The sequence below is a fragment of the Chenopodium album genome, chromosome 23, assembly GCF_948465745.1.
Source record: "Chenopodium album chromosome 23, dcCheAlbu1.1, whole genome shotgun sequence".
Classification (NCBI taxonomy): domain Eukaryota; kingdom Viridiplantae; phylum Streptophyta; class Magnoliopsida; order Caryophyllales; family Amaranthaceae; genus Chenopodium; species Chenopodium album.
In genome coordinates, this window is record NC_137856.1 from 33,079,852 (window position 1) to 33,220,537 (window position 140,686).

At 34.1% G+C, this 140,686-nt stretch overlaps 18 protein-coding genes and 4 pseudogenes across 26 annotated transcripts in view; 6 read left to right on the plus strand and 16 right to left on the minus strand.

Annotated features, from left to right (window-relative positions):
* The first annotated feature begins 4,119 nt into the window (after positions 1-4,119).
* Positions 4,120-9,548, plus strand: LOC145608113 (electron transfer flavoprotein subunit beta, mitochondrial-like). The gene is made up of 5 exons (XM_081663714.1): positions 4,120-4,301; positions 4,548-4,835; positions 6,290-6,370; positions 8,087-8,181; positions 9,082-9,548. Exons 1-5 carry the CDS (start codon positions 4,233-4,235, stop codon positions 9,305-9,307), a joined length of 759 nt encoding a protein of 252 aa, XP_081519840.1. The 5' UTR covers positions 4,120-4,232; the 3' UTR covers positions 9,308-9,548.
* A 27,350-nt stretch (positions 9,549-36,898) lies between these two features.
* Positions 36,899-37,255, minus strand: LOC145607412 (uncharacterized). Its single transcript, XM_081663074.1, has one exon. The coding sequence runs from the start codon at positions 37,253-37,255 to the stop codon at positions 36,899-36,901; it is 357 nt and encodes a 118-aa protein (XP_081519200.1).
* Positions 37,256-47,024: 9,769 nt separating this feature from the next.
* Positions 47,025-50,368, plus strand: LOC145607842 (transcription factor bHLH104-like). Of its 2 annotated transcripts, XR_014105643.1 has the most exons (7): positions 47,025-47,257; positions 48,120-48,200; positions 48,318-48,398; positions 48,523-48,600; positions 48,918-49,080; positions 49,490-49,916; positions 50,021-50,368. XR_014105643.1 is itself a non-coding variant. In XM_081663438.1 (6 exons), the coding sequence occupies exons 1-6, from the start codon at positions 47,166-47,168 to the stop codon at positions 49,739-49,741; spliced, it is 747 nt and encodes a 248-aa protein (XP_081519564.1). In that variant the 5' UTR covers positions 47,025-47,165; the 3' UTR covers positions 49,742-50,006. The 2 variants fall into 2 exon arrangements, 1 of the variants encoding a protein (XP_081519564.1); XM_081663438.1 differs by lacking the exon at positions 50,021-50,368 and having other exon boundaries at positions 49,490-50,006.
* Positions 50,369-50,865: 497 nt separating this feature from the next.
* Positions 50,866-53,790, minus strand: LOC145608883 (WAT1-related protein At5g07050-like). Of its 2 annotated transcripts, XM_081664472.1 has the most exons (7): positions 53,568-53,790; positions 53,390-53,452; positions 52,825-52,941; positions 52,483-52,714; positions 52,020-52,178; positions 51,787-51,938; positions 50,866-51,464 (listed from the first exon to the last, which is right to left on the minus strand). In XM_081664472.1, exons 1-7 carry the CDS (start codon positions 53,771-53,773, stop codon positions 51,296-51,298), a joined length of 1,098 nt encoding a protein of 365 aa, XP_081520598.1. In that variant the 5' UTR covers positions 53,774-53,790; the 3' UTR covers positions 50,866-51,295. The 2 variants fall into 2 exon arrangements, with proteins under 2 accessions (XP_081520598.1, XP_081520599.1); XM_081664473.1 differs by lacking the exon at positions 52,825-52,941.
* Positions 53,791-54,663: 873 nt separating this feature from the next.
* Positions 54,664-57,799, minus strand: LOC145608889 (CASP-like protein 5B3). The gene is made up of 3 exons (XM_081664477.1): positions 57,263-57,799; positions 55,705-55,837; positions 54,664-55,180 (listed from the first exon to the last, which is right to left on the minus strand). The coding sequence occupies exons 1-3, from the start codon at positions 57,391-57,393 to the stop codon at positions 54,986-54,988; spliced, it is 459 nt and encodes a 152-aa protein (XP_081520603.1). The 5' UTR covers positions 57,394-57,799; the 3' UTR covers positions 54,664-54,985.
* A 1,472-nt stretch (positions 57,800-59,271) lies between these two features.
* LOC145609370 (deacetoxyvindoline 4-hydroxylase-like) lies at positions 59,272-61,163 on the minus strand. The gene is made up of 3 exons (XM_081664870.1): positions 60,585-61,163; positions 59,925-60,246; positions 59,272-59,773 (listed from the first exon to the last, which is right to left on the minus strand). Exons 1-3 carry the CDS (start codon positions 61,118-61,120, stop codon positions 59,522-59,524), a joined length of 1,110 nt encoding a protein of 369 aa, XP_081520996.1. The 5' UTR covers positions 61,121-61,163; the 3' UTR covers positions 59,272-59,521.
* Positions 61,164-62,265: 1,102 nt separating this feature from the next.
* LOC145608885 (protein DMP3-like) lies at positions 62,266-63,811 on the plus strand. Its single transcript, XM_081664475.1, has 2 exons — positions 62,266-62,956; positions 63,617-63,811. The coding sequence occupies exons 1-2, from the start codon at positions 62,311-62,313 to the stop codon at positions 63,622-63,624; spliced, it is 654 nt and encodes a 217-aa protein (XP_081520601.1). The 5' UTR covers positions 62,266-62,310; the 3' UTR covers positions 63,625-63,811.
* Positions 63,540-65,259, minus strand: LOC145608884 (deacetoxyvindoline 4-hydroxylase-like). Its single transcript, XM_081664474.1, has 3 exons — positions 64,720-65,259; positions 64,079-64,400; positions 63,540-63,870 (listed from the first exon to the last, which is right to left on the minus strand). The coding sequence occupies exons 1-3, from the start codon at positions 65,235-65,237 to the stop codon at positions 63,613-63,615; spliced, it is 1,098 nt and encodes a 365-aa protein (XP_081520600.1). The 5' UTR covers positions 65,238-65,259; the 3' UTR covers positions 63,540-63,612.
* A 1,685-nt stretch (positions 65,260-66,944) lies between these two features.
* On the minus strand, positions 66,945-68,342 carry LOC145607413 (1-aminocyclopropane-1-carboxylate oxidase homolog 3 pseudogene; annotated as a pseudogene).
* A 2,464-nt stretch (positions 68,343-70,806) lies between these two features.
* Positions 70,807-72,558, minus strand: LOC145607415 (1-aminocyclopropane-1-carboxylate oxidase homolog 1 pseudogene; annotated as a pseudogene).
* A 1,186-nt stretch (positions 72,559-73,744) lies between these two features.
* LOC145607416 (1-aminocyclopropane-1-carboxylate oxidase homolog 1 pseudogene) lies at positions 73,745-75,303 on the minus strand (annotated as a pseudogene).
* Positions 75,304-76,107: 804 nt separating this feature from the next.
* Positions 76,108-78,081, minus strand: LOC145608806 (1-aminocyclopropane-1-carboxylate oxidase homolog 1-like). The gene is made up of 3 exons (XM_081664401.1): positions 77,386-78,081; positions 76,613-76,925; positions 76,108-76,522 (listed from the first exon to the last, which is right to left on the minus strand). Exons 1-3 carry the CDS (start codon positions 77,925-77,927, stop codon positions 76,271-76,273), a joined length of 1,107 nt encoding a protein of 368 aa, XP_081520527.1. The 5' UTR covers positions 77,928-78,081; the 3' UTR covers positions 76,108-76,270.
* A 760-nt stretch (positions 78,082-78,841) lies between these two features.
* Positions 78,842-80,722, minus strand: LOC145608824 (1-aminocyclopropane-1-carboxylate oxidase homolog 1-like; annotated as a pseudogene). Its single transcript, XR_014105904.1, has 3 exons — positions 79,892-80,722; positions 79,401-79,722; positions 78,842-79,285 (listed from the first exon to the last, which is right to left on the minus strand). The product of XR_014105904.1 is annotated as a 1-aminocyclopropane-1-carboxylate oxidase homolog 1-like (transcript).
* Positions 80,723-81,389: 667 nt separating this feature from the next.
* On the minus strand, positions 81,390-83,675 carry LOC145606798 (deacetoxyvindoline 4-hydroxylase-like). Of its 2 annotated transcripts, none has more exons than XM_081662630.1 (4): positions 83,539-83,675; positions 82,768-83,325; positions 82,219-82,540; positions 81,390-81,975 (listed from the first exon to the last, which is right to left on the minus strand). In XM_081662630.1, the coding sequence occupies exons 2-4, from the start codon at positions 83,286-83,288 to the stop codon at positions 81,709-81,711; spliced, it is 1,110 nt and encodes a 369-aa protein (XP_081518756.1). In that variant the 5' UTR covers positions 83,289-83,325; positions 83,539-83,675; the 3' UTR covers positions 81,390-81,708. The 2 variants fall into 2 exon arrangements, with proteins under 2 accessions (XP_081518756.1, XP_081518755.1); XM_081662629.1 differs by having other exon boundaries at positions 82,768-83,339; positions 83,539-83,668.
* Positions 83,676-84,705: 1,030 nt separating this feature from the next.
* Positions 84,706-86,872, minus strand: LOC145606796 (1-aminocyclopropane-1-carboxylate oxidase homolog 1-like). Of its 4 annotated transcripts, none has more exons than XM_081662625.1 (4): positions 86,846-86,872; positions 85,927-86,513; positions 85,424-85,745; positions 84,706-85,211 (listed from the first exon to the last, which is right to left on the minus strand). In XM_081662625.1, exons 1-4 carry the CDS (start codon positions 86,855-86,857, stop codon positions 84,945-84,947), a joined length of 1,188 nt encoding a protein of 395 aa, XP_081518751.1. In that variant the 5' UTR covers positions 86,858-86,872; the 3' UTR covers positions 84,706-84,944. The 4 variants fall into 4 exon arrangements, with proteins under 4 accessions (XP_081518751.1, XP_081518753.1, XP_081518754.1 ...); XM_081662627.1 differs by lacking the exon at positions 86,846-86,872 and adding an exon at positions 86,709-86,832; XM_081662628.1 differs by lacking the exon at positions 86,846-86,872 and adding an exon at positions 86,709-86,824 and having other exon boundaries at positions 85,927-86,493.
* Positions 86,873-88,282: 1,410 nt separating this feature from the next.
* On the minus strand, positions 88,283-90,171 carry LOC145609636 (1-aminocyclopropane-1-carboxylate oxidase homolog 1-like). The gene is made up of 3 exons (XM_081665088.1): positions 89,595-90,171; positions 88,886-89,207; positions 88,283-88,574 (listed from the first exon to the last, which is right to left on the minus strand). The coding sequence occupies exons 1-3, from the start codon at positions 90,131-90,133 to the stop codon at positions 88,326-88,328; spliced, it is 1,110 nt and encodes a 369-aa protein (XP_081521214.1). The 5' UTR covers positions 90,134-90,171; the 3' UTR covers positions 88,283-88,325.
* Positions 90,172-96,509: 6,338 nt separating this feature from the next.
* Positions 96,510-100,009, plus strand: LOC145608847 (O-methyltransferase 13-like). Its single transcript, XM_081664439.1, has 4 exons — positions 96,510-96,971; positions 97,876-98,186; positions 98,378-98,442; positions 99,186-100,009. The coding sequence occupies exons 1-4, from the start codon at positions 96,544-96,546 to the stop codon at positions 99,489-99,491; spliced, it is 1,110 nt and encodes a 369-aa protein (XP_081520565.1). The 5' UTR covers positions 96,510-96,543; the 3' UTR covers positions 99,492-100,009.
* A 3,199-nt stretch (positions 100,010-103,208) lies between these two features.
* Positions 103,209-105,937, minus strand: LOC145609246 (1-aminocyclopropane-1-carboxylate oxidase homolog 1-like). Its single transcript, XM_081664777.1, has 3 exons — positions 105,465-105,937; positions 104,653-104,974; positions 103,209-103,624 (listed from the first exon to the last, which is right to left on the minus strand). Exons 1-3 carry the CDS (start codon positions 105,920-105,922, stop codon positions 103,364-103,366), a joined length of 1,041 nt encoding a protein of 346 aa, XP_081520903.1. The 5' UTR covers positions 105,923-105,937; the 3' UTR covers positions 103,209-103,363.
* Positions 105,938-107,572: 1,635 nt separating this feature from the next.
* Positions 107,573-114,572, minus strand: LOC145606838 (DNA polymerase alpha-associated DNA helicase A-like). The gene is made up of 7 exons (XM_081662681.1): positions 113,750-114,572; positions 113,055-113,363; positions 112,688-112,971; positions 111,095-112,126; positions 109,638-109,806; positions 108,238-108,395; positions 107,573-108,103 (listed from the first exon to the last, which is right to left on the minus strand). The coding sequence occupies exons 1-7, from the start codon at positions 114,435-114,437 to the stop codon at positions 107,861-107,863; spliced, it is 2,883 nt and encodes a 960-aa protein (XP_081518807.1). The 5' UTR covers positions 114,438-114,572; the 3' UTR covers positions 107,573-107,860.
* A 4,163-nt stretch (positions 114,573-118,735) lies between these two features.
* LOC145607649 (dual specificity protein kinase YAK1 homolog) lies at positions 118,736-130,789 on the plus strand. Of its 2 annotated transcripts, none has more exons than XM_081663239.1 (18): positions 118,736-119,466; positions 119,809-120,008; positions 122,300-122,453; positions 122,534-122,643; positions 122,724-122,793; positions 122,873-122,955; positions 123,064-123,142; positions 123,223-123,263; positions 123,578-123,700; positions 124,646-124,796; positions 125,654-125,768; positions 125,868-125,950; positions 126,047-126,121; positions 127,465-127,548; positions 127,712-128,532; positions 129,354-129,512; positions 129,989-130,263; positions 130,446-130,789. In XM_081663239.1, the coding sequence occupies exons 1-18, from the start codon at positions 119,296-119,298 to the stop codon at positions 130,517-130,519; spliced, it is 2,868 nt and encodes a 955-aa protein (XP_081519365.1). In that variant the 5' UTR covers positions 118,736-119,295; the 3' UTR covers positions 130,520-130,789. The 2 variants fall into 2 exon arrangements, with proteins under 2 accessions (XP_081519365.1, XP_081519366.1); XM_081663240.1 differs by having other exon boundaries at positions 118,737-119,466; positions 130,376-130,789.
* A 2,212-nt stretch (positions 130,790-133,001) lies between these two features.
* LOC145609313 (uncharacterized) lies at positions 133,002-138,630 on the plus strand. Its single transcript, XM_081664825.1, has 2 exons — positions 133,002-133,757; positions 137,393-138,630. Exons 1-2 carry the CDS (start codon positions 133,186-133,188, stop codon positions 138,027-138,029), a joined length of 1,209 nt encoding a protein of 402 aa, XP_081520951.1. The 5' UTR covers positions 133,002-133,185; the 3' UTR covers positions 138,030-138,630.
* A 392-nt stretch (positions 138,631-139,022) lies between these two features.
* Positions 139,023-140,686, minus strand: part of LOC145607701 (gamma-tocopherol methyltransferase, chloroplastic-like) — a 3,525-nt gene continuing 1,861 nt past the window's right edge. Inside the window, exons 2-6 of the mRNA XM_081663294.1 lie at positions 140,607-140,686; positions 140,273-140,377; positions 139,929-140,132; positions 139,499-139,601; positions 139,023-139,391 (exon numbers count right to left, since the gene is read on the minus strand). The exon at positions 140,607-140,686 is cut by the window's right edge and continues 90 nt beyond it. Coding sequence (XP_081519420.1) covers positions 139,288-139,391; positions 139,499-139,601; positions 139,929-140,132; positions 140,273-140,377; positions 140,607-140,686 — 596 coding nt within the window. The 3' untranslated portion in view covers positions 139,023-139,287. The remainder of the gene's footprint in view (positions 139,392-139,498; positions 139,602-139,928; positions 140,133-140,272; positions 140,378-140,606) is intronic.

Genomic DNA, 140,686 nt, shown 5'->3' on the forward strand with positions numbered 1-140,686 from the left:
CTCTTCCTTGTCGCTTCGATTGTTATATTGCTTGTGAATAGAAGAAATACTTTATTATAACAGGAGCGGCCATACCTTAAGTGCATATGTGAACAACATTTCCTGTTTTGGTTAGATCATAAGATGTAATCTTGGTTGGTCTAATTAACCTTTAACCCTAATTATATGATATATTTGTTTCAAATTAGTCTACACTCTTTGACTTGGCTTGTTTATCAATAAGCAAACAACTTTTATCATTGTTTAAATATTGTTTCAATTGAAGACTATGTAACTTGTAACCACCATTTGTGTCCAAAGAGGTGTCCATGACCCAAATGCATGGGAAATCCTTTTTTTTAGGGTTAGTTATGCACTCTCCACATTCATGCACCTATTTCACTGTTGTCTTCAACTTCCAAACTAAATTCTCATACCTAATTGAGCTTTGTATAAACTATATCTAGAGAAACATGCCTAGCTAATTATTATATAATTTTATTTAAGCTTTACAACATTAGGTGCAAGCTAGCTATAGGCGGCACAACAAATTTTTTAAGTAAATTGAAATAAACATCGCACCTACCTTAACCAAGGATGAATTAGTCAAGTTATTATACCTTATCACCCATTCATACATATATATATAAAAGATTATAGGCTTTATATATAGCTTAATTATTGTTATTAATTTCATGCATATAATGATTATTCCTTTAACAAAGTTAAATATTGTACATTCAATTCGTACCTGTCATATGTTTTGATGTTTTATTTCTGTTTTTGTGAATTGTTTTTATATGTTCTAATGGGTATATTATGGACTTTTTAATTAAATTATGATATAGACCATCCAATTAAGTTTCCTACCTAAAAGCAAGTTTTCTGTTTTTATACTCTTATGTTATGATATGGTTTATTTATTGTAAGGTGTCATAATCAAGTTAACTACCAAATGATTGAAATTCAATTCTTCTAATTGTCATCCTTGCCACATTATATTTTAATTTCATGCTTCTAGACTATTTCGTATGTATTTGTATCTACTCTAAATTCTGATCAAGTAGTTTTCAAAAGTAATTAGGTCATCATAAATTATCAATTGAGAAATTATAGGATAAGAGTAATAAACAGCACAAACAAACTAAAAAGCTAACAACACACAAAAACAAAAGCAATTTCTGATTCGTGGTTATATGGCATGGAAAATAGAAGTGACCCCAATAATTTGATTTAATAACAATATAATGAGTTTGATTACTTCGTATAAATGTTCAAAATGTGTATGAAATGACTCTTTATTAAACTGACAAGAATTTAAAATTTTGAATACACAAGAGAACACGATACACATTATGCATCCTACTAATGCCTTTCATTACACATTCAAAATCGCGCTGACATGAAGGTCTAAAACTCTTAAGACTAGCTATCATGCAATTTGTGGGTCAAGTGGTTCCAACCAATTATAAATTTAGGTACCGGATAATCTTAACTTTAATATTGTAAACATTTTAAAATAGGTAATCCTACTAATTAGCTAATCTGGAACTAGTTACAAAGTTAAAATGTTTACGTGCTTGAATTATTTCCCAAACGTGTGAGCTAACTTCTTTTGAGTCAAAAGAAAACGTGTAAAATCCAAAACAAATTTTCTTTTAACCCACTAATCCGTGTTGACGAAATTGAGAAAAACAAAGATGCTCAATTAGGTGAGAATTCGAAAATTTTAATAGTAAAAATATTAGGATTTTGATTTATTAAAGGTTATTTCTTAAAGTATTGAAAGTCAAAAAGAAAAGATTTCACATGACCAAACGGTGCATACAATTAATGTCTAAATCTTCAAGTTTTGATGTGAAAGCAAACTATACGCCTAAAAGTGATTTAATTAATCCGTTAGTGTTCTATACTTCTATTCCCACCTTTTCCTCTTTCCCTCCTTTTTTGTTTTTTCAATTGAAGTTCATTTTAGCGTATTTACCTTGTCAAAAGATAATTTAATTTATTTTTTTTAAAAAAAAAATTATTAGCTAAGACAATAAAGAGTATCACTATTGTTCATGCAAAACACTACAATATGATCAAATACGAAGTAAAAACACAGGGCAATACAAAGTACTAATAGGGGTGAGTGAATTTGAATATGTAAACTATCATACACGAACCATTAATTTTAACTATTTGGCTAAGACTTCATTAAAATAGTGTTAAATTTCGAAACGATATGAAATGGGCTTGGGCAATCCGAACAAGGAAGAGGTGAGTTAGGTCCACAAACAAGGCTTTGGAGCTTCCATACTAAAACCAATTGGCAATAGTAGGAGGTACTCCTCTACCTTTTAAAGTGAAACCTTCTCTCCTCTTTCTCCAATATGGGACACTCATAAGTGGGTTACAATGGAATTCAACAAATAGTACGAGTATAAAATACTGTATTACATACGGATTACAGTCTAATTAAACTTAATGGTGAATAGATTTCTGATAAACATGCCAATTGCCAAATAATTTGCCAGTTTCGAATAAAGTATACAAACTAATACCCTACAATTATCGTAATTTAGTATGGCTAACAAAACCTATCCTCTTTCTTTCATCAACTGGTTGACTTTTCACTAAATTTCAATAACCAATTATTGTATGTTATAGCGCTGACAATTAGTCATCGATATCGTTTACCAACGAAGTTTTATTGAAACTCGATATTTATATTTTACATGTTGTCCATATACGAACGAACGTACAGCTAAAGATTCATATACTTTCAACATTAATCCGAGCAAATCAATTTTACCTTGGTCACCAAGTTAATTAATTAAATAGTGGTCAAACCAAGTTTATATACTGTAAGAATACATGTATATATTTTTTTTAATGTATTGGCTAATTTATGAACTTGTTCACATGCATCATTGTTGGGCACTGCAATTAAGGAAAGACTAAGACAATTAAGAACATGTCAACTTTGCCCTTACTTCCACGAGTTTTATTCTGCACTTCTGCTGCCTTTGTCGGTCTATTTTGTTCACTACTTCCATTTTTATACTCGTATAGTTTTTGCAAGGGAAAAATTATCATGTGACAGTATCTTGATCTACGAGTACTTTTTATACTCCGTGTTAGTTACTATAAATACTCCATAATATGATACTAATGATTAAAGTTGTATACTGATCATGAATGCTATGTAAATGCAAGTAAGAAATATAAATTAAGGTTCGTTGCATAATTAATGTTATACGAATTACATATAAATATCATGGATTGTGATAAGTATGTAGTGCATTAAAATAAAAACCTAAACCCTACACCTTACCTTAACCCTAACCAAACTCTTATCACCCTAAACCCTAACCCCTAACCCCCAACACTAAACACTATTCATACACCTTATTAAGATTGGGGTGAACGAGTGAAGGAGGACTAAAAAGGCAAGAGAAGATGAGATATTGCATATTGGCAATGTGTGACAAAATACATGTAATTGTGGACTCAGCTAGTAACTATGACATCAAGTACTAAGTATTAGCTACTCCGTATCAAACTATCAATCAAGTAGTTTTCATATACTCCATATGAAGCTAGAATAAGTTTTTTCAAAAAAATGTAGAAAATCTATCAACACTTCTTAATTCATACTTCAACGGTTAAAAACTACTCTCATAACTCGTAACCTTAATCTACGGATCACCTAAAAGCTAATGCCGAACACATCCGTAACCCGATGACATAACTCTCACAACTAAGGGTTCGTTTGGCATCGCTGTGGTTTTCTGTTTTTTGGTTTTTTGTTTTTAAAAGTGTATATATGTCACATAATGAATCAAAAAATATATAAACTTATTAAAATCATGATAATTTTGAAAACTGACAACAGAAAAGTAGAAACACCTTTTTCTTGTTTCCTGTTTTTGGTTTTTGGTTTTCAAAAAAACAGAAAACTGAAAACCGAAAATGATGCCAAACAAGCCCTAAATTATGGAAATATTATCCACCGGGCCTAAAAAAGAAGAGCCCACAAACTTATAAACAATGATACCAAGCCCATAATTCTGGTCTGTTTAGTTGCGTAGCGAGTCAAAACACTCGAACTGTCATCATCCATTTAACGGATATAGCCTCCATCTAGTCATTTACTTTCCCACTTTTCTACAACACTTCAAAAATTAGAACACTTCTCTTGTTTCATCTTTCCCCCAAATCATAAATTTCGAAACCCTAGAAATTCAACTCTAATCAATTTTCAGAAGATGAAGATAATGGTTGCAATCAAGCGAATCGTCGATTATGCCGTCAAAATCCGAGTCAAACCTGATAAGGTAATCATCTTAAATTCTCATAGAGTTTCAATCATTTCCTGATTATTAAGGTTTGATTATTTGCTGGCCTTCAATTATTCTGGATTACCTTCATTCAACAACTAAAGAATCTAATTGGATGAATTTCATGATTTATTGGACGAGTTTTATGATTAAATTGTATGATTAATTTGATAGAGTGGGTATGAATTTTATGAGTTAATCGGGTGAGTTGTATGATTAATTTGATTTTGTGTGATTTGATAGAGTGGGGTGGAGACAAAGAATGTGAAAATGTCGATGAATCCGTTTTGTGAGATAGCGTTGGAAGAGGCGCTTCGAATAAAGGAGGCTGGTTTGGCGTCAGAGGTGGTGGCAGTGAGCATGGGATCAGCGCAGTGCGTCGATACATTACGTACGAGCTTAGCAATGGGAGCTGATCGAGCCATCCATGTCGAATCGATGTCGGACCGTTTGTACCCTTTGAATGTTGCCAAGTTGCTTAAGGCTCTTATTGATGTTGAGAAGCCAGGTCTTTTAATTCTTGGCAAACAGGTTCATCACTCATTCTTAGTGGTTTATTAGTTATTTTTTTGCATCTGTTTAATGTTGCAATTTTTTGATGATGCAAGGGTAAGGATTTATGAATTAGGAGAAAGATGGTTGGGAATGAAGGAGGTTAAATTTTGGGCATATTTGATTTTGTAAGTAGAAACTTAAGTGTGGCTATTTTTCACTTGTAGTCTGATCGTTTTGGGTGCCGTTGTGATGGAGAGGATTCTATAACGGTGTATGGTAAGACTGTATTGAAAGGCGTAGTTTGGCTTATGTGTGTCTGCAAGGTCTTTTAGGTTTTAAGGATCGGGATTCTTCTTTGATTCATTATTTTAAAAGGGTATTTTGTATTTGGTAAGATTATAGTGAGAGCGTAATTAGGCTTCCCAGCTTATATGTGTTTTCAGTGTAATTTAGGTTTTAAGTGTTGACATCCTTCTTTAATTGATAGATTTGTTAGATATAATTAGAGTGTACGGGAACTCATATATGAGCATAGAGAGTTGAGTTGAAGACTTGAATGTCAATTGTAGATATTTTGTTATTTGGGATGGATGATTGAGGGCTGTTGTTGAAGTATCTTGAATATTAGTTGTAGATATTTAGTTATTTGGGATGGATAAATGAGGGCCTGTTGTTGAAGTATGGGAATTTGTAATAGAGACCCGTTTTCCATACAAGGGTATTTAAATATTAGGTAGCTGCACAATTATGAGTGAATATTTACTTGATGAAAGTAAGGTACTTAGGTAATTGAGCTCAATCGTGTTGAGCAGATTGTGAGATGGTTTAATTTCATTAAATTTTACTTCTTAAATGTTGGTTGATGAATGTCCCAAGATTTTTTTTCAATTTGACAAATGGGCTTGCCTATTGAATTTGATATAAATGTTTGATAGGCATTTGGGATTTTGGGGAATGTATACATACTTTTCTTAAATTATTGGACCAACAGTGACAAAGGATGTCAATATGTTTATAACTCAAAAAGTGAATTTCATAATATGCTTTAATTATAAAAAAATTATAACAGCAACTATTTGAAAAATAAGTCACTTAGGCTTTCTGTTTTATGCAAAACAGTAACTATTTGGGTTTTGATGGGAAAATCAGGATTATTGTGAGTACTTAACTTGAATGCATTTTGTAGCAATGGCTGCGTCTATCAACTGCTGGTTTTCGCATGTCGTTGCAACCGTGCTATATTATTAATCAATGAAATGAGGTGACATTATATTCATCCAGGAGATAGATATGGAGGGGGTGTAAAGCTTGGGTCTGGTTGCTTTTTACACTAGCTAAATTTTTTTGTCATGCCTGGATACGTTCTCCACAGCTTTATGTGCAATTGTGCTCTCATTCAATTCCTTTATAAATTTGTGATACATATGAAAATCTATTGAGTGCATTTAAAAGCATGTCTCTGAGGTTATTGTTTTTATTGTGTATTTTAGGCTATCGATGATGACTGTAACCAAACTGGACAGATGGTGGCAGGACTACTTAAGTGGCCCCAAGGGACGTTCGCTTCAAAGGTATTGCACATTTATCTCAAATTCACAGCTAAGTTGAATTGCCTATTGTCGTTTATTGTCAATGGCATAGCTTCATTTACACATTGCTTACTTTATTTATCTTTGGTATCCTTTCCCCTGCATTATTGGCTAGTAAAACTAATATGAAAGCTGGAAGTTAATTTGTGAAATCCAGGCATCCAGGACTGCTTCCTTCTTTGTTTTTGCCCCGTAACCTAGAAATCTGTGTATACAAATGTATTATTAATTTAAGGCTTGTGATCCATTTAAACTTTGGATCTTTTCATTATAGCCTGTCCATATTATTCTAAAGTAGCTCTTAAGTTCTTTTACATTGCCTTACTTAGGGAAGTAAGTTCCTTTATTAATGTTCTAGACTTCTAGTTCCCATAACCATTATCTTGTCATAATGCCCACTTGAATTCCACCACATGATGTCGAGATTGTCGACAAAAAAAAAAAAAAAAAAAAAAAAAACTTACCCAAGTCCTGTGGTTGACTTTTGCAATATTGTCATGGTTGTCTCTTACCTTGTGCTGCTTAAGTTATTCCTTCATCTTTTTACATTTTTGACTTGGCTAATCATTATATTCCCTCATCCTCTACATTTTTTTTACTCGACCAAGTATACTTTTATCTCCACTAATGTCCCAATGGCTTAAGTAATTTTGACTCTATAATCACTGTGATGCAAGTAGCGTTCCCACTAGAAAATGTGACATGCTGCATTGCTGCCTCCAATAGTAAAAGGTGATACGAAAAGGATTATATTTTTGGTGAAAAATGAATTATAGAACTTTAGAATATAGACCAATCAGCTAAACATTGGTTAATCACAGTTGATTGACAGACTATGACAGAAAATGTTGGCCTATGGAAGACTACATAGACTACATAGCCTAAGAACCTAAGACTAGATAGCTGTCAAGAAGGTGATATGCTAATAAAGGAGAGAATGAACCACAAGTAATTAATACTGAAGGTTTAGATAGTTAATTGTACCGTGTGATTCTCTGCAAGGGTATCAGGGTGTATGGGTTGAAGTGAATAATACAAAGGGAAAGCATAGAAACTGAAAATTTTTAACCAAGGGCAAAGTTTGAAATGGACACAAACCTAGACTGAAACAAGCCTGGAATAGTTTTTCTTAGACTAGGATTTTGATAGTTTGATCAAGGTTGAGCAATTGATGATATAAAGACGATGGTTTTTCACGAGTCACTTTCTGTAGTTGATTTTTATTTTCTAAATATTGTTGTGATGGAGAAAAGTGGTTTGTACTCCTTAATTCGATTCTCTTGTATGTGTAATAAATTCTCTCATCTGCTAGCCTTCAGACAGTGTATTTTGTAGTGCTTAGTTGACTGGGGTTATGGATATAGTGTTGTAGTTGAATCATGCTGTTGAAGTGTAAGCCATGGAAGTCCACTAGTCCAGCATGGGGAAGATTCTTTGTACCAAATTCTATAAAGCATGTGCAATGCTTTTTGCTGGAACATAGCTAGGAGGTGGCTTATAGTTGAATTGGATTGTTTGACTTTCATTTGTAAACTGTAGAGTGTAGAAATGTTTGTTTTGTTATCAACCTTCTGGTTGCATCTTAAATTGGCAAGCTATGATTTATGTATTTTAAAAAGCTCATCAAATAAATTTTCTTATATAGTTATATGATCAAACTTTCCCCCCATTTTCAACTTGATGCTTTGTTTATAGTAGGTTGTGCTGGACAAGGAGAAACAAATAGCAACAGTAGACCGAGAGGTGGATGGTGGTATCGAGACACTATCTTTGGACTTACCAGCCGTCATAACGTGAGCATCTCATCCTTCTTTACTTTTTTTCATACCATTAAACTTATGGCAAATATAATGGTAAATGTTAGTTGCATCTCATGATCTATAATGCTTATCATTTTATACAGCAGCAAAGCCAGACAATGGAGACTTTTGGCTATAAAGTTAATGAGCAGGACTCTAGATTGATTAGTCAAACTTGTTAGTAGAGTGGGCCTCCAAGATTCTTTTGTTTTTCCATGACAAAGAAAGCCAGATGTTAAAATTGACCTTGTCTATTGCTTTTGCCAATGGGCAAATATCTCAGGCCTTATTCTCTAAGTAGCCGTCACAATTAGAAACAAAACTTTTGATGTTTAGTTTTAACAAACTTTACTAATACTATTGAAAAAACTCTACTAACACTATTACTTGAATATCTTGTTGTGCGTTTAATATTACTAAACTTTGGCATAGAACTCTTTTGCCTTTGATGCCTTGAGTTGACTAAGCTTGCCTTGCTCCTGCATATAATTCAGTGAAGATTTCCCCCCTTAAAAATTCAATAAGAATCTAGCAGTATAGAATTTTCTTTATCAATTACTGTATTTGTATTATTGTTTAAATTCAGGTGATCTCTAAGGCATTCGTTGCCATTAAGGCCTAGGTTAAGTTTGCCTTGCTTGCAAACTGCATATGTGTATGAATGTGTTTTCTTGAATTAGACTTATCTGGTGCAGCTTTTATCGAAATTAGTCACCAAGAATCTAGCAGTATATTGCACCAAAAAAAAAAAATCTAGCAGTATACAATCTATTTGATGGCCTGATCACATATATATGTATAGATTCTGGTGCTTTCTCTTCAAGTTGATGTAATGTATATTTGTATGAATCTTGACCTGCCTTGATTTTGACGCTTTTTATTTTTGGGTCGCAGTACCGATTTAAGATTGAATCAGCCCAGATATGCGACACTTCCCAATATAATGAAGGCAAAATCAAAGCCAATAAAGAAAGTGACTCCTGAGGAGCTGAATGTCCAAATAAGATCTGATTTGGATGTGGTCGAAGTATCTGAACCTCCAAAGAGGAAAGCAGGGGTCATTTTGTCTTCAGTGGATGAGCTGATCGACAAGCTTAAAAATGAAGCCCGTGTCATTTGATTACCATTTCGACATATATATTGTTCTGATTCCCCAAGTTGTACATGTTCCCTGGGATTTAATTTTCCAGTTGGAACAGAGAATATATGTGCAGAATCACTCCCATCCTGTATGTATGTCTTCTATCATATTGGCCTTTGATAGTTTGATGATCATAGTCATTGAAAGAACTAAATCTAGTTAAGCAGTAGTATTTTGTTAGACCTTGAAAGATGGAAGTTGCTATACAACTAAGTATTTACAACAAAATATTGAGTTTATGTCGAAAATTGTTCGCACTGCAGTGGCTAAGATCATCAATTTTTAGCTCTAAAGTTGAGTAAATGAAACCAAAACATAGCTTTCATGCTTTAGGTAAACCTAGGTTTAAAAAAAATGTTTACTAACTTGTTTAATATTAGTAATTTAAAATATTGGAGAAGAACGTAATAACTTTGGACTTTGGAATAATTATCCAGTCATGAATTAATACATGAAGGTCACAATGATTGTTAAAAATGTTAAATGCATGTTTTTAGTTTCATTTTAATCAATTAACCTATACTAAAAGCGAACCTAAAATGACACTTGTCACAATGTCATTAACAATTTTCCCGCTCATTTTACTTTCCGTTTTTAAGAAGATTCTTTAAGGAAATTATTTTATAATAATGAAAATATCTTTCTTCCGGTTAAAATTCTTAACAATAATAACTCTCTATATAAACCCAACTAATATATTTTTATATTTACTTTTGAATTAATATTATGAATATAATTTTTTTTATAAAATTCAATACAATAATAACTCTTAAAAAAATTAATAGCAACCGTGCATTGCACGGGATTTAAACTAGTTGAATAATTATTTGCATATATATTTGAATAGATGAGAACTAGCTACTATAATTGCTTACTACAGTAATTCTTAGAACTAATCTTCTATTTACTTGTATTGTGTGTTATCTACAAGATGATAAAAAGCCACTAATACATAATCTAATTAACATACTAATTATAGCGTTCTCAAAAAAAAAAAAAAAAAAAAAAAAATACTAATTATAGCCGCAAGTGTTATACATGGATTTTCCTTTTCTTTCAAAAAATCATGGCAAGTTCCAACAAATAATTGTAGGTGGATTTTGCATTCATGCTTGACTTTCAACAAATTGATAAATTAAAAATAATAATTCCATATTTAAACAATCTAGCTCTACCATGTTGGTTGCCAGATAGTAGTACTAAATATGTAGTGATATTAGAAATTAAATTAGATGATAAACCAATAAAAATTGCTTATAAATAGGAAGGATTTTAGCTTATATATATATATATATATATATATATATATATATATATATATATATATATATATATATATATATATATATATATATATATATATAAGACATAAACATATTGCTAATATTCTTCCATAATATCACACAAATTGGAGGGAAAAATGGCTTTCTACAAATACAACAGAAATGTAGTAGCCATTCTTTTCATCCTAGTTTTAGGTAATCAGTTAATTACACTGTAAATCAGCTACTGGTTGATTAATTATACCATATTTGTTTTTTAGATCAAAGTTTAATTATTAGACAAATTTGAACTCTAATTCATTTAATTACTAAGTTTGTTAACATGTTAATGCTATGTTTGAAACGTTGGCAGTGCAAATCATGGTTGATAAAACTGAAGCTGATTGTGCCGATAACGGTGAACCTTGTGCACATTTTTTAGGAATTACTGATTGTTGTGTGGGATATAGGTGTAGCAAAGGTGCTGGTTACAAATGTGTACGAGGTAAGTGGCAAAACTTTGACAATATTTTCTAATGACATAGTTAAATTATACCTAGAATATTTTCTTTTGATAGGAGACTAAATAGAATTTGTTATATACATCCGGGTCAAAGAAAAAAACAACTTTGTACTTGTAAGTACATAGTATATGTCTTAATAAAAGTTTATAACCCGTACTTATAAAATTAATTTCATTATTTAAGATGTTGATGTTGCTAGCATATATATATATATATATATGTATATATATATATATATATATGTATATATATATATATATATGTATATATATATATATATATATATATATATATATATATATATATATATATATATATATATATATATATATATATATATGTATATATATATATATAGGGGAGAGATCCGGTGAGAATAGGCCCATATGCGAGAATTTGTACTTATATGAGAACTGATCTTAAATTTAGAACATGTGAGTACAATTTTAGAACATACGAGTAAAAATTTAGAACACGTGACTCAAATTAAAATTTAGAACATATGAGTAATAATTTAGAACATCACTGTGAGTAATATGTTTAGAACATCTGATTTAAGAATTAGAACAAGTGATTAAAAATTTATTAAATTTGCTTTATGAAAGTTTAAACATGAGAATCTGATTTAAGATTATGAACTTATGAATAAAAACTTAGAACAAATTAATATAGAATATAGAACGTGTGAGTAAAAAATTTAGAATATACGAGTAAAAAAATAGAACATACGCTTTAAAATCCGGAACATATAATTAAAAATCTTAGAACACACGTTTTAAAATTTAGAACATATAAGTTAAAATTTTGGAACAAGTTTTATAAAATTTATGATATCAAACTTAACTAATTTATGGTTTAGAACATGTGAGTACTAAATTAGAACATTTGATTTAATTTAGTACACCTAAGGAAAAGTTTAGAACATCAGATTTAAAATTTAGAACATAAAAAGTGTTTTCACATAAGAAAAATTCTCACATAAGACAAATTCTCACGAGAGCCTCCCCCTATATATATATATATATATATATATATATATATATATATATATATATGTAACCCTTTTTCTTTCACTAAAGCATAATTAAATATAATTATGGTCAAAAATAGTATGTTGGTGAAACCGTGAAAGTGTTATATCAAATTAATATTTCCTCCGTTCCATAAATATTGCAACATAGAGATGCGACATGAATTTTAAGAAAGATAAAAAACATTTGCAATTAGGAAAATATTATAATATTTGAGAAACTTATTGCTCAAATGATATTTGTTCGTCGAAACATTATTTGTGGAACAGAGGAAGTATATCCTTTATAATTACATATATAATTTAATGTTTAATGTTAATTGAATTTTTGTTTGCAGACCCGAGTCAACACTGCTTAGACGAGGGGAGAAAGTGTCATGTATTTTCCAGTTGCTGTGGAAAAAACCGGTGTACGCCACAAAAACCAACTCAACTTTTTACAGGTCGTTGTGTACCACCAAAGATTTGATTTAAAATATCAAGGAAGGTTCTTATTTCATTTGAGTTTGATACATTGGCTACTAAGATGCTTCTTCCTAGATAATTATTATAAACTCGGTGTAATTCTTTTCCAAATGGAATGTATAATGCAAGCTAATAAACTTTATATTTTTGATAAAATTTTGTATTTACTTAATTCATTTTTCTCTTCAAATATGACAATATTCAAGTTTACTTATTTCATTATAATACTTCCGAATCCCTTCAAAAAAAAGTTCATTAGAATATTGATTTTGCTAATTATTTGTGCAGTGTGGGCTGCTAACCTAATTATATATATCTACGTGCTTATATATCCATCACTTGTGCTAACAATCAGCGGCGGAACCAGAAAGTTTTTATTAAGGGGGCCAAATTAATATACGAAGTAATATCTCATGCACAAATAATATGGAGTGTATTGAAATGTTAAAAAAGAGTGATATTAGAATTTCAAAAAAGGGTATGACAAAAAAAAAAAAAAAGTTGGGTAAAAGGTTCGAATCTGGGAAACTTGAAAAGAAACTCAATCTTCATACATGTGAAACCAACTCAGCTATAGTATAACTTATGTAATTGAGTGATATATTTAATTGATAATTAAAACGAAGGGGGAGGCCAAGGCCCACCCTAGCCCCCCTTGGTTCCGCCCCTGCTAACAATGCACATATCATAAAAAATGATTATTAGAAACATGAAAAAATGAAACACTAGTGTTATAAAAGATGCGAAAAAGACTAAGGAAATTGAAGGAAAAAAAAACGAACAAAGATTTTACTAATGAGTTAGATACGTCCACGGAGAGGAGAATTTTATATAAAAACGGAGTATAAAATAAAACAGAATAATATTAGACTCAAATAAAGAATTTTGTAGTCTACATATTAAATGGTCGTTTGAATGGGCTATTAGAGTCAAGATCTATTATAATAAAAAATTCACATCAACAAGCTCTACAGTATGTATTATATACAGCGTTAAACCCCAAGAATAACATCGATGAATTGTAGGCTTGAGTTTACGAAATCACTACAAGTTGTGAACGGGAAAAATGACCGTTTAAGGGCATATTGGACGGTTCCACCTACCAAATTGGACTCCCGGAGGGTATTAGGGACCATGGTAAACATCTCGGCAATTTTTATTTTCGGGCGAAAAAAAGATAAAAAAAATTACAAAATTGAAGGATATAAACCACGCTTTTTAAGGAAATTTTGAGCTTTCGGTGGTTGTATGTGCTAAGAATCTGGTACTTCCGTTTTGTTTCCCATCCTAGTCTTTCGCAACACTTCAGGTTTACTTCTTTTGTTAGGTCTCGATTTTTCCGCCATGATCTTCCCAGTAGTTTATATAGGAGCTATAGCCGTTTCATTCCTATTCGTTGTTATGATGTTCCATATTCAAATGGTGGAGATTCACGAAGAAGCATTGCGCTATTTACCAGTGAGTGGTATTATTGGACTGATCTTTTGGTGGGAAATGTTCTTCATTTTAGATAATGAAACCATTCCATTACTACCAACCCAAAGAAATACGACCTCTATGAGATATACGGTTTATGTCGGAAAGGTACGAAGTTGGACTAATTTGGAAACATTGGGCAATTTACTTTATACTTACTATTTTGTCTGGTTTTTGGTTTCTAGTAGTCTTATTTTATTAGTAGCCATGATTGGGGCTATAGTAAGCCTCAATCATGGCCATTGACAGGATGTATTCCGACGATCTAGAAGGACTATAATGAAGAGGACGACAGACCCACTCACGATTTACTAAAGGTATCGGAGATTGATTGGTTTGAATCCAATTCGTGAGATGGCAGTGATCTTTAGCCGGTCATGGCCAATTAAACCTTTTTAAGGGCTTTAAGCACCTACAAAAGTCGTATATATAGTATAGACTATGTCTTTTATAGGTCTGGGCTTTGCGCCTATGTACATGTTGCGCTGAACCGGAGTGAAATTACAATTTGTTCAACAAAATGCTTGGCAGAGCTGCAAAAACAACAATAAGATCCAAGGCTCAGTTGAGCAGCAGAAAAAGGCCGAGTAGCTACCGGTACTTCCTCGTCAGAAGTCGGTCCCACAGGTGGCCGATCATCAGTCCCCTCCTAGGATCGCGGAGGGGGTTGGCCAATCACCCACGAGGGAGGTTTCTCGTTCGAAATTGACTAGTTCAAATGGTTCATCCAAGTAAATTCGTCAATTGCCTGGTGGCGAAAAACCTTAAAACTTTAATGGGTATATCTCGGGTTGATATAATGCCGTTTGAAACCATATATAATCATTATATGTTGTCATAAACGTACGTGGTAGACTTGAGTTTACGAAATCACTACAAGTTGTGAACGAGGTAAAATGACCTTTTAAGGACATATTGGATGGTTCCACCGACCCAGTTGGACACCCGGAGTGTATTAGGGACTATGGTAAACATCACGGCAATTTTCATTTTCGGGTGAAATAAGGTCAAAAAATTACTAAATTGGAGGCTATAATCCACTTTTTTTTGAAGAAATTTTGAGGTTTTGGGGCCCGGTGGCGAAAAGCCTTGTGACCCTAAGGGATACATCTCAAGGTCATATAATGTCGTTTGAAACCATATATGATCATTATAAGTTGTCATAAATGTCCGTGGTAGGCTTGAGTTTACAAAATCACTACAAGTTGTGAACGGGTAAAATGATCGTTTAAGGGCATATTTGATGGTTCCACCGACCCAATTGGACTTCCGGAGGGTATTAGGGACCATGGTAAACATCTCGGCAATTTTTATTTTCGGGCAAGAAAAGGTAAAAAAATTACAAAATAGAAGGCTATAATCCACGCTATTTAATAAAATTTTGAGGTTTTTGGGGCCCGGTGGCGAAAAACCTTGAGACCATAAGGGATAAATCTCGGGCTCATATAAGGTCGTTTGAAACCATATATGATCATTATATGTTGTCACAAACGTCCGTGGCAGGCTTGAGTTTACGAAATCATTACAAGTTGTGAACTGGTAAAATGTCCGTTTAACGGCATATTAGGTGGTTCCACAGACCCAATTAAACTCCGGAGGGTTTTAGAGACCATGGTAAACATCTCGGCAATTTTTTTCGGGCGAAAAAACGGTCAAAAAATTACAAAATTGAAGGCTATAATCCGCGCTTTTGAGGAAATTTTTAGCTTTCGGGGCTCGGTGGCGAAAAGCCTTGAGACCTTAATGGATACATCTCGGGGTCATATAATGCCGTTTGAAACCATATATGATCATTATATGTTGTCATAAACGTCCGTGGAAGTCTTGAGTTTACGAAATCACTACAAGTTGTGAACGGGTAAAATGATGTTTTAAGGGCATATTGATGGTTCCACCGACCCAATTGGACTCCCGGAGGGTAGTAGGGAACATGGTAAACATCTTGGTAATTTTGTTTTCCGGGCGAAAAAAGGTCAAAAGATTACAAAATTGAAGGCTATAATCCACGCTTTTTGGGAAAACTAAGATGTTTGGGGGCCCGGTGGCGAAAATCTATTTGACCCTAAAGGTTACATACATCATGGGGGTCATATAATGCCGTTTGAAACCATAAATGATCATTATATGTTGTCATAAATGTACGTGGTAGGCTTGAGTTTACAAAATTACTGCATGTTGTGAACGGGTAAAATGACCGTTTAAGGGCATATTGGACGGTTCCACCTACCCAAATGGACTCCGGGAGGGTATTAGGGACCATGGTAAACATCTCGGAAATTTTTATTTTTGGGCGAAAAACGGTCAAAAAATTGCGAAATTGAAGGCTATAATCCACGCTTTTTGATGAAATTTTCAGGTTTCGGAGTCCGGTGGCGAAAAGCCTTGAGAACCTAAGGGATACATATATCTCGGGGTTATATAATGTCGTTTGAAACCATATATGATCATTATATGTTGTCATAAACGTCCGTGGTATTGGCTCGAGTTTACGAAATCACTGCAAGTTGTGAACGGGAAAAATGACCGTTTAAGGGCATATTGGACGGTTCCACCTACCCAATTGGACTCCTATAGGATATATAGGAACCATGGTAAAAATCTAGGCAATTTTTTTTTTGGGCGAAAAAAAGGTCAAAAATTACAAAATTAAAGGCTATATAATCCGCACGTTTGAGGAAATTTTGAGCTTTTAGGGCCCGATGACGAAAAGCCTTGAGACCTTAAGGGATACATCTCGGGGTCATATAATGCAGTTTGAAACCATATACAATCATTATATGTTGTCATAAACGTCCGTGGTATAGGCTTGAGTTTACGAAATCACTACAAGTTGTGAACGGGGTAAAATGACTGTTTAAGGGCATATTGGATGGTTCCATCGACCTAATTGGACACCCGGAGGGAATTAGGGACTCTGGTCAACATCTCGGCAATTTTTATTTTTGGGCGAAAAAAGGTCAAAAAATTACAAAATTGAAGGCTATAACTACGCTTTTTGAGGAATTTTGAGGTTTTGAGGCCCGTTGGTAAAAAGCCTTGTGACCCTAAGGGACACATCTCGGCGTCATATAATGCCGTTTGAAACCATATATGATCATTATAAGTTGTCATAAATGTCCGTGGTAGGCTTGAGTTTACGAAATCAGTACAAGTTGTGAATGGGTAAAATGATCGTTTAAGGGCATATTGGATGGTTCCACTGACCCAATTGGACTTCCGGAAGGTATTAGGGACCATAATAAACATCTCGGAAATTTTTATTTCCGGGTAAGAAAGGGTAAAAGAAATTACAAAATTGAAGGCTATAATCCACAATTTTTAATGAAATTTTGAGATTTCGGGGCCTGGAGGCGAAAAGCCTTGAGACCTTAAGGGATACATCTCGGGGATATATAAGGTCGTTTGAAACCATATATGATCATTATATGTTGTCATAAACGTTCGAGGCAGGTTTGACTTGACAAAATCATTACAAGTTGTGAAATAGTAAAATGACCGTTTGCGGGCATATTAGGAGGTTCCACTGACCCAATTAAACTCCGGAGGGTATTAGGGACTATGGTAAACATCTCGACAATTTTTATTTTCGGCCGGAAAAAAGGTCAAAAAGTTACAAAACTGAAAGCTATAATTCGCGTATTTGAGGAAATTTTGAGCTTTCGGGGCCCGGAAGCGAAAAGCCTTGACACCTTAATAGATACATCTCGGGGTCATATAATGTCGTTTGAAACCATATATGATCATTATATGTTGTCATAAACGTATGTGGTAGTCGTGAGTTTACAAAATCACTGGAAGTTGTGAACGGGTAAAATGATGTTTTAAGGGCCTATTGGATGGCTCCACCGACCCAATTGGACTCCCAGAGGGTATTAAAACCATGATAAACATCTTGGTAACTTTTTTTTCCGGGCGAAAAAATGGTCAAAAGATTACAAAATGGAAGGCTATAATCCACGCATTTTGGGGAAATTTAGTGGTTTAGGGGCCCGGTGGTGAAAGGCCTTGTGACCCTAAATGTTGCATACATCATGGGACTATATAATGCCGTTTGAAACCACAAATGATCGTTATATGTTGTCAAAAACGTATGTGGTAGGCTTGATTTTACGAAATCGCTGCATGTTGTGAACGGGTGAAATGACCGTTTAACGGCATATTGGACGGTTCCACCTACCTAATTGGACTCCCGGAGGGTATTAGGGACCAAAGTAAATATCTTGGAAATTTTTATTTCCGGGCGAAAAAATGTCAAAAAATTACGAAATTGAAGGCTATCCACGCTTTTTGATGAAATTTTGAGGTTTCAGGGCCCGGTGGCGAAAAGCCTTGAGACCCTAAAGGATACATTTCGGGGTAAAATATTGTTGTTTGAAACCATATATGATCATTATATTTTGTCATAAACGTCCGTGATATAGGCTTGAGTTTACGAAATCAGTACAAAATGTGAACGGAAAAAACCAAGGGCATATTTGACGGTTCCACCTACCCAATTAGACTCTCGGAGGGTATTAGGGACCATGGTAAATATCTCGACAATTTTTATTTTCAGGCGAAAAATAGGTCAAAAAATTACAAAATTGAAGGCTATATAATCCGCGGTTTTGAGGAAATTTTGAGCTTTCGGGGCCCGGTGGCGAAAAACCTTGAGATCTTAATGGATACATTTCGGGGTCATATAATGCCGTTTGAAACCATAAATAATCATTATATGTTGTCATAAACATCCGTGGTAGTCTTGAGTTTACGAAATCACTACAAGTTGTGAACGGGTAAATTGACCTTTTATTGGCATATTGGATGTTTCCACCGACCCAATTGGACTCCCGGAGGGTATTAGGGAACATGGTAAACATCTTGGTAATTTTTTTCCGGGCGAAAAAAGGTCAAAAGACTACAAAATTTGAAGGCTATAAATCCACGCTTTTTGGGGAAATTTAGAGGTTTGGGGGCCCGGTGGCGAAAAACCTTGTGACCTTAAAGGTTACATACATCATGGGGTTATATAATGCCGTTTGAAACCATAAATGATCATTATATGTTGTCATAAATGTACGTGGCAGGGCTTGAGTTTACGAAATCACTTCAAGTTGTGAATGGGTAAAATGACCATTCAAGGGTATATTGGATGGTTCCACCGACCCAATTGGACCACCGAAGGGTATTAGGGACCTTGGTAAACATCTCGTCAATTTTTATTTCTGGGTGAAAAAAGGTCAAAAAATTACGAAATTGAAGGCTATAATCCACGCTTTTTGATGAAATTTTGAGGTCTCAGGGACCGGTGGCGAAAAGCTTTGAGACCCTAAGAGATACATCTTGGGGTAATATAATATCGTTTGAAACCATATATGATCATTATATGTTTTCATAAACGTCTGTGGTATAGGCTTGAGTTTACGAAATCACTACAAGTTGTGAACGGGAAAAATGACCGTTTAAGGGCATATTTGACGGTTCCACCTACCCAATTAGACTCCCGGAGGGTATTAGGGACCATGGTAAACATCTCGGCAATTTTTATTTTCGGGCGAAAAAAAGGTCAAAAAATTACAAAATTGAAGGCTATATCATCAGCGGTTTTGAGGAAATTTTGAGCTTTCTGGGCTTGGTGGCGAAAATCCTTGAGACCTTAATTGATACATCTCGGGGTCATATAATGCTTTTTGAAACCATATATAATCATTATATGTTTTCATAAACGTCCGTGGTAGTTTTGAGTTTACGAAATCACTATAAGTTGTGAATGGGTAAAATGACCTTTTAAGGGCATATTGGATGGTTCCACTGACCCAATTGGATTTTTCGGAGGGTGTTAGGGACCATGGTAATCATCTTGGTAATTTTTAATTTTTTTCCGGATGAAAAAAGGTCAAAAGATTATAAAATTAAAGGCTATAATCCACGATTTTTAGGGAAATTTAGAGGTTTGGGGGCTCGGTGGCGAAAATATCCTTGTGACCCTAAAGGTTACATACATAATGGGGTCATATAATGTAGTTTGAAACCATAAATGATCATTAAATGTTGTCATAAACGTACATGGTAGGCTTGAGTTTATGAAACCACTGCAAGTTGTGAACGGGTAAAATGACCGTTTTAGGGCATATTGGACGGTTCCACCTACCCAATTGGACTCCCGGAGGGTATTAGGTAAACATCTCGGCAATTTTTATTTTTGGGCGAAAAAAGGTCAAAAAACTACGAAATTGAAGGCTATAATCCACGCTTTTTGATGAAATTTTGAGGTTTTGGGGCCCGGTGGCGAAAAGTCTTGAGATCCTAAGGAATACATCTCGGGGTAATATAATGTCGTTTGAACCATATATGATCATTATATGTTGTCATAAACGCCCGTGGTATAATAATCTTGTGAGTCCAAAAGTTTTCCCCATAAGCCAAATTTGAAGGTAAAATTAACTGATCCAAAATCAGACTAAGGGCCTGTTCTCATTGACTGAACTCAGCTGAACTGAACTGAACTGAACTGAAATAAATATTTTATAAGAGAAGGAAATTAGGAGCTGAACTGAACTGAATTGAGCTTAACTGAACTGAACTCAGCTGAACTGAACTGAAATGAACTGAATTTCAATGTAAGAGAACAAGCCCTAATTTAAGAGATTATTTGCATATTCGGTGTCCAAAACTCATGAGATTGTCAGGAACGCATTTTGAAATCATAAAAGGTTGTTTGAAATTCAAATACGCCCATTAGTCAATCACATATTCACATATAGTCTCTTGGTGACTTAAGTCGATGAATTGGGTCATAAGTTGTATATATACAAAATGATAGGTTAAAGACAAATTAAATAGATGGTTCCAACCAACAAAATGGCCTATTGAGGTGTCTTAATGTCCGTGTGAATCATTCTAACTTCTAACCTTTCCGAGTACATCAGTAAAGTAAAAAAAAATCACCAATATGGAAAGCATCTTGGAGTCATATAACGTTGTTTGGAACCACTAGCCGGTCTTATAAGGGATACGATAGCTGCTAAACAAACAAATTGATGGTTAACGACAAAGTGGATAGTTTCAACCACCTAAATGGTCTTCTAAGGTGTCGTGGGGTCCATGGGTAGCAGCTCGATTTATTTTCTTTTCGGATCTGATAAAGTAAAAAAAAAAAAGTTCAAAATTGGAGGTTGTAATAGATGTGATAGGAATAATTTCAGAGGTTTTGGGATTCAGTGTCGAAATTCTCGGAATTGTAGGGGATATGCTGCATCCTTGGGTTAATAACGTTGTTTGGAACCATATATATATATGCACACGTATTGGTCATATAAAGTCTCGTGGTGGTCTTGAGTCAATGAAAGAAGACATAATATGACTCTCGGGGTGTCGTGGGGTCCATAGAAAGCACTTCGACCTCTTTTCTTTCTGGATCCAAAAAAGCAAAAACTGTTCAAAACTGAAGGCGATGTATTTCACGTTTATAGCCAATTTTGGAGAATATTTAATTTCAACATTAATTGATGGGAACACGCGCGTGGGGTGATCCTGGGACTTCATCATAGCTTCGAGGCTTGGGCCATAACTTTAATCGTAAAGACGCAAGTCCAACCTCAATCAAACCTATCGCCTCTTGTTAAATACGGGTATGAGCCATGTACTAGTCACTAAGAGAGAGTCCACTTCAAAAGACCAAAGGCTGTTCTATCCCAAAACCATATGAAAATTGGAGGAATAGTCTCTTAGTCTTATAAAGTGTTTAACTCTATCTTATCTCTTTTTTATTTCTCTCACCGTGGGTATACTTACATGTGTTGTTTGGAAAGTTTAGACTCCAACACCTCCATATAATCCTGAAGTTGATGTCTTCATAAAAAAAATATGCAAGTGTGCAACTAACATGCCCTAAACTAGGTTACATAAATCATCATAAAACTCACTTACCATAGCATGTTTTAACTAACAATATATAGCAGCAAGCCAAGGGTATACTTGATGAACTATTGGACTTTTATTTTAATTTCTTCCAACGAATTTATTACTACTTCCAAAACACAATTACAGATACTAGCTAGATCATGCATGCTTCATTTTTTAAACTGGATAACTTCAAAAAAAAAAAAAAAAAAAAAAAAAAGAACAATCCGAACTTATTTAGATATACAATCTAGCTCTAAGCGATGCCAGTTGTTAAGCCAGTTAGAATTGTACATAAATAGGGAGAATCCTTGAGTTTTATGCAAAGTATATAAGAGAGATATATATCTGTAATTAAATTTAATCAATATGCTTAATTAGTCTTCCAATTTTATCATTCAAAATGGAGGGAAAAACGGCTTTCTACAAATCCAAGAAGAATGTTTTGGCCATAATTTTCATCCTAGCTATAGGTAATTTGCTACTTCAATTCGTAATTGTATATATAATTATAAATTACTCAATTAATAATTGTTTAGTCAATTAGTTATATTCTTGTAGATGTTTGACAGTTAGACCTACTCGAATTAACTTTAATTCAATTCATTAAGTACTAACGATTTGTTCGGGTAATTATGATAGTATCAGGAATGATGATTATAAGTGTAATTTGGCAAGAATAATAGTAGCGTCATAAATTCATAATGACTATGGCAATGTCATCAAATCCATAACTTTTACATAAATTGTCATTCTCACCTACTATCATAATCACTCCCCAAATAATAATAGCTTATTTTTTCCCTTTTTCTTTCAACATCCTGTATATATTACTACGTAATAGATATAGTCATTGAAGATTAAGATTTATGAAGAAAATTAAATTTCAATTAAAAAGAGAGAAAAATACACTTTAATAATCCCAACTATAGGCGATTTAATTTTAATTATCCCAACTAAGGTTTATTATCTAATAATCCTAACTATTGGAGGTGTTTGCAACCAATAATAGTCCCAACCGGTCAACACTAAATCAATGACCTATTATAACAGGTTACCCTAACACGTGTTAACACGTGATTGGTCCAATTTTTTTTAAAAAAACCAAAAAAAAAAAACCAGAAAAAAAAAAACCAGCCACCCCTTTACCACCGTGAAACCCTAACCCCCACTCCCTAACCTGTCAAATCGGTCGGCCATCGCCTTTTGGCCACCAAAACCACCATCCCAGCCAACCTCGACCCCCAAAACCACCAGCCCACCGAACCACGACCCCAAAACCACCAGGAACCTCAACCCCCAAAAACCACTTAAGTCACCGCCACCACCTGCAATCACACCTTTGCAAGCGATTTTTGGTCGTCGGAGGTGGTGTGACGGTGGGCTAACTCGAACACAAAGCCTCACTAATTTGAGTTTTAAGGGTTGGGGTTGGCTGGGAGGTTGTTTCAGGGGTCGGTCGGCCGGTGTAGGTGGTTAAGGGGGGTGGCTGTCGATTTTCGGCGAGGTTAGGGGTAGGGTTTAGGGTTTGATGGTGGGGATTGGGTGGCTAGGAAATTTGGGATTCTTTTGTTTTTTATTTTTTTCAAAACTTTTTTTTTTTTTGTTTTTTTTCTTTATGTCTTTATTTTATTTATTTAAAAAAATTAAAAAAATTGGACAACTCTCGTATTGAGACGTGACTATTGAAAAAAAAACTATTTCAACAGGTTACCGGTCATTGGGACTATTGGTGGCACACATCCCCAATAATTAGGATTATTAGATAATAAACCTTAGGTGATTGGGATTATTAAAAGTAAATTGCCCATGATTGGGTCGGGATTATTAAAGTGTATTTTTGCTATGAAAAAATTGAAAAAGAAAACTAATAAAATAATTTGAAGTAAATTAATAGCATTACCATGAGTTGTAGTGCATGTATAACTTTTGTTTTCGTATTTACAACACAAATCCATTCTCATTTTTATTGTCATTAACTAATTAAATATACTACTCTATTTTTAATATGTTAATGATGTATTTGAAACTTGGACAGTGCAGCGCAAATCATGATCGGTAAATCTAAAGGTTGTGGTCTTGCCGGAGATAAATGTTCATACTATGTATTCTTTCAATTAGATAGTTGTTGTCCGGGATATAGGTGTAGTCATGGTGCTGGTCAAAGATGTGTAGAAAGTAAGTGGCAAAACTTTGAATTATTATTATTATTATTATATTATTATTATTATTATTATTATTATTATTATTATTATTATTATTATTATTATTATTATTTAATGATACATTATTTGAAGTTTACCTAAAATTTATAAAATTAGGCTTTTAAAAAAGGAGACTACTAGCTCATCATAATATAAATAATTTAATAATTCGAGTGCTTAACTTTATGATTACTGTGTAATGTAACTTTACCATATATCAGGAAAATAATTTCAAAATTTAATATAGTTTCGGAAATAAAAACCCAGTTTAAAGTTATCAAAATGTTCAGACAATTAGATCATGTAAAGTAAAAATCAAGTGAATCGATAGATACCTTAGTAATACGTTTCAAAATGTTAATTCAATTTCATTTAGAATCTTTTTGACTATATATAAAAATATTAGAGGAAATCTTTTAATTTTCTCTCTCTATACAAGAACAAACATAATCATATGAGATTTAGTTTTATTTATTTGTCTCGACGAATGCATTAATATCGAATTTTTATAATTTTTGCTCGTGCGAGATTAAAGATATTTGCGATTAAAGATTTACATCGATATAAATGAGACTAGAATTATGAAACGGAGAAAGTATAATTTAACCTCCATTTATAACTTATATTGGATAAGTTATGTAATATATATGCTTAATATATACAATTTCCTTGAATCCTTGATATTTACAAAGGTCTAATTCAAAGTGTTTTTTTTAGCCTCTACATTAAGCTGCACGCCGGTGGGGGAAGTATGTGGTTTAACGTATTTGTCATGCTGTGGAAGAAGCAACTGTGGAAACCGCATTGTGGGAGGCCATTGTAGACCACCTAAATATTGATTAATTATCACAATTTGAGTCTCTTTAATTAGATTGCCTATTAATTAATTAATTAAGATGCTTCTTTCTTCCTAATAAATGAATTGTAACAAGGTGTAATTCTAAATATCTACCTAATAAATGAATTGTAATTTAACAAAGTGTAATTCTCTCTCATCTATGATGAATGCCTGCTTAATTATAAAGTAAATCGAAAAAAAAAATTACAGGATAAGTTTTTAGACCAATAACATAAGTGTGTTTGTATTATTGTTAGTCTTAGCTTAGTACTCCGTAATATCACTAATATGCATCGATAAAAATATTTAAGTATGTACGTGTTATACTTGTATATAATTAGGTAATAATCACCCGTACAATAATGCTTATTGAGTTCTTTTGGATTTTTTTTTTTTAGATTCATACTTTTTTTCAAAATAACAATTTTTGTACAAAAATAAAGAAATGATGAAAAAAAAACCCCTACTAATTTTGCCTTTTTTTTTTTTTATTTTTTTTTATTTTTACTATTGCTAAGTTTTGTGACAGTAACTTCACTTCTCCAGAAATAAAATCCAAGTCGATCTAAGTTGTGATTATATTACAAAAATAGAGTAAGTTAAAGTTGATCCAAGTTGTATTATTTTTCTGCATGACAGAATCATTGTGATTATAAAATGGAGTACGCATTAATTCAGATGATAAGATAACAAATTAAATATTGTATTTGTTAATACCAAGTGTTTTTATTTAGTGCAAGATGCACATATCTTTGGAATTCGATCATCAACTTTTAAAGTTTCTAATCGATCTATGCTTGCGTCACATAAAAGAATCAAACAAGCATATTCTCTAAATTAAAAGTTTATGGGAAAGTTACTGTCTTTTGTCACCATAATGTGTATATATATATATTTTTTTAATTTTTTTTTTTACATATTTATTTATTTATTTGTTTTTTTTAAATGAATTTTCCTAATTTTCATTGATAAAATTAATGGTCAAGTTTTAATTATATATATCAACGATTCGGATTAAAAAATTACAATGGCTACAAAATTATTATAATCGTTGCAAATTTATCTTAAGGTGAAAAAAAAGGAAAAATTGCCCAGAATAATCCCAGCTTTGGGCCGTCCGCTAAAAATAATCCCACCTTTGGATTATTTTTTAATAATCCGACGTTTAATGACAGTCTTCTTTAAATGGTCCCAGGTGACTTGTAACCGGTTGAATAGGTTTTTTTTGTTATTTTTTTTTTAAAAAAAATTTAATTTACACTTGTTGCCTCTTGATTGGTCAAAAAAGAAAAATTAATTAAAAAGAAAAAAAGAAAAACAAAAAGCTCCACCACTTCAGCCACACCACCATCCCCACCACCACCACCAACCAAACCCCAAATCCAAAACCTAGAACTACCATCCAACCACCATCCCACCCAAACCCAAAACCGCCGCCACCTGACCATGCCTACCGACATCCCATGCTAGCCAACCCAACCTCGATAAAAACCCCTTCGAAAATACCCCATTAACCCAAGATTATTCGAAAACCACCAAACCAAGGGGAAGACGGAAGATATCGGCGCGACTGGAATCGGGGGCGGAGGATGGGGTAGGTCAGCGCGTTTGAAATCGAGGGGGCAGGGTGGTTAGCGAGGCCGACATCGGGAGACAAGGGAGTTCAGCGCGTCCGATTTGAGGTACTACAGAGGTCGGCATAGACGGCTATGGTGGCTGGGGTGGTCGACGGGGTGGAATCGGGGAACGGCGAGTTCGGTGGCTCACCTGGGTTTTTGCGGGGGAAGGAGTGAGGGAGAGGGTTGGGGTGGTTCCGGGGAAGGGGTAACGCCGGAGGGTTTTCGTGGATGGCTGGAGCCGTGTGGTTGGCCGGAGCAGCGTGGCTGGCCGGTGCCGCGTGCCTGGGGTTGGGGTTGGCTTGGGTGGTTGATGGTTTTTAAATTTTTCTTTTTTTTTTTTTTTACTTTTTTTAAGAAAGATTTATTTTATTTTTATTTTTTTGACCAATTACAGGTTGCCACGTGTATGGTAACTTGGTATAACAAGTTAAATGACCGGTTGGGACCATTTATAGTGGGGTGGGTATAAAGGTGGGATTATTTAAAAATAATCCAAAGGTGGGATTATTTTTAGCGGACGGCCTAAAGGTGGGATTATTTTGGGCAATTTTTCAAAAAAAAAAAAAACAAAGTTGCACATTAATTTTTGCCTTCTCACTTGAAGAACTTCTATCCATATTGGTCATAATGTCATAATATATCATTTGATATTCGGATAAGGAATAATGTTTTACATTGTTATTGACTTATTGCTTAACGAACTAGAAAAACATAATATCTTGAAACTGAAATATTGTGCTCCTCAGGGGTTGGCCTTGATTCAGGAATCAGGGGCACTCTAATTATTGCTTAATTATTATCCTATGATGTAATCACTCATCTCTATCTCTTTTCTTCTTTTTAGCTCCAAGAGCTTTGAATAACTTGATGAATGATGATAGTGTCAAAAAGTGGTGAATCTTGAACAAAATAAAGAGTATAACATACACACTTATCATAGCGTATATCGTGACATTTTTGTGTTATGGAAAGTGCATCTATAACAAATGGAAGATAAATACGAAGTTGTATGTAGTAATAAATTATCCACTTGTCAAATCCCTCAAAAATAGACTAAATAATGTTGTGGTGGATGAGGAGATCTAGTTATAAATTAAATTACAATTTTAGTAAGAACTTAAAAAACTCTAAGTTATTTAAAATTAAAAAAAAAAACTCTAAGTAGTCGAGAATTAACACATAAAGGTCACAATGCAATGGTCATTAGTACTATGATAACTTGAGGAACGGAATGATTTGGGCTTAAAAAATTGTTTTTTAGTTGAATAATAATTTGATATTTGAACAATCAAAAAGCTAAAAAATTATGATGGTTAAAAAAAAAAAAGCTATGAATTTATAAGCTAAATAGTGTACTAACTATAGATGCAAGTGATACTCAACCACCATAAGCTTGGTATGTGGCCATACTCACCCACCATAAGCTTGCTATGTGGCATGAGATTAATCGGATGTAAGTATGGTTAAACTTCTGTGATACAGGTTCGCTTCCTAAAAAAATTTGCTGCAAGAGATATGCAAGTACTTTTATTTTCTTCCAACAAATTCATGCAATGGAAAATTCCAGGAAGTCACTAATTGAAATGCTAAATAATATATGCATTCATGCTTGAATTTTAATGGATCGATGGACGAAAAATTAAATAAAAAAAATCCAAATTTAAACAATATCTATCGATGCTGGTTGCTAGGTTGTAGTACTAATTATATATAGCTAAGGTACATAGGAGAATGATCTCAAACATATCAAACCAGTTAATATTGCATATAAATAGGGAGTAGAATCCCTAATATATAAGAAAAACATTTCTAAATAATTTTTAATTAATTAATATACTAATAGTCTTCCAAATCTATCACTCGAAGCAGAGGGAAAATGGTTTTCTACAAATTCAAGAAGAATGTAGTAGCCATTTTTTTCATCTTGGCTCTAAGTAAGTAATTTCTTTGTAATCACATATGATGCAATTAATTAGACCATTATTATTTGTAGGTGTTTTTATCATTATTAGGTAAACTTTATCATCATAAGTACTAATGGTCTATTTGATTCATTAGTTGATAATTGATGGCGGTAATGAGGATGAATTTAAGTGTAATTTGACAAGAAAAAAAAAAAGTATCATTATAATTAATGTGGTTTTAATCATAAATTAAGGTCCTTTGACAATACATACCATGGACCTTAGTGTCTGAATTGAATCTCTTATAAATTTACAACACAAATTCATGTTCATTACCTTGATTTATTATTGCATATACGTAAACCAAATAGATCATAAGATTATTAACCCTATAGATTGATGCTATATGTGAAACTTTTGCAGTGCAAATCATGGTTGATAAATCTGAAAGTTGTGGTAATGCCGGAGCAAAATGTAAAAAATATTTATTTATATTTACTAATTGTTGTCCGGGATATAGGTGCAGCAAAGGTGCTGGTAACACATGTGTAGAAGGTAAGTGGCAAACTATGTCATTATTTTCTTATGATATAATTGAATTGTGATAATTTGGTTTAATTGTTTTAAGTCGAGTCAGATTTTGATATTTACTCCTTATTTTATATGCTTCGTAAAACTTTATTTGTAGATCCCTCGCAATACCCTCCTTGCAGGCAGTTGGAGGATTACTGCGACGTTTTCAACCCCTGTTGTGAAGGTGGCAGATGTAAAATCTTTCTTGACATTGGAGGACATTGTGTACGAGCATGATTATCACAAGGCTCGTTTATGTGGAGCTTCATTTCATTTGTGTTTGTTAAATTGGCTATTTTAATGGTTGTTCCAGCTAATAAATACGAAGTACTAAAGATATAAAGTACTCCTTTATCATTGTAACACTAATTTACAAAATCAGTATTGTAATACAATTAAATTTTTTAATGTGATTTGGAAAATATAAGAGTATAAACATTCGAATTAATGTAAGATATTGTTCAAAAAAATTTCAATAACATTATACTACATCAAACACTAGGAATGACACTTATCACTTCTTTTTGCTGTCATTTTCCCTCCAAAATCCCTTTCTTTCTCTCTCTTTTTTTTTTTAATTAATATTATTATTATTATTATTATTATTATTATTATTATTATTATTATTAAACTATCTCATTCCTAATATAAAATATTTCACCATAATATTTTTAGTTATATATATCAAGTATATAATTCGAATATATTTTGATAAAAATATTTTAAACATATAATTAGTATCATGATAGGAAACATTGTATAACAATTAATATAATGAATTGATTCTTTATATGAGTAATAAAGTTATTATAATAAATTGATTTTTTTTAGTACACACATGTATATAATCACACTTTCTAAAATTTATTACAATATCATTACTTTTAGATAGGGGTGTCAATCGGGTTTACGGTTCGGTTTATCGATTTTCGGTTTGAACGGGTTGGTTTTTAACGGGTTGGAATTATTAACGGGTCAGTTCAGGCCGGTTTTAAATAATTTTGGGTTGGTTCGGTTTGGTTTATTTTTATTACAGTTTCTTTTCGGGTCGGTTTCTAATCGAGTTGGGTTATAATAGGTTCGGGTCATAATCGGTTCGGGTTAAATTCAGTCAGTTTTAAAAACGGGGTTTGTTAGTTTAAAGCGGGTTTTTGGTCAAAACATTAATTAGGTCGGGTTGTAATCAATTTAGGTCAAAATCGTTTTGAGTTGAACTTAGTTTGTTTGACAACTGATTTTGCTAGTTTTAAACGGGTTTCGTTAACGTATATCATCTAGTATATCCTCAACATTCTTAAATTAGTTATTTCTGTAGATCATATGGAGTATTAATTAGTTGTTTAGCTTTATGTCCTTTTTTTGTATAACGATTTTCAGGATCAAATAATAATAACAAATCCAGCTAGAGTTAGCTTTTTATTCAGATTTTTTTTTTCAATACAATATAGTGTTCCTTAAGCCATTACTCGTTAAAGGACGATTATATATTAGCATAAGAGTTTCAATGACATCAAAATTCCAAACCTATTCAATATAAATACTTCGTAATTCAAATTAAACCCTTTTGTTTTACTATCGAAAAATTATACCAAAAAAAAAACCCTACGGTCATGACGGGTTACGGACTTACGGGTTATAAATAGTTTGGTTATAACCGGTTACGGGTTGTAAACGGTTCGGTCATAACTTATTATGGGTTATATAACGGTTCGGTCCTAACCAGTTACAAGTTGTAAACGATTTGAGTTCATCGGGTTTTTGTCAGGTTTAAACGGTTTCGGTTTACAAGGGTCGGGTTACTGTCGGGTTCAAAAGTACTCGGTTCGGGTTGTATTAGTTCGGCTTGATAACGGGTATAGTTCATTAACGGTTCTTAAACATTCGGATCAGTTCAGTTTCATGTTTTAAAAAATCTGGTCGGGTCGGTTTACAGTTTTAAAATAACAGGTTCTTAGCGGTTCGGTTCCTTTTCAAAACAGTTTGAAACGGTTCGGATTCACCAGTTCGGGTCGATTTTTGGCAGCTCTACTTTTAGATTTTTTTTATTTGATGAATCGATCATTACTATTAGATGGGACACATACATTATATGAATGTCACAACATATTTTCTATACATGCACAATATAATATCTTCACAAAATAACAATCTTATAATATAAGTTTCATAAGTAAATTCTTCTAATAATTTTTCATACTACTAAACTTAGTTAACCCAAACTTTTATTTTTTGTTAAGTTTGAATAATTTATCCTATATAAATAAATCTATTAATAAATGTGTTTAGAAGCCTCAAACATCTTTTAATCATGACAACATATCAGAGTTCAATTAAAGATATTGGTGCTCCATCAATGAGCATGTACTTATACATGCTAGAGTAATTAGGTTATGGATTGTACTTTCAAAAGCTTGTCTTAATGAAACAACTTCTTTAGAAATGGTGTCATACGACACAAAGGTAATTTTTGTATAATTCTATGTTTTTTCTAGGAAAATTTGGATTTTGGTACCTCAAATATGGGGGTAATTGAATTTTAGTACCCATCTAAAATTTTATTTTAAATTGGTACCTCCAAAACATCAAAACTGTAGATATCAGTACCTCCGTTAAGGTTCTGTCATATTTTCCGTTAGTGGGTCCCAGTTCAACGGCTAGTGGGTAAATTTTGCCCCTTTTTAAGAACGATTCTGTTCTTATTTTTTCCCCAATTTGATTGGGTTTATAATTTAGAATAACAACAGTGAAATTAATGCATAGAATTTGAATTAATCTTAGGTTTCTTGTTGATTGTTGAATTGCGAAGGGTTTGGGAGGAGTTTGAAGGGAATTTTGAAGCCTTTCTGCTGTCGAAAAAAAGAGGTAAGGTCTCACTATTTTTTTGTGTAAATGTTAAATTTAAAGTGGAATTAAGCTGAATTTTGTTATAGTTGTGGTTGTTATGTTCTGAAATTGTGAATTGTATGGGCAGCAGTGTGCATAATTGAATTATGTTGTTATAATTTGTTGATATGGAAAAATTAGGGTTCTTCAGTTGAATAATTTAGGGAATTGTTGGTTCTTTGAATTTTTTGTCGCATGTTAGTAATTCATCTGAAATTGTGTGTTGTTGTTGCATTTTTGGTTCAATTTTATTGCAGAATGGCTGAGAATAGGGTGGTATTCAGATTTAAGTACTTGAGTGTAGTGATTGACATTGAAGTAGACATAGGTAAGGACAACTTGATGGATAAATGTCTAGAGTGGGAAGATCGTTTGCGTGAAATGGATGATCCAGTAGAAGGGTCTATAGATATCTTGTTTCCCAAATTCCAGTACATTTATAAAGGGAAATATAGGGACTTAGAAGATGATGGTGATGTGTTCAAAATGATTAGGAGGCTGCCTAATAAGGACATATACACCATTCATGTGGGCACCACTGATGATCCTGGGTTCTTGGCAGATTGTATGTGGGAGTTTAGGCAGAAACAAAATGGGAATTGGCCACCCCCTGGCTATCCCTATAATGGTGCTCAGCCACCAGTTTGACAAGGTTTGTGTGTCATTGGTGTGGGTATCAGATGTTGCTGTTGTAGTTGTTGTGTCTAATGCTTTTTTTTTTGTTCTTATCTTTTAAATTTTGCAGGAGTTATAATGTTCTGGAATTCTCAATCCCCCTCCAAATTGAAGAAGTGTAACTGTGGATTGCCACTTGCAAGACTCACATCTTGGACAAGAGACAATCCAGGGCGCAAGTTCAAGGCTTGCAAATTTTGGGATCCCAACACTGAGACAAGGGGATGCAAATGCTTTGAATGGGTTGACTTAGAGCAAACTGAATGGCAAAGGGAAGTGATCAATCAGTTAATGCTTGACAAAAAGCTGATGAAATCTGATATGAATTCATTGCAAAGGGAGGTTGATGATTTGGTTGGGCAGAGAAGGTGTTTGCTTAATGAAGTTGACACATTGAAGACAAAATGCAAGGCCTTGTCTGGTGACAGGAAGAAGATGACAAGCAGCAATGCCACTACTGACAGATTGCCCTTGGTTGTATTAGTTGCAATTAGTGTAGTTGTTATGATATTAGGAGTTAGTGTAGTTATTAGAATGATTTAGGGGAGTTTGAGGGATTTCAGGACATTTAGTTCAAGTTTGGTTATGTAATGTGTTGAATTGTAGTTGCTTCTGTTTTAATTTGAACTTGGTTACAATGAATGTCATTATCAATTTCAAGCATTACTTATTTCAAGCATTACTTATTGTTTCAGTTTTTGAAAATATTGAATGATGTGGTGTTGTGAATGACTTTGATAAGTTCAAAATAGGCAATTTACACACATATTTGTTCAACAAAAGGTGACTTAGCACAAAATGATATAATGCTAAGTACATGTGTTCAACACACAAAATACATATTCTTTGTTCAAAATAATAGACCATTCACATGTGTTCAAAATACCTAATGCTAATTACATGTGTTCTACCCTAAATTTTTGTTCTTGCTTGTCCTTGTTGCTGCACTCTTCTTTGCTGTAGTTGTTGTTGATGCCTGGCTGCACAAGCGTGGCTCAGCTCCTGCAGACTTTCTGGACCTTGTGGTTGGTCCTTGGGTTGATGCTGCTGCAGCCTGAGATGGTCCTCCTTGTGATGCTGCTCCCTTTGATCCTTGTCCCTTTGAGGCTGCTCCCTTGGAAGCTGCTTTGGCTGCAGCTGCTGCAACTTTCTTTTTTGCCTCCTCTTGGGGGAATTTTTTGTTAGCAATGCTATTGGGGCCTGCTGATGCACCAGGAGTAGCCTGCACATAATAAATAAGCACAACAAGTTAAAAACAGAACAAAATGATATGTATGAGTCTGATGTACATAAAAAGTGTGAAGAACTGACCTTGTTTAATGCCCTTGCTGCTTTGGTTCTTCTTTGTTCTAATACCCAAGGTGTGTTCACAACAGCCTTGCCTTTTGTGTCAGGGTGGGAAGTAGACTTTGCTACATCTGCAGGCACATTGGTGCATGTCTTGGCATAGTGACCATATTGAGCACATTTTTGGCATCTCTTTTGCCTTTTTTGTGTACTTCCCTCAGCAGGATCAGGGACACCCTCACCCCTCTCTTTCTTCCTCTTCTTGGACTTGGGTCTGCCAGGCATGACTCTGACTGGTGGAGGTAGTGGCTCCCTCATTTTCACCTTTTCCCAGTGTTTGGGACCTGGCATAGGTTGCACAGGCAAGTCATATGCCTCAATGTACCTCTCCCTTGTGTAATAGTGATCCACAAACTCCTCTGGATCACTTCTCTTGTCAAGTATGCATGCAAAGCCATGCACAAGGGAGGCCAGTTAACTGCCAGTGATATCATGTGCATGTTCTGTTGTGAAGGTCAACAGTGACTTGATCTGCATTAAGGTTGACCTCATAGGTGTCATCCCTTGACACCTGTAATATGCAATGCCTAGCCACCCTCTCCATTTTTTCAAACACCTTACTGACATATGGCATCACTTTTCCTTGAATTTTTTTCACACCCTCCCACTTATCATTATGCCTCTTCATTGCATATCTCCTTAACCACTCCATTTGGGTTAGGATTGGTTTATCCCTAGCTTCTCTAATACAGGCATTAAATGTCTCACACATATTATTAAGAAGCATGTTTGATTTGCAGTTAGTGGAAAAGGCATGCCTAGACCAATGTTGGGCAGGAATGTTGGCTAGATACTCATATGCATCCTCACTCAGGAATTTAATGGATTCCATAGCAATTTCAAAGTCAGCCTACAATATACATCCACAAACACATGCTAATCAACTAGTATTCACAGTATACTCATAAACAATTTGCTGAGAGTAGCTATTATGCAGAAATCTGACCAGCATAGTGTATTCACAGTGTACTCATAAACAGTTTGCTAATCAACACAACATGCCAGCATAGTGAGGATTAAACCTTTCACACCACAAAACTGACCAGTCAAATCAAAAATAAACAACAATGCACACCACACAAAGCATTCCACACAACAGAGCTAAACATACAATCACTGACAAAAATAAGCAACAAAAATAAGCAACATTCCAAACTATTGTCAGGAACATATGTCAACAATAACCAAGGTAAGACAATATTCAACAATAATCACCCACAATCAGATAATAAAGCAACTGACAAAAATATAGATGCTGAGAGCTATTCATACCCAAGTAGTGGCCCTAGCAGCATTCCAAAACAGTTCTTTGAATGTGGACCCTGAGAATTGAAGTTTGAAATTGGCCCATATATGCCTCACACAAAATCTTTTCTCAGCAAAGGGTACCACCTCCTCAAAAGCTTCAAGCAGTCCCTAACACATAAGATAAAAATACAGTTGTCAGTTGACATTAATGCAGACAATTTAAAAAAAATAATAAAATAAAATAAAACATTATCATTCCCAACTAACCTTCTTCCTATCTGACATGTATGTGAATCCACCTCCCATTGCTAAGTCATCTAGACTCTGCTTCACTAGTAGAAAAAATAAATTGGCAAGCGGTTCAAACCCCCCAATGGCAAGCGGTTTTGAACCGCTCCCTGTTGGGGGGCTTGCCAATAGCCATTGAAATGGCAAGCGGTTCAGAACCGCTTGCCAATTGTAAAGAAAGGGCAGCGGTTTTGGCGCCACCCATTAGGGGTATTAATTTTTATTTTATTTTATTTTTTTTTTTGGTTTTTTTCGATTAAATTGAGACATAATCAAACCATATGTAAAAATATTAATATTTTTATTAATTAATTGTTATAATATTACAATTTCTGATTTTCAATCACAAAAAAATAAATTAACAAAAAAATTAATAACAATTAAAATTTATGCTTTTCAACAACCAAAGACCATCAGCCACCACCCACACCACCAGTCACCACCACACACCACCAGACGACAGCCACCAGCCACCACCCCATACCACGACCCCCCACCCAAAATCAGATCCCCACCCACCGAAAAACCCCTCACCGAAACCACGACCCCACCCACCAAACCAGATCCCCACCTAAACCACGACCTCCACCCACGACCCTACCCAAACCACGACCCCCACCCACCACGACCACCACCAAAAATCAAATTAAAAAAAATAAAACTAAAATCGAAATAAATAATAAAAACCACCGATCTAACCCACCATGACCATCTAAACCACCGATTTTGGCTTCAAATTATGGTTTTAAAGGTCAAATTCGACCATGAAAACTCTAGATCTAGAGTTTTCGTGGTCGAATTTGACCTAAAAAACTTGAACACCCACACGCATGCACAAACTTGCTCGAAATTTGCTCAAAATTTGCTCGAAATTATCCTCGAAATCTGCTCGAAATTATCCTCAAAATTACCGGTTATGTTCGAATTTGATGAGATCAGAAAGAACAAAAAAAAGGAGAAAATGAAAGAAGAAAGGGGCGAATTAGAGGGAAGAGAAGAGGAGAGAGAGGGAAAACGTGAGTAGAAAGAGGAGAGAGAAAGAGAGCAGCCAAAATGAAAGAGGAGAGAGAGAGAGCAGAATAAAGAAAGAGGAGAGAGAGAAATAAAAGAAGGGGGGCGCGGATTTAGGGTTTTTTTAAATGGCAAGCGGTTTGGGGTTGAACCGCTTGCCAATATATCTAATGGCAAGCGGTTCAATCCCAAACCGCTTGTCATTATATATATTGGCAAGCGGTTCGCGCCAAAACCGCTTGCCATTTAATATTACAGGTTTTTTTAAAAAAAAAATGGGTGAATGGCAAGCGAATTTTTAAAACCGCTTTCCATTTGGGGCTTCCCATCACTTATTTTCTACTAGTGCTTCAAGCACTCCAAGAACCAGCACCAGGTTTCTTTATTCTCCACCTCAACAGTAGCCCAAGCAAAGGGGTAGATACTGTTGTTCCCATCCTTTCCTACAGCCACCAAAATCTGATCAGGATAGGAGCCTTTCAAATGGCATCCATCCACACCAATTAGTGGCCTACACCCTTTCAAAAAGCCCCTCACCAATGGAGACAGGCACACAAACATTCTCAAGAACAAAGGTGGCTCTGGCCTCTCCAGCTGATCTACCACAACATTAACTACAGTCCCAAGGCTATACTTTTGAACAGCCTTGCCATAATCCCATACTCTGGCATACTGTTCAAATGCAGACCCATATATCATGAATTTTGCCCTTGCCCTAGCTAGCCAGGCCTTGTAGTACCCAATTTTGATACCCAAATCACTTAACACTCTATCCTTGAAGCTGTTAGTCTTCTAGTGTGGATTACTTCTCCACTCTTCAACATATTTTTCAGCTAACCATTCTGCAGTCACATTTGCATTCATGTTGCTCCTCATACAGTTATGTTCTAGCCTAAGATCATGAATTTGCCAGGCACAACTTTTGAACAAAGGCCTATATATCACCTTGAACCTGCACCTCCTTACTTCCTCACTGCATTGACAAACAGGCAGCTTGCTCCTCTTAGAATCCCATTCACACCCACACCTCCTCCTACAGAAAGTGGTCAACTTCACCTTGTTGTTGTGCAAAAAATAGAACTCATATCTATTCTCAACTGCATGAGTTCTTAAAGCTTTCCTAAGCACCAAAATGTTGCTAAATTTCTGACCCTTCAATAACACAACTGGTTTTTTGAAATCTGTCTCCTCTCTAAACCATGGACTATCATCTGCCTCTTCATCAGACCCATGCTCACTTCTGAGCTCATCATCCTCACTGTCTTCTACTTGAAGTTCAACCTCAGGCTGCCCAATATCCTTCACAAGCTGCTCCAATTTCTGCTTACTGCTCTGACCAGGCTGCACAACTGCTAAGCTCCTTTCTACCTCTCCTAAAATGTGACCTGTACCCTGATCCAATCTCTCATCTTCAGAATCACCTTCTTCCTCCTCTCCTGGATTCCAATCTAGATCTATGTCACTCAAATCCTCACTTGAAGATCCAGATTCACTATCCTCATCATCAATGAACAACTTCTTTTGACACCTGCCTTTTCCTTTCCCCTCCTTTCTTTCTGTCCTTCTACCCAACTCAAGCTCTCTTGAAATCTTCCCTTTCCCTTTATCTAATACAGCTTTCACCTTATCACTCCCATCAGAAAACCTAGGACTTCTCCTAAGTAATACCTCACTCACTACAGAAGCAGTTTCTGTTGGGTTGGATTGCTGCCACCTAGGGCTCCTCCTCACAACTAATGCAGTAGAAGCCTTTTTAGGAGTTTGTTCTGCTGCTCTTTTTGCTTTTACAGTGGGTTTTGACACTTTCTTAGTAAGAGAAGTTTGGGGTGGGCTCAGGTTTGGGTTGGGCACATGTTTGCTGACTTTAGACTGACTCTCAATGTCTTTGGGTGGGCTCAGGTTTTGGTTTGTGTTTGGGTTTACACTATTCTGACTTGGATTTGTTTGGTCAGGTGGGTCTTGTTCAACAACAGTGCAGAATAACTCCAAGTAGCCATCTTTGTGTTTAGCCTCAAGAAATCCCTTTACACCCTCATCATCTTCTAATTTAGTTTTCCCAGTCATCCATGTTTCTCCCTTCTTTTTATACCACAACACATAAATGTAAGGGACTGCCCAACCCTTTTCCCTAAACCCTTCAGCACATAAATATCTTAAGTAACCCAATGTTATAAAAGACAAAGGCACACCCAACCTCCAGTAAACAAAACCAGCCTCATAAACTTGATACTCACTCCCCTTTCTTTTTCTTTTCTTAAACACAAAACCCCCAAACAACCTTAGCTTTATGTCAACAGTGTTATCAAGCTGATCCATTTGTTTAATCTACAAATTAAGCAACTAAATCATGTACCAACACTTTAACAAACATAATCTAACCAAATTAAGTTCATATCACTTAAACAAAATAAAACAGAACATGCAACAACACATTTACCACACTTAAGCATACAGTCACACAGTACCACAATTACGCATACAGTCACAATGAATTGTAAATCAATTTGTATAAAACTGATTATTTAAGCTTAAATTAATCCACACACACATTTCTAGGGTTTGCAAAATTGTTTTGCAAAATTGCCCAAAAAATTGAACCTAATTGCACTTGAACCATTAATGGAAAGGTACAAAAAGTTGAAGAAACCATACCTGGGTCGTTGTCAGAAGATTCTCCTAAGTGTCAATGGAGATGACGACTCCCAAGCTCTAGCCTTTCCCAGTTGCTGATGTGAGCTTCCAGTAAAAATTCGCGCCTTAGTCAATTGCAGAAATTACAGTGAGAAAAAAACCAAAATTAAACTAAACCCTAACAATTGACAGTGGAGAGAGAAAGAAATTGTGGTTGAAGTTAAACTATGGAGTAAATGCATGTGGTTGAGGAGTTTGATTATGGAGGAACAGGGCAAAGAGAGAGAAAGAGAGAGTAAAAGGGAGGGAATTGAATTAGGATCGAAGAGAGAGAAAGAACAAAGGGAGGGAAGTTAGGTAACTGGGACCCACTAACGGAAAATATGACAGAACCTTAACGGAGGTACTGATGTCTACAGTTTTGATGTTTTGGAGGTACCAATTTAAAATAAAATTTTAGATGGGTACTAAAATTCAATTACCCCCATTTTTGAGGTACCAAAATCCAAATTTTCCTGTTTTCTACCTTGAAAATAACAACCATAAGATTGATGATCAACTACCTTTAGTTCACCATTTTACTTTATTTATATTTTTACTTTATTTAATTAGTTTATGTTTGCGTTTTGTATTATTCATAATTTATTTAGGTCTACAATATTCATTGCATATCTCTGATATTTTTTTCGACTTAATTTGTTTGTTATATAGTTGTATAATTTGGTTTGGACTTATCGTGCATGACACTAAAGATGACACTGCAGCACTAGGTCGGGCCGGCCCGAGGCCCAACACGAAAAAAGCACGACACGAGCACAATGTAGGTCGCACGACACGTTACTGTGCATGTGGGTCATGGGCCACCTTTATTTGGGAGAAGCACGATAAGGAACAACACGGTCGGGCCCAGCACGACAAAGCATGCGAAAATCGATACAATTTTTCTTAGGCACGTAAGCCCAACACGACTCGACACGATGGCATGTGAGCCTGAGCCGTGTACAGGCTAACCTTTTGAAAACTTTGGCCCGACACGAAAATCATGGGCCAAGCCATGGACCGAGCCTAACTAACCCCAAAGTACGTGGGCTTGGCACGAGGCACGACCCAGAGCCATCTTTACATGGCACATGATCAGAGTATGTATTTTTTTGAGGAGCATTCTTGAATGTTTTGATTGCCAAAATAAGAAATGCAAAAGCAGAGTTGAATTTGTGATGTATTAATCAAAACTATTAGAGTGAGACTATAAGAGCATCTACATCATTTTTATTACTAAAAAGAATAAAAAACTGTTAGGAACTCTATTACTTGCCTTCATTCTTATTAGTCACGGTTTATATACAACGTAGTGACAAACTAAAGGACCTAAGTATACATGGGCTCATTAGGGACATTTTCTAAATAATTATGCTTAACACTCCCTTTCAAGTTGGAGCATGCATATCACAAATGTCCAACTTGTCAAGTAAGTACAAAAATTTTCGCTTGCCTAGAGATCGATTTCGTGAAGATATCTGCAAGTTGCTCGTCCGTTCTCATATGTGAAGTATGAATAATACCATCCTGAATAGCATCACATACATAATGACAATCAATCTCAATATGCATGTGATGAATCACATTTATATAGGATTTATAGGCACGCTTATGCTAGTTTTATAGTTGTTTTTAGGTCTTTTGTCGCTTTTTAGGTTGCAAATGCATGAGTTGTCCGTTTAGTGCTCTATTACGCTTTGTTTGTGTTAATTATCTTATCGTTTCAAGTAATTTTTATAACAATTTGGATGCTTTCGAAGTAGTTTTGGAAGAATCAAACAATGAAAGGATGAAAAGTCGATTAATCCAGGTTGCTCAATGAAGATATGAGTTTGTGGAAGCCTAGGTTGAGAATAATAATATGCGCGAGGAATTAATAGCATTCACAAGGGTCACTATGCATCTTTTGAATTTGAATTTGAGTTAGAAACAAAGAAAAATAATGATTTACTGTAGACACCTAAAAATGTCTCCCCAAAACCAAACCCAATGATGAACAACCTTTCACCGCCACTATTGGTCGGGTTCAGTATTTAATCCCAATAGTGCTTAAAAATCATATTTAATTAAATTCGTATTTCTGAATAGTCCATGGATCAGTCTTGATGTTTGGTAAAAGCATAGTTTTATTTTCAGCCCAAACCTTTTATTGTTTTATTATTGGCCCAAACCTTTTATTTATTTCTATTACTTATTTTCTTATTTTAGCCCAATATTAATAAATCAGAAAATGGCCCGAAATTATCAATCGGCACTTAAATTGCTGAATGAAATTAGGGTTAAAAATGTATTTAGACGGAAAAGTGGGCTGGAAATTCCCGCACCACGGCAAGAATCTACCGCGTCACGGGAATCTCTCCCGTCTGACGGTGAGAATTCCCGTGACACGGGAAGTTTGCTGTGACACGGGAATTTCTGTGTCCTTTCCGCGTAAACCCTAACGCGTTTTCTTCCCCCGTTTGCTAAAAACATCCTGCGTCACACAAAAATTGCACCGTGTCACGGGAATCATTCCCGTCTGACGGTGGAACTTCCCGTGTCACGGTACAGTTTACCGTGTCACGGGATACTTTTTTAGGGTTTTTATCTTTTTAGGGTTCCGTGTGTTCCCTCAGCACTTTTTTTCTATAAATACCCCCTCATTTATGATGTACGGGGCATCAATCAGCTCTCTCATTTCTCTTCTATGCTCTAGCCTAAACACTAGCCTACCCTTCTCTCTTTCAAAATACCTTCCTTAAGCACTTCAAGGAGTCCGTAATTTACCCGAGGTTCTATCCTTAAACCACGGCGTGAAAGGTAGAACTGTTTGAGGGTTTGGCCCCAAATCAATTCTATTTAATTTAATTTAATTATATTTTAATTATTGTTTGATTAATTTTCCTTGAAGTCACTAATGCATTTATTGTTTTTATAGTAGCAAGCAAACAAAATCAAAGTAAGGAATTATGCTCCTTTTATTTCTATTATTTTTCTAACGATTTTATATTGTTGGATTTATTGCTATATTGCTTCCAATATTAATGTTTATTTATTCTATATTTATTGATCACCATATTGCATGTTTAAAGGGAATATGTAATTGAAAATCACGACTAATAAGATAATTTGGACAACCGGTTTAGGTTCCTTTAATCTTATTATTAAATTAAAGTGATCACTAATATTTTAGAATTATATGTTGCATTAATATTCAACCAATTTAGCTTAATAATAGTTTGGAGCGAATTAAATATTTTGTTTGTATGCCTTTGAGATCACAGGAATGCTTTTCACAATAAGAATCGAGTAGAGGCCAATACGGGCGAATGTTACTCCATGACTCACTTCGTACCATCATCCCCGATCCTCCTTTCGTGGTTCCGAACCATATGGAGTTAGTAATCTCATGGATTATGAATGGGGTGTAACCTTCACGGGTCAATCGTTGTTGCCTTCGTTGTCCCTTAATCGTGGTTGCCTTAAATGATCCGTGAACGGTTTACAAGTTCCTTAAAACTTGTTGGCGGCTCCCTACTTTCCTTGTCCCTAATCGTTATGTCAATTCCCACTTCCTATGAGTGCCAAGCATATTCACAACATGCTTTAACGTAGGCGCACTTCGAACGACGCCTACATTTACGAAGTGTTAAAAATAACCTTTGTTCACCCTTTCGATCATATATTGAGTTCTACAAATTGGATAGAAGTGATTCAAGTTGCGTTTGAAATAAGAATTGAAGAGCTATCAAACGATAGGTCATACGCCTATATATATAAGCCTTCTAGAATAAGAAATATGGCATGTTCAAAGTTGTCCAGTCCCGCAGGGCGAGCTGTGCCCGCAGCTTCCGCGAGAAACGCCCAAGCTTCGAATCGACTTCCCCCGTAGCCCGAGCTGCACCCACTGCCCATCATCAGACGCCCATATATTTGTGGTAGCTTATTATCATTGCCTCATCATCAACGTTCAACCTAATATTATGCTTACGTACTCTTCTTTATTTTCTTTATTTATTTTGAGATTAGAATTTAGGAATGAAGTCTATATATAAATATTTCAAGGGATTATTATTTTCCTTTTTCTCTTGAACCCTACTTTCTTATGACTCTTGGATGAGCCCCTCATGAAGCAAGGAAAGGAAAGAGGCACAAGAACAACAAATGTAGTGTTTGCAAGGAATTGGGACACAATGCCTTAACCTGTAAGGCAAGAAAGGAAGCAGCAAAAAAGGCACAAGATGCAGCAACCTCTTCACAGCAAGCCAAAGGAAGGGGGAGGAAGAGAAAGGCTGACAGTCAGCAACCTTGAAGCTGCCACGCATGATGTGTCAACTTTTTTTGGGGATAATTTTTAAAATTTTTTGTTAAGTTTCTGGTTTTTTGCTCAACAAACTGTTAAGTAATTGGTTGTTTTTTAGGGATTACTATTTGACCTTAAGTGTTAATGCACAATTATGTGGCCATAATTTTTGGAAGGATAATGCACTTTGATTACAAGAATCATTTCAAGGCTACATATAACTAATGCACTTTGTTTACATTAATCATTTCAAGGCTACAAATACAATAACTAAAAACATAAGTACTCCTATTTTTATTGCTAGATCAACTATCTTTTGCTGCCTTACTACTCTTCGCTTGAGGTCCTTCAACTCTTGCTTCAACAAGCTCTCATCTCCATAGTATTGGGTGTCTATCCCTCCCCTACTTTGATTTTCATAACCCGATTGGACATTTTGCTCGACATTGCCCTTACACCATCTAAATGTGTCACACACATCACACTTATAGTACAACCGTTGCGGATTTTTTGCCGATTCAGAACTCCGTATTGCAAACTTCCTACCACAACAACACACTTTGTTAGGCACTCTTACAAACGAAGAATCAAAACCGGACGACGATGATCTCGAGTGTGTGGACATCTTTGCAAATGTGTTTAGAAGAGTGACTTGAAACATGAATCCCTCACGCCCAGCTTTTATATAGACAAAGTAGCCGTTATCAATGTGCAACGGCTATTTTTTTTCAAAAAAAGTTACCGTTTTAAAAAAGTGGTATATTGTGAATTAACCTTAAACTAAATGGTATATGGTGAAATTACTTATAAATTAATGGTATATGGTGAATTAGTAAAGTCCCCCAAACGGCAGACTAACGGCAGTTAGCAAAAAGGGCATTTTGTGTTAATATACAGTAACTGAGTGGTATATGATGTATTAGAAAGTTTTTGGTGGTATACGGTGAATTATGCTTAAACTCAGTGGTATATGGTGAAATTTCCGTTACTTCTATTTTCTGCTTTTAAATATGTTTTATCCCTTAGATTTAGTTTTAATTATTTATGTCATGCTAGAGTAGTTTACTTCTGGGGTTTGGAAAACCATGTTTATATAATGAATCTTAATTGATATTATTGATATTTTGATTATTGATTTCTCTAGTTGATGATATATAGTGTTTTATTGTTAATCTTGCAACCTAATCAATTGTTCGATTAATTAATATAATGTTGATAAGAGTTTGAATAAAAAGATCTTACTTTTAGAGCCTTACCTGATTCCTGCTGCTCGTGTTTGTCTAGGTTCAAATCAGATTAATGTGGGTAATTTCGTTGGGGTCTTTGGTGGTTTAGGGTAGGGGTTTTGAGTTGGGGGGAGGGGCTATTTTTGGTGGTGGGGCTAGGGGTGTCAAGATGGATCTCGCCGTTAGGGGAGGAGTTGGCTACTGGCAGGGGAGTGTGGCTTGGTCGTCGACGAGGCAAGAGGAGGGGGGCTGCATGCTGGCACAAGGCTGATGGCAGGGGCTGGATGAGGTTTCTTTTTCTTTTTTTTTTTTAAATTTTTTTATCAAATTTTTTTAATTTTTTGACCAATTATTTAGTAACACACGTGTCACTCAAATAAAAAAAAAAGTTTACTCAATGTACAAGTAACCGGTCATAAGGGACCAATAGAAGAAAATCCCCTATAAAGGTGGGATTATTCAATCATCAATAACTATATACTAATAGGCACACCAGCAATGACATGTGTTAATTTCTGGTGTGTCCTTAGTATGTTATCTTTTAATAATTAATTACTAAATTTTAATTAAGGAAGTTATTTAAAAAAAAAAGAAAATTTTGTTTTTGTCAACTATATAAATGAGCAATAATATTTACCATGCTTATGTAATTTTGGTGGAATATTTTTATAAGAATATAATCTTAATTAAATATTCCATGTTACTTCAACTGTGTTCGAGATATTTTAAACAATGTTTATATTTTATGCTATGATAAATACATTAATTTGTCAAAAGAAAATATGGGGTAATTAATATAAAGTTAATGCACAACTTTGACTAGACACAGTAATTTCCCTCTTTTGACAATGAAACTTCTCATAAGCATAAACAATTAACTCGACACATTAAAACATACACTTGATATGAAATAAAAATTCTATTCAATCAATCAATCAAAGCCTTAATCCCAAAAGTGGGGTCGGCTAACATGAACCAAATTTGATTATTCCGTGTAGTCATCAACATAAATCTTTCTCCTCCATCCCTTACGATCCAAAACTTCATCCTCACGTAAATCCATGCACTTCATATCCTTCCTCACTCCTTCCAACCAAGTCATCTTTGGTCTCCCTCTTCCTCGTTTAATCCCTCCATGGTCCCACTCTTCCACTCTTCGCACCGGTGCACCCTCGGGTCTCCGTCTTACATGTCCAAACCAACGCAGACGATTTTCCCTTAATTTATCTACAATGCCCGCCACACCTACTTTCTTGCGAATAACCTCATTTCTGATTCTATCTCTTAAAGTGTTTCCACACATCCACCTTAACATGCGCATTTCCGTAACCTCCATCTTTTTAATATGCTCTTTCTTAGAAGCCCAACATTCTGTACCATAGAGCAACACTGGTCTTATGGCAGTCCTGTAGAATTTTCCCTTCAACTTTAAGGGAATGCTGCGGTCGCATAACACTCCCGTGGCCGCTCTCCATTTAAGCCACCCTGACTTAATCCTGTGGGTCACGTCTTGATCAATGTCACCATTCTTCTGGATGATCGACCCTAGGTACTTAAAACATTCACTCATGGTCAAATCCTTTCCATCCAAACTCACCACTTCATTGCTTGTCCCCCTCTGAGTGCCAAAACGACATACCAAATATTCAGTCTTACTCCGACTTAGCTTAAACCCTCTAGATTCCAACCTTTGCCTCCATTGCTCCAACTTGACATTAACCCCATCCTTAGTCTCATCCACCAAAACGATATCATCTGCGAACAGCATACACCATGGAACCTCATCTTGAATTGGTCTAGTTAATTCATCTAGAACCGTTGCAAAAAGAAAAGGGCTTAATGCAGACCCTTGATGCAATCCGATTGTAATAGGGAAATCTTTTGTCAACCCTCCGCATGTCCTCACATTTGTTGACACATCCCGATACATATCCTTAACTAGTATTCCAAAAAAAAAAATGAAATAAAAATTAACAAAAAAACTAAATAAGTTCAACAAGACAACAAACACCAAGATGATCACAGGTAATATACCACAAAACCTAACAAATGAAAAGAATGAAATTTTATCTAAGATTTTCTATCTGTCATTATATCACCCATGTCACTAATGACAAACTTGTAACTATTTAAAATTTTATCAAACATTTTAATTAATTTTGTTTTATGGCCCTAAAATGAAGTGCTTACTCCACTTGTCGTTGAAAACACCCACCAATCAAAATCCCACCACGTGTTAGATTCTAACTGGCCCTCCATCTCTTCCCTCATATCTCTGATTCATCTTCCTGCCCCCTTTTTTCTTCTGTCTGTCATTTTTCTCTGCTTTTCTTATGATTGGGAACAAATAAATACTTAATCTTCAGCAAAATTTTCTGGATTTTTTTCAGTGATTAATTTGATATTTCTGCTATAACCCCAATTCAAAAAGATGGGTTCTTTTGATGATTCTGCTTGGGATCTACCCCTTGATTATTTCATTGATGATGTTGCTTCCCCTAATTTTTCTTGGGTTGATCCCAGGTAGTTTCAATTTTTATGAAATACCCTTTATTTTCTTAATTTCTCATTGAATTTTTTCTCATTTGGTGATTTAATTTGATTTTTAGTTAAATTAGTTCTTCATGCTAGAAATTAGGTGGGAAATAATTATTTTTCATTTCTTTGCTTAATCAACTTAGTTGGAGAAGATTGAAGTAGAAAAGGTTGTATTTGATTAATTGAGGGATACTTGGTTTATGATGAAGTTTTAATTTTTTTCCTTCCAAGTAACCTTTGCTTCTTGTATATGATGAAATTTACGCTTTCTTCTCATTATAACGATTGGGAGTAAGTATTTTGATGATTATGTGGTTGCGAACTAGTTTAGTTGGCTAAAATCTTTGCGTGCGCGTGGGTGGAGGGGGTGGGTGTCAAAACGTAAAACCCGAGATCAAATCTTGTCTACAATTGCCTTTATGCTCTCTATTAGGTAGATAAAATGACTATTGTGATTATTAATCATGCTCTTTGTGAGTTTGGTGAACATATTAGAACATGTACCATAGATTTATAGGGAAAATCTACTTTTATTTTAAATGTGTTTTAGCTTAAGCATAGCAAATATTGCAGCTTGATGATTTAGGTATATAGGAATATTTGACTCAGCTTTATGATTGATAATTCTTTGATTAATTAACTATAATTAAGAGTTTGGTAGGAAAGTAAAGCAGTAATGAACTTTGAAGATGGATAATGCTAACCAAAAATCTTGATTTTGCACAAGAAATTTGATTATTTTTAAGCTTCTAGCTGTATTTGGATTTGGTTTAAGTTTTGATTAGATGATGTTTTCATGATCAAATCATGGTGATTCAATCTTAACTAAGAGAAATCTATCTTGCAGTTCGAGCATCGAAATCGACTTTTCAAGGACAGGAAGTATGATACAAGAACAAGAATCTGAGAGGCAACGGCCCAAGAAAAGGTGTTACTTTGCCTTTACTGCATAAGATAATTTATCATGTATTAATAGAAGGTTTAGATTAATTTCTGAACTCAGTTTACAGTCATATTATCTTACTCTGAAGTAATTTCCTTGCAGTTCTTGCATAGAAATCGACTTTTCACAGACAAGTAGTGCTTTCCAAGAACAAGAATCTGAATTGGAATGCCCTAAGAAAAGGTAGAATTTGCTATCAGTGACAACTGCTATTGCTTCATGCTGTTGTGGCATAAAGTTGCTCAGATCAACAGATAGCTTAGACTGTAGTATCACTTAACTCTAATATCTTCTTGTTGTTTTGCAGGGGACGTTCTGCTGTCTGCAGCAATACAAAGACTAAAGCATGCCGTGAGAGAGAAAGACGGGAAAAGTTGAATGACAGGCATGCAATCTGCTTCTGCGTAATATTTTTTTTAGGTTTAGCATTTTGTATTCAACAATTGAACATTAAACAAGTGATGCATGGTATGGAATATGTATTTCTTCATCTTTGTATTAAGCTTTTACAGCGCGCTTGATAGCATCTTCATTACACAATATTTCTTATTACCTTAGACATCCATTTAGGATTTTTTTCACCAAGTTACACAAAAGATTCATTACTAAACCCTCGAATTAACACCACCTCAATTGGACATATTAGGGATATATATATTTTGGTGTTAACCGTATTGAGTTTCATATTACTTCCTGCTGCAGCTTTTTAAACCTGAGCTCCGTTTTGGAACCTGGAAGGGCTGCCAAAGCTGACAAATTGGCTTTATTATCTGATGCCATAAGAATTGTGAAGCAGTTAAGGATTGAAAATCAGGAGGTTAAAGATGAGAATAAAAAGCTGCAAGAGGAAATTGAAAGTTTAAAGGTGAGTACTTCTTTTGCCCTATTACTTGAAGCTTCTTGTCAAGTTCGTTCTAGGCTAGTTCTGGACACATATTTTGTTAGAATATCGGAACCTTTTCTGTGGAATTCCATTTGTGGATTTCTCTAGTTAAATACTTAAATCCTTTATCTTTTGAGATTCAAGACTTTGAAGATTATCTGACTTTAAATTTCCCTACTCACATATTATATATGCTTGGAGCATTGCGTGATAACTTATTTCTTCAGTCACCTATAAGCTTATAATTGATGACAAAGTTGCAATAAAAGGTTACAAAAATCTTGTATAACCCATGTTTTACAAGAGTTTTTGTGACTTCATTCAATCATCATATTTATCTTTACTTTTTAGTAGCTCCTTTGCTGTTCTTAAACTTAGCTTCCTACTATAGGCTGAAAAGAATGAACTTCGTGATGAGAAATCGATATTGAGGGCAGAAAAAGAAAAGATGGAGCTGCATATGAAAGCAATGTCTGGCATGCCTGGTCCTGGAATGATTCCTCCTTATCCACCGGCCTATCAAGCTGGACCAAATAAGATGGCTGTTTACCCTGGTTATGGTATGTACCCTATGTGGCATTATCTACCACCAGCTACTCGTGATACTTCTCGTGACCATGAACTCAGGCCTCCTGCTGCTTAAGTGGATGTGCAAGACTGCAAGATTTCTTCTCAACAGGAATTCTGCGACATTTGTCTCAAGTTTTGTCTTTCCTTATTTGAATGTATATAATGTTGGTGAACTTGTTTTTTCCTTAATATAGATTCGAATAGCCAGAGGCTCATGGCTTAAACGCCGTAGAGTGTTGCTAGACTATGTAAGTACACTAATTAAGACTCCTATTGTTTATTTCCTGTGTGTTCTTTTTATTTCGTATGAATGTAATCCTGCTGTTTTCTCTCTGCTTGTTTTGCTGTCTAGATTCTTATCGTCGAGATTTCACCTCCTGTGATAAACCAGGAAATGCTTTTGCAGCGGGATCAAATATGGTCATAAACCTGTTCATTTTTTTCCCTTTGCTTAGACTGATACAAGCTTGATTGACCTGAAACAATCATTCCTTCCACATTCCCTGCTAAATATGTGATGTAAGTCATATTTTAGGAAAAAAAGTCCAAGACCTATTTTTTGTTTGGGGGAGGGAAGGTCACGAATTCTTATTAGTTGCATACGAGTTTACTTAAAGGTAGGTGTACCCAAGTGTATTATTTTTGTATCATTTGATGTCAACTGTCAAGAACTCTGACATACGGATTGGTCGGCAAGAATTGTATATAAATTTTTTTTGTCAAAGCCTGTAGCAATCCGCTAAAGTTGGCTTTATCATTAAGTCTAATCTGTTGAAGGCAAACAGAATTAATTGTTATTGTTATATGCATGATTCATGAACTTATGATTATAATATAAAAATTCAACGATATTTCTGAATCATTCAACCAGTTGTTCATTTTTTAAATATCCAGATCTTAATTGTTCTATATATATTATCTATAGACAGGGATGTAAGATTTATCTATGACAAGTCCGTTGTGCAATGAAGCCAGACACCTGCCTATGAAGTAAAATTTTTGAAAATTTTGATTTGTTTGAAAAGATTATATGACATGGGACTTTTTTGAATACTGGAAGTTGGGAAGGTTATATTGTTTGATTGACAGATTTCCATTAAACTTGATTTTGGGAGTCGATTCCACAAATTCATCATACCAGTGAAATTGAACTCTTGTGTAGTTGTGCGACTACTGATCGCAAAAATTAGAGGAAAATGGACCAAACAGTCTTTGTGGATGATTACACTGGTTAACATGATTTACAATCCTGTCAAGCTAATATAGATGCAAGCAGACTGATAGGTTGAAATCATATCCTTTTTACATAGTAAACTTTTCATGTCAAACAGCAGCCAAAACTAATACGAAGTACTTAACAGAATATTACAGGCATGTTTCTTTAGGATTAGTCTGACAAAGGGCTAATGTTAATTAACCTAGAAAAGAGAATCAGATACTGACTAAGCTTAAGCTGGGAGCACTGATCCTATCTTTCGTAATTCATGCAAGCATAATAGGCATCTTTATACTATTGACAGTTTATATAGTTGCTTAATCTTGGTGAGTTTGAAGATGACTGATGGATTATTTTACTCCCAGCTTCTATGTGCCTTTGTAATTGCACCACAGCCATCTTCTCCAGTGTCTATGGCTCTGTTGTCACCTCTTCGCCATTTTCTGTGCTGAATGCCTCTGGTTTTAAACTTTTCGAGTCTTTATAGTTCAGGTAGATCCCGGCTAAGTTTGTCTGTGCTTCTTCTTTGCCCCATATTAAGAGGTACATACCAAAGATGACAATAGCTGCCCCCATTATGCTGATCATACACACAATTTAGAAACTATTAATCTTCTCATATCTTTTGCTCAATATATATTCTGCTCTTATTTTATCAATTGTTCTGAATCAACTAGACCCTGCTCTTTTGAGTCTTTTCGACTCCTTAAATCAGGTTGAATTAGTATAAACCAGTTTAAATTTGTGAAATCAGTTCTAATGAGAAAAACATCAGTTAAAAAATCACGAAGTGCAAATAATCAAAACAGTTGTGAATCAGCAAAGTCAGGTTTGATCAGTTAAAGTAAGCCTTAATGTTCTCTCAAAATCAGTTTTTAGGAGCAAATATCAATTTAGTTTACCTGCCAATGTAAAGCTTTTCTCCAAGGACAAAATATGCTAATAAGGCAACAAGTATCGTCGAAAGAGGGTTGAACATGGTCACAAAAACAGGCCCTTTTTCTTCTGTGCACCACAACTGAAGGAAGACTATTAAGCCTGAACAAACCACTCCCTGCATACCATATATTGAGTATTTGTTAGTATGTGATCATACTTCAGCATAGTCTAAGGTTGCATCAACAACAATCCTTACAGCATAAATAGTAGACAAGAGGTCAATGTTGAAACCGATTGCCCAAGCTGCTGGCTTACGCTGAACACATGCAGTAAAAATGGCTGACTGTGCAGCGCCAATGAAACTCATCCATGTTGTCAGTGACAGACGTGCAGGATATCGTTTTAGAGTAAAGGCCTATATTTATCAGGAAGTATATAGACTTATAAGAATACATCATATATTCATAACTGGTTGAAGGAAAACTCTATACTTCACTATAAATAGTTAGTGTTCTAGGCTTTTATAGGCATTACTGCATTAGCAATTATCAGCTGATTTGAGTCTTAACTAGCAAAGGAGAGTATCAAATTTCATGTGAGTGTTTGGTTAGTGAGCAGCTATTTGTTTTTAGAGCTGTCAAAATTGACTCGTAATGTTACCAAACCCATACAAGCCCAAAACCTAACTGAATGACTCATCCCTGAAATATAACTCAAACCTGCATGATGTACCATATGGACCATGATAGGCAGCTAGCTGCAGTTAGAATGGAACCTATCAACCTGTTTTCGTTAGTAGTTGTACTTCCTTGAATATGAAGCAGAGGATTCCAGATGTTTTTAATGACAGATCCCTTGTACAATGTCATGGCCATGACACCTCCTAGGGAAATTAAGGTTCCGAGGACCTTTGCAGCTCCTCGAGGGTTCCATATATCAAGAACCTCCATCCTGGATAGTTATAGTATATAGTTAAAAAAAATGCATTTTACAAGAACAATTCTTCGAATGTACAAAGGAGAATTCAGGTATGTCATTTACAAAGAAAGGGTTTTACTCACTTGAGTGCAACTGCAATTACAAAAGTTAAGGAAGCTATTGTGTTGATCATTGATGCAACAAATGTCGGTGAAGTATACTTTAAGCTTGCAAAATACATGTTTAGTGTCAATCCCACCCTGCCAAAATCAGCTAAATACTGTGAACTTCTATTGTGTTTATCATGTTATCATGACATTTATTCTAATTCCTAAGTGTATGATATGTATGAGTATGTCTCATGTATACTAATTATGAAGAACAAGTGACCGAATACCTTCTTGTAACTTGCAAATATGAGAAAATTGTCACTCGAAGAAGGATAATAAGGGCACATTGATCTTCTTAGGGGGTGCTTTTAAGGACCTAATGAGAACACATTGAAAAAGCAGGGAAATTTTGGGAATATTTGAAGGTTGTTTTGGATTGTGCTGTTGAATTTAAAGTCCGATAATTGTTGTGCACTTATAAATTCTCGTTACTCTGAATGTTCCCTTTTAGGATGGTCATACACATGACATGCTAGCTACAAATACAACTAATTATATCTTACAATGTTCGGTTGTGTACCAACTCTTGTAGGCTTACCCGAAGAGGGGCAGCACAAATATTTCTGCCATCAGAGCTACTGTCAACTTTGGCCTTGTTTGTCTGCATGATATAGACAAAAAATTAATAAAAATTCTGCAGGCATGTAATTCATAAGATTGTACATACAGTATGAAATTGATGTAGAACATGTAAATATGAAAAGAAAAAAATACACCTTTCAAGAAAATAAGCAAAGGGGAACATCACCACCCCAGCAACAACATGGCGGTATGTTATGTAAACATAAGGATTCATTCCATTATTGAAGGATGCTTCAGTGATGAAATACAGTAAAGTCCAGCCTATCTGTGATAGGATCATAAACATGTGTGACTTAAACCTGAAGTAAAAGCTCCAAATGTTACAATTACTCATAGCCATTGCCTAACTTCCTTCTGTTTTTCTCTGAGTTTAGCCTGTAGGTTGAACTGCATGCTCCTTTATATGCAGTAAAAAGGCAGATTCAGTCTCATATGATTCCTCATTGAATATCATCTCATTTTTAGCATCCTGTTCCAGGCCAGCTACGTCATAGAATCATGATAACGAGTTTTCGTGTGGAGCATCCTGTGATAAGCTATGCATCATAGCTACAAAAGTTTGTGTTTAGGAATCATTCTGGAGAATATGATAGAGAAGCATTGCATTAGACTTGTAGATAGGCTAGCAATGTTCAGAAGTTTTGTGTAAGCCATTCTTTTTAAAATTCTCAGATTTTATCCAAATGGATTTTGGTAGATAGATAGTATAGCATATCATATTCTCATCGTTGCATAGGAAAATACTCCATCTGTCTCTAAATAATAAGTACAATTTGACATTTTGTGTGGTTAATGATGTTTAATTTAAACTATTGCTTTTGATCAATTCAAGAATATAGAGTAACTGAAAGTCATGAAAGATTGGCCATCCATCACATACGTATATATCAAAAGGACATTTGCAACTTTGCATAATAGTTAATCTTGTGTACAATTTAAGTCGTGTAATTCAAACCAATTAAGAGATTGGATACGAGCTAGCTTTGTTAGATATATGTACATGTAGTACTTAAAGTTTTGTATTTTAATGTGTTTATATCAACTTGACAATAAAAGGGCCAAATATCATTGTGACATAAAATATCAGGGGTAACATTTGTTCAAATAACTCTTCATATAAAACACCATAACAATTTTTGCTATAAAGACATAAGATTTTTTCACTGCAAAAAGGAATGCTAACAAATTTCTTAATCAAGATATTTCCTACCCATATTTCACTGCTGTATGGAAAAAAAAAAAAAAAAAAATCTACAAATTGATCTCATCGGAATATTTTGTTTAGATACGAACATGTTTGAAGCGAAAAGTTACATTCAACTTCTCAAAATTGGGCAATACCATGGGTACACCATTCTTGATTACAGGTGTGATAAATTGACGACCTATACACACTTCACAAATATACAAAAATGATCTGATAAGGGGACAAAAAAAAAAAAATTAACAATGAGAACCAATGACCTCTCTATACTTAGATCTCATCTTGTTTCTATATACATTGTAATCTATGCTCCGTTTCATGGTAATGGATCCGAAGCAAGAAGATTCTCTAACTTGCTGCTAGAAGCCAGAACATGATGAGAGACGAGATGAGCACTGTGAGCCAACTTAGAAAGGCAAAAGCAACTGCTATCTGGTATTTGAAGCATTCTGCAACAATGGTACAGCCTCCGATGTCATGGAAGTACAGGACTGTAATTCCTGCAGACGCAGAAGCTGCTGCTAGAGACAGTGTAGCTGTAACCTGTTTACAGTACACCAACCATTGTCAAAGTTGTGTCTTATAAAACCCAGATTTTGGGTTTATGCAACTTATGCTGAGTTGCTGACCCATCTAAACTATCATTCAAATTGAATGTTCATTGTTCAAAATAACAAATCCTATCTGTTACCAAAGGAGGGTGAAGGTTAAGGGGAGAAATTACTAGCAGCTTCAAATGTATGGACCTGAAAAACTCTATGCTTGTTTTCTATGATTTTTTTGCTAATACCTTAGCTTTTACTAATGCAAAAAAGGACTCTATGCAGCTAATATATTTGCATTCATGTTTTTCCAACTAGTCCCTGAATATATAACTCGGGCTCCCATACTCATGTTAATCATAAATTTGTGTCCAAATGTTAAACTTGGCACGATTATTATAACAAATGTCCACATTATTGGTCTAAAATGAAGAGTTTCAAATATCTGACACAGCACACAGGTTCAGGATTAGAAACAAAGAGTTGGAGTAATTTTTACAAAATATCGAGTAGAGGAAGGCCTACCCAATCTCCAATTACAAAAAGGCTGACAAGGATATGATTATGAATCACAATTTTCTTTGCAAGGGCATAGGCATCCATCAACGCGAGGCTTAAGCTCCAGATTACTTGCAAACCCATAGAAGCTATGAGATAGCTGCAAAGGCAATATGTGTTACAGTCATTCATCCCAAACCCTTCAAACACATGGATGAGATATTATAATTAGTTCAATATTATTTCCCAAAGACAATTTCTGAGCATACAGAAATTCAATAATAATCACCAAAAACACTCTCTGGAAGCAGTTATCTGAAGAAATTAAGCTTATAAGTTCTTATAAAATGGAGATTATGGGAATGAAAGGCAAGCTGTACATTTTTATAGCTTTGGAGGAACCATCTAAAGCACAAAGAGTAAGACATTATACAACAGAAAGCTTGATAGTGAATATAAATATACTTGTACAAGTTTCGTGTTCTTCCTAGGACTTACAGCCTTCCAGGTTAACTGGCAGATTATTACAAGAAATTCCTTAAAATGCTTTTTCAGCTAATGATCAAAGTCTTCGAGTTTCTGTTTGCACTGACACTGTTATACTTCGTAATGTACAAAATATGAATTAAGGCTCCAAGTGAATCTAGTCCCACAAATGAAGTACTACACAGGTTTGCAGCTTTGTGCTCGAATCCTCAAAATATTTTGTTACAACAACAAGATTTTCTCCTGTCTAGACATTATACTTAATTTGTTCTCAACTAAGAAGAATCATACTTTGTTCTTAGTTTATAGTCCTACACTCCCACTAGTTTTGGTTTTCAGAAACAAATGGAATCTTCAAAAATCAGTCTATAATTTGTGAAATTGACACAGATGGCCAAGAGAGACTCCTGTCCTGAATCGAAAGGGAGATAAGGAATCAATCAATGTCAAATAGAGGAAAAGGCATGGAAATCATTGGACAGGAAGTTGTCCTAAGTAAAGATTAAAGAACAAAGTTTCATGACCATTGAAATAAGCACCTAAAGCAAGGGATTAGATGTGTAAATGCTCTAAGCAAATCGAAATTAAAGCCAAGGAACAGATACTATGTTATCAAATTTGCGAATTTCGCAACCCAAATAGCTATAGCTACTTCAGCATCATTCATAAACATGCCACATGAAGTGTTTCTTGTATTGTATACAACTTTTCAGTCATCAAAAAAAATTATGCAGGACAAGCATATAATCTACATAATATACAGAAAACAAAAACCCATTTTGGATAAGTCTAACCAGGATAGGAAAAACAAATGCTAATCAAACAACAAATTAAACAATTATAGTGGACTATAAACTCAAAGACAATGTTTATGACAAAATCATATGTAAAGGGTTTTGTTGTTTGTTTTTTCAAAAATAAGCACAAACACATCAGATATGCCAATCCAACATCAAAATTACAAAATTTTGAACAAAACACGTAATTTTATACTCGTTCCGTCTAGAATTAATAGTCACGTTTATAGTGTAATTTGAAATAATATAACAACGTGACAACTATATCCGAACGAAGGAGTAATAAGAATTGAGTAATATACCAGAAAGCAGTGAAATTGAAGAAGCTATTAGTGGATGCCATAGAAGCAATGGCACCTGCAGCAAACATAAATTGAGCAATCCTTAAAAGAAGCCCAGTTATAGTTCCTGGTGTTCCTGCAAAATCCTTCATTTTTCTCTCTCTTCCAACTAAAATCAAACAATTTCTCAAATACCCATTAAAATTAATTTCATCTTAATACAATTTCAATCATCAATCCAGAAAAAAAAAATGAAAAGGGGAAAATTCAGCAAATTTGCGGGGTTACAGAACAAAATCAGAGAAGAGTGTCAAAATTTAACAACCCAGATTGCAGAATTTGAAGAATTGATGTGGGAATATGGAGAAATAGGGATTCGATGGAAGAAATTAAATAAAAGAATTGTGAAATGGAAAGAGGTAATAATGATCAATCCAATTGATTAGGGGTGTAAGACAAGTAAATTTGACAAAGGGTATTTTGTGAGTTACTCAATCTTGGCTGAAAATCAAAATCAAAAGTCAAAGCCATCATTAATCATTATGCTACGGTCTACTGAGTACTTGAATTCGTCTAATAAGATGAGTATTGGATCATGGAATCGAGAGACCTCTAACCACTTGAGCTATGTTTCTCTCTTTATCGTAGTTAAAGTATGATATATCAGAAAATGGTCCAAAAAAAAAAAAAAAAAAAAATTGTAGCGTGCTAGGTTTAAGTCGATCTTTCATTAAGAGTAGTAACCAAAGTGTGGAATGACATATCTATATTATCGAAGGCTAGAGAGCCACAAGGATGAGTGATGAAATCCAATCTCAAAATCTTTTGGAAACGGAAGGGAAGCTTTAATCACTTAAGTTATTATGGTGTACACACTCTCTATTGGCAGTATTTATGTAATTATTGAATTACTCCGTAGAATTTGGATGGGCCTTGTCCAATAACCAAATATGACATTATGGACTAACATACTGTAATTTTGTGGGCTATTCCTAACTACAGGCCTTGGTGGATCTCCAAAATGCCCTGTTCAGCATAAATCTGTCAAGTTAATCAAGAAACCTGAGGAATTGTGAATTCCTTGTAAATTGGTAGATATTCTTCGACGTGAACTCTTTGATTGAACTAATGTTACTTCAAGCGTGCAAAATGCAAAATAATTTTTTTTTTTGAAGGAAAAAATGCAAAATAATTTAAGTATTTTTACTCTTTTTTTCTCTTTTATTTAAAGAGGTCATTAAAGTGTTTAATAGTTACTTCCACCCATATATCTAGTGCTAAATCTACTTGTAGGCCACTTCAAATGTTTATGAATTGAAAGGGCTTCATGACTTTATCTTTATTAAGGTAAAAGGAAAAAAAATAGACTTAAAAATAAAATAAAATAAAATCGTAACGGCTAAAAAAATAGTTAGGTGTATTGGCTTTTGATGTTTTTTTTTTTTTTTTTTTTTTGAAGGAAGGCTTTTGATGTTTTTTATTTTGATGTGTTACAAAGTTTTAAGTCTTTAACTCATATTTCTTTCTTTAGGAAAAAAAAAAAACCCAATTAAGGAAGAGAATGAAAAAGAGAGTATATGATTTCCTACATATTTGTGTTTTGGAAGGAAAAACTTTGATATATAATTTTGGTCACATGATTGACCTTATTAGACTATTATTGGGTGAAGAGTTGACCAATCAATTAATTACTATTCGTAGTCTAATTATACATAAAATTGCATTATATCCAACCTGACCACCTATCTCATCTCAGGTGTGCAAATCTAAATGATTGAACCCTCCCCCTACATCCCCCAACTTGGTGAGATTCAAAACTTAAACAAGGTCAGGACATTTATCATGTATGAATCTCATGTTAATTAGTACTCGTACTTCGTTATGTAACATTATGATTATGTGAAAATAATATTCTAATAACGACTTTTCTTAGTTCAATATATTAGGAAAATAAAGAGGAAGAAAAAAAAACGATACGTTAATAACATTTTGAATTTTCATACAATGCAAAGCTATGAAAGCAACTCCGTAAAAATTTATTATAAGAGCCTTTATTTTGTTTATATGTAGTCAACATAGATGTCTTTCCAAACTTTGGCCCATAGAAATCACAACATACATAAAATAATGCTTACAATCCGGATCTTGAATGCTACATATAGATCATCTTTATCAGTTTGACTAGTACCAATTATGATGGTACTCCCAACAATATTGTTGTAAGTTGTGGTTGTAACTTGTAATACCATCTTTAATCAAGTTTAACTTCCATCTTTAGGACTATGAATGGAGCTTGAAATGATGAATTCCAATATCATCTAGGGAGTTGGAGAAAAGGCGAGTGAGGTTCTCTTCACTTGAGAATTCACGATAAAGAGGCGGATTTTCTTCTGATGTTAACTCTTTAATTGGACCATATATCTTCTTAGATGAGAAAAGGCCCTGAACAAAAAATGGAATGGAAATCCTAGGTACAACATTGTTCACGGTTGATCTATGGTAGACGCTTTTCAATAGGCCATTTGATACAATCTGAAAACAAAATGAAATAATAGTAAAGTATTAGAACTAGCTTAGATTCATGTACTATATTATAATAATGTCGAACAAGCTAAAAATTATTCACCCATGTATTCCAAACTTAGAGCTTATAATAACTAAAATTGAAAAATAGGAATGATACCTGAAGTGCATCTCCAATGTTAACAATCAAGGCGCCAGTGATCGGTTCAACATTAACCCATTGGTTTTCATGAAGAACTTGGAGACCCCCAACTTGATCTTGTAAAAGTACCGTGATGAATGTAATATCAGCATGTCCACCAGTTCCTAGGGTCAATTGTGGCTCTGGACAAGTCGGGTAGTAATGGCCAGCTAAGGACCACCCTTTGCTAATATTGAGTTCTTCAAGATGTTTTGGTCTGAGTCCAAGACCCATCGATAACAACATAAGTATGTTGTTGACTAACTTAACCATATGGTCGACATACTGTAGTGTCACATCCCTGCAAAAATATATTTCTAGCTTTCTTATAATCCTCCGTTACTTTGTAGTTAACACGTTTCTTTAGTCATGTTTTCCAATACGTACACATATATATTCAACTACTGTTAATGTCTATTATTATTACGAGTAAAAAGCAAAAATTATTAAAAATTGATATTTGAAAATATATATGTATTGTGACGAATTTAACAAGACTCCACATACATAACTATATCCTTCATTATGTATAAATCACAATTTCACGATCAAAGGAAAGTGTGTGAATAGTGCTAAAGTAAAAACGTTATAAATATGTATGTATGTATATATAAGAATTCAAAAGACTAAGTAACTCACTTGCATATTTGAGGCAGCTCTTGAGGATCAACTTCACCCGTTAGAGCATTGAAATAGAAAGTATCCCTCCAATTAGCAGCTTTTGATTGATACAAGTCATGGTTAGAAAGAAAAGTGACATTCTTTGTGAAAAAATCACGGCTATATATTTGCTTCTTAGCCTCCGCATCTTGCTCATGAAACATTCGAACTCCTTCTATCATCTTTTCCAATAATTCCAAAGGAATTCCATGATTTACCACTTGAAAAAATCCCCATTTATGAGATGCTGCAATAATTTCTTTTACAATCTTAGCAGTTTGATAATCACTTTCACCAACTTGAGCAAGATCTATAACGGGAATACCTATATTTTCAGCGTTTATACTCAAATCCTTAGAGCGATCCTCAAGCGATCTAACAAACATGCTAGGAACTTTTTCTATTCCTCCATCTACCACCCCCTTTACCCCGGTTTTTTCTTCATCAAACGCCTTGAGATCGTTAATTCGATCATAACTACTTTGTGTTTCATTCATGTTACCTTGGTTGCTCATTGAAATATTGAATCTTACAAGCTTTTTTTATGGAAGGACAGTATGAAATGGATCGGAGTTTCGTTCCTTTATTTTTTTGACGGAAAACGCCCACATATAATTACCTTTTTTTTTTTGGACTTATTAGGTATTAGTGCGTGCATAGAGAAACTATCCCTAGTAAAACAAATTTATAGTCAAGTGTAATGCATTTTGCTTTTCCACTCACATACGTAGAAATCCATGTGCATTAACAAAATTTAGATTAGTCTAAGCATTGATGGACTTGATTGACTTAGCCTAATCCATGTGCTCATACATATGCATTAACGTTATTAACAATCTATACTATTTGGCGTTCCAATATATCTAAGAGAGTTTATGTGCCACATGATACCCTCCTCTCCACCTTAAACAAATGTTTTGTATTCATTTCACATGCCAACCCTTATATTTTTATTTCTAGCTTCGCCCCTAGTCGATCACTTCAGGTCCGGGTCAAAAAAATGTTCACACTAGCCCAAAGTTTCAGGTTTGAGTCAACTCAACAGTCGTAGAACATTTTTTTGATTTGCTTTATTTTTGGCTAATTTTGAGAAATTTATAATATTTCAAACTTACTTTGCTATTTTTATAAATTTTGAAATCAAGTATTTTCACCAATATTATAATTAGGGCCTGTTATCTTACGTTGAAATTCAGTTCAGTTCAGTTCAGCTCAGTTCAGTTCAGCTGAGTTCAGTCAATGAGAACAGACCCTTAGTCATTATATGCCTACGGGATAATTTAAATCGTCACAAATTTACATCAATTCCTAACTAATTTTGTATCAATAATATATTTTAAAACTTAGTATATAGATAAAAAAAAAATTTATCTTTTAAATTCATTAAACAACCCGTACATCGTACGGAACACCAAACTAGTGATCAAATAAAAGAATACTGTAACGAAAAGTAAGGGGAAGAAGTATACAAATTCCTTAATCGAATTATTAGTACAAAATTATTAAGACAACTGTTCTAGTTAGAAACTTTGAAACTGTTTTATAATGGTTTGGATTAAACAACTACGGAATGTTACACAAGGCGAAGACCAAGTCTAAAATAAACACGGTTTCCTTATAAAATGCATTATTGCCCATTTGCTTATAATTTTCCTTAAGATAAGAAAATAAGAATATTATTGCTCTCTCATTTTTGTCCAACAAAATGTCAAAGATAAAACAAAGAGTTCCATCAACCTCAGCCAATCAACCAACTCCCGGTTCCGATTCCGATTCCGACTCCGATGACCACCCATCCATCACCCCAAATGATCGAAAAGCGCCATCAATTTCTCAACGTGCCTTAGCAAGCACTGCTCATTTAGCCAACTTGCTTCCAACAGGGTCCTTACTAGCCTTCCAACTCCTTACACCAATCTTCACCAATAACGGTCAATGCGACACCACAACCCAAGTCATGACTACCATGCTCCTTACACTCCTAGCCCTCTCATGCTTCTTAGCTTCCTTCACAGACAGCTTTCGAGCTCCTAACGGTCAAGTCTACTATGGGTTCGCCACCTTTAAAGGGATGTGGCTCATTGACTACTCGTACTCGGATCGAGTTGTGGTTGATCTAGCTAAGTATAAGCTTAGGTTGATTGATTGGGTTCATGCTGTATTATCAGTACTTGTATTTGGAGTTGTGGCTTTCAGAGATAGAAATGTGGTAAATTGCTTTTATCCAATGCCAAGTCATCAAATACAAGAGGTTCTTGATATAATTCCAATTGGTGTTGGTGTTATTTGTAGTTTGCTCTTTGTTGCTTTCCCTACTACAAGGCATGGTATTGGCTACCCTGTTTCTAATGGTAATCAAATTTCTACCTAATTTTTTTTAGAAATTGTATAATTCTATTTGTTATTCTCAAAATAGCTGGCCTATATTATATTAATTTGTTCATTGTATAAGAATTTTAATAATCATGTAGGCAAACCTATTTGTTAATGAATTATGATGATTTCATTGTTGAGAACAATTTTAAAAGCATTGCATATACTTACCAATTAATCAATTGTCAACGTTGTTCAGAATAGGTGAAACTTGTAATCCAAAAAGTACTGCATCATCAACTGGCATCGGTTCATCTTTTAATAATTGCGTACACGAATAAATTTATTTTTTAATTTGTTTGATGTCTGCGTTTTATGTTGTGGGCTGCGTCGTTTTTGCCCGGGTGTATCATACGTTTTATGTTGAGTACATTGATAAAGCATCACACCAAGTAAAATAATGGACTAATGTCTAATAGTTTATTACGTATTAAGAGCCTTTATTCTCTATATAAATGTCTTCCCAAACTTTTGGACCTTAAATTAGATATCACAACTGAAAATAACGATTACAATGCGAATCTAGATTGCTACATATAGCACTTTAACTAGTACAAATTATGATGATACTCATAAAATTATTGTTGGAAGTTGTGGTTGTAATACTATCTCTAATCGAATTTACCCTCCATCTTTAGGACAATGAATGTAGCTTGAAATGATCAATTCCAATCTCATCAAGGGATTTGGAGAAGAAGTGTCTGAGGTCCTCCTCAGCTGAGAATTCACGATAAATAGGTGGGTTTTCTTCTGATGTTAGCTCCTTGATTGGACCATATATCTTCTTAGATGAGAAAAAACCTTGGACAAAAAATGGAACGGAAATTCTTGCTCCAACGCTGTTCACAATTGATCTGTGGTAGACACTCTTTAATAGACCATTAGATACAATCTGTATACACATTAAGTATTAGATCACTAGTTTAGATTAAAAATTATTCACCCATGTATTCCAAATAAAGTTAGGAATTATACTACTCCGTACCTCCGTTAAATATTATGTGCAAATTTGGAATATTTTATATCTCACAAATAATACCTAAAGTTGCACATAACATTTAACGGAGGTAAAAAATCAAAAAATTAAATAGTAATGATACCTGAAGTGCGTCTCCAATGTTAACAATCAAAGCACCAGTAATAGGTTTAACGTTAACCCATTGGTTTTCGTAAAGAACTTGAAGACCCCCAACTTGATCTTGTAAAAGTACTGTGAGGAATGTGATATCGGCATGCCCATTAGTTCCCAAGGTCAGTTGTGGCTCCGGACAAGCCGGGTAGTAGTGGCAACCTAAGGACCATCCTCTGCTAATTTCAAGCTCTTCAAGATGCTTTGGTTTAAGTCCAAGACCAATCGATAACAACATAAGTATGTTGTTAACAAATTTAACCATATGGTCGACATACTCTAGTGTCACATCCCTGCAAAAATAATTTGTATTTAATATACTTGATCGAGTGAAATTTAAATTACAAATAGTAACATGAACTAGTCTATAATATACCTTAATAAGAATTCAAAAGATTAAAAAATTAGGACACACAAAGATACATGGGAATATGGGATACATAGATTTGAAATAGTTAAAAGCATAAATTTTATGCAATTAAGTTGTAGATTTGGGTAATGGGGTTCCTTTTAGGCCGCAATAGAGGATGTGTAAGGGTAATATTTAAATACGATGTATTCATATATATACTAAAAATAATCTGATTGATAACATAGTAATACAAAACTCACTTGCATATTGGAGGTAACTCTTGAGGATCGATTTCACCGGTCAGAGCATTGACAGAGAGAGTATCCCTCCAATTAGCAGCCTTTGATTTATATAAGTCATGGTTGGAAAGAAAATTGACCTTCTTTGAGAAAATATCACGACTATAAATTTGCTTCTTAGCCTCATCATCTTGTTCATGAAACATTCGAGCTCTTTCAATCATTTTTTCCAACAACTCTAAGGGAATGTCATGATTTATCACTTGAAAAAATCCCCATTTCTGAGATGCTAAAATAATATCATTTACGATCTTAGCGGTTTGATCATCACTTTCACCAACATGAGCAAAATCTATGACGGGTACACCTATATTTGCAGTGTTAGTACCCAAATCCTTAGAGCGATCCTCGAGTGGTCTAACAAATATGCTAGGAACTTTTTCAATTCCTCCATCTACAACACCTTTTACCCCTGTTTTTTCTTCATCAAACGCCTTGAGATCGTTAATTCGATCATAACTACTTTGTGTTTCATTCATGATACGTTGGTTGGTTGCTCTATTGAATCTTACAAGCTTTTTTTTATGGAGGACAGTATGAAATGGATCGGAGTTTAATTTTGGACTTATTAGGACTTAATGCGTGCATAGATGACTCTTAGCTATGTATTAATTAGCCAGTAAAACAAATTTATAGCTAGTCATGTGTAATTATGCTTATTAATACTGATTAGTTAAAAGATTAAAATACTGATTATGCTTATCAATTCGTCCATATACAAATCATAATAGCATGCAAGTTGCCCACCATAAGTGCTGCATGCCTTTATTGTTATTGGTCAAACCACCATACTTTTTCTACTTCCACTAAAACTCTAAAAGTTTATTTCCAGAAGATTAGTTGCATTTATCCTTAATTGTAATTAGCAAACTAAAGGCAAATAGTAATAATTTGCACCCAAAAAAAGGCAAATATATAATAATGTAAGTTATTCAATATTTTGTGTAATTGTATGTAAGTTATTCAGTTGCATGATTTTCTACATATTTGTGTTTTTTAAAGGAAAAGCTTGATAGTTGATACTAGGGGAGTTCATAAATCGGTCCGGACCACCCCGGAGCGAACCTTGATCGGACCGGACCGGACCGAATTAATCGGTGCGGTCTTCAGGTCTTGAAATTCATTTTTCCGGTCTTCGGTCCGGTCTGGTCCAAAACCCTATATTAAAACCAGTTTTGGACCGGACCGATTTTTTTATTAAAAATATACGTGAAACCTTAAATAATGGTTAAAATTATTCTTAATAAGTTTAGAAAACTTTAACTTTATAAGTTTTTTTTGTACTAAACATGCAAAAAAAGACGTAAAAATGACATTACAATATAGTTTTTCCTTTACTTTTAAGCGGTCCGGTCCGGGTTCTGTCCTAGCTTAATCGGTCCGGTCTTCGGTTCTTAAAATTCTAATTTTTGGTCTTTGGTCCTATCCGGGTCGATCCGGTCCGGTCCGGTCTTGGACCGATGAACAACCCTAGTTGATACAATTTTGGTCACATGATTGACCTTATAAATAATTATTGAATTAGGTCAAGAGTTGACCTATTAATTAATTACTACTTGTAGTCTAATTATACATAAGATTGCCTTATATCCAACCTGACCTCCTAATCTCAGGTGTATGTGCAAATCTTGGTGAGGTTGAAAATTTGAAACCATCCCCCTCTCCCTCCCCCCCCCCCCCCCCCCCCAACCACACCCCCCCACCCCCCCAAAAAAAAAAAAAAAAAAAACCCTTGGTGAGATTCGAACTTATAAACAAGGTTAGGAGTCTCATGACATTTATCATTATCATTCATGAATCTTGTGTTAATGAGTACGAATATTATGTAACATCACGGAATTACGTGAAAATAATATTCTAATGACGAATATTTCTTAGAAAAAAGATATGATACGTATGTAGGTAACATACTGAATTTTCATACAAAGTTGTGCCGGTAAAATAAAAGAATGTTGAATTCATTACATAAAATTAGAAAATATGACAATATAATAATACAATGATAAAGCATCACGTACACCAAGGAATTGAGAATAATGGACAAATAGATAATAATTTATTATAAGAGCGGATCTTGATTGCTAGTATTGCTACAAATTATGATGGTACTCCAAACAACATTGTTTGTTGTAACTTGTGGTTGTAACTTATATTTCTCTAGCTTTAATCAGATTTACCTTCCATCTTCAGGACAATGAAGGTAGCTTGAAATGATGAATTCCAATATCATCTAGTGATTTGGAGAAAAGGTATGCGAGGTTCTCTTCACTTGAGAATTCACGATAGAGAGGTGGATTTTCTTCTGATGTTAACTCTTTGAGTGGACCATATATTTTCTTAAATGAAAAAAGGCCCTGAACAAAAAATGGAATGGAAATCCTTGGTACAACATTATTCACTGTTGATCTATGGTAGACACTTTTCAGTAGGCCATTAGATACAATCTGGATACAAATTGAAGTAATAAAGTATTAGAACTAGTGTAGATTCATGTACAATATCATAATAATAATGTCAAACATGCTAAAAATTATTCACCCATGTATTCAAGTTCAAACTTCTTAATTAACTTATGCTTAAATCTAAAAATAGGGTTGATACCTGAAGTGCGTCTCCAATGTTAACAATCAAGGCGCCAGTGATAGGTTTAACATCAACCCATTGGTTTTCATGAAGAACTTGGAGGCCTCCAACTTGATCTTGTAAAAGTACCGTGATGAATGTAATATCAGCATGTCCGCTAGTACCCAGGGTCAATTGTGGCTCTGGACAAATCGGGTAATAGTGGCAAGCTAAGGACCACCCTTTGCTAATGTCGAGTTCTTCAAGATGTTTTGGTTTGAGTCCAAGGCCCATCGATAACAACAGAAGTATGTTGTTAACTAACTTAACCATATGGTCAACATACTCTAGTGTCACATCCCTGCAAAAATAATTTTTTAAATACATATAATTAAGTGAACTTTTAAATACAAAGAGCAACATGAGTTAGTACTAGAAGATAGAGTAGATACTACATGTTTTAATTAATAAATTAATAAGAATTCAAAAGACTAAGTAACTCACTTGCATATTTGAGGCAGTTCTTGAGGATCAACTTCACCCGTTAGAGCATTGAAATAGAAAGTATCCCTCCAATTAGCAGCTTTTGATTGATACAAGTCATGGTTGGATAGAAACGTGACATTCTTTGAGAAATAATCACGGCTATATATTTGCTTCTTAGCCTCTGCATCTTGCTCATGAAACATTCGAACTCCTTCTATCATCTTTTCCAATAATTCCAAAGGAATTCCATGATTTACCACTTGAAAAAATCCCCAATTTCGAGATGCTGAAATGATTTCTCTTACAATCTTAGCAGTTTGATAATCACTTTCACCAACTTGAGCAAAATCTATAACAGGTACACCTATATTTTTTGCATTAATACCCAAATCCTTAGAGCGATCTTCGAGTGGTCTAACAAATATGCTAGGAACTTTTTCTATTCCTCCATCTACCACCCCCTTTACCCCAATTTTCTCTTCATCAAATGCCTTGAGATCGTTAGTTCGATCATAAACACTTTGTGTTTCATTCATGTTACCTTGGTTGCTCATTGAATCTTACAAGCTTTTTTTTATGGAAGGACAGTATGAAATGGATCGGAGTTTCCTTTATTAGGATGGAGTACGTTAGTGCGTGCATGGAGAAGCTAGTAAAACAAATTTATAGTCAAGTTTACGTAATGATTCATTTCGCTTTCCACTCAAATATACGTAAAAATCCATGTGTATTAACAATATTTAGCTGTTGTCAAAAAAAAAAAAAAAAAAAAACAAAACAATATTTAGATTAATCTAAGCATTGACTTGATTGACTTAGCCTAATCCATGTGCTTATCCATATGCATTAACGTTATTAACAATCTATCTATACTACTCCACATTAGGCGTTCCTATCTAAGAGAGTTTATGTGGTATATGACACCCTCCTCTTAGACAAATGTTTTATATTCATGTCATCACATGCCAACCCTTCAATATAAAAGTAAACATGGTTATTGATTAAAATTGAACTTGTGACCATTCAAATGAAAAACAAGAATTTAACCACCATTAGTATTTCAATATATTACTTCGTAGGAAATGTAGTCTTACAAACATCTGTATATATATATTTCTGACACCTTAATTGTAATAAGGTTAAACGCGGGCCTGGGCCGCACCCGCAAACCAAGAGAGAGAGTTTTACTTCACAAGTCTAAGGAGCTTTCATCCCAAAAGGCCAAAATCATATGGCAATAGGAAGAGTAGCCCCTTAGCCATATAAAGTGTTTAACTCTCTCTTCTTCAACCAATGTGGTATACTTACATGTGGTAATACACTTCAACAAATACAAATTGTTTTGAGCAAATAATACTATACCTCAATTCATTGCAAAAATAATATTAACATAAACAATGTTTTATTCCAAAGCTTGCTTATACGTAAAAAATTTTGCTTCACATATCAAGTAATCTCGACACAACGTCTGAGGCACTCATTAGTTATAAAGATTGAAATATTGATTATGCTAATTAATCAATTATTCGTCCATATACAAATCGTAATTAGCATGTTGCCCACCATAAGTGCTTGCGTGTTGCATGCCTTTATTGTTGGGTACGGTAAACCACCATACTATTTCTACTTCCACTAAAAGTAAACTCTAATACGGAGTAGTTTATTTCCAGAAGATTAGCTCCATTATTTATCCTTAATTGTAATTTGCAAAATAAAGGCAAATGATGTAAAACTAGTTATTTTTTTTATTTGTAGGATTAAGAATTGTTAAACTCAAGAAATATTGGAGAAATGAGCTTAGCCCTTCATATTGATAATTTGATATTAATCACATATATATACACAATACAAAATAAATTAAGTTCAATAAAATATGTTATAATCAGTAGAAATCAATAATTTTAAAGAAAATATAATTACAGTTGAAAATCAATAACTAATTTAAGTTTAGTATTGGAGAGAGATTATAGCCAAATAGAGTATTGTAGAGACTAATTAAATGTTGATGTGATGACAAGTAGGGATACAAGTTAGGTTACCTATCATCATTTTCTTTGTCAACATCTAATACGAATTGTAAGGAAATCAAAGGTAAAAGGAAATTTTTAAAAAAACCACCTTTTATAAGCATTTTTTTTTTTTTTGCAAGAAACCACCTTATAATTTTTTTTTTTTGCAAAGACACACCTTAATCAAATTTTTTTTTGCAAAACCGTACCTTTATGCCGGAAAATAGAGTCAAACCCTATTTTCCGGCGTTGACTACACCATTTGCTCCCACGAAACTGACAGTGGAGGGGAGAAGAGTGGCTAGGGCTATAGAGGAGGGTTTAGGATGGTCAACGTCGTTAAAGGGGTGTGTTTAGGGTGGTCAACGCCGTAAAAGGGGGTGTGTTTATGGTGGTCAACGCTATGAAAGGGTGGTTTTGTGTGTGGGGCTTAGGAGGGAGGTGGTTTCGTGGGTGGGGCTTGAGAGAGAGGTGGTTTCGCGGGTAGATTGGGGTAGTCAACACCGGAAAATGGGGTCAAACCTCATTTTCCGACATAAAGGTATTGATTTGCAAAAAAAAATTTGATTAAGGTGTGTCATTGCAAAAAAAAAATTTATGAGGTGGTTTCTTGTAAAAAATTGCTTATATAAGGTAGTTTTTTGCAAAATTTCCAAGGTAAAAAGATTGAAAACCTTAATTATAGTTCATTACAATAATAGTTCATGTACTTGTCGATATTATTACCTCTAGCTCGATAACATACAACGCTAATTAAGCTAACATTGTAACATGTACGCCTTCTTTCATTACATGCATAATGCTTCTTGCCTCAGCAACACATAATTAATAAAGGCATACCTTCAAGTCTTAAGAGTGCAGACTAAAGAAAGAAAGTGTAACATAAAAGCTCCATATTTGTTTTTTATGAACCAATTAGAACAATATATCGTCACACTATCCGGCCATTTCTCATAAATTTTGTAGAATATAGTAGCAATTGCCATCTTTATTAGGACGTCCGTTGAAGTTTGAAATAATCAATTCCAAATTCACCAAGAGATTTCGAGAAGAAGTATGTAATCAACTCTTCGATTGTGAATTCCCTATAAATAGGAGGATTTTGGTCTGATGTTAGCTCTTTTATTGGACCATAAATCTTCTTAGACGAGAAAAGACCATGGAAAAAGAATGCAACGGAAACCCTTGCTGGTCCAACATTTTTCGCAATCACTCTATGATAGGCGCTTTTTAACATATCATTAGAGATCATCTGTGTCATTGGAAGTAATTTTAGTATCAGAATCAATGAATTAAACCAATAGAGTGCTTTAATTGAAACAAGTAACATACATGAGCTAGCTAGTAAGGGAGAAGATATGAAACCTGAAGTATATTTCCAATGTTAACAATTAAGGCACCAGTAATAGGCTCGATATTAACCCATTGATTTTCATGAATGACTTGGAGTCCGCCAATATGGTCTTGTACAAGTATGCTTATAAATGTGTTGTCAGCATGTCCGCCAGTTCCTATGGTTAGTTGTGGTTCCGGACATGCTGGATAGTAGTGGCCAAGTAATGACCAACCTTCTTTAGTATTCATCTTTTCTAGCTCACCAAGATAGTCTGGCTCAAGTCCAAGACCCATTGACAACAACATAAGTATGTAGTCGTTAAACTTTAGGATGTGGTTGACATACTCCCATATCTCATCCCTGCAAAGGGATTGGACTTCTCTAATTAATTTGTTCATCAAGTGAAATGTAAATAGCAGCAACAATCACTACCTTGATAGTTTAATTTACTTCCAAGGAGATCCTACTAATTTGTTTATTATTGTAGCAATATATAGATAACGTAGGGTCTTTCAAAGTCGTTAATAGAAGGAAATAAAGTATGGAGTATAAGTGAATAAAATTAACATGATGAAAATTAAAAGTGAGTTAAATGTAAATGCAAGTTATTAAATGGGATTGTATAGTAAGGACGGGTTTAAATCCTCTGTTTAACTTTTTATGTCCCATTTGTGTTCCACTTAATTTAATTGGTTGTCAAATTTACAAGGATCCACTTTTCAAAATCTATATGTAAATGCAAGTAATTGAATGGGATTATATAAGGACTATATGATTTAGAATAATAAATGTTCATTTTGTATGTTCGAATTGAACTTGATCAAACATAGACTTTCCAACAAAAGATCAGTAACAAAAATGAACTCACTTGCATATTGGTGGCAGATCTTCAGGTTCAACCTCTCCGGCCATAGTATGAACGTACAAGCTATCCCTCCATTCAACAGCATTTGATTTATAAAAGTCATGGCTAGTAAAAAACGTTACCTTCTTTGAGAAAAAATCGCGACTGTAGAATTGCTTCTTACTCTCAACATCTTGCTCATGAAACATTCGAGTCCCATCAATTGCCTTATCCAACAATTCCAATGGAATTCCATGATTTACCACTTGAAAAAATCCCCATTCCTTTGATGCACTCATTATTTCTTTGATAATAATCTCTAAAGTTTGAGCATTGCTTTCACCACCATGACCAAAATCTATAACGGGCACACTTACATTTTTAGGACATGTATCTAAATCCTTGTAACGGTCCTTGGATGGTCTAACAAATATGCTCGGAATACTTTCAGTTCCTGCATCGACCAGCCCTTTCACCCCAGTTTTTTTGTCATCAAATGCCTTAAGATCGTTAATTCGATCATCAAGAGTTGGCATTTCATCAATGGTACTTTGGCTACTCATTATTGAATATTATTCACTCTCTTTGATAGAAATGGAGTGTATGTGCACAAGTGCGTGTGTGCTTTGATTTATAAAGACTAGATGTAAAGAGTAATGAATCCTTTTTGATTGGTAGAATAGATGCAAGAGGAAGTGTAATTATGCACTAATCCACATGCTAATCCATGTGCATTAACAAAGTTCTAATTAATTTTTAAGATGTAAACACATAAATTTAGCAAGCTAGGCAAAACCCATGTGCTAATCCATGTCTACAAATTCAGCAAGCGAGCTTTATAATCTATTATGAGACGTGGTGTATTTTATGTAGACAGGACAAAATCTACCAAATTTGATCACATATATGATCAAAAAATTGTCCAATAGTATACAATTGTACATAGGTCACTTCCAAATAAATACATATGGTGTTACAGAGAAATAATGTCTCTCTATAAAATGGACTTTATATATTACAACTCACTCTATGAATATGTCAAATAACGGCATAACATAAATGATGACACCAAAAAAAATTACCCAAATCCACAATTATATACTCGTAAACTCCAGACAAAATTACAAAGATGCAACATATTATCACCATTATGCATATTATAAAAATAAGAGAATGAAGTGTTCTTTCAAAACGGTCAATAGACTCAATATCATACATTCATACTAGGTGGTTTATAGGAGAACATTTGGCTCAACAAGTTGGACAACCGGGCCTAACAACATGCTATGAAGCACATAGCTAGTAAAGAAAAGTATAGAATACAATACATATATGTTACGGATAGGGGTGCTAATTGAGCAAGGCAACTCGCGAGCAGCTCGAACTCGGCTTGGTCAACGCTCGGTGAAAACTCGACTCGAGTTTGCTCGTGCTCGCTCGAATCAGCTCGAAACTTGATAAGTGTACAAGAAATTCAATATTTTTCTATTATTCCATCCTTAAAAACAAAAATTAACCTTGACACTTAATAAATTTAAAATAATAAGCTTAACTAGAAAATATTTATATAAAGAGAAGAAAATATCATCAACAAATATTTGAATTTCAAGAGACGTAAACTTTTAAATGAACAACTTGTGATTGACTAGGCTCGACTCGAAAATTAACGAGCACGAGTTGAGCAACCCTCTGCTCGTGATCGACTCGCTCGATTAGCACCCTAGTTACGGAGTATCATCCCTTGTAAAATTAGTTGCCATCTCTAGGATGTTGAAGTTTGAAATGATCGGTCCCAAACTCACCAAGAGACTTGGAGAAGAAGTATGTGGTGATTTCCTCGATTGTAAATTCCCTATAAATAGGAGGATTTTCTTTTGAGGTTAGCTCCTTAATTGGACCATATATCTTCTTAGATGAGATATTACCACGGAAAAAGAATGCAACGGAAACCCTCGGTCCAACACTTTTTGCAATCACTCTATGGTAGACGCTTTTTAACACCCCGTTAGTTATGATCTATCAAAATAGAAGATAAGAATTATTAGAACTAATGTGTCACTACGATGTATAGCTAAAGATTTATTGACTAACAAAAAATAGAGATTTTAATTATTACTTAATAACAAGGGATAAAAAATTTAACCTGAAGTATATTTCCAAAGTTAACAATGAAAGCTCCGGAAACAGGGGCAATATTAACCCATTTATTTTGGTGCAAAATTTGGAGTCCGCCAATTTGGTCTTGTAAAAGAATTGTGATGAATGAGTTATCAGCATGCCCATTTATTCCTAATGTCAATTCTGGCTCTGGACACGCTGGATAGTAGTGGTTTATGAAGGACCAACCTTCTTTACCATTTGCCAATTTTCCAAGATGTTCTGGATTAAGTCCAAGACCCATTGATAGCAACTTAAGTATGTGATCACCAAACTTAAGTACATGATCGACATACTCCAATATCACATCTCTGCACACACCCATACAAAACACAATTTAAAATTATTTTCATCAAATAAAATTATATAGCTAATGATTTATATTGATGATAAAATAGATGTAACGACGGAATTTGATCTTTTATAACTAATAAATATAAAATTGTGCACATATAAGATATAACTAATTAATTTAAAGGGGTTGGATCAGAGTCTTGAATATAACAGAATTGAATGTGAAAAAAAAAAAAAAAAAAAAAAAAAAAAAAAAAAAGAGAGAGAGACAAAATGTGTTTGGATCATGTTGCATTGAAACAAAAATATACTCACTTGCATATAGGAGGCAATTCTTGAGGATCAATTTCACCAGCAGTATGTAAAGTGTTGACATACAAACTATCCCTCCAATTTGCAGCATTTGAATTAAACAAGTCATGATTTGAGTAATACATTACCCTCTTTGACTGAAAATCGCGACTATAGTACTCCTTTTTAGTCTCGGCATCTTGTTCATGAAACTTTCTAGTACCATCAATTGTCTTTTCTAACAATTCCAATGGGATTCCATGATTTACCACTTGAAAAAATCCCCATTCTTTTGATGCTAAAAATATTTCTTTGACTATCTTTGCAGTTTGATCATTACTTTCACCAACTTGATCAATATCTATGACGGGCACACTTATATTTTCATCACAAGTTTCGAAATCCTTTGAACGATCCTTGGATGATCTTACAAATATGGTTGGTATACTTTCTGTTTCGGCGTCTACCAACCCTTTTACCCCGGTTTTTTCTTCATCGAATGCCTTGAGATCGTTAATTCGATCATAACTACTTGAAGCTCCATCAATGGTGTTTTGGCTACCCATTGACTTTTGCACACTTTCTTTGATGAATGTATACAGATTAAGATGTTTTCATTTTTTTTAATAAACTTTGGTTGCTTCTTAAATAATTAGGATAGTTGACGTAAAGAGTATATAAAATATCACATACAAAGTATATACAAAGATCAAATGCAAATGGAAGTAAAATTTATAATTAAAATACTAGTATGCACCGATCCACTCATGTGAGTTAATCTCTATTATACTACATCTAAATGTATGAGATGTGTGATTTACGTAAAAATAATGTGGTCCTAAGAGCTTAACATGTAAATTTCTTTCATTTTAAATTTTTTTAAGCATAATATGTTTTTGATATATATTTTTTTTTTCTAATAGCAATTTAAATAAATATAAAAGTATTATAAACTATGAGCCTTACTAGCTCTTTTGTTACAAAGGGAATTTATTATATGGGTGGTGCAGTTTGTCGTGTTAAGCTCTGACCGGCTAACCATTTTGTTTTCCTATCCCATTTACTTTTTTTTTTTTTTTTTGGTTGGTTTTTCAATGAACTATATCACATCATAAATTCATAATCTAGATTTTATTTAAAACTAAACTTTTTCTCAAAAAAAAAAAAAAAAAAAAAAAAAAAAAAAAATCAAACTTTAGATTTAAAACATACTTTTTTTTTTTTTTTTTTTTTTTGGTTGTGCATAAACAACGTTAGAAAAAACTTGTTTAGCCCAGCCCATTTTATGATCGTTGATTTCATACAATATCTTGTCAACATTGAAGTAAGATACGAAGTAGTGATTCAAAGATAGTACCTTACACATGACATTAAACAACGCCAATAAAAATAAATTCATTGGTTTTATGTTGAAATACACATAGGTACCCAAAATATTTCCATGTACTTTTGAATGTTTTGATCATCAAGCAATTTAATACAATGATCAATGGTGAAACGTAAACCATCTCATTCAAAATCTGATTGCCGTCTTCATAATCGTATTTTGAAATGATCGATACCAGGCTGATCTAGTGGTCTTGAGACGAAGTGTGTGAGGAACTCCTCGAGTGTGAATTCTCTATAGATAGGTGGATTTTCTTCTGTTATTAGCTCCTTAACTGGGCCATATAACTTTGGAGATGAAAAAAGGCCTTTGAAAAAGAAAGCAATAGAAATCCTTGGGCCCATACTTTTTGCAATCACTCTATGATATACACTTTTAAGCTTGTCATTGGATACAATCTGTACAAAGATAATAAAAGGTCAATATTATCTAATGTGGAACAACTCCTGTGTGGATGACAATAATAAACTGGGCAAAAGAGATCAAACCTGAAGTGCATCTCCAATGTTAACAATCAACGCACCCTTTACAGGCTCAACATTAACCCATTGGTTCTCATGAAGAACTTGAAGACCTCCGATTTGATCTTGCAAAAGAAAGGAGGCATCGGCGTGTTTGCTAGTTCCTAATGTAAGATCCGGCTCCGGACACTCCGGATAGTAGTGGCAAACTAAGTTCCAAGCTTTTGTACTTTCCAATTCTTTTAAACAGTTTGGTTTTAATCCGAGACCCATTGATAACAACATGAGTATAAGATCACCTAACTTAATGACATGGTTGATATAATCCAGTATCACATCCCTGTAAAAGCTACCTATTAGCAACAATACTTCAAGAGTTGAAACTACAATATGAATTGAAGAATGAGCTAACTATACAAACCCATAAAAATAGCTCACTAAGTCACTAGTATTGATAAAATTGTGTAAATATAAATCAAAATCAAATTCTAACCATGAATGCCAACTAAATAGGTTTATGTAATCGGAAAAACTTGTGGCCAGATCTGATACTGAATCTCGTTTATATCATTGTCTATATGACTCTGTTTCTAAGCCAAATCACAAATAGGAATCAAGAGATTTTAAAACAAAGGTCATTTATTACTCTTTAAAATGACCAATACACCCAATTGTTACAAAATCATGTATAGAACAATCAAATTCAAGCTCTAATTTTTCCGAGGTTACTTTTAATTATCTCCAAATTCAAGATCAAATGGCAAGATAATAATTAATAAATAAATAAATAAATAACTTACCTGCATATTGGAGGTAACTCTTGAGGATCAACTTCACCGGTAAAAGTAGTGTTGACCGACAAACTATCCCTCCAATTAGCCGCATTAGATTTATAAAAATCATAATTAGAATTAAAGGTGACAACCTTTGATTTATCGCGACTATAAAACTGCTTCTTACACTCATCATCTTGCTCATGAAACATTCGAGCACCTTCAATCATCGTATCCAACACTTCCAAGGGTATCCCATGATTTACCACTTGAAAAAATCCCCATTTTTCTGATGCCGAAACAAGATCTTTTACAACTTCTGTTGTTCTACCATTACTTTCATGATCAACATGAGCTAAATCTATAATCGGAACACTTATATTTTTAGGACATGTACCTAAATCTTTTGAACGATCCTCAAGTGGTCGTACAAATATGCTAGGAATTTTTTTTGTTCCTTCATCAACTAGCCCTTTAACACCTGTTTTTCGAGCATCGAACGCCTTAAGATCGTTTGTTCGATCATAACTTTCAGGTTGGGTTTTAATGAGGGTATATTGGCTGTTCATTATTTTCACCTGTTTAAAATGGAGTTTATTTTTTAAAAATGATTGTGAGTTGGTTCAAACTGCAAAGGTTCCTACAAAGCCAAGAAATTGAGTCCATTGACTTTTATCAGTTAAAGAATTTTCCACCCAAAATTAAAAATTAAATTATGTTAGATTCGATTATAATATACTCTTCTTTTTTTTTTTCTTTTTTTTTGTTTGGGTTAGAGGAAAACAACTATCATAAAATACAATCAATTTTGTATACACCCGGTTTTCAGTAATTTACTGTACATCGGGTTCACTTTTGTCAAATTTAGTGTCACTTTTGTCAAATTTATCAATGAAGCATAAATAACTCTTATATATGTCAGAGTAACTTTTGTGTGTTTTAGTGTAACTTTTGCGCATTTTATTGTCAATTTATAACGGATGTTCAGTAATTTACTGAACATCCGTTTTATTTAAAAGTTTGTGCATACCATAATAGATGTTGCAATTTTTTTGAAACGAATGAAACAGTTGAGCTTTTAAGAACATACTCCCTCCGTGTTTTTTTAAAGTGTTATACTTACCAAATCCGGCCATATTTTAATAAGTGTTACACTTCCTATTTTGGTAAAAAGCTACATTAAAATACTACGTATTATATTTCTCTTCTCTCATGGTCCCCACCCAAACCCATAACTATTTTATTTAATTATATATTTCCTCTCACATTCATCACTTTTCAATAAACTATTAACCACACTATCTATCTTTTACAATTTTTTAATACTCCAACTACCCCACTTACCTCTTATTTTATTTAAGTCAATTAAATTACCTAAGACTATATGCCGGTCAAACTGTAACACTTAAAAAATACGGAAGGAGTAGTGACTATGCACTGCTTAGAGTCTTAGACTCATATGAAATTGGTATAGACTAGAACGGAATAATCAAGTATAAGAGACAGCAGATTAGTGAACTCAAAATGTACAATAACCGCCTAAAACTCGAGACAGGAAACAACAAGTAATGACATCAAAATCATACAGCAGCCAGATTTTGATGATCGGAATGAAAAAGAACATGACTTAGTCAAGGATGTTGATTATATTGTAGAGTTACTACTCTCCAACTTTATGATTATGTAGCTTAAAGTATTCGAGTCCTGGTTCATCAAGGGGCCGAGAGAAGAAATATATCAGAAATTCACTGAGGGTGAACTGTCTATAAACCGCTGCATTTTCATCAGACAGCAGCTCTTGAATTGGTCCGTACAACTTTGGTGATGAACGTGGACCGTGTAGGAAAAATGCAACTGAAATTCTTGGTCCGATATGATTAGCAGACACGCGATGGTACACACTCTTGAACTTGTCGTTGGAGATCATCTGCATCGTAAAAACAGATTAAAAACCCAGTAAATCAGATCAGACAGTAGTGCTTAGCTTATCTGACAAGAACCAAAAACAGGATGATATGACAGAATGAACAAAATTAAGAAACCTGAAGAAGATCTCCAATGTTAACAACAAGGGCGCCGGATATAGGCTGAACGTCCACCCATTGATTATCATGTAGAATTTGGAGACCGCCGATTTAATCTTGTAGAAGTATAGTGAGAAATGAGGAATCAGAGTGTTTGCATATCCCTTGAGTCAATTCTGGAGCAGGGCAAGCAGGGTAGTATAGGTTTACGGCGGTCCATCCTTTGTTACATTCCATATCTTTTAGATGATTTGGTTCGAGTCCAAGACCCATGGATAGCAACTCTAGAAGAATATCACTTAGCTTAAGTACTTCGTTGTAGTACTCCAACAACACATCTCTGCAAATTATCAAATGGACACTCTAATTTGGCAATAATCATATCATACATTAAAATTCTAATGTATATTGTATAAGCAAAGGATTGCTTTATATTACTTATGTAATGATCATATTTTTAATGTATATTGTAAAAAATCGAAAAATGGCAGTGATATAAACTAGTATACCTGCATATTTCTGGCAACTCTTTGTGATCAAGATGACCGTAACTTTTTGATGTGTCGACTGTTAAAGTATCCCTCCAATTCGCGGTCCTTGAAGTATATAGGTCATAATTAGATTGATACAAAACTTGTTTGGTCCTGTCACGTGTGTGCATTTTCTTCTTTACCTCGGCATCTTGTTCATGAAACATCCGAACCCCTTGTACCATCTTATTCAGCAATTCCAAAGATATCCCATGATTTATCACTTGAAAAAATCCCCATTCTTCTGATGCATTAAGAACTTCTTCAACGATCTTAGCATACCGATCTTTGTTATGTATTCCTTCTAAATTTATCACGGGTACTTGGAGTTTGACACACGGAGTTTTGAGATCTTCTAAGAGCTCGTGAGTTGGTCGAATGAATATCTTAGGAAGGGTTTTTACACCTGAATCTACTAGTCCCTTTACCCCTGTCTTCGTATCATCGAAAGCCTTCACCTCTTTAGCGCGATCATAGTCAGATTCATCGCCGTTGGTGTATCCGTCCATGCTAGATGTCCTTAATGACCTTAAATTCAGCTATATACTTGAACAATTCAATGGCTTCACTACTAAATTTCAGTGTTCGAGCCCCTAGTGACTAACGTTAAGGGTATAGTACAACACGATTCGATGAAAATGGCCCTTAAGAACAGTTGTGAGTCGATAACATATTTACAAGGTCTAGTTATAAAAAATCATTCAAGTTACTCAGGACTTTTTCCGGACATTCTAAAATAATGCTCTACATACAAATATGTGTCTATGTGATTTATTAATTTGGGACCGAAAGAGTGATATGACGCATGTGCAGCAAAAGATAACAGATAAACATTGAAGATATTTAATCAATGACGGAGCAAACAAGACCATAAGCTAATTGAAAAAGACGCATCGAAATCCTGTGGCTCACCGTGAGTTGAGCCTCGATTAGGAAAAAAATATCAAGTATTGATATAAACATAAATACTACTTGTACAATCAATGAAGTTGTCATTTTATGCACCCACTGAAATAAAATATCAATTTTATTTCGTCTTACTTTTGATAAGGATTAAGGAACTAATGGCTCTAATGCAAGTAATTACTAGAAGAAAATGATTGAATTTAACCTTCTAGAAATTAATAATGCAAAGTGCACTACAACCACTAAATTTTAAAAAGTTTCATCCAACCAATTAAAAATTCATGTGACAAGACAAGATTAAAAATTACTATTCCTGTTTGATAGATTGTTACTGCGTTAGTGGGCTGTTCACTTGTTCTAGTTTAATTCATTAGTTTTAAGAAAAATTACTGATCATGTAGTTTTTCCTGTTTCTTAATACTTGCTAATTTTCGTATTTACTAATGTAAAATTTCAACCATTAATACGAGTATCGTTAATGTAAATAAATTTAATGAAAGTCGAGATTGACTAGGTTATAAAATAGTTAGTAGATTCATTTATAGGTTGTTAAATATTAAAATGTAAAAAATGACTCACATAATCAAATTTTTTTTTTATTGAAAAAGCTTGCCCTAAGCAGCCCATATCTAGATTTTCAATTTGTTTTGCAAGCAATTTAGTCCTTTGCCCCAAAACAAGAAAGCATGTTACAAACGGTAACATACAATAATACATAAGCAACATAACTAATAAAATGGAACAGGCTTAAAAAATAAAAAAATAAATAAACCCTAATAAAATGGAACAGCAAAACAACAACCAACGCCAAGAGAGAGCTAGCACACAATTGTATTCCAGAACGATGCCTCTACTCCACCACTTCAAGTCATCAACCTCATACTTTCTTTCTATACGCCATTTCCATGATTTTTTATTTTTAAGTACTCAAATCTAGCATCATCAAGGGGTCGTGAGTAGAAATGTGTATAAAATGCATCAAGAGTGATCTCTCTATAAATAGCTGGATTTTTTTCCGACAACAACTCTTTAATCGGTCCATACAACTTTGAGGATGATGAAACCCCTTTAAGAAAGAATGCTGATGAAATTCTTGGTCCAACATGATTAGCAGTCACTCTATGATAAACACTCTTCAACTTGTCATTGGAAATAAACTGCATCATAACAAAAATATCAAGAGAAAATAAAATATTCGACGCTATCCAATTTCTAGATAACATGCATGTGATATTTCTATTTTATACGGACCTAGAAATTTAGGCTACTTTCATCACTTGGTAACTAATTAAATTGCATTTATTTTCCTTTTTATATCCTTATTAATAAGATGAATAATATGTGGCCAATTATTTATAAACAGGGGTATATATGAGCTTGATCGATATAATTAAGAATACCTGAAGGATATCACCGATATTTATAACAAGGGCTCCCGGAATCGGCTGAACATCGACGCATTGATTTTTGTGAAAGACTTGGAGGCCACCAATTTGGTCTTGCAATAGTATAGTGAGGAATACAGGATCAGTGTGTTTGCTTGCTCCTAATGTCAATTCCGGAGCAGGACAAGCAGGGTAGTAGTGGTTTACTGAAGTCCATCCCTTGGTACATTCGATTTCTTTCAAATAATCTGGTTCAAGTCCAAGACCCATAGATATTAACTCTAGTAGAACATCACTTAGCTTCAGTACTTGGTTAAAATAGTCCAACATTGCATCCCTACAACTCAACAAATGGACACATACATTGAATTCAAAAATAGTCGCATAATAAAACAACTATTACATCTATAGTAGTTCAAATTAAACGATCAACGTATCTGTACATTCTGCATAAAAGTATCTAAATGAACACTTACATAATCACAAAATGATATAATTGTCACATTATAAATCAGTTCAAATTAAACTATTAACGTGACTACTAATTTTAAACGAGATACATACCTGCATATCTCAGGTATCTCGTTGGGATCGAAATGATCAAAATTAAAAGTGTCAACAGCGATAGTATCCCTCCAATTCGCAGCCCGAGAATTATAAAGATCATAATTAGACACATACTTAACTTGTTTTGTCCTGTCACGACTATAAAAATTCTTCTTTACCTCATCATCTTGCTCAAAAAAACTCCGAATCCCCTGCAACATCTTATCCAACACTTTGGAAGAAATTCCATGATTTACAACTTGAAAGAATCCCCAATTTGCTGATGCATCTAGGACTTGTTCGACAACCTCATTGTAACGATCCTTACAATGATCAATTCCTTCAAAATTTATCACCGGAACCTCGAGCTTAACACATGGGATGCTAAGCTCTTGTACGAGCTCGTCAGGCGGTCGAATGAATATCTTAGGAAGTGTTTTTGCACCTGAATCAACCAGGCCTTTTACCCCTGACTTCGTATTATCAAAGGCTTGCAGCTCTTTTACGCGATCATAGTCGGGTTGGGTGTACCCGTCCATGCTAGATTGTATACTCTGTGTGTGACTCGATCTTCACCTTTCAATGATAAACTAGTAGAATATTAAATGAGATTAATTGGACGATGTTACCTGATATATATAACACTTTACTACGCGATATGGGTATAGGTATGCAATTTGCTATCTTATTTTGCAAAAGTCGATAAGTGTACTAATTTACATGCTCATTAAACATAAATAATCATTGACAACATGATAAAAGACAACAAGTGTAATGTTACCTACTTACCTGATATGTATTACTCTTTAATTTACTACGCGAAATGAGTATAGGTATGAAATTTGCTACCTAATTTTGCAAAAGTTGATAAATGTACCAATTCACATGTTTAATATATATATATAATCATCGACAACATGATATAGTTTTCATGGCTTACCAATTTTGGCATTGATTTTAACGTTAACTTCTAGATATTTAAAGAGTAGACCCAAAAACAAAGAAATTTGATACTCCCTCCGTGTTTTTCTAGTGTTACAATTCCCATTTTGGCATTTTCGATCGTGTTTAAGTGTTACACTTTCTTTTTTGGCAAAAAGCTACATTAAAATATTATATCTCTCTCCTCTCATGATCCCACCCAAATCCACTACTACTTTTATATTATATCTTTCCTCTCACATTCATTACTTTTTAATAAACTATTAATCCCACTATCTTTCTTTTACAATTTTTTAATACTCCAACTACCCCATTTACCTCTTATTTTATTTAAGTTAATTAAATTGCCTAAAACTATGTGCCGGTCAAATCGTAACACTTAAAAAAACACGGAGGGAGTACTTAAAAACCCTTAAAGATCCGGTGTTTTGGGACCCAAGGATGCTAGAGAGGATATGTGGAGATTTACGTACCACGTATTCATAATCATAATTAGACTAACCATTTATCTTGTGGCTCACAACATGATATAGTGACGTGTGTGAGTAGGATGATCTTTTTCTTTTTTTTTTATTTTTTTTTTTTTTTTTTGAGTAGGAATGTAGGATGATCTTGAATCTCAAATGTAACTTTCAGAAAATTTGTTAACATCTATGGAGTACCTTATAAAAACGGGTTAGGATTATTTTTTTGTAAAAAAATGTGGGATATAATTCTTTAGCTAATTATAAGCCTTATAATATAATTTCGTCTTTTCCTTTTAATTACAACATGGAGAAAGAATGCACATTTTTATGGTAGATGAGTGGGATAGAGACATAACAAGAAAAGCTCATTCGTTGAGGACAAAAATTACAGGTTGGTATATTTAGCTCGATCCATAGGCCTTAAAACGGGCCTCACTTATACCTAAAGTCCTAAAGCCTGAGTTTCCCTGTAATTGGAAGATTGGGACACTATCTGTTTGTTTCTTACTCCTCGTGACTCGTGACTCATAAAAGTTTAAGCTTATGGTTAAAATCCAAAAATATATTTTTATACTCTATCAAATTTGCATTAAAAGCCAACTTTCCAACCATTATGTCCTTTACCACAAAACAAGCATGTTACAAATGGTAACCTGTGGTACATAACTAATACGAGTACTCGATAAACAGCTAGACATCAACAAACACCAAGAAAGAGCACACATGTGGATCCCAAATCGAGAGACCACCTCCACCACCTCAAGTCATCAACCTAGAATTTTCTTTCTACATGCGATCTCCATGATTTTGTATTTTTAAGTACTCAAATCCTGCATCATCGAGGGGCCGTGAGAAGAAATTTGCATAAAATGCATCCAGAGTGAACTCTCTATAAATAGCTGGATTTTTTTCTGATAACAACTCTTTAATCGGTCCGTACAACTTTGAGGACGACGAAACACCTTTAAGAAAGAATGCTGATGAAGTTCTTGGTCCAACTTGATTAGCAGTCACTCTATGATAAACACTTTTAAGTTTGTCATTGGAAATAATCTGCATCATAACAAAACTTATCAAGAAAAAATAAAACATTCAACGCTACTTCCAATTTCTAGGTAAATGTGACATTTCTATTTATCTAGACCGGCATAGAAATAAAGGCTCCTTTCATTATTTAGTAGTATACGCCCTTATTAATACGTGAATTAAATGTAGCCAGTCATTTACGGACAGAAGTATAAATGAGTTTGATAAAGTTAAAATACCTGAAGGATATCACCGATATTTATAACAAGGGCTCCCGGTATTGGCTGAACATCGACCCATTGATTTTTGTGAAAGACTTGGAGGCCACCAATTTGGTCTTGCAATAGTATAGTGAGGAATGCAGGATCAGTGTGTTTGCTTGTTCCTAATGTCAATTCTGGAGCAGGACAAGCAGGGTAATAGTGGTTTATTGAAGTCCATCCCTTGTTACATTCGATTTTTTTCAAATAATCTGGTTCGAGTCCAAGACCCATAGAAAATAACTCTAGTAGAACATCACTTAGCTTCAATACTTGGTTAAAATAGTCCAACATTGCATCCCTGCAACTCAACAAATGGACACATTGAATTGAAAAACAATCACATAATAAAATAAAGTTACGTTTGTAGTTTAATTTAAAGATCAACATGACCGTTCATTCTGCATAAAGCTATGATATAATTGTCACAGTATAAATCAGTTCAAGTTAAACTATTAACGTGACTATTAATTATGACATACCTGCATATTTCAGGTAACTCATTGGGATCGAGATGATCAAACGTATAAGTGTCAACTACGAAAGTATCCCTCCAATTCGCAGCCCGAGAATTATAAAGATCATAATTAGACGCATACTTAACTTGTTTTTTCATGTCACGGCTATAAAAATTCTTCTTTACCTCATCATCCAGCTCAAAAAAACTCCGAATCCCCTGGATCATCTTATCCAACACTTTGGAAGAAATTCCATGATTAACAACTTGAAAGAATCCCCAATTTTCTGATGCATCTAGGACTTGTTCGACAACCTCGTTGTAACGATCCTTACAACTATCAATTCCTTCAAAATTTATCACCGGAACCTCGAGCTTAACACATGGAGTGCTAAGCTCTTGTACAAGCTCCTCAGGCGGTCGAATGAATATCTTAGGAATTGCTTTTGCACCCAAATCAACCAGTCCTTTCACCCCTGTCTTCGTCGCATCGAAGGCTTGCAGCTCTTTTACGCGATCATAGTCGGAGTCGGGTTGGGTGTCGTTGGTGTACCCGTCCATGCTAGATTGTATACTCTGTGTGTAACTCGATCTGCACCGTTCAATGATAAACTAGTAGAATATCAAATGAGATTAATTGTACATGTAATGTTACCTGATACATATAACACTTTACAACGCGAAATGGGTATAGGTATGCAATTTGCTACCTAAATTTGTAAAAGTCGATAAGTGTACCAATTTACATGCTCATTAAACATAAATAATCATTGACAACATGATAAAAAACAAAAAATGTAATATTACCTGATATGTATTACACTTTTATTACTACGCGAAATGGGTTTAGGTATGAAATTTGCTACCTAATTGTGCAAAAGTATGTACCAATTTACATGTTCAATATATATAATCATTGACATGATATAGTTTTCCTGGCTTACCAATTTTGGCATTGATTGAAATGTTATCTTCAGTGTTTTGGGACCCAGGATGCTAGAGAGGATATGTGGAGATCTACGTACCACGACGTATTCATAATCTTAATTTGACTATTCATTTATCTTGTGGCTCACTACATGACATAGTGACGTGTGTGACTAGGATGATTTTTTTTTTTTTTTTTTTTTTTGAGTAGGATGATCTTGAGAATCTCATATGTAACTTTCGGAAAATTTGTTAACATCTATAGGGTACCTTATAAAAACGGGTTAGGATTTTTTTTTTTTTTTAAAAAAAAAAAGGTGGGATATAATTTTTTAGCTAATTATAAGCCTTATAATATAATTTCGTCTTTTCCTTTTAATTGCAACGTGGAGAAAGAATGCACATTTTTATGGTAGATGAGTGGGATAGAGACATAACAAGAAGAGCTCATTCATTGAGGAGAAAAATAGAGTAACACTAGCTTTAAAAAAAAAAAATTTATCACCGGCCTGAAAAATTGCTCTAATCATTTCACATCTTTTCTTTTCAATAATGATTTTAAAAAGTTCAAATTTGAACAAATTTTTTTAGGTTGGGCTGGGCTCAAAATTTGAATTTTCATTCAAGCTTTTAGCATGCGTTTTAGGCCCAAAAATCACAGGTTGGCATATTTAGCCCGATCCATTGGCCTTAAAACGGGCCTCGCTTATACCTAAGTTTTCCCTGTAATTGGAAGTTTGGGACACAATTTGTTTCTTACTCCCCGTGACTCGTCCCTATTTGTTTGCCACATAGTATTTTGGGAGTCAAAAATTTAAGAACTTTTTTCATAAATTATCTCAAATTTATACAATTAAAAATAAAAATAAAAATAATATAGTCATATGAGATTTGTTATATTGGTTTCAATATACTTTTTGAAAAGTACATTATTTTATAATATTTGCATAAACGAAATCATATTGAAATAGGGCAAACAAAAAAGAAAAGAGGGGGCAATTCCTATCAACCTTAATGGCCATTGTAATAAAATAATATGCTCCCTTTATGAGTTAAAAAAAAAAAAAAAAACAAACAAACAAACAAAAGGTCAATCACAATACAAAACTATTGATTTATATTTTATCACAACCATTTGTAGTTTTGTACTGCCCTCCACTAATAACTTTTATTTATTGTATAAATTATACATCCTTAATTTGAGCACTTCTATAAAGGACTCCTATAAACTAGGAGAGAAACTATATAGTACATTTTTTTTTTTTTTTTTGACGGGGAAACTATATAGTACATTATTGCCATGCACATAACACACTTATTATTCCTTGGTTCAACCTACATCTCTTACATACATCCAACTCATCGTGAATTATTCCTCCATTTAACCTAGAAAGGTCAATTATATTTTACTTGTTACTAACATAAGTAGCACACTTCAAAGTAGCTAGGGAAAGTCTTATTATAAGCATTCTATATATACGTAAAGGCTTGAATTGATCATATCTTGAAAAAGTCAAGGGCAGGGCTTCCATCTTGACCTTTGTTGAAGTAATGGCCAAGGTACTCATGAGTTGTGATTTCCCGGTAAATTGGTGGATTTTCTTCGGACAGTAACTCTTTAATTGGACCATAAATCCTTGTGTTTGAAGCATGTGGCTTGAAAAATGTTGCCACTGAAACCCTTGGACCCACTGTTTTTGCCTTCACTCTATGATACACACTCTTGATCTTGTCGTTTGTAATCAACTACATATAGATTAGTAAGATAACATTAAAATAATACATTTGCCTTAAGGTATCCATTTGATAAATATTTTCTTTCACTTTAATATTCAAAAAATTAGTTTAAAACTTTAAATTCCTTTAAACAATTCGTTCTACCAAACAATTTAGTCCATTTAGTCAGTTCAACATTATATCACTTTCAATTACAACTTTTTTTATGTACTCCATCCGTCTCCAAATGTTTTTCCCATTTGACTTAAGCTTATCAGTTTTAACTCCATAGGCTAGTACTACGATGTATCCTAGTAAAATATGGTGAAAGTGCAAGTTACCTGAAGAAGATCTCCCGTATTGATGACAAGTGCACCAGGAACATGAGGAACATCAACTAATTGATCTTGGTGCCAAACTTGAAGACCACCAACTTGGTCTTGTATGAGGATGGTTAGCACATCATTATCAGCATGTTTGCCGAACCCAACAACTACGTCGGGCTCAGGGCACGGTGGGTAGTAGTGTCCCAACAACATCACATCTTGGGCACAATCCATGTCCTTCAAGTGATTAGGGTTTAGCCCTAGCGCCCTTGAGATTAGTTCAAACAAAGTGTGGGACAGCTTCGTCACTTCCTTATTGTACTCCAACACTATGTCCCTAAAACACATGTACATCATAATATTAATACGTGTCATTTTGTAACATGCATCACGTCTTATTTTTAAAGACAATATGTTGTAACGATATTCAAAGTGGACTAGTATATTACTAAAAAAGTAAAATTGGCCTCAACACCCTGAATTATAGCTTAGGTGCAGCTAACACTTTGAACTTCGATTAGTAGCTAAAACACTATCAATTGGGTGCAATAAGTGACATCAATGGGCATTTTGCCTACTAGAAAAGATATTTATAGATACTAGTCAAAGTTTAGAGTGTTTGCTGCACTCAAGCTATATATATGGTTTAGGTTGTTGAGGCCAATTTTACCTGCAAAAAAAGGTATTTATGTGAAACTACATACGTCAATAGTATATAATATACCTGCACACAAGAGGCAATTCCTCGGGTTTAGGAGGTTCTGGGGTTGTGAAGAAGGTAATTGTATCCCTCCAATTGGTAACAGGTCCAGTGTACAAGTAATAGTTAGAAAAATAAACACATTTTTTACCAGCATATTCACGAGTGTAATATTGTTTCTTGACCTCAGGGTCTTCCTCATGGAACCTACGTACACCATCAACAACACCATCGACGACATCTTGAGGGATACCGTGGTTAACCACTTGGAAAAAACCCCAATCAACACAAGCATTCTCGATTTCTTTGACCACTTTCTTAAGCTTTTCAGGATCATGTTCAATTCCTTCAAGGTCGATCGTGGGAATGGTGAAATCGGAGTTGTTGGGCTCAATATCAGGACGATTGTGGTCTAGGTTGTTAACGAACATACGAGGGACCTTAGACAAACCCGAGTCAATGAGTCCCTTAACACCTAATCTAGCCTCATCAAAGGATTTTAGCTCACTTTTTCGGTCGTATTGGTCTTTCATTGTTGTGGTTGTGGCTTGTGTTAGGCTCATTATTTTTTCTTGGTTTTTCTTGATAGTATTTTTCTATGTATTTACCACAAACTTGGAAATATGAGCAAGTGTAGTGAGTTGCGTGTTTCTTGTGCCTCATTTTATAGCAAGCAAAGTGAATACTAAATAATAATATTATATTCAATGGTCTTCCTCGTAGAATAGTATATACTACATAATTATAAAGATTAAAGATTAGTCACTAACATTAAATTATAAGATTTATAACCATTCAATACTAGCAGGTCTATATTGAACAGTACAGTAATGAGGTTATAACTAATGTGCTGCCCGGGCGTTGCACCGGGTTACTATTTTGATTAAATTGTTTCTTTATGAAATATGTTATCATCTTTTTTGACAAAATGAAATATATTATCATCGATTATGTATGTTATGCATAAATGTTAAAAATAATATTACTAATTGATAAAGAGTATAGATTGATAATTTTTAACACTCTATTGTTTGTGAAATGTTGATTTTATTCCTCTTAATTTTTTTTTCAAACTGCTTATCTCGTATTTCCTTTTTAATTGATGCATATCATTTATAGTTATATTTATATGTATAGATGACATCAATTGTTATTGGCTAAGGTGGTAAGGAAGCAGTTCTTGTTTCCAATGATTAGATCATCAAATCAAAGCATGCAATTATTATTATTATTATTATTATTATTATTATTATTATTATTTGAAAACAAAGCATGCAGTTCTTATTTTTATTATTTTTGTGTTTACTTATCCCAACACATGTTTGGTTATGTAACTTAAAAATTTATTATTATTATTTTTTTTTATGTTCAGAAGATATACATCATTAGATCATAGTATTTTTTTTTTCATAAGAATTGGTACACAAACAATGCCAAAGTTTAGTCAATTAATATAATTAGATCAAACCCAGTCAAATCATATCAAATCAATTAAATACAGCTAGCCTAATAAGTTTTACTTCGTATCACATTGATCACCAAATTAAATGGTATATCATTGTTATATACATATTCAATAGTTACGTACTTTACCATTTAGAATATACTCATATAACATTAATTAATTCTCCGTACAAAAAATGGTATATGGATTGCATCTCTCAACCTTGAATTTGTGAATCATTCCCTTACCCTTCACCCTGGCTACTTTTAAAAGATCTTGCTCGCTAATCCAAATTTGATTGACTTGTGCAAAGTTCCGGTTTAATTTGAGTAAGATACATTTTCCTTATCTTAACGTGAATTGTTTTACGCAATGAAATTCTTCTTCATGTCTACATATGTCGTATCTACTCTGAAATTTAGGGGATGAACGTACTTTCATTTTGAGATTTCGGTCAATGTTGATTGGCTACCTTCTTAGTCTAGCCGAATTTGCTGAATATTGAAACTAAAATTATTTCACTGTATTGAATTTCAACCAATTATGTAATTAAATTTGCATTTTTCAATCTTGATAAGAAAAAATATATATTAACGGTAAAAGGCCGCTACTCTAGCTCCATATTCCTCTTCTAGAGATATTTTCATATTATTGACTATTTTGGCCGATAATAGTTCAATTTCCAACAACTTTGTTTAAGTGTTAGGGTCATGTATTTTCTTATTTCAATGCATTATATTTTTGGTTTTGATTTCTTTTAAATAGGTTGTTAAGAGTTGACAAGGTGATGATCAAGATTCAAAAGGCTCTAGTTTTTTTCATTCATTCTTATATCCAAACAATTATATTATACAAGTATAAACAAACAATAAAGGTCTACACTTGAAAAAATGCGAATATAAAAATATTGTTCTCATCAAATTTAAAGCAGTACGAAGTACTTATTAGTGATGTATGTGCTCGTGTTATCAGTTATGCCCCTAAAATTGATTATTTTTATCATTAAAAGATGTGTTAATTATCTATTTTGTGTTTCATATGAGCATAGATGTCTTACATCGGTTACACATATATTTATGTCTTATTATGACGATAAAAATTCAAGTAAAATATTTATAGTGAGCCGATTTCATATACTAAAACAACTCAATAAGTATAAATGAATCGACAAAGTATAATTTTGTTTTCATCGTTTTATTAACTTATAAAAGGCTATTTGTTTTTGGGAGGGGGCTTGCTTGAACGGTTTAAGTGATATAATTTAATTTCCAATATAATTTTAAGTAGATAATACACAGTGTGTAAGAAAATAATTATTTGTAGTTCATTTGTGTGTGTGTGTGTTTTCTTTTTTTTTTTTTTTTTTTTTTTGAAGAATTATAAAAGATAATAATTTGAATGTAAATTGAAATAAATCTGATAAGATTTCACGTAATGATATATTTTTAAATTTTAAAAAAAAATGTGGTTGAAAAGCTACTACGATTGAGTATTACAAATATGAAGGTCAGCCACTAGTTGGAGCTTAGTAAGCTAAATATTTCAAACATATAATGAGATGGAAAATATGACCCCTTGTCATTTAATTTTCGGATATAAAAGTTAAAAAATTCAATTATGAATTGAAATAATCACCCCTATACCTAATTGACAGTTACCTTTTAGCTAAATAATGCATAATAGAGATGAGCACAAAACGGGTATATTTGATATGATCCAAAAATAATGGCCATATGATTAGACATCCAAAAAGATGTTGATTGGTAACCCTAAAATTAAAAACAAATATGTCAACCTAGTTGATTGATAAAACAGGCGATTAAGAAAAAATTTAGTAGAAGAATTTAGAGAAGAGAGCGGCGGCATTTTACATTAATATTGACAATCAACTTGATTTCGTTGAAGATCGCAAGTTAGATAATAGATATACACGCGATTAGGGGTGTGCAAAAATAGACCAGTGTACAAATCTAGCTACATAGACAATGCATAAAAATTGTAATATCATTTTTCAGAAAAGGCACCACAATATATGATGATATGGTGATATCTAATTGGCATGTATTTAGTATTTTGATTTTTATTTGAATTATTTTTAATGTCTATAATATACTTCGTATTAAATTTGTATTTATAATATGTATTATTTTTAATACATACATGTATTTTTTCTTAGAAATACAATTTTATAGTACTATTTAATTGAAAATTGAAATTTGTAAATTGAAGCAGCAGTTGTATAAATTCAATCAAAACCACATAACTCCCCCCAACACACAACTCCATTAAAACATCACCAACTAAAAAACCCCTAGAAAACTTAAATGAAAATGATGAATCAAATCAAATTTCATATCAAAACGACATCAAAAACCCTAAGAAAACCCGGCCCAAAAAAAATAAAAAATAATGTGATAAACCTTGCCATTATGGGCCATTAGTACCTTCTCAACCTTGTCAAATGCTATCTTCTCTCCTCCTATAGTTGCTTCCATTTAAAAAAAAAAAAATTAAAAAAATAAAATAAAATAATCGAAAATTGTATACGAATTAGATTCGAAAACCCAAAAATATAAAAATCCAATCTTTGGACGACTTGTTGGTCGGAATTTCGGTTTGAGTTTCAACTACATTATACAAGATATTGGGGTGGTTACAAGATCGTGAATGGAGAACGATGATGAATAGACAAAGAATGATGAAAGACAACGATGATTCGATGAATATTTTATTTTTTGTAATTTTAATTTTAATTTTATTTTTGAAAATGATTTTAAAAAATAAAAATAGATTTTCAAACTATAATTATGTATTTTCTAAAAAAAGTACATGTATTTACAATTATAAATACATTATAATACGGGGTACATTTAAGCCTTTTAAAATAAATGAAAAATTGATCAATCACAACATGTCACATCAATACATCACCCTATAATAGTTTTATTTTTTTGAAAAATGACATAGTAGCAAGCTAAATGACTAGCAAGTAGCAAGCTAAATGTCACATCAATACATCACCCTTTTTGAAAAATGACTAGCAAGTAGCAAGCTAAATTTCATAGTTGGTCGTATTTGATGAATGTACTTAAGTTAAATGAGATGAATATCATCACATAAAGCCAAAACTCATCAAATAAATTAAATGAACCAAAATATTCCATTCATTCTCAATCTTCATTCTTTAATATTGACAAGAACAACATATATTTGGAGCCTCGTATATTACCATATTAGTTGGTCAATCTAATTCGCATTCGCAGGCGGCGCAGCAATAATGCAACTATATTAGCCGGCGGCATGGGTATCAGTGTAAGGGTAGGTATTCCTTCTCAAACCCGAATTGTCTCTAGTGGGGATTGATCACAAATATAATCCTAACTTTTTGTTACGAGTTTAAATAAAGTACGGGGTAGCTTATTAGTATGTCTGTCAATGCACGTAACAAACCATTAACATTTTTAATTATCTTTTTTATTATATAAATTTGACATTTTAAAAGATTATATCCATATAATTATTGTAACAAGATCCACATAATTGTATTTATCTTAATTTATAAATCATGTAAAAGAAGACCAATTTATCAAATGTCTATGAATAGTGTAAAATTTTTAACATTGCGATTAATAAATAACGGAAGAAATTAATGCTAATTGTATGTAGGATCTAGTAAGAACTATTTCAAAATGTAATTTCGAAACACTAAGGGCGTGTTCGGCGCTACCTTTTGATTAGCTTTTAGTATTTGATCAAGTCAAATCACTACTTTAATGACAATACTAGTATGAGTGTTTGGCAATGTATAGTGGTTAGGGTATCTTTAAGTACAGGTACGAGTGTTTCGCAATGTATAGTGGTTAGGGTAGTTTTTAGTGGCTAAGCTAGCTTTTATTAAAAGTTAGAAATATTAGCTTTTGAAGTTAAAAGTAGTTATTGAAACTTTAATCCATAGTTTTAAAAAAAAATATATATATCAATGTTTATGTATGGAACAACAACACTAAGCTAATTTACCAACACTTGTACCTAAATTATCTATCTTCACAATTAACAGTTTGTTTGCGGTTACCTACACAACTAACACAGCTATATTTTGCAGAACACACCCTAGTTTTGTAATTATACCCAAAGTATTTTTTTGTAAAAATGTATTTTGAATATCATAAACTTTGAATAAGACTAAGACGAGTGAATTTATCAGTAAGTAGTAACCTGCAAATTAAAAGTCAAATTTATTACTTAAGGAGGCAAATTTTAATTAGAACACTCAAAAGACTAGCTGTCAAGTCACTTCAGATCAATATTAATGACTAATCTCTTGTTTTTTAATAAAAATAAAAAATAAATAAAAAATAAAAAATTATTAGTATTCGGTCAAAAAAATAAAATAAAGTTTGGAATTGAGATTTGAGAGGATGATATATGTAAAAAGTTTATTTTTTTTTTTTGTGCACAAGATAGTTACATTTCTTTGAGTATATGTCTGTGCATTTTTTATTACTCCCTCTGTTTTTAAATACTTGCTCTACTTTTCTTTTGTAGTCGTTTTTAAATACTTGTTCCATTTTCTTATTAGGAAACTAGTGGCACCCAATTTTATTATTTTTGGATTTTCACTCCTTCAATCTACCTTCCACTATCTCCATATTATAATACTTTCTCCATTTTTTCCTAAAATTCTGCACATAGAGAAATAGAGCAAGTATTTAAAAACGGAAGGGAGTATAATACGTATAGTATATTTAATATTTTCTATATACGTACAATTGGGCTGCAAAATAATATTTTGAAAATCTACATCAATTTTGAATATATAATACTCCCTTTGTTTTTAAATATTTGCTCCATTTTTGTTGAAGTATATCCCACCAAGTAACACATGTAAGAGTCCCACATTGGTTGAAGAAGAAAAGAGTTAAACATTTTATAAGGCTAAGGGGCTACTCCTTCTATTGTCATATGGTTTTGGGATGGAACCTCCTTTGATCTTGTGAAGTGAACTCTCTTTCTTAGTTTGCGGGTGCGGCCCAGACCCGTGTTTATCAATTTTTCTTTTTCGGCCTTTTTTAACTTCATTTCCTTTTTTGAAAATCTTTTAAAATATTTAATTTATTTTTCTCAACTAATGACCCAACATAAATAATATTTATTAATTTCATGTTCTCTCTCCTCTAATTTTCTCAGTAACTTTTGCTTTTTACAATTTTTTATTCTTTCCCTTATCCCACTACCTCCATATTTTATTATTTCCTCATATTTCTCCTAACACTCCGTGTATGGAAAAATGGAGCAAGTATTTAAAAACGAAGGGTGTAATAGTTAAACTACATTTGAAAATTAAAACATATGTACCTTTGTTGTCATCTTACTTCCTTCAATTCCACATTATAAATATTGCTAAAATCATACGAGTAGAATCACAATTTTCTTACATCTTGCACCTACATTAAATCATTAAGACATTAGTACACTTATATTTTTTTTCTCTCCCATCAAACTTCCTAAAAATTTATCACTTCAAAATAAATGTCTTCATCCAAAATGCAAACCCAAAACAAGAGAGTATATGATGAAGATGAGGAAAATAATGCATGTTCATTATTTGCATTGTCTCTTTTGAATTCTTCCGTTACTCCAATCGTACTACAAACCATCCTTGAGCTCGAGGTTTTCGAAATCATCAAGAAAATCGGCTCTTACGAAGGCCAAGTTTCTGCCACGGAGATCGTGGCACACTTGCCCGCCAAGAATCCGGAGGCGGCCACCATGCTAGACCGCATGCTCCGCCTCCTAGCTAGCCACTCCATCCTCACTTGCACCACCAGGAGCCTTCCTGATGGGCTCATCGAGAGGCTCTACGGCCTAGCTCCCGTTTGTAAATTCTTGATTAAGGATGACAATGGTGTTAGCTTGGCTCCTTTGGCTAGTATTTCCAAGATTATTATTGATAGCAGGTATGTAACATGTGTATCTTATTAAATTATCTGCTTTTTATAATATCTGCGTTTTATGATTTTAAATTGCTGGTAATTAGAGTTATAATCATTAAAAACATGTGTTGCTGGCAACCCCTTACATGAGAGTCCTTTGAGCTTGAAATATGGATATGGCATTGGCCTCCTCATTTGGCTCTTGATACCATGTTAAAGAACCAATTCAACAAAAAACTCAAGCTGAATAGCTGATGGTTAAAGCTCAGTTTAGAATCGGTTTATATACTTTATAATACTGGATGCACATGTATTTGATGACTTGACCCCACTTGAACATAAAAATGAAAAAAATTTACCTATGAAAATTACTTGTATTTTTATCAAATGACCCCATTAAAATTTATCAAATGTTATTTGATCCCGTTAAATATTTTTTCGACCAGGATCAGCCACTCATACTCTATCAATAAACCGTGTACATAAAGTCTTAGCGTCCACAATAATTTAATAACGAACATAATAATAAGTAAAAATATGAAATAATCTTATAAACATCACGTTTATTATTATTCAATAATTATAAACATATGTTCCTCCATCTATCTCTAAAATTACTTGATGTTCATGCAATCATGCTTGAACAATAAGTATCTCACATAATAAAATCAAAACATGAAGCGCTTTTAGACAACATAGTACGTAGTCCGTCCGTAACTTTTTTATATAAATTACATACGATACATTATTAGTATCTAAATTAAATGTCAATATTTATGTCTTCATGAAGCACTCGACCTTATTGTATAACTCCGTACTTGATCAAATTATTAGTTACTTTCTGGATCATATAATATTTGTGGTGTGTAATTAATATGCATAATTATAGGAATAATTTCACGCTGTGAGTGTGATTGTTACGTTGCAGCTATCAATTAAAGGATTCGATTTTGGAAGGTGGTCATGCGTTTGAAAGAGCATACGGTGTGTCACACTATGTCTATAATGGCCAAAACCCGGATATGAACGAGAAATTCAACAATGCAATGGCTAGTCATTCAACAATTATCGTGGACAAAATACTTAAAACATATAAGGGATTCGAGGATCTCTCCTCCTTGGTCGATGTTGGTGGAGGTAACGGAGCTACTCTTACTAAGATACTTTCAAAGTATCCAAATGTCCATGGTATCAATTTTGATCTGCCTCATGTCATCAACGTCGCTCCACCTTGTACAGGTATGAAGTATGAAATGCTGACTAGGATCATATGTAAGAATATTAGCTCAGGTGGTTAGAGTTCCCCTTCCGATTCCAGATGATTCTGGGATCAATTCCCATTAATCGGCCTGTTGGATCTCTAAAAAAAAAAAAATGAACAAACAGAATAGTAATATAAGCTAATATACTTACGAAATTTTCGTGTACAGGTGTGGAGCATGTTGGAGGAGACATGTTTGAGAGTATTCCAAAAGGTGATGCTGTTTTCATGAAGGTGAGTCTCTATTCAACGAAATAATTGTTATTAGTTGTTGTACTAACTGTTAAATGTTACTCCGATTCATAATATGTAGGTAGGTATAGATAGTTTTATAAAAAATAAAGTCATAAATCTTGACATCTTAATTGTACGAACTTTTTTTTTAATTGTACGAACTTGATAAAACTAGTGTACACAAATGAGCTACTTAATTACTACTTCGTATAAAGTATTGATTATTACGGAGTACTCGTAGCTTTTATAAATTTAACTTAAAGTCTTAAAGCTACCTTTACCTCAAAAGTTAGATTTATTTAGTGTACGTACGTAACAATGTTGCAGAAATGATGAAATTAAAAACTATACCTCCTCCATTTCTCAATACATGTATCATTAGAACCTCTTCCGCTCCTCCATTTCTCAATACATGTATCATTAGAACCTCTTCCGATCCAGTTTCAATTTTTTTGGCTAGGTGATCTAAGATTTGTGACAAAATATATGAAAAGATTATTATCGCCATTAGGATATATTATGTGAATATTGTATATTTATCTTTTGAGGTTTCTTAACAGTAGTTATGACTCACATTGTAACCCTTATATATGTATTGATCAATGGAAATTAAATCATTCCAATTTGTTTCACAAAATCTTACATGGTATATATCAGATATTAGGATTTAGATCCAACCCTAGCTTCCGCAAATATATTTTATTTTACTTTTATCTTTTCTCTAAAGTATGGTGATATTTCAGTGGATATGTCACGCTTGGAGTGACGAGCGGTGCATAAAATTCTTGAAGAATTGCTATGAAGCAATTCCAGATGACGGAAGAGTAATTGTTTGCGAGCATGTCCTCCCCGAAGAAGTAGAAACCGGCCATGCCGCGAAATTTGCTTTTCAGTTCGACACGATAATGATGGCTGTACCAAATGGGAAAGAGAGGACTAAGAAAGAATTTCAAGCCTTGGCTAAAGCAGCTGGGTTTAAAGACTTTAGGGTTGCTTGTTCAGCTTATGATACCAAAGTCATGGAATTTCTTAAGAAGAGTATGGAGTAACTAGTTATGAGCTAGCCCCGGTTAATCTCAGTGATATATAATTTTTGTTTATCACATTGCAATTTTGAAAATATGTCAACAATTTTATCCAATCACCATCAACTGTGGAGCCCACATTAATGAAAAAGTTGTTAATTTTTTTTACATGTCATGTGATAAACATTTTTTTGTTTATCACTAAAAGAAAATTGTATTTTTTTTTGTTATTAAATTTCGTTCTAATGTTTGTAACCATTTATAATAGGGAATTTTTAGGTTCTTATTTTTGCATTTAGTTGAGATCAATTATGAATTGGTGGTGAGAAAAATTCAAAGATTTATTTAAAATTATTGATGGTAGTAATTAAATACCTACTGAAAACTAGGAGGCATGATTGAAGCTATGAAGTCTCTGAAGAGAAAAAGTTTACTCCCTACATAATTGTGGCAGGTTATGTCATAAAATCTTGGATTTTCAAATGATAAGTATTTCATGAAATTTGAAACTGAGGAATTTTTTTTTTTTTTTTTGTTCTTAATTTGTATATAACATGTTATATTAGTAACTCTACAATTCAAAAAAGTATAGCCTATAATATACTCTCAAATCTTAAAAACCTAACACTCCTCCTCTCTCCTTCTCTTCTTCGGCCTCTCTTCTAGGGTTTTTCAAATTTTTTGGCCGTTTTCTGACTCTTTTCCCTTTAATTTCTTTAGTTTTGCAATTTAAATTTCAATAAATCTTCACGATTAGTGTAGATGTTCGCTCATCTCCCTATGGTGGAGTGTCTCCCTAGGGTGGAGTCATTAGTCATTATATATATATGTATATATATATATATATTTATATATATATATATATATATATATATATATATATATATATATATATATATATATATATATATATATATATGAAATTAAGGAAATTGAAGAGTGCATGGATTTTTCTTGGAGAGTATTGGTCAACTCTGCCTTACCTTATAATAATTTGGGGAAAAAATACAAAATAGCATGTATTATTAATTAATTATGCATTAGAAGAGTAGGTAAACTTATATAATATGTCAAGGTATATTAAATAATCCGGTGGTTGTGGAGACAATTTGGTCGGCAATCACACATGAATTTGGATTTGATAATTTGACAAATGTGTTAAATACTTTTATATATATTTCATATATGTAGACTTCATCATATATATATATATATATATATATATATATATATATATATATATATATATATATATATATATATATATATATATATATATATAAGGACATGTTCACATTTACTGAATTGAGTTGAACTGAACTGAACTGATTGAAGCTGAACTGAACTAAACTGAGCTGAAAAGAATATTTTATGAGAGAAGGAAATTACGAGCTGAACTGAACTGAACTGATAAGAGCTAAGCTGAACTGACTGAAATTAAGTAAATATGAACAGGTACTAAGTTAAATCTTCAAAATGTATCTATAATTAATTGTATAAGTACTTTAATTTGTATATAAGCTAACAAAAACTCACGACTCCACCATCAATCAGATCAGATAATTTTTTTATATATGGGAGGGAAGTCAACAAGGAACGTTTATTTCTCGAAAATTGTTTGACTTTTTAATTCTTGTGAGAAGTGTACGTACTTTAAAACAAACAAGCATACAATTCAGCGCAAAGTTTTGTCGCTTTTGCTCATTTGTGTTTTCAAACACTATACGTATATGTAATTATATATGTGATAATACAAGTTTATCACCTTAAATAATGCAACAGTTTTTTTTATTAAACTTTGTCCCTAAAGTTGTTGATATAATTACGAATATGCTGACTGGATATTTTCTATTTTTTTTTAACGTTTTCTAACTTGAAAAACGAATTATGTTTATCAATTAATATGATAAATAAGAACTACCTCGTTATTTATTTTAGGTCCAAAAAAAAATTAGCTAGGTGCCTAGGTGTATACGCTGTTATAAGTACTCCTTATGGACCCCCCACCCCAGTTGGACATGACTACGGGCCTGTTCACATTTATTGAACTGAGCTGAACTGAACTGAACTAATTGGAGCTGAACTGAATTGAACTGGACTGATTAGAGCTGAACTGAACTGAATTGAGCTGAAATGAATATTTTATGAGAGAAGGAAATTAAGAGTTGAACTGAACTGAACTGAACTGATTGGAGCTGAACTGAACTGAACTGAAATTAAGTAAATATGAACAGGCCCTATATTGATTTGACGTCATTAAAAATCAGTTTTTTTTTTGGTATAGCCAATAGCTTCACACAATAATTAACACTGTTAATCAGTAACAAAAATAGGTGAGTTGATCAAAGTCATATGAAAAAAAAAATTAAAAATAAAAAATATAAAAAAATAAAAAAAATTGACATATTTTATTAATTGTACCTTAAGAGTTAAGACACACATAGGCCTATAGGGCATTTGTTTAGAAGGATAAGGATTGCGGATATACATGCCGTTTTCCCTTATTTAGGGCCAAAATATAATACACAGGACGTATCTATAATAATTGTATATTTGTATGTACTTGAGTCGTAGCCGACTCAATTATTGTGTACTCCGTAATTGACAAATAAAAAAAAAAAGTCTTATCATTTATTTTTAAAGAAAGTTGTCATTTCCTGTTCAAAAAAAAAATAAAAATAAAATAAAAATAAAAAGTCATTTTCTCATAAATATATATATATATATATATATATATATATATAGTCATTATTCTTTATTCAAAATATGTTTTCATATATTTAGTTTTGGAATTTTGGGACGAAAAAATAGTGAAAAAGAATGATAATATAAATAGTTTAGGCTGGAAAATTTTCATGAAAAGTTGACATGTTTTTATCATTGATATTAGCATGACTTGTTTTAGTATAGTTGTGGAATAGTAAACTATCTCCGTTAATTATTATGTGCAACTTTGGGGTATTATTTATGAGATATAAAATATTCCAAAGTTGCACATAATAATTAACGGAGGTAGTATTATAATGCAATGGTGTTCTTCAACTTCTATTCATACATCATCGCTGACAAAATCATTCAACAAAGTCATCTTTGGTTGTTATTCAATACATGAATAAACAATACGGAGTAACAAATAAATACGACATTATTGTGATCTGTTTGCGGCTCAATATGATCGATCTAATGACATCGAGGGGAAATTTATAATAATAGTTTTAAATAAATCGCCTTTGTCCAAACTTAGTCGTTATAATACCATTTAAACTTATTAAATTCGTTATAGACTAATTCAGGATACAAAAGTATAGTAGTGCATCAAAAACTAATACGAGTATTTTTTATGTACACTAAAAAAATTGCAACTTGTCTATTATATGATTTACAACACATAAAATTGACCAAAATATACATTTAAACTTATCTAACAATATTTATTTGTTTTTTTTACATGTTGGAAAAAATAAATTGTGGTCAAAATTGTTGTGGTAATTGAATAATGAAGGAGATATAATCTAGTAGAAATGGTTGCAAAATTGAACAAAAAAATTTAACCAAGAATATTTATAAAAAAAAAAAACAATAATAATATATTGTTAATAACAATTTTATTATATTTTCAAAAAAAAAATAACAATTTTATTATTATGTATTGATGTACACCGTATGAAACGTGCTTTTACAACACTTATTTGATCGAAATTGAAATAATTAAAATAAAATGACATACAATTATTATGAGCAATGATCTAGTGATCTCTAGATCGATACAAACTAGCATTAGCCATTAGCAATATAATATAAATGATGAGATGAACAAATTGTACGTATTAAAACATAGATTACATATTCGAAGTTTGGATTATTTCATGCATACATATTTAATTATTTATATAAATTTATTTGTTAAGCTTGAAATTTTCGAGTGCTGGTTGAACACCATAATCTTGGCCAGTTTTATAGTAATGAGCAAGATATTCACCAGCAGTAGTTTCTCTATAAATTGGAGGATTTTCATCGGATAATAATTCCTTAATTGGTGCAAGTAATCTTGGGTTCTTCAGGCTAGGCCTAAAGAAACATGCCACTGAAATTCTAGGGCCAATTTTCTTTGATTGCACCCTATGGATTACGCTCTTGTACTTGTCATTGCTGATCAGCTGCACATAATATAAAATCATATCAATAATTAATATGGAGTACTTTGTTTTATTTATATAATTGTCAAATAAACTATATATTATAATATTATATGATTTTTCTAAACTAAATTTTGTAGCTAGGAATGGAACTATGGAAGTGATTAAAAAATATAGATACTTTTAACTATTTGTCTTTAGAATTAGGTAACTTTACTAGGTGACAAAAGAGACAATATGAAAGAGAAAAGTAAAAAATTAGAAGAGAGCTTTCTCAAAAAATAAAAAATAAAAATGAAAATTTTCACATGCACCCGTCATTTGGGTGAACCTAATATAGGGTACATTCAAGGAATTTTTGGAGATGTTGAAAAAAAGACTAGTTTCAAAACAAGAAAAATACTTTGTCTTCTTGTATGTGCCATATTTTTACACATAATAAGTATGTAATTGATTGTCATATTATTAAATGTTGGTGATTTATCTTTCTCAACATATATATATATATATATATATATATATATATATATATATATATATATATATATATATATATATATATATATATATATATATATATATATATATATATATATATATAATTTCAATTATTAGTTGGTGATTTCAATTATTAGTTGTTACTGCTACTCTTGTTACTACGTAGCTAGATGTTAGCTAGTAGCTAGACATTATTCAATATACTTACATTCTTCATAATTGATCATCATATAACATGGATAATATATTTTATAGTATCTACGGATATTGTAATAATTATGGGGAATAACTTTTATTTTTTATTTTTTATTTTTTTAACAAAAGGGAATAATACTTAACTTACGAAGTAATATGAGTTATTAACGGAGTATATTAATTTAAGAACCTTCATAATATGTGCAAAAGTCAACCCTTCAATAAATTTAACTTACGGAGTAATATTTTCAATACATTACCCTAAACTCTTAAGGTTAGCTTGTTCTAACCCAACTTTGTCAAACACTAATTAATACCCTTAATCCAAAAACAATTACAAAGTTAAATTAGCTTACTTGTAGAAGATCTCCGGTGTTGATAACCAAGGCACCAGGAATATGAGGAACATCATACCAAATATCATCATGAAGAACCTGAAGTCCACCAATATCGTCTTGTAGGAGCACCGTGAGGATATCATTATCAGCGTGCTTGTTGATGCCTATAGCCGATTCGGGTTGTGGGCATGGAGGATAATAATGGGTTAAGAGCAAATAATCTTCAGCCGAATCCATGTCTTTCAAATGGTTCGGGTTTAGACCCATGGCCTCGGATAATAGCTCCATGAATGTTAGTCCTAGCTTCCTCACACTTTTGCCATACTCCATCATTATATCTCTATTGTAAGTTGAACAAAATTATACGTTAGTTAGTGATTTTATCATATAATACATAATTAATTTTCTATGCTTTTAAAATCATATATATGGTACATAATTAATTTTCTATGCTTCTGAAATCATATGGTACATAATTAATTTTCTACGCTTTTAAAATCATATGGTACATAATTAATTTTCTATGCTTTTAAAATCATATGGTACATAATTAATTTTATTATTATGTGGTAAATAATTAAGTTTATATGCTTTCAAAAAAGAAAGAATAAATATGGTTATGAATTTCACAAAATTTTACTACTTTACATGTATTATTATTAATTTTTTTTATAAGTACATCTAGCTATAACTTTTCATGCATATAAAGAAAATTAATGCACCTAGAAGGTTAATTATTGATAAAATGAGACTTCTTTTTATGATTAATAATAAATTTGTTAAAGAAAATTAATAATACACCTAGAAGAGATTTTAGATTTTATATATACCTGCATGCCTCGGAAATTTCTTCAGGTTCAGGCATAGGGTTCATGGTGGTAACGGTGGTGTCCCTCCAATTAGTCACATGACCGGTGTAGAGATAAAAATTGGACGTGAACACGAATTTCTTTGTCGTGTCGATTCCACGAACATAGTACTGCCTTTTGGCCTCGGCATCCAAGTCATGAAACCTCCTAGCACCTTTGAGCATCTCTTCCAACACGTGTTGGGGGATCCCATGGTTCACGACCTGGAAAAACCCCCACTTTTCAGTTATATCGGATAACTCCTTCATAATCTCCTTTCGTCTCTCAGGACCTCCATCCTCTAACCCGGTGAAATCTATCACCGGGATGTTTAGCTTTAGCCCGTCATTGACCTTTTTTGAGTCCGGGGAAGGTAGGTCATTGACAAAAATTCGGGGTAATTGTGTTATGCCCGCATCAATAAGACCTTTAACTCCCATTTTGGACTCATCAAAGGCCTTTAGATCGGCGTTACGCTCAAAATTTGTACCATTTTCCATAATGTGATTAATGTGTACGTCTAGCAAGTATTGCAACAAAAATGTGTGTAATAGTAATAGTAATAGTAATAGTAATAGTAAGATATATAATGTTTTTGTAGTTTTTGAGCTTGAGATATTATTGTTGCTTGCATGTTTTGAAATATCGAGAGTCTCTATTTATAAGAACTTTTTGTAGCTGTTGCGATTAGTGAGGCAGACAATATCCAGGTCACTATCTGCTCCCTTTCTTTGAATTTTATTAAGAATGTCTTAATTTGACCTTTATTTAATTATGGAAATAAATATGGCATGCAATTTTATATTTGGTTATATACAGATTCAACATAAGTAGGGAATTAATTAATCAATTTTTGGAATTTGATCTTTTTTAGAGCTAGGCTTGGATACTGTTTCGGGATTTTTGGTCCCTCAAAAGATTACGAATTTGGAATGCAACCATCAAACTATAGTAATATCTTATTACAAGATAATTAGTATAAAATGTGCATTGACATACGTGAATGAAGCTCAATTACTCCATTAAAAATGAGTATTGACTATATATATCAATCTTGAGTCTGTATATCAATCCTACTAGGGAGCTAAGGATAGGTTTTGGGATGACTGGATGAGGATTTCCTTACCTTTTCCCTTAAATGCGGACTATATAAATCTATGCAAGGCTTTAATTCAATAGTGTGATCGAATGGACCTATTCAAAAAAAAAAAAATAGTGTGAATGGACTACTATTGTTAATTTATCTGTTTTTTGGCTTTAGGTGATGGACTATTCATCATTTTGTTAAAGGGTATGTAACATGTGTCCCAACTCCCAAACTCAAACAACTTACAGAGTTACAGTAGTTAAAATCCTACTCGTTTTGGGATTTCGTTCAACGTTGGCAACCTTGCATCAGCCGAGTAAGCAATTAGCTGAATCTTCCCTATTTGCTGGATTGTTAACTTGATCTTTCAACTAAGTTGCCATTATTTTCTACAAATTGGCTGCTTTTTGCAGTACAATCAACTAGATACACGTACTGGAATCGTCTTCGTCTACTGTCTACACTTTGTTTGGATAGGAAGAAATGAAAGGAAAAGAAGAAAAGAGAAATGGAGGGGGACAAATTCTCTTGTTTGGGTAAAAGATTGGGGGAAGGAGAGGGAAGGATCCATTTTCCCTCTCTCTTTAATAAGCATAATCTCTCCAAAATTGGAGAGATTTGGAGGGAAAATAGAGCTCACCTCTCCCTCCCTTTCTTTTCCTTCCCTTCCTCCATTTTCCCTCCCCTTCTTTTCCTTCCTTCTTTGCTATCCAAACAAAGCGCTAGAGAAATGGCAAACATCTCTCCTTCCTTGTTATTGTTGTTTTCGCAATCAACTTAGTTTGTTGGAAGTTCGAGTTTTTCGTTGAAAGTTCATGTCTATTGTTATATCTTTTGTATTTAGGTTGTTAACAATTGATCGAGAAGGTGATGATAGGGATTCAGAACGAAAAACAAAAAAAAAAAAAAAAAAAAAGGAATTGATGAACCTAAACCCTTCTAAATCATTTCTTATATCCGAACAATTATAATACAGAATACTTGTATAACTGTGAAGAGGACCTTGAGAAAAAGCAAATGTATTGAAGAATTTTATGTTCTCATAAAGTTTGAAGTAGTAAACTTAATGATGTTTACTGCAATATATATTTGCAAATGTTTGTATTATGTATGCGAGAGTGAGACAGAGACTGCTATGCACATATACACTTACAAGGCGCTACAAAAGGCTTTATACAATATAAAAATTTGAATGCTATACAAGAATGAGGTCTTGGCGTATGTATCAACAATTGGAAGAAAACAACCAATAGCTCAGGAATCAGTTGTATAAAGAAAGCTTCTGGCTGCATCAACTTAATGAAGGCAACATGGGATTGGAGCCGAGTCCAGGACCTCCTAAATAATCAGACCCAGCATGCTTGACCCTTCCAGAATATCGAATATGCCGCAAAAGCCTTGCAAGGAAGGTGTTATGGCATATAGTCGAGCTATCACAAACAATGGCAACATGCTTGCGTGCCCTTGTTATGGCAACATTCATGCGCCTACTATCCCCAAGAAAGCCAACAGCACCCATTGTGTTTGATCGAACCTGAAAAGAAAAGCTCAGTTTCACTTGCCATGTACATACAAATAGTGCAAAATCTTCAGCCAAGCGGGACCATCAATTTTCTGTTCAAATCTTTGGTAGACATCAGAAAGGACAATGTTCAAGATGAGACTTACCATAGAGATAATTACAGCATCAGCTTCCCGGCCTTGAAAGCTATCAATTGTTGCCACTTCAACCCCTGTAGTCTCCTCAAATTGATGGAGCTTCTCTCTCAGCAGTTGCACCTGAGCAACATAAGGAGACTGAACAGCAATGGCTTTTGGGCTCACACCTGCATGATAGCGATACTTTATCAACTTCCTCATTATATGAAGCTCATCATCAATGAAAAAAGCAAAATGTGACAGTTGCATTGAGTAGCTCTCCTCCATGACTTGAAAAGGAGTGCCTTTATAACAAAAGTTTGGATGCAAGTGTATGACAGAGGTATATCTTCAGTAAACTACTGACATGTTTAAAGTCATAAAGCAATTCAGTTTAGAAATCAAGATTCTATTTTACTACATCACATTAGTCATCACAATGTAGTTAAAACCTAAACTGTTAAAATAGTTTTCAATCATGCAATTTATGTTATTTGTATGATGATAATGGCAGAATTACAGAATTACATAGTTTATGCTGAGGAATGCTCCATTGAGCTCGTGTTTGGTAGGCAGAAAACATGGGAGCTCGCTCACTCACTACCCATCCCCCCAAGTCAATCAGAATTCCCACACATTAGGGGTCAACAAATAAAAGTTGCCCTCAACCTTCCTATATTGAGCCTACATGACTCCTTTTCTCTCCATCTACAAGGCTGCAAAAACAACTTGGGTTTCAAGCTGCAATACTCTCCTGCTATGATGAAACATCTCAAATAGACTTTGTTTTTTAATGTGACAAAGAGGTGAGAAGCCTGATTAAATCCAAATTCTACATTAAGAAAAAATTAATGGCTCGTTGTGCTTTTTGTTAATCTTATTTAGGCTTCTTCCTGATTTTATTGGTTATACACTAATCAAAATCTAAAATGCTAATATTTTCATATTAAACCTGATTTGTTGTTAATTGCATAAGTTGATCAAGCAAATCAAACACAAATTAGGAAATCAATTCCCAAGAATTTAAAATTCTATACTACCAACTAAACATCTCAAGGCCATTTCCCAGGCATTTTATGAACTTCCCAATGGAAATTTCCGTGTGAACCAAACAATGTTGGCCTAGTTGATATTAGGCAACCAGGATGTCCAAAGGTTTCCATGTCTTAGTTCTGCTAAGATAATGATGATGGTCTGTGAGGAGACCCTCCCAGCCTCCGTAGAACATAAGCCCCATGAAACAACCGATGCTCTTTGTAGGTGGGCCTAGCGTTTTCGAGTGACAGTAAGATGACTATACTGTGGTTAGCCAATCTCAATTTTAAATGTCTATGTTAATAATTTATGAAAGCATTCAAATATTCCCAAAAAGAAAAAGGGACATGTAAGAGATCTCAATGTATTAGCAAGTTTTCTAAATAGAAACAAACCTGCATAAACCAATGAGAGGACATGCTGGATAACAATATTTGCCTCTCCTTCATTGTAGAAAGAACCAGTACCAGCAGGATCCATTTGCTCCTCACAACCAACAGATAAATAACCATAACGCATTCTCGTATCCAGTAATAGCAATGGGCATTGAGTTATCCAAGTTTGCTGCAAATAGGGGAACACAGGCTTTAGTGACACAGATACAACAGAGACTAACAAATTTGGTGAATTTCTTTAATGCATCATTATTTTTTCAACCAAAACAAGAATTATTATAGATGAAACTATAACTTTACCAAGACAATGTGGTAATTGACGCATGCGAGTGTGGCTCATTAGTCCAAATTAAAAGACAGATGGGCAGGGGGAAATTGAGTTTGCAGGGTTTTCCTAAAACAGTCTCCACCACTAATTTGTTAAAAATTAGACCATAATCTGAACTCCTAGATCCTTCCATGCTAAAATACTAAACGTCACTATTGCTAGACAAATTAGACGCCAACTAATAGCCCATTCAAGTCATAGGTAATAAATAAATGACTGATAACTTGATCAGTATTGTGAAGATTTAACTATAAGGAACTGACATACAAATTTCAAGGGAGCTATCACCTGCAAGGCTATACAAGGATTCTATATGCTTTTGTATGTCCTAAATATGTCTCAATTACATACTCAGGAAATATTGGGAAGAACTCTTAAGGTACTTATAAAGCAACGCTTGCAGCTACTATTTCAGCAATCTGGGACTCTAGATATCCAATGGCTTTTTAATCAGTGTCACTCAAATCCAATGCTATTTGCTATAGTGCAATATAACATATTTGGAGCTCCCTTTCATAAGTTAAAAATGGCAGAGCCTAAGCGGCTAGATAAGAACTCAATTTCACCCAGATTAGGACAACTAACTTAATGTTACCGGGAATGGGATAATGTAAGGCTTCAAGTTCAGAATGTTAATTTTCCAACACAGTAATACAGAAAAATAGAAATAAGATGCAGGTTGGCTTAGTACCCAGGATACTGAATTGTAATCAAGTATCTGAACTCTGAAGTTGTAAAATAACCAAAACAAAAAAAAAAAAACAAAAAAGGCAAAACCTAAAGTCTGATGCTTGATCAGGAAAGAAGAAAAAAAAAAAGAAAAAACAAGATTTAAGTTAATACATGAATGTATGAAAATTTCTCATGAATGCTATCCAGAAAGCAAGAGCAAGAAAAAAAAAAAAAAAAAAAAAAAAAAAAAAAAAAAAAAAAAAAAAAAAAAAAGAGTACGGTCAAGAGTCTCAGGACATGGAAAAGGGGAAAAGCCCATTAATAAAACCATGGTAATTACCATCATAGCTTAAAGGCACAAAAGTAATTTAGTTGAAGTGAAAAATAAACGATTAAATAGAAAATTGCAAAGTCAAACAACTACATATAAATTTTAATAGATACTAATCAAGGTTACCTTGACAAAAGGAGAATCAATAAGGAGATGAGATGAGACTTCTGCAGCAGACTTCAACAACCCACCATACATCTCCTTGGAAGCCCAGCTAGCTATGGTATCATTCATCCGGTACTGAGTTGTCAACTTTGCAATGAGCATTCCTCCATGCAAATTTGCTGCTCTCTCTAGAAGAGAGATTCCCAAACCTCCCTCCAAGGCATTCCTAGATAAAACCACTGGAGCAAGCTGGCACTGATCACCTGCAAGCACACAGCGCCTTCCCTGCAGAATTGGGATCCAGCATGAGGGCTCAATTGCTTGCCCTGCTTCATCAATGATAACTAAATCGAAGGGCCCCAACCCTCGAATCTGTGGATCTGCAGCTCCAATATTAGTGGCAAGAACAACTTGAGCAGTTGACAATGTGTCTTTCACAATCTCCTTTTCCTTCTTCTTTAATGTCTTAGCGAGTTGCTTTATAAGCTGACGTATGCCAGCAGCTAACGAATCATCCTTTAGACAAAGTCTCAGGTCTTTTCTTAAATCTGATCTTTTCCTTTCCAATTCTGTCCGGAATTCCCCAATTTTAGAATTGACAATCTCACCCAATGATTTTGAAGCAACAGCTGCAGATATTCGGGCAGGATTTCCCATTCGCACAATGTTTATTCCCGTATCTGAAAGTTTCTCAACCATGTTGTCAATAGCTGCATTTGTTGGGGCTGTAACAAGCACTTTTTCACCACGTCCAACAGACATAACAATGAGTTGTTTTAACAACCTTGATTTTCCAGAACCAGGTGGCCCTTGGATAACCAGCATAGGCCGTTTTTTATTTAAACCTAAGGCCATTGCTTGACGCTGAGAATCGTCAAAACTGCTACTGTCCAACAGACTGTTCTCTTCTACTCCTTTCCAATCTACCACATGATTGTCCTCCAGCCAATCAACATCTTCTTTATCACCAAACAGAGAAGCCACAACAGCAATTGATGGATTTTTCTTCTGCAAACCATTCTTTTGTAGTAGCATCAAGGCCTCACAGTTACGCTAGAGAAGAATGAAGAGACAACGGTTAAGAGTAAATTAAAATAAAGAAACTTTCTAAATGAACCAAGATAAGATGATGCAAGCACAAATGGTAAACCTCTGACATTTTAACAAAATGCAAGCACTTCACATAGGTTAATTTAACCAGTTTTAATGATAAATCTGTATTAATAATTGTACAAGGTTCACATCCCATCAAAAGAAAGGGAACTAACAATTCATATATATAAAAATTATAGAGAAAGGAATAGCAAAGAAATAGCACTAATGTTCGTCAAAAGAACTAACAATATAAACAATATTGGCACTGCAAGGAAATGCACTAATGCACTTGCAAGTATGCCACTGATGCAAGCATGCAAGTACTTCAGTAAAAATATCTATCAATTACAAATATAAATGAAGAAAATTAATGCAACATGCTATAGCAACAGGTAACTAGAATAACTATAATACAGCAATGGCATTTGATGACCACAGAGAAGTGCGTCGCTTATAGAGTGCCTGCACGCACATACTCACTTATAGTGTAATCTTATAACCATCATCTTTTCCAGTTACCTCATATGTTCGTGTGTCTGCCAATCCAGGAATGCGATCAATTCGCACAAGCTTGCCAAAGAGCTTTGAAAAAGTAGCATCACCACGTCGAGACTCCAGAGCAACACTAATACTGCAGCCATCTTCCCCAAGATTATCAATAAAACCCTGCATGCATGAAGTTGCACCAGCACCTCTGCTATCACATGTTCTCACACACACCATATCACCTGGAGAGAGAGTAGTGGGTGGCAGCTGATGATTGCCCTCCACTCTAAACACAACCAAATTCATTCCACCTAATCCTGCAAGTATAAGAGAGATGCTGAGTCAAAGTAACAACGGAAATTGACCACTTTATGTAAGTTCATGTCAGAAGCTGAGATACCAGTTGAAGTGCTAACTGCAGTTAAGTTACAAAGCGTATCACAAAGCTCTTGTTGTGATTGCCCATGGCTGACCAAAAATTCTATAGGCTTGGAGAAATCAGAATTTTCATCAGGTGTAGGCACAGCATTTAACTCTTCTTGAGTAAATTCCAACTCTGAATCCCTTTCTATACGAAGCAAATTTGCCATATGATTGGTAAATTGATCAATGGTAGCCTGCATCTTCCTGACCTTGTTAATGTCAAGCCCCAAAGCACCACGGGCAGGCTTCGGCTGAGTGACCTTCCTAGCTATAGCTTTGTGTTGCGCTGTTACATTCGTATGATCAGATGAAAAACAATCAGCAGGAGGCATATTAGGAATCAATAAGCTATCGAACTGATCATCGAAGCAGTAAATTTATCAAACAGTCCAACTGTGCACAGCATTAAAACAGAACAAATCACACCAGGGTTTTACAATCAAATTCACAATCCATTTTTGAACCCAAGCAACACACAACATTTATCCTTCATTATCATCATTCTAATATGACAGTTAGCAAATCCTAAAACCCTAAACAAGTATCAGACTCGATTTTACGACAGCACCTACAAATATCCAAAATCATCAAGCAATCACAATCTCAGACAACTAACAATCCTAAAACAGCAATCAAACAACCAGTTCAAAATACAAAGGCATAAAAATGGACCTGAATTAAACAATTGCTTAAGCAACTTCCACGACCGCGTCTCCTTCCAATCCACCACAACCGCCTCGCTTTCCAACTTCTGAAGAACATCCCTAAGCTCACGCTGAAAATGATCAAGCAAAGTAGGATAATGAGCACAAGCCTTCAAACAAACAGCTTCAAGACCAACTGGCATAGGAATTGCAGTAAGATACGGTTGCGCCTCGATCAAAAACGTCACACCCGGTCCCATTCGCTGCTCCAACTCCGAAAAATCCCCTCGCATCTCCGCCGCCGCAAACTCCGCCGCCATAGCACTCATCCCTTGCCTCAACCACCGCACCACTAACTTCCCTAGATCTCGTCTTCCTAACGGATCTCCATTGTGATACAGCGCCTTGTTCGCTATCAAATTCCTCGGCTCCGGCAACGATGTCTTCGCCGGCGATGGCGGATTCGCCGGAGTTTTTCGTTGATTCCTGCTTCTCCTCCTCTTCGGAGCAGCAATCTTCGTTTTTCCGTCAACATCGCCGGATTTTCCGGTGATAATTCTGGAACTCGAGAACACAACACTCGGAAAACGAAGCGCCGCCGCCGAACTTCCGACAAACCGCGGTCTCACGGGGGAGGAAGTCGACGTCGAAATGCGAAGCTTCTCGAGTGCGAGAGCAGAGGAGCCATTGCAGCCATAGTAGCAAAAAGCTTCCATAACCGAGTTGAATCAGTAATGGCGGAAAGCTGCTGCTGCTGCTACTGAGTCAACTCGGTGTAACGCATTATTTTAATCTAATTTTAAAATATAAATAGTTGAATTTAGGAGAGAGAGATATTTAAGGGGGGGTTTTGTAAACCAGAGACTGAAAATGGGGAAATTGAAAGCGAAAGGAAACGGGGTTATTGACGTGACGTTTGGTAATTGGGAACCAATAGTTGTGTTTGGATGGTGGGTTTTGGGATTGTGGTTGGACGACGTGTTTTAATTGGGTTCCAGTTTATAAATTTGTGGGGATGGAGTGAACCAACGTTATTTACACTGTGTGGTTCTTAGTCACGGGGGAATGGGGATTACTAGTGTCTCCGCCTCCGTTGACGTCTTGATATTTTTATAATTTGCCCCCCGTCGACTTGCTCTTTGAATCTATTCTCTTACGGAATCTTTTGGTAATCCCTCGTAGCTTAGAAGCCATTGAAATCCTCTTTTGTATGCACCTAACTAATTCAAAGTTTTTTTTTTTTTTATTTGGTGATTAAATGAATAATAATCGTCAAAATGAGAGATAAATACCTTACGATCTCATGTTAGCTACACAATGGAAAATTTTACTTTAAAAATTACTTCTTATTTTGTTTTCCTAAGTAGTTGACACATTTTATATGTTTCCTTCATTTTTTTTTTTTAATTACACAATTTTCCTTTTGAGGAAATTACATATAAATTAACCATTTTCCTATATGGTAAGCTTTTATTCACATTTCTTCAAAGAAGAAGAAAAAAAAAAAAAAAAAAAAAAAAAAAAAAAAAAAAACTTTTTTTCACATTTCGTGTTCACACACAAAATTCCCTACAACCTTTGGTCACATGTGATAACTACCATTATTACCCCCCATCTTTTCTATCTCTCATTTGTTATTTTTTTTTTTCACATGGGCATTTTTAAAATACTTCATCTATTACACTTTTTGTTAAATTTTGTGTCCAACTCAAATGGTGAATTAAAAAAAAAAGAGGAAGTATTAACTTTGAGTTATTCACGATTCATTCTTAAAACCAATACATCTTATACGAGTATTAATTAGGTTAATTGTACAAAACTATCATGGATTTCAATAACTTAGATTCAAAATAAACTTATTATATACTTGCCTACTTAGCAACTTCTTTTGTGTGGGGGTGTCTTCAAATTATTTTAAAAAAAATTAGAGTTCGTTTGGCATTGTTGTGGTTTTCTATTTTTTGAAATCATATGATATATATCATATAATGAATTATAAATTAGTCAAACTTATTAAATCATAATAATTTTGAAAACTGACAATAGAAAAGTAAAAATATTTTTCTTGTTCTCTGTGTTTGGTTTTTTGTTCCTGAAAACAAAAAACGATGCCAAGCACGCCCCCTTAACTTTAATTTTGGTGTATTAAATCCAAAAGCTAATGAATTTATAGACAATCAACTAAGTGGGATTTCATGTCAACGAGATTATGTACTAATGAACAATTGAGACTACGTTATCTTCATTTCGTATATGGTCCTTACAATGAAAAAAATAGCAAGATTTTTTTTATATAAATTGATAGAAACATAACGGAAGTGTAGTCTAATCGTTCAATAATCCCTTAAAGTCCTTATATCATTTCTAATTAATTGGAGTAATTGCTATAATTAATATTTGTTTTATATTTCATCTATTTCAACATACATTTTTGGCACACACTTTGAAGAAGAAGTTAAGCAATTGTAAACGGACAAATTATTCAAAATAATTTATACATGTAGTACCTAACCCTTCTCTAATCATGGTGTTCAAATTATTTTGATAAAGTTGACTCGTTTACTTACTTTAATCATCTCCTAAAAAAATGTATCAAAAAATGTGTTGAATTAAACAATAAACAGGGGAAGTTTGAATGTATGATCAAGGGCCTATTTGGTTGAACTTGTTTTAGCTTATTTCGTGATGTTGGAAAAAAATTAAAAAAAAACTAAGAAATTTATTGCCAATCGAGGTTCGCAAGAGTTGTAAAACTTTGCGGAAAAAGAATTCATACTAATTAGTTTAGAACTATCATTTGTGTCCATCTGACATATAAGTGGGCAACGATATTGCCTGCACGTTTAACATGAGTAAACATGAAAAAATAAATTAAACCAAGGAACCATACTGCCAACCTAAAGGCATTCCAAACAGCACATGGTGAGTCACTTTTGGTATGCGTCACAAGAATAAAACTATCATTTCGCTGCATTTCTAGAGATGTTTCACTAGTTGTCAAATTATACCATTGGAGTTTTAGTGGTACACAATATACTCTTAGTAATACAAAATCTACTTTCAGTGGTACCTTAAAAAATTCCACCAAAGGTTCAATGGCACAAAATACCCGAGAAGGTTTTGCGTAGAACGGACTCACGTGAGTCCGGTTTATAATGCACACATTCATCCCCCACTCACATGGAAATCGATAATATTGTCTTATTCCTGATAAAAATAGTCTTATTCCTGACTAAGAAGTCTTATTCCTGATAAAAATTATTTTATTCCTGACTAAAATAGTCTTAATCCTGATAAAAATTATCTTATTCCTGACAAAACTAATCTAATACCTGACAATAGCAATCTAATACCAAACAATAACAATTTAATATCTGACATTTATAATACAATAGCTGACAATAACAGGCTAATTTCATATCATTCGATTCTCAAATCATACGCCCACATCAAGTTCTTGAGCAGCATCAACCATTCTTCCACATATACCCTTGGAGGATTGATTGATTCTGATGCTCTCTCTACATCAAGCAACTATCATGAAGATACAAATTCCAGCAATCCCCTTAAGATCGGTAACATCGCCAGAAGAAGATGATGGAAAAGATGGATAAAGACGGCAACTGTTACAAAATTCTATGAGTTTCACGCCAAATTTGGAGGCAATAAAAAAGAGGAGAGAGAAAGAAGTGGAGTAGAAGATCTGGTCATTCTCCAGATCATCTTCCTCTTCATCGCCGGCAAGTTGGGTTGCAGGAGAGGAGGCAGAGAGTGGTGGAGGATCTTGTCGCCATTGATGGGCGGGAGGAGAGAGAAAGGGGAAGAATGAGAATGAAGATGGTGGACTTACGTGAGTCCGTCTCACCCAAAACTCTACCCAAAATACCCTCTTTGTTGTAGTGGTCCCTATTCTTTTTTGTCATTTATGCATGTGAATGCATGTCTGCAAACACCGTACTCTTATTATCCCTTTCTTCTTTGCACCTTTTCTATTTTTTTTAATACTTGTGAGATATAATACTAGCGGCTCACCGTGAGCTGTTAGTTCTTCCTCTCACCAATATCATCATAAATCAGGAAAGGACTTCAATTAGTCATAGACAATACAAGTATATTAATTTAGATGAATTCATGGAAATAGATGATTTTCGAAATTTTAGACAAAAGTATTGAGTATTTTCAAACAATTCACACACAAACAAGACTACTTTAGACTAATTTTTTTCTTAACGAAAGGTCTATATAAATTTTTCACACAAACATACGCATTTTTCTAGAATGTATAAGTCAACTCAAAAAAAATTAGATTTAATTAATTTATTTTTTTTTCCTAAAAAGTACTGTTTTGTTTCACTTTGAATAAAAGTGTTTTTAGTAAACTAAACAGAGTAACAAAGATGCAAGAACAAGAAAATCAATTATTCCAAGGTGAATTAGTTCCTTAATCTCGTTTATAGCCATGTAAATTAAACTCTTCCCATCAAATCCTTATTAGACCAAAGCCCATGAAACTTCTAATAGTGTCTTATTGCACCTATAACTTGCCATAAAATGCACCTATCTCTATATGTATGTACCTTTTTTTTTTTTTTTTTTTTTTTTTTTTTTTTTTTTTTTTTGAGGGATCTCTAATCTCTATATATACCTAGGTGCATGTTATATAATCCAAAGTTACTACTTTCATTATGTGATTTTGATTTAAACCAAAATAACCAAACTTAAATTAATACTTACTTCGTATATCGTTGATGACTTGACTTTAACTCATTAATTCTTTTCACTAAGAAAACATACTATAAAAATATATTTCTCATTATTTTATTAATTAATCTATATTTTAAACCAATCCTCAAAAAAAAAAAAAAAAAAACTTTATTTTAAACCAAATGGATAATTCATGTCAATGATTTATTTTTTCACCCACCTTAAGATAAATATAAAAAAAACCATAATTTTTTTTTTTCCCCAAAATTCCACTCTACCCTTTGTACCCGTAAAATAGAATACATTATACATCAAAAGAAAAAGTCATAAAAATGGACCGGGTTCATTATACGGAAGATGCTCCGCCGATGACCGTATAATCAAAACTCCAGTCACCCAAATTTTTAATCAATTTAGGGAAGAACAAGGTGGTCGACTCTATCAATTTCAACCCAAATTCTCCCAAATTCCCAATCTTCTTCAATTTTTCAATCAAATCAAACCAAATTATTTCTTGTTCTTGTAATTGATCTTCAACAAGTTTCACACTTCACTTATTCGGATCCTTAATTTACACCCGGATTCAATCCTCCTTCGATCCGAACCCTAATCAAGGTTCAATTTTGATCAATTTACCTGCAATCGGATGGTTACAACATGAGGCATTAGCTCTAATTTCAAGAATTTGAAGAAATTGAATCAGTTTTCGAGGTTTTTGAATGAGGATGGGATTGCAGTCTTCTGGGTAAATTAGTATGCGGTTTTGATTGCAATTGTTGATTGATTGATTGGTGGAGGAGAGAGAAAGAGAGGAGGATGATTGAATTTCGCAATTAGACATATTGTGTGGAAAATTAATTAGTGGTTTCTATGGATGAAGTCAACCATAGAGATGGAGGCGAGCTTTCGAATGAGTTGCCGTCGTCTTCGCCTTCGTTAGCTTCCGGGTTTTGCCCCCGACAGCTGGCGTTTCGTCCCTATATATTTTCCCAGGAAGCGAGTAACAAGTCTAAAGCTTTGAGGGTTGTGATTAGAAGACCTGTAAGTTTCTCAATTAATGTCTTGATTCATTTTTGTAAGATTTTAGTTATTATGTTAATGATTGGATTGTTCAAGTCAATGATCATAGTGTATAGCACATATGATTTTATGAAGAAATTGCCTAATTTTGGTTAAAATTGAAATGTTGAATTGTCATACCAATGTACAAGTGTCGATTATCTGACACGGGTACTTGAGGTGAAATATAGAGTCGGACTAACATAGTTTAGCAATATATTATATGAGTGACATTGTAAGTAGTTGATTGCCCTTTGAAATTGATGGTTGAATGAGTGGCATGCTAATGTGTGTGTATGGTATGTGTTATTTTTTGGTTTGTAGTTGGTGGCAAAACTTACAAAGCATATAGTTGAAACCTATCAAGAATGCAATCCCGACTTCAAGTATACAGATGAACTGAACCTTAAGAGGTTTTTAACAAGTCCATCTGATGGAGTGTTCAATGATGGCCATGATAATGCAAATTCGGATCTTATTCTTTCAGTGAATTACATCTTGGTCAATTCTCATACACAACGAAGGTGTGATTTCTTATACTTATTTTACTATAACCTCCTCCCCACTCCCACCCCTAACCCCCAAAAATATCCTCCCAGGCCCAATTGAGGATTTACTAAGAATTGATGTACTGCCAAATTGCTTTAAATGTCGTAGCTTTGTTAGAATTTACTAAGAATGTTGATGTAATTTATCAAGAAGTTAAAAGCGCAATCCAATGTGAAGTATTCAGATATTGATTTAAATGTCGTAGCTTTGTTAGAATTGAGGGTGAAGAATTGAAAGTGGGTGGTAATCTAGTAACTGATACAGATTTTCATATGCTTAAAGCGGATTCATAAGTGAATCTATGACTTACTTACACTCAGTTCCCAATAGATGGGACTTTTGGTGAGGCGGTTACTTACCATTGGTCCCGCTTTCCAATACAAGGCTTATGCAAGTCCTCTTCCCAGTATATTTTGAAAGTGAAGAGTCTTTTTAGGGGAGAATACTATTAATTTTGGACGATGGCTAGCTCTTGAAACTTAAGACTGAAGCCTCTCATTTATTGGACACTACTATGATGCATTTATAATGCAGACTGAGAAAGAGTTAGGGCTTATAACCATGAAGGGTTTAAGTTTGATGATGAAGATGAGCCTTTTTAGGGAAAAGATCATTATAATTAGGACTTAATAGAATGAGTTAGGACTTATAAAAGGAATGCATTGTGGAGTTTTATGTCTTTTAGATGTATGTACATTGCATTGTGTTGTACAAACGAATGCAATGGTCTATTCATATTTCATAGGCATACCAAACGCCTAATTCTTGAAACATCCATTTTTTTTGTAAATTCTATCCTCCTCTTAAAGAGTATTCTACATAAATCCTCTCTATAATGCTCTTACGTCCAAAGATTTTACTACAAGGAGGCTCTACAAAATTCCTTCCCTAGTGTGTACAACTAGACACCGTTTTTGCCAAAACCTTCCCCATTAGCAGTTTAGCACTCTAGAAAAGCACTACACCCATGCCTGGCACAAAAAAATGCATTTTTGGTACTTCATCTTGAGAATCCATCTCAACCATCATCTTCATTGGCCCATAATACTTTGCATATATGTGAGCCCATTTTGGCCGATTGACCCACCAAGTAGCCCATTATAATATTAGTGTCAAGTGGGTGTTCATAGAAGACAAATCCAATTTAAAGCTCTTTAGGAGAAGCACTGTTCCTGGCAATGAGCAACCACTAAGAAATGATGCTGTCCACATGTCCAACGACCCACAACGCCCCCTTTGGTGTAGGAAATGCCCTATGACATGCATCACCTTCCATCCTTCTATAAGAGAATCTCCTTTTCCAAGACCAATTGTATTTTATTTGAAAAATTGCATGTGCGGTATTACTTTTTCCCAGAATTTATGAATCATTTTAATGATTCTCATGTCTGGGAAAGTTCTCTATTAAAACCGGATCTTTTCCAAATAATTTTAGTGGTGGTATTAGATCATTTACAAAAGACAACGAATATGATAATTGCTAGCAAGCTTTGTGGAGTCACACTATGGCATATGAATATACGTGAAATATTTGCTAATATTTATGCCACTCATCTCTCAAAACTTAATTTTTAGCCTTTGTGATGCATAGTTTTTTTCTTAATTATGAAAGAAATGAAAGGCGAAAAATGAAAATTTTGAAAATGACGGAAGAGGATAGGTTGGCGTTTGATAACAATTGTTGAATTGTAATTAGGAGGTGCAATTGATGAAATAGTTTAGGAAAAGTCAAAAGACATGGAAGAACAGTTGGAGGAAAAGGTGAAAAGACAAGGAAAGAGAAGAGAGGGGAAAACAAAAGTTTTTTTTTTGATAAAAACAGAAATGGAAATACAATGGGAGGACGCATGGCATGCAAAATCTTCTGCTATAAAAGTTGTTGTGAGCATGTCAATAACTGAAGAAAAGGCCAAAGCAATAAAAAATAAAATATAAAAAATAAAAAAAAGCTTTTGAGGATAGGTAGCTTGCCATTACTGGTCCATTGACTTTATTCAATTAATTTCGCTTGTTATCTGGATTTTTGAGTGTTTGGATTTACTTATGGCTTGTATTTAGCTATTTAGCCTCTGTTTGTTCATGAGATGGGAGGTAAATAAGTATTAGGTGCATGTTTTCTGCTGGTATCTCTTAAGGTATGCTTTTATTGATATAAGTGGTCTATTTTCCTTATTTATCTCTGTTGTCTAGAGGTCATAATAGACAAGAATATCATGCTGCAGTTTACAAGTGCCGGTAATTTAGATTTTTTATTTTATTTTAACAGATACATTGTGAAAGATATTCTTGGACACGGGACATTTGGACAGGTTGCCAAATGTTGGGTGCCTGATACTAACAGTTTTGTAGCAGTCAAAATCATAAAAAACCAGCCAGCTTACTATCAACAGGCCTGGGTTGAAGTCTCAATCTTGACAACGGTACCTTAGCTGCTAATTTTTCCTTCCGTGAAGTTATAATCACTGGACCTGAATAACTTTCCTTTCTGCCCTCTTTGCAGTTAAATAAGAAGCTTGATCCTGAGGATAAGCATCATATTGTTCGCATTCATGATTACTTTGTATTCCAGCGGCATCTGTGTATTTCTTTTGAATTACTAGACACAAATTTGTAAGTTTGGTCTGCTTGTGACTTTGCTACATAGCCGTTAAGACTTTATATGTGACTTGGTATTGATACTTTTGTGGCAGATATGAGCTGATAAAACTTAATTATTTTAGAGGGCTATCGTTGAGCTTAGTACAGTTGTTCTCAAAGCAGGTAGAACTTTTTGATATCTATAGTACTTGCTACAGCACCTTGTCATATTTTTTGGATTGCTAAATGCTGTATTTAATAGATTTTGCGTGGGTTGGGACTGATGAAAGATGCTGGTATTATCCATTGTGATCTTAAACCGGAGAACATTCTTCTGTGCACAAGGTGAGTTTTCTTCCTGTGAGCACAAGGGGTAGTGGTAACATGTTGATGGGAAAGGTGCTTTTCTGGTCCTCTTCATAGCAAAGTATGACACTCTTATGATATTGACAGTATGAAACCAGCAGAAATTAAAATTATTGACTTTGGATCTGCCTGCATGGAGGATAAGACTGTCTACTCTTATATTCAGGTAAGTCTCTTCCCTATCATAATTTCACTTTCTCTATTGATAATGACGATTTTTACTTAAGTTTTTTACATTTCTTGCAGAGTCGTTACTACAGGTCTCCAGAAGTTCTTCTTGGCTATCAGTATCCTTTGTTTCTTGCTTATTATGTCTTTCTTCCTTAGGTATAGCAATGTTGATTATTTGTGAATTCTCATCCAACTTCCTGAATAAGGTAGATGATTTCGTACCAGAATCATTCCAAATCAATAATTTCATTTATCTTGTTACTCATCTGCTTGTGTTTATTGCACAACCAGGCTACCAGAGTACAAACACATATAGATAGAGCTGACCTGTTTCAGTTGTGATTGATATATGGCTGTTCCTTGTCCAAATAAATTACGAATGATGCATTAAATGATATGTATAGTTGCATACCTTAACTGTGTTTTTAAGATATACTACCGCCATTGACATGTGGTCATTTGGATGCATTGTTGCTGAGTTGTTTCTAGGCCTCCCTTTATTCCCTGGAGCTTCAGAATTTGATCTTCTAAGAAGGATGATTCACATACTCGGGTATGCTTCTCTTTTTTCTTATATGTCTTTTTTTTTTGTACTCATAAATTAAATGTAGGTGTGGTTCTTGTGCATAACTGCAGTTCTGGGATAACTATTATGATGCTAAATCGATGTCCAGTTTTGTAACAAATAATCTCATATATTGTTAGTTCACTGAAAGCCTTTTATTGTATCCTATGCTTAAGAGGCTTTTAATGTCTCAATGCTGGCAATTCTTACAACAACAACAACAAAGCCTTTGTCCCAAAATAAAATGTGAAATCCCCCCACTTAAAGTGAAAATGTTTCATTTGGAATTCCTTATAATCCCAGATCCATTTCTAAATATAAGTAATATTACAGTTCAAATTTGTTTTAGGTACACTGTATATTCATTATGTAACTATCTTCAATTTTCATTTTCATTTTTATTGCTTTAAAAGTCATAATCAATGTCTACTCTTTTTGATTCTAAATCCACTATTAGTAGTAGTCCAGTGAAGGCAAGGACTCATGTGCATTTAAATTTAGCTAAATGTGCTCATTTTTTTCAACTGAAAGTGCAAATTTATATATATATATATATATATATTTTTTTTTTTTTTTTACATTTTTTTAAGCTCATCAATATCATGTTCCCACACCTTTGAACTGAAATTGAACATGATTTTTATTTTTTTGTAATTGTTTCTTTTAAGCTGCCTACTTTGTGAAATATTTACTTTCAATAATATAAAAGAAAGATGCACATCGAGTGTTAAAATTATTGCCCATAAACCCTTTTCACCCTTTACAGTGGATCCCTATATGTGCGTGCATGTTTCTCTTTTTCTTACATTAAAAAGTACACTTGATGTTATCTTAGCTAGATGCATCTTTTATTAGGCCAAAGAGAAGATCATTACGATAATTTCCTTTAATTTGATCTTTACTGAAGTGTTATCTGTATTTGAATTTTTGTAGGGGTCAACCCCCTGATTATCTACTAAAGGATGCAAAAAGCACGAACAAGTTCTTTAAGTTTGTTGGAAGTGTCGATCATGTAGATGCTGGACATGTTTCCATGGGAGGAAGAAGTGCGTATCAAGCATTATCTGAGGAAGAATATGAAGCAGTATGTGTTTGTACCCCTAAGAATCTGAGATTGTTAATGAATAGAATAAAATTTGAATTTAATCATTGGTTGATGGCACTTCTTGTTAAAGAAAAAAAAGGTTGATTAAGGCTTGGTATTTCCTATTTAGGCTTTGCTTCTTTAAATACTACATTACCTATTATTTTGTTATGCAATGACAAGTATGATTCCGACCAGGGTGTGCAATCTTTGTAAAAGAGGAATGCCTGAAACAGAAGGCGATTGTGGCCTGACACTAATTGGCTAGGACCTTAAAACACCGGCAACACTTTTTCCTCTTAAAGCCATTGTTTTCTAGCTTTCTTCTTCTATCCACCGAATTCCGCTTTTCATGCTTTCTACAGGTGTTTCTTTTAGAGACATTGAGAGAGGGGCGATATAGGATACATTAACTAATTTCAACAGAAACCCTGGAGCAATGAAGATACATCAGAAGCAAATAGGATTCATTGACAAATTGATCACATATCTGTCCCTTGGTCATTAGCTTAATTAAAATCTGCAAGCCTCTAGATAGTAGGGTTCCAAACACTTAGAGGGAGCACCTCGAGGAAACCCAAGTAGTTAGAAATAGTGTATCTTATTCTTTTATAACACAGATAGCTATTGCAGATTGGGTTAGATTCCAATTCAAATTGAAGCTTTTCAAAATAATTATCAAACTTGTCACTACTTTGAGATACTTTGAGAAAAGCGTAGTTTCTCAAAGTAGTGAAAAGTGTTTATGTTTTTAAATAAATATGGCGCTATATGATATTATGGTTGGTCCTTTTATTAATAACTATCAGATTTACTGCTTCCTGTCTTCATGCAAGTATTCTGTGAATTTGTGACAGAGGGAGAAGAAGAAACCTATGATTGGAAAAGAATATTTTAATTATATGAATCTGGAAGGAATTGTTGCAGCCTATCCTTACAAGAAAAACTTACCCGAAGAAGACATAATCAAAGGTCTATACCATGTTTGAATTCTTTTTAATATGCTTCCTGTATGATAATATTGTCAAGTCATGCTTAATTTTAGGTATATGTTACCATCAAATTTTGCAGAGAGGCAAGTACGGTTGGCTCTTATTGATTTTCTAAGGGGGCTTGTGGAGTTTGATCCTGCAAAGCGATGGTCTCCATTTCAGGTTTATTAATTTTCTGTCATAGCAGCACTTTGTGTTTCTAATCCTTAGTAATTTGATGTACTTTGATAAATTTAGATGATTGGCATTTGAGTGCAGGCTTTGAAACACCCTTTTGTGACTGGAGAGCCATTCACAAGCCCTTATATACCTGTTTCTGAGACTCCTCGTGTGGTGAGCAGTTTTGCACACCAATATTCTTTTTAAATAATTTTACTGTGGAAATTTGAAGCTGTTAAAATTCTATTGTTTAATTCTGTTTTAATTTATAATAAATTGTTTTTCAAATTGTTGGGTTTACGTTACTTCTTCCAAAGGAACACTTGGAATATAATTTCAATTATATTAGTAACTTTTCTTTCACTATTGTCCTTGTTACATTTTTATGTTGTCTTTCAGGTGGTACATCCTTTTATGTTGAATTGAATGGACTATGCTGAAATTGCACTTTGTTCTTTGTTGATTGACAAATGATTAAACCCATTGACTACAAAATTAAAGAAAATGAACTCTAGAGCAACACTACAACGGATATCATGATCCTTTGTATAAGAAAGAACTTAACAGAATATACCAAGCCCTCTAAACTTTGAATCTTTGGGAAGAACTATACCTGGAAGATGGTTGGTATTTGTTCTATATTGGGTGTTGGAAACTGAAAGTAACTTTCTATTAAGCTAGCTATTTAGCAAGCAGGGCTATGTTTAGTTAATTAGTTGTATAAGTTTGGAGATTGTAAAACATGTATGAGAACATGTAATAAAGTTATGAACAACGATGAGCTCTGAGTCATTTCTTCATAACTGATTATTTTGATATGTGCTCAGGGAATGTGTTTATTTACTGAGACTTTGGCATTGCTCTGATCCTATCAAGCCAAATGCATTAAAATATCGAAAATATGTATGCACTTATTCAGTAAAGTTGCTGGTACACCAATGTTGCTTTATCAATTCAGAATTCTTGAATTGTCACTTGTAAAATACCATGTGAAGAACCAATAAGACATATGGCTGGTTCCTCTACTTTGAAAAGAAACACATTCTAGTGATACTTCTTAATGGTCTTCCTTTAGCTTTTGTTGCTGTCTTTTGTTAAGATTTTTTTTTTTAATATTAAAAGTGCTGATTTTCAAAGGAGTTTCAGCCTTCAAATAGAGTGAAACTGAGGAAAAAGATTGTAAAGAGGGTTAATTTCCAAGCAGCAAGTTTGTTGATTTACCAATATGAATTTATGCTGAATTGGGATTCATTGAACTGATAAGTCTGTGTTGAGAAACGGTCCCTAAAATATTAGCTTTATTATTTTTCTAATCGCAAGTATATATCAATTTCTTTAGTTGCAAGCTTATTGTTTCCATATGTGGATGCTTTGTCATTATAATTAGTTCATTGGTTAGTGTCATTCTATCATTCAAAGTCTTTTGTTTTCTTCTTGTTATCCTCTGTTTGTCCTTTCTTCTTTATCAAAGTTTCTGAAACTTTTTTTTTTTCTTTCTGTGATTCCGTATTGGGAAGCCGGTTAGCCCAGTTTCACAAAACTTCAAGGTGGACCATCATCCTGGGGGAGGGCACTGGTTTGCAGCCGGTCTCTCTCCTCATGTAAGCTTGCAGGCTCTTTAGATGCTTCTTTTTCATTCCCTAGGCAATTGTACTAAATGTGCTATGGCCCACTGCCTCCATGCTTCACTTTCTAAAGTGTGGGCTTGTAGGGTTTGTCCTGTTGTCACATCTCTGTGACTGACTTTTGATATCATTTATGCAGGTTGCTGGTCGTACTGTATCAATGCATGCTTCTCCGCACATTCAGATGCAACCATATGCACAAAGCGGTAGTTATGGTAGCTTAGGAAGCCATAATAGTTATAATGATGGTAATATGCTTGGAAGTAGCTATGGGAGCTATGGCGATAATTTTAATACATTTACATACTTTTCACCCGGTTGCCAATCTACAATGAATGTTCATACTCAAGGTGGTAAGGCAATGGTCGGAAATAGCCCTGATGCAAGGTGGAAAATTTATCACCGGCCACAAGGCCCACATGGACTTGGTGTTAGTCCATCTGCAGGAAATTTTGCACCATTCCCGCTTGGAATTAGTCCTTCACAGTTTACTCCGCCAAGCAGTTTCACTCAGAATTCTGGCTCACCTGGACATTATAGTGCTGCATCTCCAGCAAGGGGAAATTGTCAAGGGTCTCCCCTCGGAAAAGGTATTGCTGTTAGCAATTTTAACCGGAGAAAAAGTTGGGGACATTCTGGAAATATGCAGTCTCAAGAAGGTACATCCTCTGCGCATGGTCAAGGACAATTGAGTGGAGGTCTTTGCTTCAGTCAAGGTGAGGGCAACACACCGTCACAGGTACCTGGTGGTCCACTGCATATACCTATAAACTCTAACATGTCAAGTTGGAAGCCGCCATCTGGTAGTAGTAATATCAGTACTGATAACTCTTTTTCCCACATGCCAATTTCTGATTCGCATGGTTCAAGCCTTCAATTTTCACAAATTAAAAGACCTGTGGATGAAAAGCTTGATGTAACAGCATTGCCTGATCCTGGTGATTGGGATCCAAACTATAGGTATGTACACAGTGCCTCTGTTGGGCATGAAAACTTGGACTCCTTTTGTTGTTTTCTAGATGATCTACAGTATTACTCACCGGATATTTTTGAATCACAAACATTTTGTAGTTTATTTTATTTTCCTAATCAAATTGTTTTTCTTAGAATATTCTGTCATAGTTTTATGGATTTACTTTTGTGCTCTTAGGATTTTATCTTTATTTTTATTACTTCAAAATGCCACTCTATGAAAGGGAGCATACACACAAGACCTCAGTTGCTGATTACTTCAAGTTGTATCAGTCAGCATGGATACTAGTCAATCATGCTCTATTACTTTATGCATTCTGTTGGAAGTCGAACTCGCAATATGATGCCAAATCCTCACTTGAGCTTAACAGCTTAAATTCAACCCACTAAAAGATAAAATCTTTCATTTGAAATGGGCATTGGCTCATAGTCTGTCGCAGTCTATGTTATTGCTGGAGTAATTAGATTAGGCTCAAGTTGATATCAGCAGTCAACAAGCTCTGATACTCTACATCACACAGCTTTTAAATTTGTGATGTTGAACAAGAAATAGTTTCTTGCAGGATTTTCTCTCAAAAGGTTACTTGATATAGAAGATGCCAATAGTTAAATTTCTGTGAAATTGTTATGCCTCTGTTTGGACAGAGGATATGTGAAATAAGTTTTGTACTTTTATTCTGTTATTCAGGGTGGTAGACTAAACTAGAAAAATTTGGGTGGTAGACTAAACTAGAAAAATTTGTCTGTCATTGTGTTTCTAATTTTTAAAGCCTATGCATTTTTGTAAGCTTGCCTTTTTTCTTTTTCAGTGATGAATTACTGCTGCAAGAGGATAGTTCTGATGTGAGCAGCATCACTTCCGAGTTTGGTAAAGTGGTGAACATAGATCAAGATATGGCATCACCACAAACGTTTGGTTTTGGAACATACAGCCATGATTCAAATGCAGTTTCCAATGCAATGTGGAGGTAATTAATGTAATTGCTGAGTTATTATATTCTGCTTCATCTGTCGTTTTAGGAGTTGAAGCATGCATGTAAATGATGTCATTGGCTTCCTGTTTCCATTTGATTTATCTGCTATTCACTTGTGTGTGGTCAATTATTATCTTAATGGCTGTGCTGAGAATTGCCCTTAGAAAATGTATCCAAAGCATTCTGTACGAGTTAAGATGTCCTATAGAAGATTTAATTGCCTGTATACTATTAGTAATTAGGTGTCCAATAAACTGAAATCTGTTGCGTTGTTGAAGGGCTTTGCATATTTGATACAATGCTTGGTAGATTTAGTAATAGGAGTTGTGATTTCTGTTGGATTGATGTTGCCATGTTTATTCAACACGGGCATGAGTGTTGAGCTCAGTGTAGGGAAATTTGGATCCAGGGCCCAGTGGACCTGTTGGTTTGGTTACTGAATTTGTTTTTATGCGTGTGATTTAATCCAGGCCCAGTGGACCTGTTCAAGCATTTTCAAAACCAGATATGAACAGCCCACCTGCTCACAATCTGCCTCTTGGGTATGGTCGTTCAATGTTAAGGGCACCACAATATATGTCACAATTGTCACCGACCTCTCTTAGCCGTTTGGGACAGCCGCCTATTCAGCATACAAATCATGGGAGATCATCTGTTACTTATGGGAATGAGGGGATTCATATGAGACCACATCACAATTCTTATAGCTATGATCCGGGATATCCACATAACAGCATGCCATGGGGTATGCACAAACTTGATCCTGATATTTCAAGCAGTTATAAATTTGTCTTCCCGCATGTGAAATAATTGTTTGCCTGTTCCTTTACTTTTGCTGTTTATTTCCTTTTTTGAAGGTCAACATTGGGGGGGAAGAAGATAGATACAATACTGTTCTTTTTGATAGCCCTTGCCCTTGTTTGGTAGGTCGCAGAACAAACCATCCAATCAATATTCCACCATCATCACAAGGAAGAAAAGACATTGGAAGGATATCATGAGATTTATGACCTTGCAACTGCCCACGATTCACTTCCATTAATCCATGGAGCTGGCAAGAAAGCTTCACTTTACGTGCTTCCTTTGTGAGCTTGTGCTGTAGAATTTCCCATCCTGAACGTGCTCATTCATTGTCTTGGGCTATTCTCTTTTTCATTTATTCGAATTTTGGAAGTAAATCTTCTGGTTTGCTTTAATGGTGTTCCCTTCTATTGTTTTCTCTTATGCAATGTGCATCATTTTGAGTGAAGGCAAAGTAATTACAAATGTCTCCCCACAAGGCTCAACCCTCAACATATGTTGAACATATCTAACTGTTGATAAATGAGCCAAGCAGGTGAAGGCAACCATTTTTCATTAACTGTATGGTCACACTGAGGCTAACTTGACGGTACTCTCAATATGTTAGTTATCAGTGGTCCATCATCAGTTGACCATAGAACACACTATCAGCTTTGCCCCAGGATTCCAGCATCTCCCGGTTTCACATTAGTTTGGATATCCGGGGAGCTCAAAATCTAAACGTAGAAGGTTCCTTCTATTCTTTTTTGGTCGTTCTGATTGAAATACAGGCATATTAATTGACATAGATGCTGCATTGCTTTGCTTCTCCTCACCACCGAGCTAGAAGAGATTTGATGCAATGCTAGAAGGCATAATATTGTTCTGTTTGTGTGAAATTTTTGGAAAGCATAGCAAACTTGTTTGATGGGTAGCAAGGCAAAGCTTACCAATTCATCGTGATTCTAGATTTGAAACAACTATTTACTTCTTGCGGGCATGTAGCAAGGCAAACTTTCCAAATGACATTGATATCAACTACTTTGTGCATGATTATAGACTACTAAACTTAGTAGTGGTTAGAAAATTGATGTGAACTCCTTTGTGCATGTTGGTTGAATTTTGACAATTAACAGTAATGGGAAAAAATGTTAGTTAAAACTTCTAAAGTAGGATAATCTTATCAAGACCCTTTGTGATGCATATTCTATAGCCAAAAAAAAAAAAAAAAAATGAATGTTAAATAGAGGTACAAAATGATGATTAATACTATTAATGATTTGATTTGATGTATTGCAAGTTTGCAACCATTCTACATAATGAATGGGTTCATGTTTCCAATTATAAAATGACAAGTTTGTTCTTTGTTGGTGTACTTTGTAACAAATATATATATATATATATATATATATATATATATATATATATATATATAAAATGACAAGCGACAAAAATAATGAAATTCAAACTATTTTTTATTGTTGAACCATTTCTAAAAAAGTACTCGTGTCTTATTCTTTAGCCATATCATTTGGTTTCACCTTTCAAGTAATTTAAATAAAAGTATTGTTAATTTCGGATATCCAAATTAAAATAGAAATCGTGTACCTTTAAGATGAATTTTTAAAGAGATTGAAATTTAATTTTTTTTTTAATGATTGTTGTTTGTCTTACATAAATATTTGTGTTGTACGGTAAGAATTCACAAATATTGTATCACCATGTGGTTTAATACACCTTAAAAATTCTCGACTAGCCCAAAAAAATAATATAATAGTCGGACCTGCTTGTACTATGCCCATCTTAACTTTCCGACCATCACAATTCTCACTATCCCTGGCCAAACATTTTCGCCCCTCTATTTATCAATAGGTTAGATCGCCCAATCTCAAACTCGACATTTGCTCTTATCATTCTACGGAGTATTATTTATATTCTCACAAGCCCATTTTCATACAATCATTGCTTCCTGCAGGCGCTAATACGCTGCATTGCACAGCCGTGTTGCATGAAAGAACATATATAGAAAAGTGAAGAACATATAACTATAATGAAAAGAACATACTACTAAAATGTAATGAACATATACCTAGAGTGAATTGAACATACTGTTAAAATGCAATGAACATATACCCAGAGTGAAAAGAACATATCTACACCAAAAAAAGAGTGAAAGGAACATATGTTCATGTGCTTTGATTATTAGTATTATGTGGTTTTATTTGTGAAATAATACTCATTGCCTATTGTTAAATGTTTTTTGAATTTTGTCTTCAAATTATGGTGGGTACTTATAAATAATGTTCATTACATAATATTATTATGTTTTCTTTTATTAATATCACAGGCGTTCTTCAATAAAAAAAAACATAAAACTGGATGTTTTTTACAAAACAATTATATGTTCTTAACAAATAGTTATATGTTCTTTACAAAACAACTACATATTCATTCCGCGTAAACTGTTTGTACCAAGCATGGTACAATCACCTTTACGGGCGGTACGTTTAAAATTTTCACTTTCCATATCCGGCGCATCCTTGTTCACCAAAGAGACAAAAGCTAGTCACATGATCTGCCCTCAAAACACTCCGTGACAAAGCAATTTTCAAACCATTTTTAGTAATCCAAACCCTATTAGACTCCGACTTAAAATAAACCATATCTAGAATCCGTCTGTTAGACTCCGACTTAAAACAATTTTCAAATACGGAGGATTTCAAGAATTGAATACGAGAGTAGTAATTTCTTCTCTTCTTCAAATCAAAGTCTTAATATCCTGCAAATCCTCTCACACTCCCATGGTAGTAGTAGTAGCTGGATCCCAACTTCCCCCAATTTTCTCGCCATAATCGTAGACTCAGTCGTAAGAGAGATAGAGAAAATCATGGACGAAGCGAAAGCGTTGGCGCAACGCCAGCAACAACAAATAATGTTACAGCAACAACAGCAGCAACAGCTTTACCTTCTTCAGCATTTCCAGCAACAACAACATCAACATCAACAACACCAGCAACAAAATCAACAACACCCGCAACATCAACAACAACAACAACAACAGCATCAACATCAGCAACAACAACAACGGCATCAACAACAAGCTGCCATGGCGAGGTTTCCGTCGAACATCGATGCGCATTTGAGGCCTCTTGGAGGGAATCGTCCATTAGGTCTTAATCAATCGCAAAATCAAAATCAAAACCCTAACCCTAATTCGAATTCTATGCATCCTATTCATCAACAGGGAAACCCTAGCTCTAGTCCTCAATCTCAGCAACAGCATTTGCAGCAGAAGATGAATAGGGTTTCGCCTCAGTCGCAACAGCAGCAACAGCAACAATCTGTTCCTCCTCTTGCTGGGAATCAAGCTGAGCTTCAGATGGCGTATCAGGATGCTTGGCGTGTTTGTCATCCCGATTTTAAGCGGCCTTTTGCGTCGCTCGAAGATGCTTGTGAAAGGTTTTTTCTTTCTCAACATTTTAGTGATTTTTGATGCTTTTTTGAGTAATGTTATGATGTTAATTTTAAGTCGTTTGTTAATTTCCTTGATAAAGTTGATTAATTTAAGAACTTGAAGCTGAAGAATTTTGTTATAGGAAACAAATATGCCCTCATTTAGTTTGCCTAATTCTCAATTTGGCATTGTGAAGAACTTATCTGATAAGTATTCTAGTTTGGTCCTAATGACATTGGGTTCGAATGCGTGTTAAAAGGTGAAAGTTGTGTGATTTATTCCAAAGATGTAATATTGCATTTTTGGAAATAGAAATTAGTAAAATACTTGAGGAACAAACTTGACTGTCGATTGTCGAAGGGCGTGATTCTTAAGGATACTTAGGTAGCCTTCCACACTTGGATTAATTCTTCGTTTTATTTTATTTGTTTGTTTGTTTGTTTGTGTGTGTAAGGGAGGGCGTCTCTGAAAATTTCGAACTAGTATAAGAAGAAAATTAAGGAACCTATTATGAAGGGTTTATCTGTGGCTGTATTATGTAATTTGCTGGAACCTTTCTTTTGTTGGAGGTTGTTGCCAGTAGAAGGTTGGTCTTTGTGTTAGTTTTCTGGCTTGGAATCTTTCTGGTTAGCCGTTTCTAGGTATTTTTCATCCCTTTTTGTGGGGGTATACAGTGTAAAGCTCCTTCAGCTTCTGTTTAAAGTAGCTTATTCTGTCTAGGATGAGCCGTTGCTAGGGAGTTAAAAGAGATCTGATTTATGGGTATGAGAAAGTCTCAATCTGGTATTCTGGTGAGTGTCAAAGGGGTCTTGGAATTAGCTACTACAGAGGATATGGGGCTCATAAGGTTAACGATGCATATGCTGAACAACTTCCCACCTCCAGCTTGAGCTTTAATTCTGGAAGAAAGATAGCCTCTATACCAGACTGGACTGTTTGTAAGAGAATAATGATTCATCGAAATCTGTGAGGGTTGATTTTAGGTGTTTGGCATCCATGGAAGTAACAAGGAGAGGAAGTGAATGCACCATGTTGAGATAAAAAGGCTTAAGAAGTATCATGTTGTTAATGATTAGTGAAAATTACCTCTTGAAATGAGAACAAGCTTTATATCCTTGTGAGGAAAGGGAATGTAGAATTAGTTCTGATGTCGTATTGCAGTTTTTTGGCAGTAAATATGGAAGAAGTTAGTAGGATTGCAACAATGAGTTTGTGTGCTTAACATTTGTTTCATGGTAGGATAAGTGAGGTAGTTTGTCCCTTGGTATACTGACTCTTTGAAGCTTATAGGGGAGTTTTCTATCATGTAAGTTATTCTTGCATATTTCCTTTGTTTAGAGAATTCTATGAGCCCACTGCTGACATCATTCGTTTGCATCAAGGGATAATTTTGAATTAGTCCTACATACCATAAATGAAGCATTTAAGACAAAGTGGCTCTGTAGAAGGTATCTTCACTCTATGGAGGGATAATTCTTGAGGTTTCAGGTTGCATTTAGAAGGAATCTTCACTCTATGGAGTATTCTTGGAAAGCTGCATTCAAGTCTTTAGTTGGTTTCAATATTAGTGTTTTAGGATGGCATATGGTGTAGTGACTGGTGATCTACCCTTGAAGAGTCAGTTCTGAGACTAGACCCCAATTGCGTCTTAAGGATGTTTTTGATGAGGTGATAGCTTATAATGGTACTCAAAGGCATCAGAATGTTTCTTTTATATGCTTTGTACTAAAATTACTTTGAAAAAGATTTGAATATCAAAGTTATAGAAGCTAATTGCTGATTGAGCTTTTTATATTTTTTTGAAGTCCGGTTGTGAGGGGAGTGACGAGATTTTTAGCCTAGATGACTTGGAAGTTCTTCTGTGTTTATTCTTGGAGGAGATTTACATTTTGATTTCGTAGCTAATGTCATTTGAAGATAGAGGCTCCTCTACTCCTTATTCTTCCCTTTTCTCCTCTCCAGTAGGTGCATGGGCAGCATTTAAGGAAAAGTGCTCAATATGGCATTTTAATTTTGCAAATCATTTTAGCTTTTATGAAGAGGAAGTTCTCTTTTATCCTTAACTATTGTCTTGTTGGAATCTATTCTTAGCCTTATATGAGATTGGGGTTCAGTTGTCTTGTTGTTGCTCTTGTAAACAGAAATTCGATGGATTTTTCATGGTTGAATTTGCATTTGTCAAGTGTTTCTTTTCCTTTTTCTTGGAGGGATGGGAAGGTTGTAGTGTTTTCAGAAGCAAGTGTGATCAAGATTTTATGTCAATTTGTAGATGTTTTATGATAGCTTGAGATATTGATATAATTGGTTCTTACCCTAGCAACATCATCCCCCGCCTCCCCACACACACACACACACACACACACAAAAAAAAAAAAAAAAAAAAAAAAAAAAAAAAAAAAAAAAAAAAAAAAAAAAAAAAAACTATGAGTGAATACTTTAATTTTTCCTTCTGTTTTGGCTTATCATCTCTGTAAGTGTCCTCTTCAACTTTCTCCATATCTTTTATTGAGCTGTCCCTTATCACTTGGCATACTCTACCTAACCTGACTTTTGTTGGCAATTGTTCCAGTAGTAAGCTTGGTTATGGAGGGTTTTTTGCTAGCTTTAAGTAGTCTTGGCACAAGAATCTTACATTTTCTGATGATTTAAACAGGTTCCTTTATATATTTTTTTGAATGATTCCAGCATGTTTGTATGATGTCGAAGCTGTTGTGAAACCAAAAGCGCCATATCCTCTTATTTTAGATTGCATACTTATTGTGGAATGTATTTAATGTTACTAAGATGTTAGAACCCTACCTGGTCAAGATCTCAAGATCCACTATTGATTCTTGTTTGTTCATATGGTATTAGATTGGCTTTTGTCACAGCTAATATCTGTATTTGGTATTAGATTAGTGGAATGAAATTGTGGAACTTTTTTGTTCGCTTATTGTCTTATCCTGTAGTTGATACACATGTAGATGTGATTATGTCCTGATAATTCTGTCAGAGTTCATCTTCTCTTGGAAAATTGACTTCCAGAATCGCATCACGTTCTCTGCTAATCTTACATGATTACCTAGAGCTCATTAATTGTGGAGTGATGTCCAATGTATTTGAGGTGGATCCAACTGGACATGGGGAATACCTTTTGTGCTTCCTTATTAAATTCGCTACAATATTTTCTCTTGGTGACTATCACTACTGGCCAAAGCTATAGGTTATGAATCTACACCCTGGGTACTAGCCACTACTTGTTTCCAGCATGGTTATTAACTTATTACAGTTTAATAACTTTATTGGCTTGATGTTGATATACCTGTAAAAATAAATCTAGAAATATAAGGTATGAGTTTAGCATCATTATTATCAATCATTTCAGGTGGTGAAGTATTATATTGTTAGTTCTGATTTCCAAAATGACAATGTTATCTCTTATCATATTTCTATTGATAATGTATGGCTTTGGATGTGAGGATGTTGCATCTTTTTATTGGTGTGCGGTTAAGTAATAACATGAAAAGGAATTCAGGTCTATGCTCTATTTTGACGTGGTCTTTTAGTGACTTTACATGCATCCTTTTCTCTCAATTTGCTCAAGTTCTGTGTGAAGTCCTACAACTGTCTAAATGCTCTGCTCAAATTTTAAATAATACAGGCTGCTACCATACCATGTCGTGGCGGATTATGAAGCAGAAGAAGATGATAGGATTCTTGATTCTGATACTACTGGGCAAATACTCTCACGCTCCCAACAGTGGGACCACAATATCGCTGCTAAAGTAGCTGAGTTCACATCAACTTTTGAGAAACAGGCACTGGCCTTTAATATAATAACTCGAAAGCGGGCCTTAGGGGAATTTCGATCCGAGGAGAGATTGATGATTGAGCAGGCTCTGTTACAAGAAGAGAAACGCTCGATTATGGAAGTACGAGCAGAAATGGAGTCAAGAGCTGGTCGGGAGGCTCAGGAAGCAAAGATGCGGATGGCAGCCATGCAAGCTGAGCAAGCTCGTGCTGAATCACAGGCACATGCTGAATTGATGGCTCGAGCTCCAATCAGAGTCAATGCTCTTGGATCACAAGGAAATGATGCTTCTATGAATCATGAACTAGCTGATCAGGAGCAAGGGGTTATCCCTGATGAGATGATCAACGGGTGGGGCAATAATGCACAGAGGGGGGAGAGAGAACCTTCTGATGATTTTTTGAATGATGAAGAGGCGGAAAATGGAGATACAGGGATGCAAGAAGAGTGGCGTGAAAGTGGGGAGTTCGATCTAAATTCTAGATAATATATAAGCTGTGGGTACTGGGCTTTTCTGGGAGCTGAAACACATATACCCTGTCTTGAGCATAAGCTCTCTTGGATTACAAGCATTAGCTCCAAAATCTGTTGCGCAGGCTGTTACTCGAGCATCGTTTGGAATTCTGAGTTTCCGTCTCTAGCTGAGTCACTCCGGGATAGGGACTACTGTAACAACATCCTAGATGTTTAATCAATTGGTTTTGAGTTACCTTGTTTTCTGATATACCCTTGTATAAAATCAGTCCCTAGGAATTGAATGGTTGAAGGGAGGGTTGGGAATGGGGAAACCCCTTTCCTTCCAGCTTTTAGATTCTTAAATGAGTAGGTTATCTTGCTTGTGAAATTGCTCATGATCTGCTGATATTTATTTAACCTCCAAATTGAGGGAGAGCATGGATGACGCCTATGAGGTTGATACGGGAATTTAACTTTTTTTCCGCCTTTAGGTTATCTCTGTGTTATTAGTTACTCCGTTTGACTTTAAAAACTTTGTTCCTACATTTTATGTTTTTATAACAGTGTATTATGTCTATCATCCAAAGTTGAAACTCAAGCTCCAATTAGTAATTATATGCAACTTTAGTGTATTATTTGTGAGATATAAATTAATACAAACCGGAGGTAGGAAATTGAACTGAAACAAGTAATCAAGTTGGCTTAGTCTTAATGTTGATATGTACTTTGGTACCTTTCCACAAGTTAGAAAGTACTCCCTCTATTTCCAATAGTTTGTTTCACATTCCGTTTATTTGTGCTTCTGAAAGTTTAATTCACTTTCTTTTCATTTGTTTTATTTTTGGCAACTCGTATACCATCTTAGTATCTTACTATCTTACCCTTTTACCTCTTTCTGTATCATCTCTTTTACACACACTGACACACCTACTTTCTTTTACTCCCTTTGTATAACTTTTTTAACTCATGCTTTTTTCCAATTTTCCTAGCAACAAAAGTTTACAGTGAGTCGAACTTGTAAAAATTGAGATAATAAAATAACATCATGTAAAGTTCATCAATATGATATCAAATTTCACATACTTTTATTTCGAGGATAAAGAGAATGAAAAGAACAATCCTTCTCTATGTTCCTCCACTGTTTTTGGGATGGAACCTCCTATAGTCCCAGACTAAGAAAATACCTAAACAATCGAAGAATAAATTTAGGTAATGTTTTGGTAGGTGCTTGCTGAAGGGATTGAGCTTTCATAGATCAAAGAAGCAATCTACTGTTACTAGCAGATAAATTACTCTGGCTTTCGACATGTAATAATCGCAAATTTGATAAGATCTTTCTTGTATCCTTCTACCATCAATGGCATTGCGAATGCTCCTTTTATTGTTTTCCATCCTGTACAGATAATTTAAGCCAACATGAGACTGTGATCATTAACCTCATGAAAGAACAGATGTAGATGTATCAACTTTGAGTTATTTTTATTCTTAATCTAAGCATACCACTGCGCAATAGTGAAGTTACACCCTTCCATGTCAATGCAGAGCGTATGACTGCTGGCCAAAATGGCGCAACGTACTGGGACCAATCTTCAGCCTTGATGTCCTGCAATACAAACTCAGAACTTAGTATCATTAACTTGTGAGATCAATCTGGTACCAATTAGTATACCGTGCCTTGGGAGCACTATGCGCTAGATACTTCATATGTAATCAATCATGAATGAAAATGAGCTTAACTGCGCTGAATTGTAATCCATACAAAAATATATAACATGTTCAGTTTCAGTCCAAACTCAAAAGGAGCATATTCATTTGAACACAACGCTCCAGGCCTCCTGAGTGGGCGGGTATAGGTTGTAATTTGTCAATTTAGACAGCAGTAGCAATATGATTCACACAGTGGATAATATCACAAAAATGAGGTGTGCACCTGAAGAGACAGAGATTGCAGCAACTCTACATAATCAGCTGCAGAGCACCAGGCAGGAAGATAGTATGCATCACATATTTTTCGCAAGAGTTCAGTTTCATCAGGCTTCAAGGACTCCTCAAAGGCAGAGAGGTCTCTATGACACCATGTTACGATTATGATTGTAGCACCGGGGGCAGCAACTCGAGCCAACTCAGTGACAAACTGAACAAAAAAAAGTTCAGGAGAGTGTTTTCACTAAAGCACTGTCTCCTAGAAACAGGAAACGCGAACTTAACCAAGTTATTCATGCAGACAGTTAGGCAGTAAAGGTAAAAGGTCTAATAAGCAGAGAGAAACAGAACCTTCTTTTTGTCAGGCATATGTTCACCGCTCTCCATTGACCAAACCAAATCAAACTTTCTATCTTCAAATGGCTGCTCCAAAGCATCTGCTACTTGAAAGGATGCCTGTTATTTTAAATTCATGAGTATGCATTACTAAGACGGGGCGTTTGCTGATTATGACAGAATGTCACTTGCCAAAGCTAACTTTTGCTGATTAAAACTGATGAAAACTGATTTTGCTGAAATGTTTGTAAGTTGAAGAGAGCCTAACCAAACCATTACACGAAAGTGTAGGTCAATCAAAAGAGTTATACAGCATTTTATATGGGTATGCCACATTTCTCATACTCACCTTATCAGCTAAACCCTCAGAAACAGCAAGAGCTTGAGCTCTTTCAGCTTGTTTTGGACTCAAGGTGATTCCTTGAGTTG

Coding starts and splice junctions, on each gene's coding strand:
- LOC145608113 (XM_081663714.1), top strand. CDS start 4,233: ATGAAGATAATGGTTGCAATCAAGCGAATCGTCGATTATGCCGTCAAA. Junction 4,302..4,547: donor TCCGAGTCAAACCTGATAAG/GTAATCATCTTA, acceptor GTGATTTGATAG/AGTGGGGTGGAGACAAAGAA. Junction 6,371..8,086: donor AAGGGACGTTCGCTTCAAAG/GTATTGCACATT, acceptor TGTTTATAGTAG/GTTGTGCTGGACAAGGAGAA.
- LOC145607412 (XM_081663074.1), bottom strand. CDS start 37,255: ATGATATATGGGTCTGCATTTGAACAGTATGCCAGAGTATGGGATTAT.
- LOC145607842 (XM_081663438.1), top strand. CDS start 47,166: ATGGGTTCTTTTGATGATTCTGCTTGGGATCTACCCCTTGATTATTTC. Junction 48,201..48,317: donor AGGCAACGGCCCAAGAAAAG/GTGTTACTTTGC, acceptor ATTTCCTTGCAG/TTCTTGCATAGAAATCGACT. Junction 48,399..48,522: donor TTGGAATGCCCTAAGAAAAG/GTAGAATTTGCT, acceptor GTTGTTTTGCAG/GGGACGTTCTGCTGTCTGCA.
- LOC145608883 (XM_081664472.1), bottom strand. CDS start 53,773: ATGGCTATGAGTAATTGTAACATTTGGAGCTTTTACTTCAGGTTTAAG. Junction 53,453..53,567: donor TTTGCTTATTTTCTTGAAAG/GTGTATTTTTTT, acceptor TATATCATGCAG/ACAAACAAGGCCAAAGTTGA. Junction 52,942..53,389: donor TTTGTGCTGCCCCTCTTCGG/GTAAGCCTACAA, acceptor TGATTTTGGCAG/GGTGGGATTGACACTAAACA.
- LOC145608889 (XM_081664477.1), bottom strand. CDS start 57,393: ATGAAGGATTTTGCAGGAACACCAGGAACTATAACTGGGCTTCTTTTA. Junction 55,838..57,262: donor TTCAATTTCACTGCTTTCTG/GTATATTACTCA, acceptor TTGCCTTTGCAG/CTATCTCATAGCTTCTATGG. Junction 55,181..55,704: donor TTTTTGTAATTGGAGATTGG/GTAGGCCTTCCT, acceptor TACTGTAAACAG/GTTACAGCTACACTGTCTCT.
- LOC145609370 (XM_081664870.1), bottom strand. CDS start 61,120: ATGAGCAACCAAGGTAACATGAATGAAACACAAAGTAGTTATGATCGA. Junction 60,247..60,584: donor GAGCTGCCTCAAATATGCAA/GTGAGTTACTTA, acceptor ATATTTTTGCAG/GGATGTGACACTACAGTATG. Junction 59,774..59,924: donor ACATTGGAGATGCACTTCAG/GTATCATTCCTA, acceptor TTTTGTTTTCAG/ATTGTATCAAATGGCCTATT.
- LOC145608885 (XM_081664475.1), top strand. CDS start 62,311: ATGTCAAAGATAAAACAAAGAGTTCCATCAACCTCAGCCAATCAACCA.
- LOC145608884 (XM_081664474.1), bottom strand. CDS start 65,237: ATGAATGAAACACAAAGTAGTTATGATCGAATTAACGATCTCAAGGCG. Junction 64,401..64,719: donor GAGTTACCTCCAATATGCAA/GTGAGTTTTGTA, acceptor TTATTTTTGCAG/GGATGTGACACTAGAGTATG. Junction 63,871..64,078: donor ACATTGGAGACGCACTTCAG/GTATCATTACTA, acceptor ATGTGTATACAG/ATTGTATCTAATGGTCTATT.
- LOC145608806 (XM_081664401.1), bottom strand. CDS start 77,927: ATGAACAGCCAATATACCCTCATTAAAACCCAACCTGAAAGTTATGAT. Junction 76,926..77,385: donor GAGTTACCTCCAATATGCAG/GTAAGTTATTTA, acceptor TAGCTTTTACAG/GGATGTGATACTGGATTATA. Junction 76,523..76,612: donor ACATTGGAGATGCACTTCAG/GTTTGATCTCTT, acceptor ATCTTTGTACAG/ATTGTATCCAATGACAAGCT.
- LOC145606798 (XM_081662630.1), bottom strand. CDS start 83,288: ATGGACGGGTACACCCAACCCGACTATGATCGCGTAAAAGAGCTGCAA. Junction 82,541..82,767: donor GAGATACCTGAGATATGCAG/GTATGTATCTCG, acceptor GTTGAGTTGTAG/GGATGCAATGTTGGACTATT. Junction 81,976..82,218: donor ATATCGGTGATATCCTTCAG/GTATTCTTAATT, acceptor GTTATGATGCAG/TTTATTTCCAATGACAAGTT.
- LOC145606796 (XM_081662625.1), bottom strand. Junction 85,746..85,926: donor GAGTTACCTGAAATATGCAG/GTATGTCATAAT, acceptor GTTGAGTTGCAG/GGATGCAATGTTGGACTATT. Junction 85,212..85,423: donor ATATCGGTGATATCCTTCAG/GTATTTTAACTT, acceptor GTTATGATGCAG/ATTATTTCCAATGACAAACT.
- LOC145609636 (XM_081665088.1), bottom strand. CDS start 90,133: ATGAGCCTAACACAAGCCACAACCACAACAATGAAAGACCAATACGAC. Junction 89,208..89,594: donor GAATTGCCTCTTGTGTGCAG/GTATATTATATA, acceptor CATGTGTTTTAG/GGACATAGTGTTGGAGTACA. Junction 88,575..88,885: donor ATACGGGAGATCTTCTTCAG/GTAACTTGCACT, acceptor ATCTATATGTAG/TTGATTACAAACGACAAGAT.
- LOC145608847 (XM_081664439.1), top strand. CDS start 96,544: ATGTCTTCATCCAAAATGCAAACCCAAAACAAGAGAGTATATGATGAA. Junction 98,187..98,377: donor CGTCGCTCCACCTTGTACAG/GTATGAAGTATG, acceptor TTTCGTGTACAG/GTGTGGAGCATGTTGGAGGA. Junction 98,443..99,185: donor GTGATGCTGTTTTCATGAAG/GTGAGTCTCTAT, acceptor GTGATATTTCAG/TGGATATGTCACGCTTGGAG.
- LOC145609246 (XM_081664777.1), bottom strand. CDS start 105,922: ATGGGAGTTAAAGGTCTTATTGATGCGGGCATAACACAATTACCCCGA. Junction 104,975..105,464: donor GAAATTTCCGAGGCATGCAG/GTATATATAAAA, acceptor AACTTACAATAG/AGATATAATGATGGAGTATG. Junction 103,625..104,652: donor ACACCGGAGATCTTCTACAA/GTAAGCTAATTT, acceptor TATTATGTGCAG/CTGATCAGCAATGACAAGTA.
- LOC145606838 (XM_081662681.1), bottom strand. CDS start 114,437: ATGGAAGCTTTTTGCTACTATGGCTGCAATGGCTCCTCTGCTCTCGCA. Junction 109,807..111,094: donor TTGATTCTCCTTTTGTCAAG/GTAACCTTGATT, acceptor CCCTATTTGCAG/CAAACTTGGATAACTCAATG. Junction 108,396..109,637: donor CCTCTCATTGGTTTATGCAG/GTTTGTTTCTAT, acceptor GCTATCATGCAG/GTGTGAGCCCAAAAGCCATT.
- LOC145607649 (XM_081663239.1), top strand. CDS start 119,296: ATGGATGAAGTCAACCATAGAGATGGAGGCGAGCTTTCGAATGAGTTG. Junction 122,794..122,872: donor TACAGTTGTTCTCAAAGCAG/GTAGAACTTTTT, acceptor TGTATTTAATAG/ATTTTGCGTGGGTTGGGACT. Junction 126,122..127,464: donor TTTCTGAGACTCCTCGTGTG/GTGAGCAGTTTT, acceptor CGTATTGGGAAG/CCGGTTAGCCCAGTTTCACA.
- LOC145609313 (XM_081664825.1), top strand. CDS start 133,186: ATGGACGAAGCGAAAGCGTTGGCGCAACGCCAGCAACAACAAATAATG. Junction 133,758..137,392: donor CTCGAAGATGCTTGTGAAAG/GTTTTTTCTTTC, acceptor TAAATAATACAG/GCTGCTACCATACCATGTCG.